General features: G+C 45.9%; 1 protein-coding gene across 3 annotated transcripts; it reads right to left on the bottom strand.

Annotated features, from left to right (window-relative positions):
• Positions 1 to 18,547: 18,547 nt before the first annotated feature.
• Positions 18,548 to 67,009, bottom strand: POMGNT2 (protein O-linked mannose N-acetylglucosaminyltransferase 2 (beta 1,4-)). Of its 3 annotated transcripts, XM_069730044.1 has the most exons (3): positions 66,621 to 67,009; positions 48,286 to 48,375; positions 18,548 to 23,166 (listed from the first exon to the last, which is right to left on the bottom strand). In XM_069730044.1, exon 3 carries the CDS (start codon positions 23,075 to 23,077, stop codon positions 21,341 to 21,343), a length of 1,737 nt encoding a protein of 578 aa, XP_069586145.1. In that variant the 5' UTR covers positions 23,078 to 23,166; positions 48,286 to 48,375; positions 66,621 to 67,009; the 3' UTR covers positions 18,548 to 21,340. The 3 variants fall into 3 exon arrangements, with proteins under 3 accessions (XP_069586145.1, XP_069586144.1, XP_069586146.1); XM_069730043.1 differs by lacking the exon at positions 66,621 to 67,009 and having other exon boundaries at positions 48,286 to 48,801; XM_069730045.1 differs by lacking the exons at positions 48,286 to 48,375; positions 66,621 to 67,009 and adding an exon at positions 31,226 to 31,336.
• Positions 67,010 to 121,896: the final 54,887 nt, after the last annotated feature.

The raw sequence follows: 121,896 nt of genomic DNA, 5'->3' as shown, positions 1-121,896 counted from the left end.
CTCCATGACAGTAAATACAAAGGGTTCACATCTAGATGCAAACCATTCATCAATACCAAAAATAGACAGGCCAGAGTTAAATTTGCAGAAAAACACCTCAAGAAGCCAGCTCAGTTCTGGAAAAGTATTCTATGGACAGATGAGACAAAGATCAACCTGTACCAGAATGATGGGAAGAAAAAAGTTTGGAGAAGAAAGGGAACGGCACATGATCCAAGGCACACCACATCCTCTGTAAAACATGGTGGAGGCAACGTGATGGCATGGGCATGCATGGCTTTCAATGGCACTGGGTCACTTGTGTTTATTGATGACATAAGAGCAGACAAGAGTAGCCGGATGAATTCTAAAGTGTACCGGGATATACTTTCAGCCCAGATTCAGCCAAATGCTGCAAAGTTGATTGGACGGCGCTTCATAGTACAGATGGACAATGACCCCAAGCATACAGCCAAAGCTACACAGGAGTTCATGAGGGCCAAAAAGTGGAACATTCTGCAATGGCCAACTCAATCTCCAGATCTAAACCCAATTGAGCATGCATTTCACTTGCTCAAATCCAGACTTAAGACGGAAAGACCCACAAACAAGCAAGACCTGAAGGCTGCGGCTGTAAAGGCCTGGCAAAGCATTAAGAAGGAGGAAACCCAGCGTTTGGTGATGTCCATGGGTTCCAGACTTAAGGCAGTGATTGCCTCCAAAGGATTTGCAACAAAATATTGAAAATAAAAATATTTTGTTTGGGTTATGTTTATTTGTCCAATTACTTTTGACCTCCTAAAATGTGGAGTGTTTGTAAAGAAATGTGTACAATTCCTACATTTTCTATCTGATATTTTTGTTCAACCCTTCAAATTTAACGTTACAATCTGCACTTGAATTCTGTTGTAGAGGTTTCATTTCAAATCCAATGTGGTGGCATGCAGAGCCCAACTCGCGAAAATTGTGTCACTGTCCAAATATTTCTGGCCCTAACTGTATATATATATATATATATATATATATAATATAACGCTGGGAGCGTCACTCTGTCCGAGGACTTTATAGACTGCTCAAGCGCCGGCGCAGTCTGGGCCTCACAGAGTTACGCACCCAGGAGATCGCGTTATGCATAAACACTGAACGCACACCGCGATCTCCACCAGAGAGTCAGGGACCGCCAGGAGGGTAAGTATATTCACCTGTCCCCCGTTCCAGCGCTGCGTGCGGCTCCGTCTCCCGGGTCCTCTGCTGTGACATTCCCAGTTCAGAGGGCGCGATGACGCGCTTAATGCGCGCCAGCGCCGCCCTCTGACTGAACAGTCACGGCCAGAGGAGCCGGAAGATGGCAGCGCGTAGCCTGGAACGGGACAGACAGGTGAGTATAGCAAGTGCTGGGGGGCCCGAGCTAGCAGTGACTCCGGCACCTGACCCCCACAGCGCGCCGGTGTCCCCGCTTGCTCAGGCCCCCAGCACTTGGCGCCCAGCAACGATAGGTGAGTATGGTTTATATATATATATATATATATATATGGCAGCAGCATACGGGGCATATATAATGGAGCATCTTATGGGGGGCATATAATACAATGGTGGTGCAGGATGGGAGCAGCACATGACAGAACGGGGGCGCAGGATGGCAGCAGCACATGACAGAATGGGGCGCAAGATGGGAGCAACACATGACAGAACGGGGGCGCAGGATGGCAGCAGCACATGACAGAACGGGCAAAGGATGGGAGCAGCACATGACAGAACAGGGGCGCAGGATGGGAGCAGCACATGAAAGAACGGGGGCACAGGATGGGAGCAGCACATGACAGAACAGGGGCACAGGATGGGAGCAGCACATGACAGGATGGGAGCAGCAAATGACAGAATGGAGGCGCAGGATGGGTGCAGAACATGTCAGAATGGAGGCGCAGGATGGGTGCAGCACATGTCACAATGGGGGTGCAGGATGGGAGCAGCACATGACAGAATGGGGGCGCAGGATGGGTGCAACACATGACAGAATGGGGGCGCAAGATGGGTGCAACACATGGCAGGATGGGGGCGCAGGATGGGTGCAGCACATGACAGGATGGGGACGCAGGATGGAGCAGCTCATGACAGGATGGGGACGCAGGATGGAGCAGCTCATGACAGGATGGGGACGCAGGATGGAGCAGCATATACCAGGATGGAGACCATATACCAATATAGATGCTAGCCACCCGGGCGTAGAACGGGTTCAATAGCTAGTATATATATATATATATATATATATATATATATATATACAGTTAGGTCCATATATATTTGGACACAGACAACATTTTTCTAATTTTGGTTATAGACATTGCCACAATGAATTTTAAACAAAACAATTCAGATGCAGTTGAAGTTCAGACTTTCAGCTTTCATTTGAGGGTATCCACATTAAATTTGGATGAAGGGTTTAGGAGCTTCAGCTCCTTAACATGTGCCACCCTGTTTTTAAAGGGACCAAAAGTAATTGGACAGATTCAATAATTTTAAATAAAATGTTCATTTTTAGTACTTGGTTGAAAACCCTTTGTTAGCAATGACTGCCTGAAGTCTTGAACTCATGGACATCACTAGACGCTGTGTTTCCTCCTTTTTGATGCTCTGCCAGGCCTTCACTGTGGTGGTTTTCAGTTGCTGTTTGTTTGTGGGCCTTTCTGTCTGAAGTTTAGTCTTTAACAAGTGAAATGCATGCTCAGTTGGGTTGAGATCAGGTGACTGACTTGGCCATTCAATAATATTCCACTTCTTTGCTTTAATAAACTCCTGGGTTGCTTTGGCTTTATGTTTTGGGTCATTGTCCATCTGTAGTATGAAATGACGACCAATCAGTTTTGCTGCATTTGGCTGGATCTGAGCACACAGTATGTCTCTGAATACCCCAGAATTAATTTGGCTGCTCCTGTCCTGTGTCACATCATCAATAAACACTAGTGACCCAGTGCCACTGGCAGCCATGCATGCCCAAGCCATCACACTGCCTCTGCCGTGTTTTACAGATGATGTGGTATGCTTTGGATCATGAGCTGCACCACGTCTTCACCATACTTTTCTCTTTCCATCATTCTGGTAGAGGTTGATCTTGGTTTCATCTGTCCAAAGAATGTTCTTCCAGAACTGTGCTGGCTTTTTTAGATGTTTTTTAGCAAAGTCCAGTCTAGCCTTTTTATTCTTGATGCTTATGAGTGGCTTGCACCGTGCAGTGAACCCTCTGTATTTACTTTCATGCAGTCTTCTCTTTATGATAGACTTGGATATTGATACGCCTACCTCCTGGAGAGTGTTGTTCATTTGGTTGGCTGTTGTGAAGGGGTTTCTCTTCACCATGGAGATTATTCTGCGATCATCCACCACTGTTGATTTCCGTGGCCGCCCAGGTCTTTTTGCATTGATGAGTTCACCAGTGCTTTCTTTCTTTCTCAGGATGTACCAAACTGTAGATTTTGCCACTCCTAATATTGTAGCAATTTCTTGGATGGGTTTTTTCTGTTTTCACAGCTTAAGGATGGCTTGTTTCACCTGCATGGAGAGCTTCTTTGACCGCATGTTTACTTCACAGTTAAACCTTCCAAATGCAAGCACCACATGTCAAATCAACTCCAGGCCTTTTAACTGCTTAATTGAGAATGATATAACGAAGGGATTGCCCACACCTGTCCATGAAATAGCCTTGGAGTCAATTGTCCAATTACTTTTGGTCCCTTTAAAAACAGGGTGGCACATGTTAAGGAGCTGAAACTCCTAAACCCTTCATCCAATTTTAATGTGGATACCCTCAAATGAAAGCTGAAAGTCTGAACTTCAACTGTATCTGAATTGTTTTGTTTAAAATTCATTGTGGTAATGTCTGTAACCAAAATTAGAAAAATGTTGTCTCTGTCCAAATATATATGGACCTAACTGTATATATATATATATATTTATATATATATATATATATATATATATATATCTGACAATGACATACATTTATAAATGGTGGGAGAAAAGAGACCTGACTAAAAAGACATACAGTAGGTGAAATAAGTATTCATTTCTAAAGGTGCTACTGACATGAAATTCTCCCTAGATGTCGGTAAAAACCCATCCAATCCAAACAGGCAAAGAAATCAAATAGTAGATGTCCATAAATTAAGTTATGTGTAATAATGAAAAATAACACAGGGAAAAAGTATTGAACATGCTTACTGAAAAGTAATACTTCATACAAAAGCCAATTGAGTTTCCTTGGCTGTGTATTTGGGATCACTGTATTGTTGAAATGTCCACCCTCATTTCATCCTCATCATCTTTGTAGATGGCAGTAGATGTTATGACATCAAAAGAGTTCAATTTTGGTCTCCTCTGACCAGATTGTGTTCTCAGTAAGTTCAAACAATGAAAATGAAGGATCAAGTAGAGAAGATATCCACAGTATTAAAATATTTCATTTTTATTCAATCATAAATATAAAAATGATGATATAAAAATGTGAAAAGCAGAGAAGCCAAGAACAGGGGCACTAAAAGTAGGTGACAGAGTAAGATCGGGATAATACAATGTATTTCAGTAAGCCTCTTTCACACTTCCGTCTTTCAGCTCCCATCGAGATACGTCGATTTTTGAGAATGCAGGATCCAGCATTTTCTCATAGACTTGTATTAGCGACAGATTGTGACGGATGGCCATCCGTTTCATCCGTCATGCACTGGATCCTGCGTAAACAAAAGGTCCGTTGGGCAGAGAAAACGTTCAGAGGAACGTTTTTTCTGCACGTCGGAAAATCGGTCAGCGGCGCATCCTGCGCTGCCCGTCACTGGCTACAATGGAAGCCTATGGACACAGGATCTGTCGCTGACCGTCACACACAGGAATCCAGCGACGTATCAGGTTTTTTGCCTCTGAGCATGCCCGGAAGGATTTTCAAGGCAGGGGAGAAAAAAATTCTCTCTCGACGCATTAGGACTGGACACTGCCGATGGAAGTGTGAAAGAAGCTTAGGCCTCTTTCACACTTCCGTTTTTGTAGTCCCATCGAAATACGTCGTTTTTTGAGAAAACAGGATCCTGCAAAAAAATTTGCAGGATCTTTCTCATAGACTTGTATTAGCGACGTATCACGACGGATGGACACATGTTTCGTCCGTCGTGCACCGGATCCTGTGGAATTTGACGGCCCGTCTTTTCCAAAAAAAGTTCCATGAAACGTTTTTTGGCTATGTGCACACGTTGCGGATTTCCTGCAGAACTGCAGCTTTTTTTTTCCGCGCAGAAACGCTGCAGATCTGCAAGTGATTTACAGTACAATGTGAATCAATGGCAAAAAAAAAATGCTGTGCTAATGGTGCAAAAATCTGCAACGTGTGCACAGACCAAAAAAAGGTGAAGATTCTGACCAGCGTTTTCTGCCAAGAAATTCAGAATCTGCACAAAAAGTTCCACAGTCAAATCTGCAACGTGTGCACATAGCCTTTGTCTGCAGTGGAAAAACATTCCCCGACGCCTCCTGCGGCATACGTCGTTCCACAGAATGGGAGCCTATGGACACTGGATCCTGCGCACACTGTGAAACGCAGGAATCCAGTGACGGATGCAGTTTTTACTTCTGCGCATGCCAGGAAGCATATTCCAACCCGGGGAAAAGTCTCTCTCTATTCATATATTGAACTTTCTATAGTCAAGAGAGGCATATATGTAATATCATGGCACAGGGGTTGGATACAAAAAATAGTGCAGAGTTTCAGAAAAATAACTTGTAATGCTATAATGTGCAAATGAAATAAGGAATCTGAATCAGTGCATCCTCTCTAAATATATCCAAAAACCAAACTGTTGACCTATGATCATTATTATTATTATACATTTTTATAGCGCCATTTATTCCATGGCGCTTTACATGTGAATACGGGGCAAATATAGACAAATACATTAAACATGAGCAGATAACAAGGCACACGAGTACATAAGGAGGGAGGACCCTGCCCGCGAGGGCTCACAGTCTGCAGGGGGTGGGTGAGGATACACTAGGAGAGGGAAGAGCTGGCTGTGCGGCTGTTCAGTAGGTTGAGGATCACTGCAGGCTGTAGGCTTGTCGGAAGAGATGAGTCTTCAGGTTCTTTTTGAAGGTTTCTATGGTAGGCGCAAGTCTGATGTGTTGGGGTAGAGAGTTCCAGAGTATGGGGGAAGCACGGGAGAAGTCTTGGATGCGGTTATGGGAAGAAGAGATGAGAGGGGAGTAGAGAAGGAGGTCTTGGGAGGATCGGAGGTCGCGTGTAGGTAGGTACCGGGAGACCATGTCACAGATGTATGGAGGAGACAGGTTGTGGATGGCTTTGTATGTCAGTGTGAGGGTTTTGAACTGGAGTCTCTGGGCGATAGGAAGCCAGTGAAGGGCTTGACACAGGGGAGAGGCTGGGGAATAGCGGGGGGACAGGTGGATTAGTCGGGCAGCAGAGTGTAGGATGGATTGGAGTGGTGCTAGAGGGGAGTCCAGAGAGTAGGAGGTTGCAGTAGTCGAGGCGGGAGATGATAAGGGCATGCACTAGCGTTTTTGCAGTGTTGCGGTCAAGGAAAGCACGGATCCGGGAAATATTTTTGAGTTTGAGACGACAGGAGGAGGCAAGGGCTTGGATATGTGGCTTGAAAGAGAGGGCAGAGTCGAGGATCACCCCGAGGCACCGGGCGTGTGGGACTGGGGATAGTGAGCAGCCATTGACATTGATGGATAGGTCTGGTGGAGGGGTAGAGTGAGATGGGGGAAAGATGATGAATTCTGTTTTGTCCATGTTCAGTTGTAGAAAGCGAGCAGAAAAGAAGGCTGAAATGGCAGACAGACAGTGCGGGATTTTGGTAAGCAAGGAGGAGAGGTCAGGTCCGGAGAGGTAGATCTGCGTGTCGTCAGCGTAGAGATGGTACTGCATACCGTGGGATTCTATGAGCTGTCCCAGGCCGAAAGTGTAGATGGAGAAGAGTAGGGGTCCTAGAACAGAGCCTTGAGGAACACCGACTGACAAGGGGCGAAGTGAGGAGGTGGTGTGGGGGAGGGAGACACTGAATGTTCGGTCTGTCAGATATGACGAGATCCAGGAAAGGGCCAAGTCTGTGATGCCAAGGGATGAGAGGATTTGTAGCAAAAGGGAGTGGTCTACAGTGTCAAAGGCAGAAGACAAGTCCAGGAGAAGGAGGACAGAGTTTATTTTTTTTTTTATTGGAGGATGATCATGCCAAGAAATGAGAAGTAGTGGTATAGAAAATTAATAAAGTGCTCAGTGCCGTTTTACCTGAAGGGACAGTGGCCGTGTAAGTCCTGTGGAGTGATCACCTCAGCATCCCCTCACCCCGACGCGCGATTCGCCGCCAGCTTATTCTCAGGGCGTCGGAAGTCACTTGGAGGGGCGTCTGAGTTTCTGCACTGTTTTATCCAGATCCTGTGCCATGATTTATGTATAAGCCTCTCTTGACTATGTAAGGTTCAATATAGTGAATATTTTTACCCCACACTACCCAGTGTGCCATGTTGTACATTTATTATCCATTTTGTAACAATGATACAGGAGCATTTAAAGTCACAGTATTCCTGAAATACATTGTATTATCCTGATCTTACTCTGTCATCTACTTTAGCGTCCCTATGCTTGGCATCTCTGCTTTTCAAATTTTTTATATCTAATCATTTTTCTATTTATGAGTGAATAAAAATTCAATATTTTAATACTATGGATCTCTTCTCTACTCGATCCTTCATTTTCACTGTTCGAACTTGTTAAAGGGAACCTGTCACATACAACAGAACATACAACATATGACAGAACATACAACATACAGGCCATGGAGGATGAGTGAATTACTTATTGATTATTGCCAATGTGTTTCTAGGTCCTTCCTTAGGCCAGTCTCACACGTCCAGATAATTCCGGTACCGGAAAAATAAGTACCGGAATTATCCGTGTGTCCGTGTGCTTACGTTGAACATCAGTGTGCCGACTGAGGACCACACGGACCGTGCAGGAGACAGCACTAGAGTTAAGCGCTGTCCCCTGCATGCGGTGCTGAAGCCGGTATTCATCCCTTCTTCCCAGCAGCGTTTGCTGGAAAGAAGGAATGAATAATCTTTTTTTTTATTTATTTTTGTTTTTAAAATAAAGTTGCCGCTTATTACAGTAATGAATATGCGGCTCCACCCCTATGGGAGGTGGAGCCGCATATTCATCACTGTAATGTGCAGCACCACGTGACCACTCATACAGGACAAGCAGCGACGCTGAGAGGATGTAAGCGCAGAGGGAGCTGGGTAAGTATTTTAATGCCAGCGGGGGGGCGCACAGGGGGTGGGAGGGGGCAGATTACCGGCAACTTTATTTTAAAAACAAAAATAAATTAAAAAAAAAGATTATTCATTCTTTCTTTCCAGCAAACGCTGCTGGGAAGAAGGGATGAATGGGGCTTCAGCACCACACGCGGGGGGGACAGCGCTTACAGTAACATCCGTGTGCGGTACGTGTTTTACACAGACCCATTGACTTTAATGGGTCTGTGTGATCCGTGCGCTCCCACGAACACTGACATGTCTCCGTGTTTTCCAAACGGACACACGGTCCGTGAAAACACGCTGACGTGTGCAGAGACACATTGATTTTAATGTGTCTACGTGAGTCAGTGTCTCCGGTACGTGAGGAAACTGTTACCTCACGTACCGGAGCCACTGACGTGTGAAACCGGCCTCAGGGAAACCACAATAAAGATCTTCACCAGCAGAGTAGCACACCCGCAACTTTTCCTGGGTATATTAGTGATGAGCCACCATGCTCAGATATCGAGTTATCCAAGCATGCTTGGTTGCTATCTGATTGTCTTCAGTGTGCTCAAAAAACGTGTTTGAGTCCCCGCAGCTATATGTCTTGCGGCTGTTATGCAATCTCTGCATGTGTTGCAGCTGACTAACAAACAGGCAATCCCTGTTTTGTGCATGTTTTGTGTCTAACAGCTGCGAGACATGCAGGCGCGGGGACTCGAACATTTTTCGAGCACACTGAAGACACTCGGATAGCAACCGAGCATGCTCTAATAACACCTTACCCGAGCACGTTCACTCATCACTAGTGTGTATCAATGTTGGTTTATCCAACCAGCAGCTGGGGTATTGTTATCTAAGGCCATTTATGTGACATGGTCGACCAGAATCATGAGGTAAATAAGCGCGCTAACACCCCATGCCATCTGGTTAATGCCCTATGTGTGCTGTTTGTCACTCCTAGTCCATCTAGTACTTTTGCCAACATAATGTATCTGGGAGCCCCGTACATCAACGAACGTTACTGAGCCTAGAAAGATGCGAGTTTCTGTCATCGTTGCTTCTGCTCTTGTAAAGAAAAGATTATTTCATAGGTAAATCCAGAGCAGTGATTATTCTGCACCATCTTGTGGTCCAAATATGTTAATGCAACAGAAATTTCAGCCAGAGACAAATAGGAAACATAAAGCTGTAATTAAATGGATTCCTTTTTATTTAATATTATCACCCCTTCACAATCGTCAATCCTGCTATCAGCCCTGCAGATCCTATAACTCATGATCAGAACAAGAAAAGGACTTCTCAGAAAGTTAAACAGATCCCCTCCTACACATTACATGGTACCTACAGCAACATAGAGGAAGCAAAAATGAGCACAATCATAAAATATCAAACATTTATTGAAAAATATACATTATAGAAAAAAATATTAATTAAATATTTTAAAAAAATGAAAAAACTAATATGTAGACAAAAACATGAATCAATGATGCATGCAAATTGTCTCTTCAGAGAGGAAGATGACTAGAACTCTAGTGCCACCTATTGGAAGTAGTGATCCTAATGAAACAGACTAGAATAAAAAACAAGTTTCTTGGAATTCTGTGACCCATGCACGGGCAGCATAGATCAAAAAGGAAGATACCGTCTATAGTGTGATAACAGCCACACATATATGGTCCATTTATAAAAATATAAACAATGTGTATATTTGGTAGACGATGCACATGCCGCAATCACATTCATATAAATACAGTTATGGTATATATGAAACCAGCATAGAAATAGTACAATAACTATATATTTAACCCCTTCCCGACCCATGACGCCACGTAGGCGTCATGAAAGTCGGTGCCAATCCGACCTGTGACGCCTATGTGGCGTCATGGAAAGATCGCGTCCCTGCAGGCCGGGTGAAAGGGTTAACTCCTATTTCACCCGATCTGCAGGGACAGGGGGAGTGGTAGTTTAGCCCAGGGGGGGTGGCTTCACCCCCCCGTGGCTACGATCGCTCTGATTGGCTGTTGAAAGTGAAACTGCCAATCAGAGCGATTTGTAATATTTCACCCATTATAACGGGTGAAATATTACAATCCAGCCATGGCCGATGCTGCAATATCATCGGCCATGGCTGGAAATACTAGTGTGCCCCCACCCCACCCCTCCGATCGCCCCCCCAGCCCCCCGATCTGGCCGGTACACTGCTCCGGCTCCCCTCCGTCCAGTGCTCCGCTCCCCCCCGTGCTCTTGTCCGCTCCCCCCGTGCTCCAATCACCCCCCCGTGCTCCAATCACCCCCCCTGCACTCCGATCCGCCCCCCGTGCTCCGTTCCAGCCCCCCCGTGCTCCGTTCCAGCCCCCCGTGCTCCGTTCCACGCCTGCCGCGCTCCGATTCCCCCCCCCGTGCTCCGATCCCCCCCCCCCGTGGTCCCCCCCCCACCCCATCATACTTACCGATCCTGCTGGGGTCCCGTCCGTCTTCTCCCTGGGCGCCGCCATCTTCCAAAATGGCGGGCTCATGCGCAGTGCGCCCGCCGAATCTGCCGGCTGGCAGATTCGTTCCAAAGTGCATTTTGATCACTGAGATATAATCTATCTCAGTGATCAAAATAAAAAAAATAATAAATGACGCCCCCCCCCTTTGTCACCCCCATAGGTAGGGACAATAAAAAAATAAAGAAATTTTTTTTTTCCACTAATGTTAGAATAGGGTTAGGGGTAGGGTTAGGGTTAGGGGTAGGGTTAGGGTTAGGGCTAGGGTTAGGGTTTCGGTATGTGCACACGTATTCTGGTCCTCTGCGGATTTGATAAATCCGCAGTGCTAAACCGCTGCGGATTTATGGCGGATTTACCGCGTTTTTTCTGCACATTTCACTGCGGTTTTACAATTGCGATTTTCTATTGGAGCAGTTGTAAAACCGCTGCGGAATCCGCACAAAGAAGTGACATGCTGCGGAATGTAAACCGCTGCGTTTCCGTGCAGTTTTTCCGCAGCATGTGTGCAGCGATTTTTGTTTCCCGTAGGTTTACATTGAACTGTAAGCTCATGGGAAACTGCTGCTTTTCCGCAGCATGTGCACATACCTTTAGAATTAGGCCATGTGCACACGGTGCGGATTTGGCTGCGGATCCGCAGCGGATTGGCCGCTGCGGATTCGCAGCAGTGTTCCATCAGGTGTACAGTACCATGTAAACATATGAAAAACCAAATCCGCTGTGCGGAAAATACCGCGCGGAAACGCTGCGTTGTATTTTCTGCAGCATGTCAATTCTTTGTGCGGATTCCGCAGCATTTTACACCTGTTCCTCAATAGGAATCCGCAGGTGAAATCCGCACAAAAAACACTGGAAATCCGCAGAAAATCCGCAGGTAAAACGCAGTGCCTTTTACCCGCGGATTTTTCAAAAATGGTGCGGAAATATCTCACACGAATCCGCAACGTGGGCACATAGCCTTAGGGTTAGGGTTGGAATTAGGGTTGTGGTTAGGGTTGTGATTAGGGTTATGGCTACAGTTGGGATTAGGGTTAGGGGTGTGGGGGGGTTAGTGTTGGAGGTAGAATTGAGGGGTTACCACTGTTTAGGCACATCAGGGGTCTCCAAACGCAACATGGCGCCACCATTGATTCCAGCCAATCTCGTATTCAAAAAGTCAAATGGTGCTCCCTCACTTCCGAGCCCTGACGTGTGCCCAAACAGTGGTTTACCCCCACATATGGGGTACCAGCATACTCAGGATAAACTGCGCAACAATTACTGGGGTCCAATTTCTCCTGTTACCCTTGTGAATCTAAAAAAATGCTTGCTAAAACAAAATTTTTGAGGAAAGAAAAATGATTTTTTATTTTCACGGCTCTGCGTTGTAAACGTCTGTGAAGCACTTGGGGGTTCAAAGTGCTCACCACATATCTAGATAAGTTCCTTGGGGGGTCTAGTTTCTAAAATGGGGTCACTTGTGGGGGGTTTCTACTGTTTAGGCACACCAGGGGCTCTGCAAACGCAATGTGACGCCCGCAGACCATTCCATCAAAGTCTGCATTTCAAAAGTCACTACTTCCCTTCTGAGCCCCGACGTGTGCCCAAACAGTGGTTTACCCCCACACATGGGGTATCAGCGTACTCAGGAGAAACTGGACAACAACTTTTGGGGTCCAATTTCTCCTGTAACCCTTGGGAAAATAAAAAATTCTGGGCTAAATAATTATTTTTGAGGAAAGAAAACGTATTTATTATTTTCACGGCTCTGCATTATAAACTTCTATGAAGCACTTGGGGGTTCAAAGTGCTCACCACACATCTAGATAAGTTCCTTTCGGGGTCTAGTTTCCAAAATGGGGTCACTTGTGGGGGGTTTCTACTGTTTAGGCACATCAGGGGCTCTGCAAACGCAACGTGACGCCCGCAGAGCATTCCATCAAAGTCTGCATTTCAAAACGTCACTACTTCAATTCCGAGCCCCGGCATGTGCCCAAACAGTAGTTTACCCCCACATATGGGGTATCACCGTACTCAGGAGAAACTGGACAACAAATATTGGGGTCAAATTTCTCCTGTTACCCTTGGGAAAATTAAAAAATTCTGGGCTAAATAATTATTTTTGAGGAAAGAAAACGTATTTATTATTTTCACGGCTCTGCATTATAAACTTCTATGAAGCACTTGGGGGTTCAAAGTGCTCACCACACATCTAGATAAGTTCCTTTCGGGGTCTAGTTTCCAAAATGGGGTCACTTGTGGGGGGTTTCTACTGTTTAGGCACATCAGGGGCTCTGCAAACGCAACGTGACGCACGCAGAGCATTCCATCAAAGTCTGCATTTCAAAACGTCACTACTTCAATTCCGAGCCCCGGCATGTGCCCAAACAGTAGTTTACCCCCACATATGGGGTATCACCGTACTCAGGAGAAACTGGACAACAAATATTGGGGTCAAATTTCTCCTGTTACCCTTGGGAAAATTAAAAAATTCTGGGCTAAATAATTATTTTTGAGGAAAGAAAACGTATTTATTATTTTCACGGCTCTGCATTATAAACTTCTATGAAGCACTTGGGGGTTCAAAGTGCTCACCACACATCTAGATAAGTTCCTTTGGGGGTCTAGTTTCCAAAATGGGGTCATTTCTGGGGGATCTCCAATGTTTAGGCACACAGGGGCTCTCCAAACGTGACATGGTGTCCGCTAATGATTGGAGCTAATTTTCCATTTAAAAAGCCAAATGGCGTGCCATCCCTTCCGAGCCCTGCCGTGCGCCCAAACAGTGGTTTACCCCCACATATGGGGTATCAGCCTACTCAGGACAAACTGGACAACAATATTTGGGGTCCAATTTCTCCTATTATCCTTGGCAAAATAGGAAATTCCAGGCTAAAAAATCATTTTTGAGGAAAGAAAAATTATTTTTTATTTTCATGGCTCTGCGTTATAAACTTCTGTGAAGCACCTGGGGGTTTAAAGTGCTCAATATGCATTTAGATAAGTTCCTTGGGGGGTCTAGTTTCCAAAATGGGGTCACTTGTGGGGGAGCTCCAATGTTTAGGCACACAGGGTCTCTCCAAACGCGACATGGTGTCCGCTAACAATTGGAGCTAATTTTCCATTCAAAAAGTCAAATGGCGCGCCTTCCCTTCCGAGCCCTGCCGAGTGCCCAAACAGTGGTTTACCCCCACATATGAGGTATCGGCGTACTCGGGAGAAATTGCCCAACAAATTTTATGATCCATTTTATCCTACTGCCCATGTGAAAATGAAAAAATTGAGGCGAAAAGAATTTTTTTGTGAAAAAAAAAGTACTTTTTCATTTTTACAGATCAATTTGTGAAGCACCTGAGGGTTTAAAGTGCTCACTAGGCATCTAAATAAGTTCCTTGGGGGGTCTAGTTTCCAAAATGGGGTCACTTGTGGGGGAGCGCCAATGTTTAGGCACACAGGAGCTATCCAAACGCGACATGGTGTCCGCTAACGATGGAAATAATTTTTCATTCAAAAAGTCAAATGGCGCTCCTTCCCTTCCGAGCCTTACCATGTGCCCAAACAGTGGTTTACCCCCACATGTGAGGTATTGGTGTACTCAGGAGAAATTGCCCAACACATTTTAGGATCCATTTTATCCTGTTGCCCATGTGAAAATGAAAAAATTGAGGCTAAAAGAATTTTTTTGTGAAAAAAAAGTACTTTTTCATTTTTACGGATCAATTTGTGAAGCACCTGGGGGTTCAAAGTGCTCACTATGCATCTAGATAAGTTCCTTGGGGCGTCTAGTTTCCAAAATGGGGTCACTTGTGGGGGAGCTCCAATTTTTAGGCACACGGGGGCTCTCCAAACGTGACATGGTGTCCGCTAAAGAGTGGAGCCAATTTTTGATTCAAAAAGTCAAATGGCGCTCCTTCCCTTCCAAGCCCTGCCGTGTGCCCAAACAGTGGTTTACCCCCACATATGAGGTATCAGCGTACTCAGGACAAATTGGACAACAACTTTCGTGGTTCAGTTTCTCCTTTTACCATTGGGAAAATAAAAAAATTGTTGCTAAAAGATAATTTTTGTGACTAAAAAGTTAAATGTTCATTTTTTCCTTCCATGTTGCTTCTGCTGCTGTGAAGCACCTGAAGGATTAATAAACTTCTTGAATGTGGTTTTGTGCACCTTGAGGGGTGCAGTTTTTAGAATGGTGTCACTTTTGGGTATTTTCAGCCATATAGACCCCTCAAACTGACTTCAAATGTGAGGTGGTCCCTAAAAAAAATGGTTTTGTAAATTTCGTTGTAAAAATGACAAATCGCTGGTCAAATTTTAACCCTTATAACTTCCTAACAAAAAAAAATTTTGTTTCCAAAATTGTGCTGATGTAAAGTAAACATGTGGGAAATGTTATTTATTAACTATTTTGTGTGACATATCTTTCTGGTTTAACAGAATAAAAATTCAAAATGTGAAAATTGCGAAATTTTCAAAATTTTCGCCAAATTTCCGTTTTTATCACAAATAAACGCATAATTTATTGACCTAAATTTACCACTAACATGAAGCCCAATATGTCACGAAAAAACAGTCTCAGAACCGCTAGGATCCGTTGAAGCGTTCCTGAGTTATTACCTCATAAAGGGACACTGGTCAGAATTGCAAAAAATGGCATGGTCTTTAAGGTCAAAATAGGCTGGGTCATGAAGGGGTTAATAAGAACTACCTATGGCCATAGTGTAAAGAGGGGCAGGAGAACACCTCGACGCCTGTGATCTATGTTGTCCATGCTTGGGTCACAGAATTCCAAGAGACTGTATTTTATAGCTCATCTATATAATGTGCAGAGACTTTGACTACATGGCGTTCATACTATTTGGGGCTTAATGTTACTTTTTGTATGTTGTGCTTTCCAGTCTGTTTCATGCATCATTGACTCATGTTTTTGATTTCATATAATTTACTTTATTATGTTTTCTATATTTAATATTTTTGTATAATATTAATGTATATTTTTCAATTTTTTTTATATTTTATGATTTTGATAATTTTTACTCCCTTTATGTCGCTGTAGGTACTATAGAACACTGTACAAGACTGACAGGCAGATCAGTTTCAAGGACGTACCGTCACTCCTAATCCCACATTCAGTATGTGGTCAGTATTTTACATCAGAATTTGTAAGCCAAAACCAGGAGAGGAACAGTATAGTACAAACACATCACCACTTCTGGATTTATCACCCACTCCTGGTTTTGGATTATAAATACTGATGTAAAATACTGACCAAATACTGAACGTGTGACCATTGGCCATTACACATTAGACAAATATTTCTAGTATGTGTAACTTTACCCACCCTGATCTTAGCACATAAATCATGCCCGGAGGCTTTGTAGTTACTCTCAGCATGAATACAGAAAGACAGGATCTGATGCTGCTGAACAGATAATTAGAAATCTTTTCCATATGGAAAAAAACGGACCAAAAATAGATCCGGCACCCTGAAAAAAAACATGACCTGTTCTACCCATATGAAAAAAAAAATGATGTGTAAAACTGGCTTGTCACCGATGTTAATGGTCATCACCTCTATTGAAACAGACATCGAAAATTTATGAGAAAATGATAAGTGAGAAGATTGATGTTGTAAATAAGATCATTAAAAGAGTAGTAGAAGTCACTCGAGTGTCTTACACTCAGCTTCAAGAATATTACTCAGTTCCACGATGAAGGACTGTAAGGACACAGCATTGGACCTTAATTAACCAGACATCTATTTCTAGCAAGCCAGGAAGAATAAGAGTGGTATCTATATGTTGAATTTTGAATTTATGTGTTTATTCCTGGTTGAGCAAGAAAACAGACTTTTGCTTGTGTGTTTTGTAAGTAGATATTTGATGTAACATACAGTGCTCTTGTCCTGGATGACTAGTGATGTTTGCTGATGTGTTAATAATACATTGTCCATGCCAGCCAGTTTCTTGGCATTCAAAACAGAGGAGGAAAATCTATGCAAATACATTACATAATCAAACAATGCGAGTTGGTGTTATCAGCATTACCTGTAAATACTGAAGGAAGGACACTTGTTAACCATAAAAAGAGGTTATATTTCTCTGTAAAAGAGAGGGAGCAGAGAGAGCCAGAGACTGAACCAAGACATCCAGAGAGTCTCTACAGGACAGCAGCCAATACATCATGGCTCCATCACGAGGGACACAGATTTATCATTCTACAGGATGCCAGTTTGTCCATCGACCATCGCGAATCCATGGATACGTTTGGAGAAAGCCAAGATTAGGTCCCGATGGTCGTCTGGCTCCATGGAAATGTTTGGAGAAGCCAGATATTAAACCTTGTACCTGAATGGACTATCATCTTCCTAAGCTTGTAGTGACCTTCTCTCAGTGCGTGCCACAGGTGGGGTAGTCGGTCCTGGAAGATGAAGCCAGGTTGTAACCCTTTGGTCAGCTGCCCTTGTAACTGAATGGACTGTCATCTTCCTAAGCTTGTCATTATCTCCTCTGTGTGTGCGTGCCACAGGTGGTGTAGTTGACCCTTGAAGCTCTGAAGTAACAGCTGCTGTTATCCCAGTAAGTGAGCGGAAGGGTGAGATTCTTATGTGCACCATATTGGGGTATTTTGCTGGGACTGTTCTATGTGTTATCTGCTTGTTTTGTGGTTCAAGAAAGCATTGCCACACTGTTAAACCCTCACCCTATGTTGTCTGAGTAGCATTATGCCCACGTCAAAGGGAGAATGGGCATTCGGTGGGATGATCCCTGGTTCATGTGGTTTCGGCCAGCAGACTGGGGTGCCTGCCGACCCTCCTATGTCTCTACAAGGACTATGTTCAGATTTCAGTCTAAGGCTACTTTCACACATCAGGTTTTTTGTGTCAGGCTAAATCCGGCTAATGTTGTAAAAAACAGATCCGACTTTTTTTGCAAAAAACTGATGCGCCGGATCCGTTTTTTAGCTGGATCTGGTCTTCCTTAATACGCATGTATTTTTTGTGTACCTGGTTCCGGAAGAGAGAGAGATTCCGTCACTGTGCGTTTTTTTCCGCCGGACAAAAAAAGTTGCAGTGGACTTTTTTTGTCCGTCCGCCGGAAAAGACTATTTGGACGGATCCGGAAAAAAAACGGATGAAACGTGTGGCCATCAGGCACAATCTTGCGCTAATACAACTCTAGGGGAGAAAAACATATCCTGTGTAAAAAAAAAAAAGTATCCTTTTTTTTAAAAATTGCCAGATTGTGCCTGAAACAAAAAGCCTGATGTGTGAAAGTAGCCTAAGTGGACCCTGAATTGTTACATACGGCTTCACTTGTTGCTAACAAGGCATCTATGTTCTCAACTAGGAATGGGGAAAACCATGGATGTTCAGGTCCATCGGGTTAGGCCAAACTTTATAAAAAAGTTCTGTTCGAGTCCCAGGACTTAATCCCGAGCACCATACAAATGAATGTGGGGCCCGAACAGCCGGCGGATCACAAGTGGTCCTCTGTGTGACAGCATGGCAAACAGCAGCTCTGACCACCAGTAAGGCTACGTTCAGATTAGCGTTTCCCGACGCTGCGTCGGGAAACGCAGCGGCGACGCACGCGTCATGCGCCCCTATGTTTAACATGGGGGACGCATGCGTTTTTCTTGTTGCGTTTTCCGACACGTGCGTCGTTTTTGACGCTAGCGTCGGACGCAAGAAAATGCAACAAGTTGCATTTTTCTTGCGTCCGATTTTCGTCAAAAATCGACGCACGCGTCGCAAAACGCAGCGTTTTTGCGTGCGTTTGCACGCGTTTTTCCGTGCGTTGCGTCGCCGACGCAGCGGCGCGCAACGCTAATCTGAACGTAGCCTAACAACCGCAGGGTATTACAGTTCCCACGCTGCCACACAGAGGACAGTGTGTGAGCGAGCAGCTGTGAGCTTCAGTAACCTTGATCGTAGCGAGAGTGATCAGCTGTGTGTTTTGCCGTTGCTTATTAACAATGGGGGAACCCTAAAAAAAGTGGGGTCCCCCCTATTTTTAATAACCAGCTAACGCAAAGCAGACAGCTGGAGGCTGATATTAATAGGCTGGGAAGGGCCATGGATATTGGCCCCTTCCGAGCCTAATAAGACCAAGCCTCAGCCGTCCCAGAAATGGCGCATCCATTAAACGCGCCAATTCTGGTGCTTAGACTTGGCTTGGTAATAGGATTGTGGGGTTGATGTCAGTTGTGTAATGTCCGCTGACATCAAGCCCATCGGTTAGTAATGGAGAGGCGTCTCTCAGATGCCTTGCGCTTGTTATCACAAATAGGGGGGGACCCCACTTCTTTTTTTGGATTTTTTTTAAACATGTTGTGCTGGCTAATAACAGCCATGCCAGTACCTGGCATGGCTGTGATGTGGCCGGAAGTGCCCACACCGGAAAAGCTTGTTACGCCATTAACAAGCTTTGACCCAGAACTTTACCATCCGTGTTCACCTATCACTACTCTCAACGTATCACATTAGTCTTGTTATCAATCTGATTTGCTTGAGGCTTCTTTCAGACAGGAGTGATTGCAAGCTATTTTATCTGTATTGTTAGGAACTGATATACAGTGATAATTTAACTCAATAGGACTATTCATATGGCTGTTTTACAGATACCCATTGAAGTCTAAGGAGAGTGCTTAACTACAGATGCATCAATACATAATCACTATTGTAAATAGGTCTTTCTTTGTAGTCTCCCAAGATCTCGATGTCGGTATCTCAATCTTCGCATGCGCCACCTCCAGAGGCCATTTTCCCAAAGGCCACAGCATCACAGCAATAGAAGTCTGAGGGTCGCACCCTTACTCCTCAGATATTGCTGGCCGATACCAATTCTTTTAAAAAATAAATACATAAATAACTGAAATATTATTATGGTACTGCTTGGGCTGTGGAGTTGGAGTTCATTTTGGTGGAGTCGGTATAAAATGGACCGACTCATACTCCTAAAATATATAATACATTGGGTACAGTAGTACAATGCAGGATGTGCTGTAAATGTTTTCATAAGAATTTAGGAAAGTTATGAAATGTCCTATAAACGTCTGTTTTGTTCCTGATCTAAGGAGCATGGCTTTTAGTTGAGATGAATCTGTGCTGCCCGTTATGTACATGTTCAGTTGTGAGGCAGGGCTGTGGGGTCGGGAATCAGGGAAATTGAGGAGTCGAAGGTTTGGCTCAAAATTTCCCAAGTTTCAGAGTTGGAATCTCCCAACATGCTCACTGGATCTACATGTGCACACAGACTGCTCCAATGACTTGTTACCTCATGCTACCATAGACCTATACAGTAATCTAGAAGACCAACTAATAACTCATAATTGGAGCTCTTCTTCGTGTTTAGGGGTTTTGTCTGTGACCCCAATAACAACCAGCATATGCATAAATGCAGTAAATGCAGAACCGGTCTAGAACACATGTGGATCATAAGACCAATGCATGAGTAGGGAAGCAATGTATTTGCAAAATCTACAGATAACATGTATATGTTAATGTCCAAATGTAAACATAACCTCTAACTAAAAGGCTTAGTCCCATTTTGGCAAATTATAACCTATCCACAGGATAGGTGACAACTTACTGATCGCTAGGACCCCAAAATAAATCCTGGCTAAGAGAAATGTCTTGCTACAATGAAGCAATGGCTGCACATGTTCGCCTCCGCTCCATTGTCTATGAGACTACAGGAGATAGCCCCTTTAAAGGGACACTGTCACCTGAATTTGGAGGGAACAATCTTCAGCCATGGAGGCGGGGTTTTTGATTCACCCTTTCCTTACCCGCTGGCTGCATGCTGGCTGCAATATTGGATTGAAGTTCATTCTCTGTCCTCCATAGTACACGCCTGCGCAAGGCAAGATTGTACTTTGTGCAGGCATGTACTACGGAGGACAGAGAATGAACTTCAATCCAATATTGCAGCCAGCATGCAGCCAGCGGGTAAGGAAAGGGTGAATCAAACACCCAAAAACCCCGCCTCCATGGCTGAAGATTGTTCCCTCCAAATTCAGGTGACAGTGTCCCTTTAAGGCCCGTTTGACACATTCAACATTCTTAGACCAAGTACAAATCATGATGTTTAGACTGGCTGGGGGTCTTCTGACCCAAACTCAATTACCTCATAGTCATATATGAGGCTGTTGAGATTAGTTCAGGAGGTCCATGACAAGTCTAGACATCATAGTCCTTCCCCAGTCCCCTGTAAAACTGGCTTATGATCATCCTTTTTTGTTCCTAAAAATAAATTAACACATAATGAAATATAGTTCATGATCCACATAACAGCAAATACTCTGTAGAAGTCATCTCTGGAAAAATGAATATAAATTATGAATACGGTATATACATAGTGGCCATACAGCAGTTTTTCACCATAGGATTGTCCCCTTGCGGAGTCCAAATCTTCCAATCATTGTGGTACATTAATTATTTTACCAGAGTTTTTGCATCTTGTCTTATAGAAAAACGATTCTACACATACAAAATCCGGACTGTGAATTATGCAGCAAATCTGACTTTCTCGGCGGCGATGCATTGCCTAGTAATGGATGGTCATAAATAGTAGATAAATAGTTTAGTGTTATGTTTTGCACACCAAGACGTCTGCAAATGGTCCAAGTAGCGTTTTATTAAATATGCAGCGGATCCATACCAAGTAGGTCGTTGATGGTTTAATGCTTTCAGAAAACGTGTGGTTTTGGTAAGATAACATGTGAGGCATGTACGTGTTTTCTCCTTGCTCCTGGATCCATACTTCATATTTCACATCTCTTACTTTCAAATACTTGAGATTCCATGGGATCTGCCAGGTCACAGACAGCTTTGTTACGCTTGCCTCAGAGCTAGAAGCCTGGCATCTGGATTCCCTTACCTTCCCCGGATATAATCCATTTGCCCACTTCTGCTTCCTAGCACCAGGCTTAGTTTTCACAACGCTTCTTATAGCTTGAATAAGAGAGGTTACGTCAACCTTTGTGTCCTGGTAAATACGGAAAAGCCACTCGGGATTACGGCAGCAAAGATGACGCGGCACTTCCTTGCTTTTTTTTATACGTTCTTGTTCACTGGCATCTAGATGGATAATGCCACCTTGCTCCCATGGCCTTTCAGGATACGTGATTGTATTTGCTATTTCTTTATTTTGCCAGGCAACATACTGGAGTTCCATGCCGGGAAGAGTGGCCAAAGTTTTGTATGGTGTGTAGTGATCTGGGTTTACGCCATAAGGGAAGAGTTCGACCACAGCAGCCCCTTTTGGCAGAAAAAGTGACATAACTAACTGTGCTCCATGCATACAGACAAGCATGGAAGCATTACTGATCAATCGCACAATGTCTGTAAAAGTGTGCTCCTCTAAAGACACTGTGATAGTTTTCATCTGAAACTCCTGAGCAAGAGCCAGGAGTAAATCGGCCTCATTTACAATTAGTCGATCCATTGTTCGGCTGAAGAGAACTATATAGTCTTCGGATGCACTTTGCTCAGTGCTAACATTCAATTTTCCCAATATGAATTTCGCAAAGTGCCTAATTTCATTACCAGACACCAGTATATTGGCCTTTGGACCCTGTGGTTGGACAAAGCCATACTGATACCATGTGGTGATTTTTGTTAAACCAACATAAGACTTGGTGAAACATAAAAGCCTACCCAAACTCTTTAACTGCTCTTTAAAGAGTGGCAGCTTGTTGCTCATAAGCTTGTACAGGTCGAAGTGAGAGCCTTCCACCCAGCCCTCCATAAAGAACAGACGAGAGTCCAGGTCTAGGTCCGGGAATTGCTGCATGGTGTAGAATATGGGCAGAAGGTCATCATGAAACACATGCATGAGGTTATCTGGATTAAACCTGTTCATAATGAGGGCAACATCTGGCACAAACACCGGCTTGGGCATAAATTTCAGGGCAGCAGCTGGAAGCTCAATGAAGTTGAAATATTGTGTATTGTGGTCATCCACTGAAGAGAGGTCTAGCAGAGCAGGCTGGAAGCGTCTAGAACCCAAGCTGGGCAACATGATGGAGGAGTTACTGTGAAAAAAGACAAACTCCTCCGCCTCTGTAGAGTAACAAAGTGACTCAAAGCGACACACGCGATCTGTATGCATCTTACCCATACAAACCATTTTGGTGCCATCTTCCACAAGAGCATATAGAGCTGCCTGATAGTCTATGCGGACCTGTGACAGCTCCTGGGATTGACGGGTAAGGTCCAACTCCTCCTCAATGATAGAAAACTGCTCCCATAACTTGACATATTTCCACAACACTGCAGCCAGGACAGACACAAGCAGAGCATTAAACACAGCGGATATGTTCATTCTGCAGATGTGCTGGGTAAAGATATGCAGAAGGAAACCTAATAGGAGTCACAGTCATCATTAGTCCACCTTAACATAGCAGAGGAAACCTGAGAAAGAAGAAAAAAGGACATTATTAGCCAAAGGAAACATTGTGGTCTAACGCAATGTATATTATGGTAAAAATTACAGTTGTGGCCAAAAGTATTGACACCCCTGCAATTCTGTCAGATAAAACTCAGTTTCTTCCTGAAAATGATTGCAAACACAAATTCTTTGTTGTTATTATCTTCATTTAATTTGTCTTAAATGAAAAAACACAAAAAGAATTGTCCTAAAGCTAAATCTGATATAATTCCACACCAAACATAAAAAAGGGGGTGGACAAAAGTATTGGCACTGTTCAAAAAATCATGTGATGCTTCTCTAATTTGTGTAATTAACAGCACCTGTAACTTACCTGTGGCACCTAACAGGTGTTGGCAATAACTAAATCACACTTGCAGCCAGTTGACATGGATTAAAGTTGACTCAACCTCTGTCCTCTGTGTACCACATTGAGCATGGAGAAAAGAAAGAAGACCAAAGAACTGTCGGAGGACTTGAGAAACCAAATTGTGAGGAAGCATGAGCAATCTCAAGGCTACAAGTCCATCTCCAAAGACCTGAATATTCCTGTGTATACCGTGCGCAGTGTCATCAAGAAGTTTACAGCCCATGGCACTGTGGCTAACCTCCCTAGATGTGGACGGAAAAGAAAAATTGACAAGAGATTTCAACGCAAGATTGTGCGGATGTTGGATAAATTTCCTTGACTAACATCCAAACAAGATCAAGCTGCCCTGCAGTCCGAGGGTACAACAGTGTCAACCCGTACTATCAGTCGGCGTCTGAATGAAAAGGGACTGTATGGTAGGAGACCCAGGAAGACCCCACTTCTTACCCCGAGACATAAAAAAGCCAGGCTGGAGTTTGCCAAAACTTACCTGAAAAAGCCTAAAACGTTTTGGAAGAATGTTCTCTGGACAGATGAAATAAAAGTAGAGCTATTTGGGCAAAGGCATCAACATAGATTTTACAGGAGAAAAAAAGAGGCATTCAAAGAAAAGAACACGGTCCCTACAGTCAAACATGGCGGAGGTTCCCTGATGTTTTTGGGTTGCTTTGCTGCCTCTGGCACTGGACTGCTTGACCATGTGCATGGTATTATGAAGTCTGAAGACTACCAACAAATTTTGCAACATAATGTAGGGCCCAGTGTGAGAAAGCTGGGTCTCCCGCAGAGGTCATGGGTCTTCCAGCAGGACAATGACCCAAAACACACTTCAAAAAGCACTAGAAAATGGTCTGAGAGAAAGCACTGGAGACTTCTAAGGTGGCCAGCAATGAGTCCAGACCTGAATCCCATAGAACACCTGTGGAGAGATCTAAAAATGGCAGTTTGGAGAAGGCAGCCTTCAAATATCAGGGACCTGGAGCAGTTTGCCAAAGAAGAATGGTCTAAAATTCCAGCAGAGCATTGTAAGAAACTCATTGATTGTTACCGGAAGAGGTTGGTCGCAGTTATTTTGGCTAAAGGTTGTGCAACCAAGTATTAGGCTGAGGGTGCCAATACTTTTGTCTGGCCCATTTTTGGAGTTGTGTGTGAAATGATCAATGTTTTGCTTTTTGCTTCATTCGCTTTTGTGTTTTTTCATTTAAGACAAATTAAATGAAGAAAATAATACCAAAGAATTTGTGATTGCAATCATTTTCAGGAAGAAACTGAGTATTATGTGACAGAATTGCAGGGGTGTCAATACTTTTGGCCACAACTGTATCTCAATGACTATAGGGACTGGCATACTGACTGCTGCAATAAAGTGACTCTGGCTCTGCTGAGGGTTGTATCCCTTTGTCCCTCTTTATCCGTATTTGGGCTGTGCAGGGAGCGGAGGTGCAGCATTCACACCTCCATTCCAATCATTGTCTATAGGACTGATGGATAAAGCTGAGCGCTGTACTCGACTGTACACTTACGTTTTATAGACAATGAATGGAGCTTCATTGCTCATCCTTGGCCATTGATTCAGACCCTCAGTGATAATTAAAGTATTCCCTCTCCTATGGAAATGAGATATCTTACTATTGTGGGAATTCCCCTTTAAAGCCTCCTTCACACATCCATATAAAACACGTACATGAAAAAACGGTACTGGTGTTATCAGTGTTTTCCATCCTTGAGTCTGTTTTTACCATCAGTCTCTTTCCGGTATGGATAAAGAAATGACAAAGCACGGACATGTGAAGGAGGCCTAAGGAATAGTCTAGCAGTTAATATGTTTAGAGAATGTAAATGCAAGAACCTGGAGTATCACCGATATTCCTGGTGTTAGGACCACCATCGATCACCTACTATTTGTGAGAGAAAATTATAATAAAGGCCCCCATAATCATTAATGTCACCCAAACCCGCCGTATCTCTATAGGGGAGTGGGGAAATGTTATGGTTAGCCGAATGTACTCGTGGCCAACGGCTACATAATGTAATGAGACCCTAAGTGTTTATTTCCTCCAGTGCCCAATACTCTCCTTGGCAGTCTATGTAATGTCTTGGCATAACGAGGCCTCTGGATGGATAAATACGGGGATCTAGAGTTCAGTACATATGAAGGGGATAAACACTTACATCTGAAATATGGGCAGTGAACCTCGAGTACAGTGCAACCAGTAAACCTCGGGTACAGTGCGCCCAGTAAACCTTGGGTACAGGGCACCCATTAAACCTCGGGTACAGGGCGCCCAGTAAACCGCGGGTACAGCACACCCAGAAAACCTTGGGGTACATTGCGCCCAGTAAACCACGGGTACAGCGCGCCCAGTAAACCTCGGGTACAGCATGCCCAGTAAACCTCAGGTACAGTGCGCCCAGTAAACCTCGGGTACAGTGCGCCCAGTAAACCTTGGGTACAGTGAGCCCAGTAAACCACAGGTACAGTGCGCCCAGTAAACCACGGGTACAGCGCGCCCAGTAAGCCTCGGGTACAGCATGCCCAGTAAACCTCAGGTACAGTGCGCCCAGTAAACCTCGGGTACAGCACGCCCAGTAAACCTCGGGTACAGCGCGCCCAGTAAACCACGGGTACAGTGAGCCCAGTAAACCTCGGTTACAGTGAGCCCAGTAAACCACGGGTACAGTGAGCCCAGTAAACCACGGGTACAGTGCGCCCAGTAAACCACGGGTACAGTGCGCCCAGTAAACCACGGGTACAGTGCGCCCAGTAAGCCTCGGGTACAGCGTGCCCAGTAAACCATGGGTACAGTGCGCCCAGTAAGCCTCGGGTACAGCGTGCCCAGTAAACCTCGGGTACAGTGCGCCCAGTAAACCTTGGGTACAGTGCGCCCAGTAAACCTCGAGTACAGCGCGCCCAGTAAACCTCGGGTACAGCGCGCCCAGTAAACCTCGGGTATAGTGAGCCCAGTAAACCTCGGGTACAGTGCGCCCAGTAAACCTCGGGTACCTGTGAATGGGGGTGGAAGCTCCCCTATCGGGCGCATGCGCGGTTCACGACGACGAGGGATATGTAAAAATCCCCCTAGGCTTGTTGGACTTAGTTGCTCTTATGTCCGAGTGCCGCACCGGCGCTGTCGGACCTTTGTATTATTACCTACGGATGCCACTAACATGATTAATGCTGGCGGTTCCTATGGTTACCAGACCTAAGACGTAGCCGCTCTGCGCATGCCCGGACTACTGCGAACAGCCCCTTGGGACTTTTCCCAGCGCCTGCGCAGTGAACCTACTACCACGCCGGGCTGAATCACCGGCGCCGCTATGCCCCTGCACAGCCGGTAGGTGCTTTTGATATTATTTGTGATTATAAATACCTGGGAACAACGTGAGTATTATCACACTGACCTTGAGAAAGACGCCTTGAGCGTCAATACGCGTGGGTCTTGGCACCCACACAGATCCACTGACCTGATATGCCTGCCAGTTTAGGACCGTCTTTATAGGTGTTTGCACTGGGCTGGGTAAGAGACACCCTAGGATTGATGAGGAGGGTGAATTGGTGGTAACCATTGAGGACTGATGTTTCTTTACCATATCCCCACCTAGAGACCGTGTGTTTGTGGGACCACGCTACTCAGTGGCCCATGTGTACCAATCCGACTGCCCGGTACTTTGGAGCAGTGATTTATACAGTGCGCACATTTGCATTATGTAGGCTATCAGGATCAGTTGTTGTTTATGCTTAATGGTGATAGAGTATTCGAATTAGCTGTGTAAGGTGCATATTTTTGTCAGCATTTATCTGTTATTATGGTGGACCCATTATTCCTATCTATGTTTTTAAATGTCTTTGTGTATGTTGTTCTCTGAATAAAGGCTTTTGTTACTCTTAGTTATATTGTGATGATCCCTATTTTCATGCATACGCTTGCTCTTGTTTGCTGCTACTGTTGTCTGGTATGCATATGGTGATCCCCTTTTGTACCCTAACATTTGGAGGGTGCCCGCTCAAAAAAGTGTTGATCAGTAAACCTCGGGTACAGCGCGCCCAGTAAACCTCGGGTACAGGGAGCCCAGTAAACCTCGGGTACAGGGCGCCCAGTAAACCTCGGGTACAGCGCGCCCAGTAAACCTCGGGTACAGCGCGCCCAGTAAACCTCGGGTACAGCGCGCCCAGTAAACCTCGAGTACAGCGCGCCCAGTAAACCTCGAGTACAGGGCGCCCAGTAATCCTCGGGTACAGGGCGCCCAGTAAACCTCGGGTACAGGGCGCCCAGTAAACCTCGGGTACAGCGCGCCCAGTAAACCTCGGGTACAGGGCGCCCAGTAAACCTCGGGTACAGGGCGCCCAGTAAACCTCGGGTACAGCGCGCCCAGTAAACCTCGGGTACAGGGCGCCCAGTAAACCTCGGGTACAGCGCGCCCAGTAAACCTCGGGTACAACGCGCCCAGTAAACCTCGGGTACAGCGCGCCCAGTAAACCTCGGGTACAGCGCGCCCAGTAAACCTCGGGTACAGCGCGCCCAGTAAACCTCGGGTATAGGGAGCCCAGTAAACCTCGGGTACAGGGCGCCCAGTAAACCTCGGGTACAGCGCGCCCAGTAAACCTCGGGTACAGCGCACCCAGTAAACCTCGGGTATAGGGAGCCCAGTAAACCTCGGGTATAGGGAGCCCAGTAAACCTCGGGTACAGCGCGCCCAGTAAACCTCGGGTACAGCGCGCCCAGTAAACCTCGGGTATAGGGAGCCCAGTAAACCTCGGGTACAGGGCGCCCAGTAAACCTCGGGTACAGCGCGCCCAGTAAACCTCGGGTACAGCGCACCCAGTAAACCTCGGGTATAGGGAGCCCAGTAAACCTCGGGTATAGGGAGCCCAGTAAACCTCGGGTACAGCGCGCCCAGTAAACCTCGGGTACAGCGCGCCCAGTAAACCTCGGTTATAGGGAGCCCAGTAAACCTCGGGTACAGGGCGCCCAGTAAACCTCGGGTACAGGGCGCCCAGTAAACCTCGGGTACAGCGCGCCCAGTAAACCTCGGGTACAGCGCGCCCAGTAAACCTCGGGTACAACGCGCCCAGTAAACCTCGGGTACAGCGCGCCCAGTAAACCTCGGGTACAGCGCGCCCAGTAAACCTCGGGTACAACGCGCCCAGTAAACCTCGAGTACAGCGCCCCCAGTAAACCTCGGGTACAGGGCGCCCAGTAAACCACGGGTACAGCGCGCCCAGTAAACCTCGGGTACAGCGCGCCCAGTAAACCTCGGGTACAACGCGCCCAGTAAACCTCGGGTACAGCGCGCCCAGTAAACCTCGGGTACAGCGCGCCCAGTAAACCTCGGGTACAGCGCGCCCAGTAAACCTCGGGTACAGCGCGCCCAGTAAACCTCGGGTACAGGGCGCCCAGTAAACCTCGGGTACAGCGCGCCCAGTAAACCTCGGGTACAACGCGCCCAGTAAACCTCGGGTACAGCGCGCCCAGTAAACCTCGGGTACAGCGCGCCCAGTAAACCTCGGGTACAGCGCGCCCAGTAAACCTCGGGTATAGGGAGCCCAGTAAACCTCGGGTACAGGGCGCCCAGTAAACCTCGGGTACAGCGCGCCCAGTAAACCTCGGGTACAGCGCACCCAGTAAACCTCGGGTATAGGGAGCCCAGTAAACCTCGGGTATAGGGAGCCCAGTAAACCTCGGGTACAGCGCGCCCAGTAAACCTCGGGTACAGCGCGCCCAGTAAACCTCGGTTACAGGGAGCCCAGTAAACCTCGGGTACAGGGCGCCCAGTAAACCTCGGGTACAGGGCGCCCAGTAAACCTCGGGTACAGCGCGCCCAGTAAACCTCGGGTACAGGGCGCCCAGTAAACCTCGGGTACAGGGCGCCCAGTAAACCTCGGGTACAGGGCGCCCAGTAAACCTCGGGTACAGGGCGCCCAGTAAACCTCGGGTACAGCGCGCCCAGTAAACCTCGGGTACAACGCGCCCAGTAAACCTCGGGTACAGGGCGCCCAGTAAACCTCGGGTACAGGGCGCCCAGTAAACCTCGGGTACAGCGCGCCCAGTAAACCTCGGGTACAGGGCGCCCAGTAAACCTCGGGTACAGGGCGCCCAGTAAACCTCGGGTACAGGGCGCCCAGTAAACCTCGGGTACAGCGCGCCCAGAAAAACCTCGGGTACAGGGCGCCCAGTAAACCTCGGGTACAGGGCGCCCAGTAAACCTCGGGTACAGGGCGCCCAGTAAACCTCGGGTACAGGGCGCCCAGTAAACCTCGGGTACAGGGCGCCCAGTAAACCTCGGGTACAGGGCGCCCAGTAAACCTCGGGTACAGCGCGCCCAGTAAACCTCGGGTACAACGCGCCCAGTAAACCTCGGGTACAGGGCGCCCAGTAAACCTCGGGTACAGGGCGCCCAGTAAACCTCGGGTACAGCGCGCCCAGTAAACCTCGGGTACAGGGCGCCCAGTAAACCTCGGGTACAGGGCGCCCAGTAAACCTCGGGTACAGCGCGCCCAGAAAAACCTCGGGTACAGGGCGCCCAGTAAACCTCGGGTACAGGGCGCCCAGTAAACCTCGGGTACAGGGCGCCCAGTAAACCTCGGGTACAGCGCGCCCAGTAAACCTCGGGTACAGCGCGCCCAGTAAACCTCGGGTACAGGGCGCCCAGTAAACCTCGGGTACAGCGCGCCCAGTAAACCTCGGGTACAGGGCGCCCAGTAAACCTCGGGTACAGGGCGCCCAGTAAACCTCGGGTACAGCGCGCCCAGTAAACCTCGGGTACAGGGCGCCCAGTAAACCTCGGGTACAGGGCGCCCAGTAAACCTCGGGTACAGCGCGCCCAGTAAACCTCGGGTACAGGGCGCCCAGTAAACCTCGGGTACAGGGCGCCCAGTAAACCTCGGGTACAGGGCGCCCAGTAAACCTCGGGTACAGGGCGCCCAGTAAACCTCGGGTACAGGGCGCCCAGTAAACCTCGGGTATAGCGCGCCCAGTAAACCTCGGGTACAGGGTGCCCAGTAAACCTCGGGTACAGCGCGCCCAGTAAACCTCGGGTACAGGGCGCCCAGTAAACCTCGGGTATAGCGCGCCCAGTAAACCTCGGGTACAGGGCGCCCAGTAAACCTCGGGTACAGGGCGCCCAGTAAACCTCGGGTACAGCGCGCCCAGTAAACCTCGGGTACAGGGCGCCCAGTAAACCTCGGGTACAGGGCGCCCAGTAAACCTCGGGTACAGCGCGCCCAGTAAACCTCGCTTATAGCGCGCCTGCATATTCTATGAATTACTGCCATTCAAAAGGCTTCACAGGTAAATAACATATCGAATAACTGCACGGCTGCGACATGTGACCCGAGTGTTAATTATGGCGCATACTTTACCCTTTACGAGTCCTTTATATAGGACACATGCGGTAATGAGAATGCTGCCACACGACAGCTGCACTGGGAGCACCGGGCACTGCAGCGAGCACTCATGATTATCGGTAGCTACTAGAGGTGCAGGGTCATAATGGGTTAAAGGTCCTTGATGACATCAGACGGTGCATCACGATAAGTTACAGGACCTTTGATGACGTCACGACCATGTGATCTGTACATATGTGCAGGAGGCTCCAGCTGTCTCCAGTCTCCGTGTGTCACGTGTCAGCACCGATGGTCTCTGAGGCTCATGATGTTATTACACTGTTATTACCTGTGATGGGGCCGCGGTCACACAGGCCTCCTCAGCTGCAGCTTGTAGCGACTGAAAGACCTCTGATGATGCCACACGCAAGCGCCTAACGCTTAAGGACCTTCAATGATGCCATAACCATGTGATCAGTCACGTGTGTGGGAGGAGTCAGGCTCCTGCTGGTGCTGCTGGAGGGGAGTGCGCTTAGTCCCCGTGCTGTGCTGGCTGCAGACGGTCAGTGCCGGGTGTCACCCCTGTGCAGGCTGCAGACGGTCAGTGCCGGGTGTCACCCCTGTGCTGGCTGCAGACGGTCGGTGCCGGGTGTCACCCCTGTGCTGGCTGCAGACGGTCGGTGCCGGGTGTCACCCCTGTGCAGGCTGCAGACGGTCAGTGCCGGGTGTCACCCCTGTGCTGGCTGCAGACGGTCAGTGCCGGGTGTCACCCCTGTGCAGGCTGCAGACGGTCAGTGCCGGGTGTCACCCCTGTGCTGGCTGCAGACGGTCAGTGCCGGGTGTCACCCCTGTGTAGGCTGCAGACGGTCAGTGCCGGGTGTCACCCCTGTGCAGGCTGCAGACGGTCAGTGCCGGGTGTCACCCCTGTGCAGGCTGCAGACGGTCAGTGCCGGGTGTCACCCCTGTGCTGGCTGCAGACGGTCAGTGCCGGGTGTCACCCCTGTGCAGGCTGCAGACGGTCAGTGCCGGGTGTCACCCCTGTGCTGGCTGCAGACGGTCAGTGCCGGGTGTCACCCCTGTGTAGGCTGCAGACGGTCAGTGCCGGGTGTCACCCCTGTGCTGGCTGCAGACGGTCAGTGCCGGGTGTCACCCCTGTGTAGGCTGCAGACGGTCAGTGCCGGGTGTCACCCCTGTGCAGGCTGCAGACGGTCAGTGCCGGGTGTCACCCCTGTGCAGGCTGCAGACGGTCAGTGCCGGGTGTCACCCCTGTGCAGGCTGCAGACGGTCAGTGCCGGGTGTCACCCCTGTGCTGGCTGCAGACGGTCAGTGCCGGGTGTCACCCCTGTGCTGGCTGCAGACGGTCAGTGCCGGGTGTCACCCCTGTGTAGGCTGCAGACGGTCAGTGCCGGGTGTCACCCCTGTGCAGGCTGCAGACGGTCAGTGCCGGGTGTCACCCCTGTGCAGGCTGCAGACGGTCAGTGCCGGGTGTCACCCCTGTGCAGGCTGCAGACGGTCAGTGCCGGGTGTCACCCCTGTGCAGGCTGCAGACGGTCAGTGCCGGGTGTCACCCCTGTGCAGGCTGCAGACGGTCAGTGCCGGGTGTCACCCCTGTGCTGGCTGCAGACGGTCAGTGCCGGGTGTCACCCCTGTGCAGGCTGCAGACGGTCAGTGCCGGGTGTCACCCCTGTGCTGGCTGCAGACGGTCAGTGCCGGGTGTCACCCCTGTGCTGGCTGCAGACGGTCAGTGCCGGGTGTCACCCCTGTGCAGGCTGCAGACGGTCAGTGCCGGGTGTCACCCCTGTGCAGGCTGCAGACGGTCAGTGCCGGATGTCACCCCTGTGCAGGCTGCAGACGGTCAGTGCCGGGTGTCACCCCTGTGCAGGCTGCAGACGGTCAGTGCCGGGTGTCACCCCTGTGCAGGCTGCAGACGGTCACTGCCTGGTGTCACCCCTGTGCAGGCTGCAGACGGTCAGTGCCTGGTGTCACCCCTGTGCAGGCTGCAGACGGTCAGTGCCTGGTGTCACCCGTGTGCAGGCTGCAGACGGTCAGTGCCTGGTGTCACCCCTGTGCAGGCTGCAGACGGTCAGTGCCGGGTGTCCTGGAGGATTTACGGCAGCCTGGAGTAAGGTGTACATACAGGGAGGACTAGTGGAGATAATGGCCGCCCTGATTTTATTTGCATCTTTCCTCTGCATCCAATAAACATACATATTAGTTTTCCGCCCGTGGCCGTGAACCACTCAGGCTATGTGCACACTTTGCAGATTCCACTGCGGATTTTTCCGCAGCGGAATTGCAAAATCCGCAGTGAAAACCCATCGCGGTTTTTACTGCGGATTTATCGCGGTTTTTACTGCGTTTTCTTCTGCGGATTTTCAACTGCAGTTTTCTATTGGAGCAGCTGAAAATCCGCAGAAAAGAAGTGACATGCTGCGGAATGTAATCCGCAGCGTTTCCGCGCGGATTTTTCTGCAGCATGTGCACAGCGTTTTTTGTTTCCCATAGGTTTACATTGAAATGTAAACTCATGGGAAACTGCTGCGGATCCGCAGCGGTCAAATCCGCTGCGGATCCGCAGCAAAATCCGCAAAGTGTGAATATAGCCTTAGTGTCCTGGGAAATGGAGGAGAGTCCCGAGTGGGGCACAATGTCATTTTTGGGGTCTTGTTTCGCCGCTATTCACACCGGTAACACTGATTCTCTGGGTCAGTGCGATTACAGAGATATTTTTTTACTTTTACATTTTCCCACAAAATTTGGAAGATTGAAAAAAACAAAATTGATTTTCCGAGATTTTCCTGTAACATCTTTATTTTCCCCTCTATGGAGCTGCGTGAGGTTTGGCATTTTTCGTTGTGAGCGGACGGTTTTATTTATATCTATTTAGGACAAAAGTTTTGAAAAAACAAAACAAAACAGATTTTTCTCTTTACACCATTTACCAGACGGCAATGTAATTGATTTTGTATTTTGATAGAACGGACTGCTAAGAATGTGGAGATACTGTATGTTCTGACCCTGCTCATACCGCTGTGTCGGCGGAGAAATAATGATACATTCCTTGGTCAATAGAGGGTTAACGCTTTAGTTTGATTGTCACTGTCTAAACATGGGGCAGGGAAGGAACTCCCTAGTGTTCACCTGCTAACCTATGCCAGGGTCTGGACTTTGCTATAGGAAATCTTCAGAATCCCGGAATAGTCTTGACTGGCAGCTGTGAGACATCAGGAGGAGGCCAGAATTCATAAAGAGGAAGGTAGGCAGCCAGGAGGAGGCGAGGTTAATGCTGAAATATCCTCATGGGAAGCCAGAGGTCAGGAATTAAAGAATGTATCAGAGCTTGGAGAAATCTGTAGAGGTGCCAACTCAAGGACTAGGCCCTGGTCAGAATCCAGGCAAAGGAAGCAGGACGCCTTGGCAAGATGGCGATCAGGGACAGAGCTGAGGTCACTGCAGCCCAATGCACAAAACCAGGAGGCAGGGACAGAGCTGAGGTCAGTGTACAATGTCAGTGCAGCCCCATGCACAATGTCAGTGCAGCCCCATGCACAATACCATGAGGCAGGGACAGAGCTGAGGTCAGTGTACAATGTCAGTGCAGCCCCATGCACAATACCATGAGGCAGGGACAGAGCTGAGGTCAGTGTACAATGTCAGTGCAGCCCCATGCACGATACCAGGAGGCAGGGACAGAGCTGAGGTCAGTGTACAATGTCAGTGCAGCCCCATGCACAATACCAGGAGGCAGGAACAGAGCTGAGGTCAGTGTACAATGTCAGTGCAGCCTCATGCACAATACCAGGAGGCAGGGACAGAGCTGAGGTCAGTGTACAATGTCAGTGCAGCCCCATGCACAATACCTTGAGGCAGGGACAGAGCTGAGGTCAGTGTACAATGTCAGTGCAGCCCCATGCACAATACCAGGAGGGAGGGACAGAGCTGAGGTCAGTGCACAATGTCACAGTCAGTGCAGCCCCATGCACAAAATCAGGAGGCAGGGACAGAGCTGAGGCGAGTGTACAATGCGGCCTGAACCATGTTTTCCAGGACGTCCCTCCTGACAGCACCAGGAGGTTGTCCTTCTTATCCTTGATAGGGACAGGAACACAGAAGAGGTTAAATAGCCCCTCCCCACCTCCACCCTTCAGTGTTTTTCCTGTCCCTATCAGGGACAGATGCAGAAGAGTTTGGTGCAGCTTACCGTGCCGAAGATTCCAAGACAGCCGGTCAAGCAGGGCTCCCGGGTAGCTTCATCCCACTCCAGAGGGCTCTGAGCAGCGGAGGCTTGCTCCAGCGGCAGACTCCGCAGAAAGCGCTGACACTGAGGGAGGTCCCTCAGCGCAGGTCGAGCTGTGTGCTCCCATCTTCGTCGCACCCTCTCCAGAGGGCTCTGCGCCTGAACCTGTGTACCCGGCACACGCCGGCGGTGATCACACTCCTGGCGCGACGCGTAATCAGCGCCAGCGTCGACTTCCGTTTCCGGTGACGACTTCCGGGGGCGGAGTTCCGGCCCTCGTTGCTTCCGGCGGGGACGCCGAATAAGCACGGCCTCGTGGGATGGTAGTGGGGCCGGGGGGAGGAATTCCTGCCTGCGGTTCAGCGCAACACAAACATCTGACAGCACACTTGTCCTAGGAACATGGAAGGTGCAGGTCGTGCAGACATTCAGTCCTCAGAGCTTGTCCCAGAACATGTAAGTTATACATAATGGGGTTTATTTCACAGCATTAATCACACACGAGCTATAGGGCGTTCTTATATCTCTATTGCAGGATAAGGAAGCGCTCAAATGTGCAACGGCAGTTCCTAAACGCAAGACGAATAGATGTCCACTATGTTCTAACAGACGTCCAGAAGGACATTCTAAGAAATTGTGTGACGGCTATATGTCGGGACTACTTAAAAAGGAGCAGTCCTCCTTTCTAGATAGTATTAAAACTATGATTAGAGAGGAGGTACAGTCCACGGTATCAGCTCTGATGCTGGTTGAATCCCCCCATCCTAAAAGGCCCAGGTGGGAGCAGGACCCTAGCTCAGAAGAGGGTGAGCTTTCAACTTACTCTATATCCGATTCTGTGGAAGGTGAATGTTCTTCAGCCATCCTCCCAGAAGAAAGAAAGAGATATCTGTTCTCTTCTGAAAACACGGACATACTCCTAGAAACACCATGAAGGTGGAAGAGACCACAGAACCACATACGGTCCAAGATGAGATGTTTGGCGGGCTCAGAGCTCGCAGAAATGGTGTTTCCGGTGAATCACCATATAACAGAAATGATCCTGGAAGAATGGGAGGATGTCGGAAAGAAGCTAGTAGTCCCAAGAGATTTTAGATACCGACTCCCTTTTGATCCAGACAAGACCAAAGTATGGGAATCTGTACCTAAAGTGGATATACCAGTGGCCAAGGTCTCAAAAAAGACCGCCATATCATTTGAAGATTCCTCTGGTCTCAAAGACCCTATGGACAAAAGATCAGAAGATCTCAAAAAGGCCTGGGAAGCATTATCAGCTATCATAAAGACTAATATCGCGGCGACCTCAGTCGCCAGGTCAATGTCTCTGTGGGTAGAAAAATTAGAAACACAAATTAACAATCAAACTCCCAGAGAGGAAATCCTAAAATCTTTACCGTTATTAAAGATGGCGACTGACTTTATGGCCGATGCTTCGGCGGAATCAGTTCGGTTCGCAGCAAGGAACAAAGCTTTATCTAACGCTGCAAGAAGAGCTCTATGGCTCAGGTCATGGTCTGGCGATACACAGTCAAAGAACAAGCTGTGTTCAATACCCTTCTCTGGCCTTCATGTTTTTGGTCCAGTATTGGACAAACTGCTTGAAAAAGCAGCAGACAAGAAGAAAGGCTTTCCTGAGGAAAATCCGAAAAATCCACCGTCCTTTCGTAGGACTCGTTCCCATCCCAGACAGGACTATAGAGGGAAAGGAAAAGGCGGAAGATGGAGCTACCCAAAAGGGGGTAGAGGTACCTTTCAGGATCAGAAGCCAAGAACCAACAGACAATGACGCCAGCTTAGTGTGTGGAAGACTCCAGTACTTCTTACAGGGCTGACAGAAGATCACTCAAAATTCTTGGATCTTAAGTACAATAGAACGGGGGTACAGAATAGAATTCAGCCAGTTACCCCCCAGAAGATTTTGTCTGACTCAGACTCAGTCCTCGATAGTTCACCAGAGACTTCTAAAAGATATTCAGGAACTTATCCAAATAAGAGCCATCATTCCGGTACCCCACTCTCAGAGGTTCAATGGACACTATTCAAGCCTATTCTCCATAAAGAAGCCAAGTGGAGAATACCGTACCATCATAAATCTAAAACCACTAAATCTGTCGGTAACTTACAAACAGTTCAAGATGGAGTCCCTCAAATCCGTAATACCTCTAATCCAGGAAGGATCAGTAATGAGCACTTTAGACCTAAAAAGTGCTTACTACCAGGTTCCCATCTACGCCTCACACCAACAATATCTCAGATTTGCTATAAAAGGCGGGGATCACATTCTACACTTTCAGTTCACGTGCCTGCCGTTCGGCCTTTCGTCTGCTCCCAGAATCTTCACCAAATTTATGGCAGATGTGATGGCCTTTTTGAGAGAAAAAGAGATCCTGATCGTCCCTTATCTGGACGACATCCTGCTTATAGCAGACTCCTCTCAACAGATGGAGAAGAACTTAACCATGACAATGTCTGTTCTAAAAAGCCTAGGATGGCTAATAAATCTAAAAAAAATCAAACTTCCAACCCGAGACAAGGAAGTTATTTCTTGGAGTGATCCTAGACTCAGCTCAGGAACATACGTACCTCCTGCTACACAAGCAAGAATCATTCAAAAGAGAGATTCAAATATTGCAAAAGCAAAAACAGACCTCCATAAGGAAGGCCATGCGGGTGCTGGGGTTAATGACATCATGCATTTCCAGCGTTCAATGGAGTCAGTATCACTCAAGACCCCTGCAGCAGGAAGTTCTTTCACTTTGGGACGGCAGGAACACAACCCTGGACAACAAAGTGCGTCTGTCCAGAGACGCAAAAAGATCGCTGTCATGGTGGACCATACCAAAAAAACGAGAAAGGAAGACCTTGGAGAACATCTCCATATGTGAACATCACCACGGATGCAAGTCTCAAAGGCTGGGGAGCCCACATGGAGGAAGAATACTCTCAAGGAACTTGGGCCGTGTCAATACGAAGCAGGTCTTCAAATTACAGAAAGCTCAGAGCTGTCTGGGAAGCCTTTAAGACATATCAGGAAAAGTTAAAGGACCAACACATCTGTATTTTCTCAGACAATTCAACAACAGTAGCCTTCCTACTTCACCAAGGAGGTCCAAAACATCATCATTTATAGGACCTGTCAGATACAATATTCTCCTTGGCAGAGTTCACAGTCAAATCAGTAACAGCAGTTCACCTAAAAGGCACCGAAAACCAGGGAGCTGACTTTCTAAGCAGACAAAAGTTATGACCCACAGAATGGTCCTTAAATCAGGAAATCTTCCACTTAACCCAACGCTGGGGTTTCCCGGAGGTGCATCTATTCGCCTCAAAGAAAAATACAAAAACAGAAAGGTTCTTTTCTCTAAATCAAAGGGACAGGCCTTCAGGAATAGACGCCCTGGCTCAGAAGTGGGATATGAATCTGGCGTATGCTTTTCCTCCATTGGCTGTAATACCGAGAGTATTGAGGAAGATCCAGGAGAGCCAGACATCAGTAATACTAATAGTTCCATACTGGCCCAAAAGGAGCTGGTTTCCTCTACTGAAATGGATGTCCTTGGAAGAGCCAATCCATCTACCAGCAAGACCGGATCTTTTATCTCAAGGTCCTCTACTTCATCAAAACCCGGATCTGCTACAGTTAACAGCATGGATCCTGACAAAGAGATCCTAAAGTCAAAAGGCCTCTCGGAACCAGTCATTGCCACTATCCAGAGCAGTAGGAAGCCTGTGACTTCTGCAATATACGGGAAGATATGGAAGAAGTTCTGTTCAGAGTACAACTCCTGTGTCAGTCCCTCAGGGCCCAGATATCCCTAAAATTCTAGATTTTCTCCAGTCAGGGTTTGATAAAGGACTAAGACCTAGTACGTTAAAGGTACAAATTTCAGCCCTTAGTTCCTTCTGTGACTTTCAGTTAGCTACCTATCCATGGATAGTAAGATTTGTTAAGGCCATCCAAAGACTTAGGCCTACAATACGCAGTACAATACCTCCTTGGGATCTAAACCTGGTTTTGAATGAACTTTGTAAAGAACCATATGAACAACTAGATCAAGCAGACTTAAAAGCCGTAACATCTAAGGCCCTCTTCCTAGTAGCAAGAACATCAGCGAGATGTATCGGCGAGATTCAATCCTTATCCATTAAAGATCCATACCTGAAAATTCAAGATGATTGTATCATCCTTAAACTAGATCCCGGGTTTCTCCCTAAGGTTGTTTCTGACTTCCGTAGAAGTCAAGAGATTGTTCTACCCACATTTTGCCAAAATTATAGTAATGAGAAGGAGTGTTCTCTTCACGCCTTAGATGTCAAAAAGACAATTCTACACTACCTAGAGATGACAAACAATTGGAGAGTGGACTCTAACCTATTCATCCATATGGCCGGAAGAAGGCATCCAAAGCTACTCTAGCTAGATGGATTAAGTCAACTATCAGGGCAGCCTATATCTTGGCAGGGAAACCCCACCAGAAAGTCTCAAAGCGCACTCGTTGAGAGCAGTCTCAGCCTCATGGGCAGAAAGCGTTGCGGCTTCTACGGACCAAATATGCAGAGCTGCAACTTGGTCTAGATCAAATAACTTCTGTAGGCATTATAAATTAGATGTTACAGCAAACCAACAAACTACATTTGGGAGGAAAGTCATCCAAGCTGTAATCCCGCCCTAAAAAAAAAAAGAGTTATTTGGTATTTCTCCTGGAGGTGCTGTCAGGAGGGACGTCCTGGAAAGTAGGAATTAGTCCTACCAGTAATAGTGTTTCCAGGAGTCCATTATGACAGCACCCCTTATACACCCTCACTTGAGTTCCTATCTGATATGTGATGTAAACATGTGTAGAAAGGAATTCCAATAAAATAGAGTTGCATCCATCCTGGTGTGGTACTTGGGAAAATCACTGAGGGGTGGAGGTGGGGAGGGGCTATTTAACCTCTTCTGTGTTCCTGTCCCTATCAAGGATAAGAAGGACAACCTCCTGGTGGTGCTGTCATGATGGACTCCTGGAAACAATATTACTGGTAGGACTAATTCCCACTTTCTGATTGTTAAAACACAAAAATTTAACTTGAGTTGGTACGCATGCAGAACTTAAACGCAGGTTCACATTGACCATAAAACATATAAAACCTACAAGAGAAAAAAATGGGCAAAAACCTTGCTGTAACTAAGTAAATAAAAAGCAAAAAGTGCATTTAAATAACAGAGTTTTCTGAATGTTGTTTAGCAGGGTTATTACCACATGTATTTCTCATTGAATAAATTGGGCTATTACATTTAGGTTATAAATAGCAGATGGTATTCCAATTTAATCAATGGGGATTAGCTACTGGAATACCGTATATACTCGAGTATAAGCCGAGAATTTCAGCCCATTTTTTTAGGCTGAAATTGCCCCTCTCGGCTTATACTCCAGTCATTCCCAGGGGTCATCAGGGGAGGGGGAGCGGCAGCTGTCTAATAATACCTGCTCCTGGCGTGGTGCCTGCACGTCCCTGGTTCTCCCGACGCTGACAGCTTCTTCCAGCGTTGAGCGGTCACATGGTACCGCTCATTACAGTAATGAATATGGACCCGACCACTTCCATAGGGGTGGAGCCGCATATTCATTACTGTAATGAGCAGTACCATGTGACTGCTCAACACAGGAAGAAGCTGCCGGCGCCCGGAGAACCAGGGATGTGCAGGGACCGCGCCGGGAGCAGGTGAGTATGACGGGGGGCAGTGCGCGATATTCACCTGTCCCGCGTTCCACCGTCGGCGCCGCTCCGACTTCCGCGTCCTCTGCAGTGACGCTCAGGTCAGAGGGCGCGATGACGCCATTAGTCTGCGCGCCGCCCTCTGCCTGAACAGTCAGTGCAGAGGACGCGGTAGACAGCGGCGCCGACGGTGGAACGTGGACAGGTGAATATAGCAAGTGCCGGGGGCCTGAGCGACAAGAGGTGAGTATGTGATTTTTTTTCTTTTTTATGCAACCGCATATGAGGCATAATAGTCTATGGAGCATCTTATGGGGCCATAATCAGCATTTGTGCAGCATTATATGGGGTAAATATTTCTATGGAGCATCTTATGGGGCCATGTGCAGCATTATATGGGGCAAATATCTCTTTGGAGCATCTTATGGGGCCATAATCAGCATTTGTGGAGCATTATACGAGGCAAATGTGTCTATCGAGCATCTTATGGGGCCATAATCAGCATTTGTGCAGCATTATATGGGGGAAATATCTCTATGGAGCATCTTATGGGGCCATAATCAGCATTTGTGCAGCATTATATGGGGCAAATGTCTGTATGGACCATCTAATGGGGCCCATCATGAACTGTATGGAACATTATATGGGGCTCCTGATTCAATATGGATATTCAAAAACACTTAACCTACTGATGTCTCAATTAATTTTACTTTTATTGATATCTATTTTTACTTTTGACATTTACCGGTAGCTGCTGCATTTTCCACCCTAGGCTTATACTCGAGTCATTAAGTTTTCTCAGTTTTTTGTGGCAAAATTAGGTGTCTCGGCTTATACTCGGGTCGGCTTATACTCGAGTATATACGGTAAGTTTTAACGCTAATAAACTTTATTTACACAATTAAAATTACATAAAGTGCACGTGCAAAAGACAAATATCATTAATACCGCACCTTGACTCTTTGGTAGTCACCTAAGAGCCCATAAATTAATAGTTTATTAGTTTTACTCCACTTATTCCAGTAACTAATCTACATTTAGGTTATGCAGACAAAAAACGTTTTTGACCACATAAATTTCCATAATCTGTGATCACTATATTCGCAAATTGCAACATGTCGCCTATGTTCGTTACTGTAATGAGTCTTCGCAGTGTTTGTATCTATCTAGTCAATAATGTTTTTTTTGTCCTGTCCAATTGTATTGGTTTGTGGTACTATTTAATGTTGACACATGCCAAGTTACTGCAGCTATGACTAAAGCCCCCCATACACAATAGATAGCCGTCAGCGAAATCATCTTTCGGCCAACAATTACCTTCCCTGCTTTGAGGAGCACGCCTGTCTTTTTTTAGAGCTTCTGCCAAACTATTTATACATCTATAATACTGATCTGTAATATAGACGTATAATGAAACAATGTGTCAGTATTCCCATGCTGTTAGGCTATGTGCACACGATGCAGATTTGCTGCGGATCCGCAGCGGATTTTTCTGCCCAGAAACGCTGCAGATCCGCACTGTAATGTACAGTATAATGTTATTCTATGGGGAAGACGGTGCAGAAAAATCAGTGCGGAATTGCTGCGGATTTTAAAGAAGTGCATGTCACCTCTTTTGTGCGGATCTGCAGCGGTTCTGCACCCCTCCATGTTAAAATTCCGCAGTGGCCCAAAACCGCTGAAATTCCGCACAAAATCCGCATAAATTCCGCATAAAAAATGCACAAAATCCGCATAAAAACCGCGGCAAATCCGCAGCTGCGGATTCTGCCAGGAGATGCTGATTTTGTGCAGAAAATTCTGCACCTCTTTTCCTACGTGTGCACCTCTTTTCCTACGTGTACGTGTGTCCTTCTGCCCCTGCTGCTTATTTGCCAACCGGACAACTAACCAAAACTAACATGGACTCACAGCCTAACAGGAACTGATTCACCTGCCCTTCACCTCCCTGCCCACATTTCACCTTTCTAGTCCTGACAATGCATACCCACCTATTGGATACCTTAACAGCGCCAAAATTGTTCTTCTCTTTAGAAGAGGATCCTACCAGTTCTCCAAAATTTGTAAAATATCATAGAAACAGTAGAAGCAGGTTGCCAATCCCCATCCTGCTCCTACAGTAAAACGGTGAAATAACTGGGTCCTTCTCACCCAGCGTGTTATAGTTTTGTAGCCCATTCCAGCTTTGTGCAGGTCTATGATCTTGTCCCTGATATCCTTAGCAAGCTCTTTAGTGTTGCCCATGTTGTAGAGGTTACATCTGACTGATTAATTGAGTCTGTGGACAGGAGTCTTTTATAACGGTGACTACCGTATGTAAGACAACTGTCTTTAATGCAGGTAACGAGTTGATTAGGAGCGTCTAACTGGTTTGTAGGAGCCAGCACTCTTAGGTTGTAGGGGATCAAATACTTATTTCTCACTGCAAAAATGCTAATAAATTTATATAATTTATACAATATGATTTTCTGGATTTTATTTTTGATATTCTCTCTCTCACTGTTAAAATTAACCTACTCTTAAAATTACAGACTGTTCATGTCTTTGTCAGTGGGCAAACTTACAAAATCAGCAAGGGATCAAATACTTATTTCCTCCACTGTATTTAAGAGGTACAGTGCAGAAGACTATTTTATGTTAGCAGCTCAGCGTGGGGAAATATTATATTCAGTGGACACATGTTGCATTACTAAAATGAAGATAGTCCATGCCATTTTATTTGATCAGACAGTACAATAATCAAATAAGAGTTTAAGAATAACATTGATCGTCTTCTTTCCGTTACAGTGCTGAGTTCCATGGAAATGATACGCTTGCACAACGGTCCAGTCACTGGGCACAAATCATGCAGAACAGCGTTACTGGCTTTTTTTCTTAAATTGATTAGTGTTATCGGGAGAACACTGTGTGGAGCTATTATATTTAGAAAACTTAGTTTATGGCATTATTATAGTCAGGGGCACAGTGTATGGATGACTTTGGAGAACTGTCTACAGCTGGGAGAGGTCATCGTGATAGTCTGGGCTGGATGGATGGGAGAAATCACCCCTTCTTTGAGTCTCTGAATGTCACTGTGTATTATCCCTCTGACTGTGTCACCTCAGCAGTAGATTCACCGTGAGTATGCATTTCCTAATGTATTGATAAGTGTACAATTGTGGCCAAAAGTTTTGAGATTGACACAAATGTTGGTTTTCACAAAGTTTAGTCAGATGTTTCTAAAGTTACTGAAGTACAATTAAAAGCATTTTTATACATTTTAAAACTTTTATTGACGACTATATCAAGTTTATGTGAAGACTCAATTTGACCCTTATTATTCAGGACTTCTGCCCTTCACCCTGGCAGCTGGATATCAGCTTCTGCACCAAATCCTGACTGATGACAACTTGTTCTTGCTTAATCAGTGCTATAATTTCTGTGTTTGTTTGTCCACCTGCTTTTTTAGGATTGACCACAGGCCATGAACCCCAAATTTCAATGTTTTATTCACCGAACCACTTTGGTATCACTTTTGCCTTGTGACATTGTCTCCATCATGCCGAGGAAAATAATTGTTCATCACCAAATTGCTCCTGGATACGTGGGAGAAGTTGCTCTTGGAGGATGTTTAGAAATTATTCTTTATTCCTGGTAGTGTTATTTGGCAAAATTGTGAGTGAGCCCACTCCTTTGGATGAAAAGCCCCCACGTGTGAATGGTATCAGGATGCGTATCTGTTGGCATGACGCAGGACTCATGGCAACACTCGTCTCTCCTTCTCTGGAAGGTCATTCTTCCAGATGTCCTGAGTACAGTCTGAAGGGGGCTTCAGAAAATGTGGACTGCAGAAAACGGGGGTAAAGTTCTTTTCTCTGATGAATACTATGACTAAGGGTGCTGTGTACGCCACAAAAGCGTCAGTCTATGGCTAATGATGAATATATTTTGTATTCCCTTTTAGTGAATTTCCAAAAAAGAAGAAGCACAGGTTTTATTCTTAGTGATTTTGCTGTTCATTTTTATTGCAAAATTATAAACTTGATGTATTTGTTAATAAAAGTGTAAAAACTTATCAAATGCTTCTACTTATACTTCAATAACCATAGAAACATCCGATTAAAAGATCTAAATTCACCAAAGAAGCAAACTTTGTGAAAAAAAACAAAATTTGTGTGGTTCCCAAAACTTTTGACCACTACAGCACACACTGTATTCAGTGCCTTCAAATAAAAGGTATTTATGACATCAAGACTACAAAAATGTCTCAGTTCTGACATTCATCCTGAATAGCCTCCTGTTATGGCTGGCAATCAGGCAACACAGCGTGCAGTAATCAGCGCACATACAGAGATCTGGCAATAACCAAAAACAATAGGACGAGCGCTGAGACGTGGAATCTCTGTAGACTGCAGTACCTGATCTATCCTCACACAACTATAAGCAGCAGTGGATTGCGCCTATCAACTACCTATGCAACTCGGCACTGCCTGAGGAGCTGACTAGCCTGAAGATAGAAATACAAGCCTGACTTACCTCAGAGAAATACCCCAAAGGAATAGGCAGCCCCCCACATATAATGACTGTTAGCAAGATGAAAAGACAAACGTAGGAATGAAATAGATTCAGCAAAGTGAGGCCCGATATTCTAGACAGAGCGAGGATAGCAAGAGAACTATGCAGTCTACAAAAAACCCTAAAACGAAAACCACGCAAAGGGGCAAAAAGACCCACCGTGCCGAACTAACAGCACGGCGGTGCACCCCTTTGCTTCTCAGAGCTTCCAGCAAAAGTTAATAGCAAGCTGGACAGAAAAAACAGAAAACAAACTAGAAGCACTTATCTAGCAGAGCAGCAGGCCCAAGGAAAGATGCAGTAGCTCAGATCCAACACTGGAACATTGACAAGGAGCAAGGAAGACAGACTCAGGTGGAGCTAAATAGCAAGGCAGCCAACGAGCTCACCAAAACACCTGAGGGAGGAAGCCCAGAGACTGCAATACCACTTGTGACCACAGAAGTGAATTCAGCCACAGAATTCACAACAGCCTCCCCAATTTGCCTTTATGTGCTGGGTTGACACACAAATATTAGATTTTCTGAAATCACCGCTGTACAGAGATGCTCAGCTGTCATTATACAGCCACACGGCCGCTGTAGCATTTTTATAGCAGTTTTGGAAGATTGTATGAAAAAAAACCGCTCTGCGGTCCCGATGTGTGAACACAACATTGCAGCAAAAATTACGAAGCCTTCTACATCGCTGTTTATCTGCTGCAGAAGAAAAACTCCTGTGTGGGTGTCCTATGTCAACCCACAGTGGGTGTGTGGCTGTATAATGACAGCTTAGCAGATGAAGCATCGTCAGTGAAAATTTGGAAATTTCATGCACACACTACAGAGAAAATCTCCAGTGTGAATTGATCATTGCGGCAGATTTGAAAGCCGCAGCATGTCAATTTATCCTGCTGATGTCACGCCGGATTTCATCCTTTTTCAGTGGCAAGGGTGAAATGTGCAGTAGATCCACTGTATTTCCTCAGCAAAATCCACAGCAGTTTTTGTGGCTGCAGAAGATTTGTAGGTCCGTTCCTTGCACCTGCCCCTCTGTAGCAAAAGTGCAGCTGTGGTCATTAGTAGTAATGTGTGTTCACTGACAGTCATTGGATCTAGCTGTTATATTAGGATCTCGACTACCCAGCAGCCGATCAGTTTACCATACCCCCACTCAGTATTTTATAAAATCACATTTGGATTGATTGTCAGTATCAGCACATAAAGGCCACAGCCAGCACAAAGCTGTACATTAGATAAGAGTCATTCTCCACTCAGCAAGGGCTGAATTAAGACACCATAAGGCATATCAAATGACGAGATCTGTGGTCTGATAAATAATACAGTAGCAATGTGAAGCCATTATTTTTAGGCTGACAACTGGCTGAAAGCATTAATAAATTATCAAGTAAGTACGCAGCTTGCAATAGACATGATCATGGAAATGATACACTGTGACTGCTAGTAAATGGCTGCTGCTAAAATTCTGAGAAATGTAAAAAAAGGAAAAATAACTATAGGGGTGAAATACACCACTGTCCTCTCTCTTGGGTCGCCGACAGCTGGGCACTGACATTTATCTGCTTTTAATACGGGCATTTTTATTCTTTTATCCCTTTGTTAGGGATCATGTATGTGAGTGTAATCATCATCGGACTTGGATGTCTGGGCCCCACAGGAGTAATGGACCCTAGGTGCCCACCCTACAACCATATGCAAATACCTGTAAGCCGTTATCCCCATCATAGTGGAGCTTCGACTGTAAGACACAGGCGGCTCCTGCACGTATACTGTGCACCACAATAACTGGGATGTACAATTATGGTAGTTTGTATTAAAGGGGTTCTTTGGTTAAAACAAGTTATCACAGATCCATGGGCTCCATAGGATAGGTGACAACTTAGGCTACGTTCACATTAGCGTTTACCGACGCAGCGTCGGGAAACGCAGATGCGACGCACGCGTCATGCGCCCCTATGTTTAACATGGGGGACGCATGCGTTTTTCGCGTTGCGTTTTCCGACATGTGCGTCGTTTTTGACGCTAGCGTCGGACGCAAGAAAATGCAACAAGTTGCATTTTTCTTGCGTCCGATTTTCGTCAAAAAACGACGCACGCGTCGCAAAACGCAGCGTTTTTGCGTGCGTTTGCACGCGTTTTTGCGTGCGTCGTGCGTTGCGTCGCCGACGCAGCGGCGCGCAACGCTAATGTGAACGTAGCCTTATTGATCGTTTGGGTTCAACCATAGGAAACTGCACCGAAGAATTGGAAAGTTTTATCCCTGACAGGACACTTTTATCCCCATTTTAAAATGGAGCCTCAGGTGGGATGTCTGACCGCAGCTTCATTCATTCTCTTTGGGGCTGTCAGAAAAAAAAAGCCACTGAGGGAATGAATTGATCAGTGGTCACTTCGCACATGCTGCTCCAGTCTAATGGGGATAAAAGCTCACATGCCGCTCCAGTCTAATGGGGATAAAAGCTCCACATTCCGCAGATCGGTGTGGGTCCCAGCAGTCGGACCCCCTCCTATCAATAAGTTATCATTTATCCTGTGAAAAGGTGATTACTTGTTTTCACCGAAGAACCACTGTCAGTGCAGAGAGAAATACGGCCACATCATGATTGGTAACTGGGCTACGTATTACCACCACATAGTGACCAAATAATCCCACATACTGTACAAGGGAGAAATACCATGTCACCATGGCCAGATCACATATTACCAGCATATAGAGACCAAATAATTCCACAAACAATGGAGAAATTCTGCCACACCATAACCGAACCACATATTACGACATAGTGACTGAATATTACAATACTGATCACTAATAAAAACCACAATACTAACAATGCTGTTATGACCATCAGCTACATTATACACAGGAGCTCTGTATATAGTATATAGTGTAAGTGTACATGCAATACACTGACTTACCACTGACATCACTATTTGAAGTCCTTCATCTTTGCTTTTCCTCTTCATCTGGCACAAACCGCCATCACTTCTTCCAGTCAGAACTCATTGCTGAAGAAAATAAGAAAAACGGCACAGTGTCATGCTGCACAGTAACAGGACCTCCCTTTTGTCCCCCCATGTAAAACAGTATTCTAAAAAATAAATTATATAACAGCAGTAATTTTCCCTAATTGGCCTCTACAGTAATTATATCTGACCACTTGCCACCATAAACTAATAATGTAGGTTCCGACCCTGAGTGTAATGCGTATAGTCATATTGTAGCATGTCTTCCCCATTTTTGGTCCCATTCCAGCACCATGTGAATGAAGTTGTGACCTGCGAAATCACACAGTGATTGCTTTGTGAAGCGGAGGTCACTTTTTAAAATCTTCTCTAGTCTATGCCAGTCTATGGGAATTTTGAACAAGGTTGTATTAAGAAAAATGTGTCATCCTCGGACACGGGTAAGTCTGGCAGACGACACAGCATATAAATAATTTGGGATAGAAATAGAAGAGGAAGGCCCTAATGGTAAGGTGCGAGGGATGAGAACCCTCCTGACACAAACCCGTGCCTGTCGCTAAGCTTGCCTAACGCCCTATGTGGGTCCTTCCACCCACCATCACGTGCTTTGTCCCTGACTGTCTCCTCTATGTACTCTGGCTAGTGCACTGACCAGCATGGATGCTAGTCTCACCACTGCAGATGGTAGCACACGGGAAGAGATGAACAGGGGACAGAAAAAAAGAAAACGACTCAACGTAGACTCTGCTGCTATGCTCCACTGCAGCAGAGAAAACAGCAGAACTCCCACAGCAGTAATACCACGGTCACAGGAGAACGCCACACATCTAGCTGGTCTGCAGAGAAAAACTCTATAACCAATGATCAGCTGATGAGTCAAGTGACTATTTAAAGTGAGGTGGGAGTGGTTACCAACCAGCATCAGCTGACCAGCCTATAAGACAACTTCCAGCAAGAGACTGACAATAACTCTTGCTGGACCAAAAGGAAAAAACATTTAAACTTCAGCAGACCCAGAGCTGCCACTACGTGATCGCGGGGGCACTGATGGGTTGTCATGACAGTTGGGGGTCTGCTGAAGACCCCCTTGCCTGTCGTCACGATCTTCCTGTTATTAAGAGGATACAAATTTTGATGAGACTGCTTCTTTAACAGAACACTGACAGGTGAGAAAATGTGTGTTTCTATGATCCTCTGAGCAGTGAGAACACTGCGTACGGTGGAGACTTCTCCATGCGGTAAGAACAGCATGGTAGCCTGGTATTAGTAATACAATGCAAAACTGCCGACGTGCTCATCGCCGCTGTTATGTCACTGGAACCTCATTCACAGGTCCTTGCATTACAGACAACTGAAGGCTTTACACTGACATAGCAGAGCTATGTAGCTAATGCCATCATGTACAGTCCCCAGTTAAAACATTAATACTTTACATTTCTTTAATTGTTGAATTATGTGATGACACATTGCCTTTAAATGTGACAGACTGGCTTTAACGGGTGAGTGATCTTTAATTCAGTGTCATGAATCTCTACCACTAAACATCCAGCAATGAATTCTCATGCCATTTAGGACTCACTGTAATTTAAAAAAACAAAAAACAAACATATTTCTCATGAATCTATATTCAGTCAAGACCTACAGGCCTTTACTCCTGGGACTGAAACCTAGGTTCACCTCTTAAACAAGTGTTCACATTGCATTCCCTGCTGTGTGATCTAATATGCAGTATGCCCACAGTTCTCACATCATCTAATAGTACTAGATCTAAATGATAAATGAGACAACTGCAATCCAAAGTCAGCATGAGGTAGGGGTTAAAACACAGATGTCAGGGATGCCTCTCTTATCAAGCTCTGTCCTTTTGTTTGCTTGCAATGATTGTTTTATCACCAGGAGCTTATCATTGCTCTAACACAGAAGCAGGTACATGCCAGTCCAATACGCCCCCTCCTGTGATAGGCAGCTCACTGTGTATAGACATTTTACATACAGAGCCTGGTTTCATTCTTAATGTAAAAGCTCTGATTGTGTGAGAATGGCTGCACTCAGTTCAAATTCATCGCAGTGAAATCCTCCAGGTACACTATGCTAGCGGTGATCTCACCAAGGTCACCGCAGTTCATTGGTCGCACCTTTGCACCATCCAGGTTGAAAACTGTTAATCCACAGACATAAATTACGGCGTAGGACATAATGTAGGAGAGGTGAGGGATATGGTTGTTTTTTATTGTTTTATTGCAGGAGACAAGTGATTCAATGGAATGGGCGCTAGGTGAGTATAACTGTGTTTGTTGTTTTAAATAAAAATTAAAAAGTGTGTTTTATTTCAAATAAAGGACTTTATTCTGGCTGTGTCTTTATTTACTATATAACTATAGGATTAGTAATAGATAGGTGTCTTGTAGACGCCTCTCCATTACTAATTCGTGGGCTGGATGTCACCCAACAATGCAGTGGTGACATCAACCCCACAAATATGAACCCCACTTGCCACCGCAATAGGGCAAGTGGGAAGAGCTGGGCAAAGCGCCAGAACTGGTGCACCTAAAAGATGTGCCTTGTGCCTTTTCTGGGCAGCTGAGAGCACCTATTTTTAGGCTGGGGGGACCAACATCCATGGCCACTTTTCAGCCTGAGAATACCAGCCCCCATATGTCTACTTTAGCAAGGCTGGTTGTCAAGAAATAGTGGGGATTTTAATATTATTTATTTAAATAAAAAAAATTGGAGTGGGGACCCCTCTTGTCTTGATAACCAGCCTTGCTAATTCTGACATCTGAGGGTTGCAGCCCTATATATCACAAATCCATATATAAAAGTTAAAAAACCTGAACATTTTTTTTTTAAAAAGGGAAGCATAATTTCTAGCATGTGTTAGAAAAGCACCAACAGTATGTGCAGAATGTGTAGCAACTTGAAAACATATACTGATGTAAAATAATCAATTTTACATCATACTATGCCAGTAGAGGTAGTAAATAAGGTGCAACTGCAATATGTGCAAAAATGTGAAGCAAATTAAAACTATGTTAGTGTGAAAATCATTCAATTTACGCCATACTATGCCAGTAGATATATACAAAAGAAGGAAGGGTAATAAATAAGGTGCAAGTGCAAACCTAATTCATATATAAAAAAGTAACGTGATTACAATTTCCAAAATGCACAGGGTGCAAATGCTGGTATAAGGTGCTAATGCTAGATGAATATATGTGAACTAGCTATTGAACCCGTTCTACGCCCGGGTGGCATTTATATTGGTATATGGTCTCCATCCTGGTATGTGCTGCTCCATCCTGCGTCCCCATCCTGTCATGTGCTGCTCCATCCTGCGTCCCCATCCTGTCATGTGCTGCTCCATCCTGCGTCCCCATCCTGTCATGTGCTGCTCCATCCTGTCATGTGCTGCACCCATCCTACGCCCCATTCTGTCATGTGCTGCTCCCATCCTGCGCCCCCGTTCTGTCATGTGCTGCTCCCATCCTGCGCCCCCATTCTGTCATTTGCTGCTCCCATCCTGCGCCCCCGTTCTGTCATGTGCTGCTCCCATCCTGCGCCCCCATTCTGTCATGTGCTGCTCCCATCCTGCACCCCCGTTCTGTCATGTGCTGCTCCCATCCTGCGCCCCCGTTCTGTCATGTGCTGCTCCCATCCTGCGCTCCCGTTCTGTCATGTGCTGCTTCCATCCTGCACCCCCGATCTGTCATGTGCTGCTCCCATCCTGCGCCCCCGTTCTGTCATGTGCTGCTCCCATCCTGCGCTCCCGTTCTGTCATGTGCTGCTCCCATCCTGCGCCCCCGTTCTGTCATGTGCTGCTCCCATCCTGCGCCCTCGTTCTGTCATATGCTGCTCCCATCCTGCGCCCCCGTTCTGTCATGTGCTGCTTCCATCCCGCACCCCCGTTCTGTCATGTGCTGCTGCCATCCTGCACCCCCGTTCTGTCATGTGCTGCCCTATTCTGTCATGTTCTTTAATTTACTGCTCCCATCCATATGCCCCATACGCTGCTCCATAAGATGCTCCATAGTATATGCCCCGTATCAGGTGGCGTAAGTAACAAATAGCTGTGGCATGAAGTGCCACAGCCTCATGCCACAGCAATTTGTTACTTGCGCCACCTGATTCCTTTCCGCCACCATTTTCTTGGTCCTCCTGCTGGCGGAAACGGCGCCTGCGCAGTCCGCGCTTTCCGGCGCCATTTTCTTGAAGACACTGCAGTGCGTCTCTTCCCGTGTGCTACCATCTGCAGTGGTGAGGCTAGCATCCATGCTGGTCAGTGCACTAGCCAGAGTACATAGAGGAGACAGTCAGGGACAAGGCATGTGATGGTGGGTGGAAGGACCCACATAGGGCGTTAGGCAAGCTTAGCGACAGGCACGGGTTTGTGTCAGGTGGCGTAAGTAACAAATTGCTGTGGCATGAAGTGCCACAGCTTCATGCCACGCAATTTGCTACTTACGCCATTCCTTTCCGCCCATTTTCTTCGTCCTCCTGCTGCCGGAATCGGCGCCTGCGCAGTCCGCGCTTTCTGGCGCCATTTTCTTGAAGACACACCTGCGCCGATTCCGGCAGCAGGAGGACGAAGAAAATGGGCGGAAAGCAATGGCGTAAGTAACATATTGCTGTGGCATGAAGTGCCTGCGCAGTCTATAAAGGCTTCGGACAGAGTGACGCTCCCAGCGTTATATTATAGATGCTCCTAAGAGTAATTTAAAAGTGGTTACTATACCTTTACGTGCCGCTGGCCTTGATAGCACGCACCCCGACGTGCGTTTCGGAATGGAGATTCCTTCGTCAGGGGATGTTAAATATGGCAACAAAGTGGGTTTTTATATACTGGTATATTCGAAAAGAGGCACCGATAGTACTGACCTGCGGTGTAAGTGGCGCATGCGCAGCCGCCCAACCCGGAAGCCAACCCCCCAGCGTCAGGTGACCTGAACCACGGGATGTGTCCCCAGCGTTACCAAGGCCACACAGACGCCGAAGCACTGACCACCGAGCGCTGGCCCCGCATGCGCACCACCCAGGATCAGCTATGAGCAGGGATGAAGACAATACAAATGCAGAGATATATGTTAACCCAAAAAGTGAGTGTATGTATAAAAAGTAAGGGGATAAATGTGTGCAAAGAAAGGGGGTGAGAACGTAATAATTGCAAGCGATAAAGTACAGTGCAAGTTATATAGAAATGAATAAAAAATATACAATATATGTGTGGTTCATATTCGCTTAATTTGCATATACAATAAAATCAAGCAAAAGGTGAAAAACAACAAAAATACAAAGAAAGAAAATAATAATAGAATAATAATAATAAAGAATATATAAGGGGACGATTAGGGAATTAATTAAAAATATATATAGGTCATCACAATAATAGCAATAATTATTATTTTTCTTAAACAATCATTTTTAAAGGAATTTTTATGATGGTATTGCACTTCTTGTCTGTAGGATGACCTCCGGAAATGCAGGATAAAATGACCATTCACACACAGCAACAAAAGGGACACGTCCAAAAGAGCAATGGAACACGGTAAGTCTCGCCCAGTCCGTTATAAGGATATATTATGATATAACCTCCTGAGGAAAGTGTCAAAATAAATAAAAACAAGAATAAAAAATATAAATATATATATATATATATATATATAAATATATATTGTAGGGATACGCTACCTGAGTGTGTTGGGGAACACTCGCTTGGCAGCAGGATAAACACTTCAGGCACGATATCTCACACATATCAGTCTTATTTGGTTTATTACACATCATAAACCACATAACGTAGAGTCCATTGTGTTACACAGTTCATAGAACATCACAAGCACCAACAGTCTGTATAGTACCTGATGGGAGCTCCTGCTCCACCTGCTGACTGCTTGTCAGTCCACTCCTCTGGGTAAGCTGCCTCACGGGGATCACCAACTTGCCTGGCCGGCACACATTAGTCAGTCCAGAGCCACCGAAGGACTGTAGCTTCCCCACACAGTAGCTGTCACTGGCTCTGCAAATCCCGGTCCTCACCTCGTGCTATTCATGGATCCGGTCCTACTCCCAGGACCTCCCAACACCCAGGTTACACAGGATCACACAGGTGGCTAGTCCGGGTACTATTCAGGACGTCCATCCCCAGCTGGGACCGTCCAATACCCAGGCCACCAGTAGCAAAGTCCCACCATGTGCTATTCAGGATTCCTCCTCCCAGGAAATCCAACACATACTTTAGGACCTTCAGACCACACATGTGACCCACACCCTGGTCACATTATATACCCTGAAACCACACCCCTGGGTGGGAGTGTGGATGTGTGGCTAGTTTGTCCCGACCATCTCACACAACTAGCCTAGTAAGTCACCCTTGCCTATTATACAACACTGCACCAACTGTTGAGGGAGTACAGGTCCCAGAATAAGCACATTACATCAGACTTACCACGCAGACTCCCTCTGCGACACATATCGGCCATCAATCACATGACCAGTCACTGTTTCATCACAATTATGTCTCCAAGTGCACCTTGAAGTGCAGATGCAGCGCCCCCTGGCTGCAACATTGGTCACTGCACCACAATATATATAACTATATATACATACACATATGCACACACAATTAAGATACACAAACCTAAAATATAAAAACGCCAAAAGAGTATAACTTAAAAGCCAATAATTCAAAGAAATGGAATAAAACTCAAGTTTTCATTCAGCCCTTTGGGAGAAACAGTATCCAATGTCAATATCCATTTAGTCTCTAGTTTGGCCAAAGGTATGCTGATTCTTCCTCCCCTTTCATTTGGTTCCACCATATCTATCCCGCATACCTTTAAGAGTGGTGCATTGCAATTATGATGTATTTTAAAATTTCTAGGTATGGTTTTGAGTAGCGACACATCCTCTATATCCCTTGCAGCTTGTATACTCAGTACATGTTCTCAGATTCGAATTTTAAGCTGGCGAGTAGTCATCCCCACATAAATAAGAGAACAAGGACAGCTAGCATAAATGACTGCTTTAGAATTGCAAGTGATGCAATGTTTGATTTTATGAGTTGAAGTTCTCTTAGCATTAGTGAATGTTTGAGTTCTTTGGATATTAGGGCATGCTACACATTTACCACAATGTTTACAACCAAGTGGAGGATATGATGTGGGTAAAAAGGAGGGAATAGGATCACTAACATAATGGCTCTTAACAAGAATGTCACCCAAATTCCGTGATCTCCTCTAGGTAATATTAGGGTGATCTCCGATATACTGTTTCAATATTGGATCAGTTTGTAGAATAGACCAAGATTTTGCAAGATCAGTATGACCATGATGTTGGGTAATATACCTTACAGGTTGTTTAGGGGCTATAGATTTTGCAGTATACAGGGCTTGATGACGTGTGGTATGTCTTGCACGATTATAAGCCTTCTTGATTGAGCGGCGGCTGTAGCCCCGATCAAGAAACCCAAAGAGAATGACCGTGAGCGTACTGTGTCAGTGTCATCTAACATAACCAACTGTGATATGTCATGTGCCTCCTCTTCTGCCTCTACTTCAATCTCAACTGTGTCCACTCCTAAACGTAAGCGGGAGCCCCGATACGTACCTGCGAAATGCAATTTCGGATACTCTCCGAAAACAACAGAAGTAATAATAAGGTCATTAACCTAAGTTCCCATAACTTTTCACAAATTGAGATTGATGTTTTACATAAGGGCTTGATGTTTTGCCCTACAGCCAATTTTGATAAATGTATTGCCATAAAAGACTTACATTTAATCGCAAGGAAGCTATTCTATAAACGTCATTTTCATAATGAGGATACTTTTCGACTGTTTCCCACAGAGGCGTAATAGGAGGCATTGAATGCTTTGGAGACACTGGCTCAAGAACATAATGAACATGAGGGAGGTAAGATTCCGGACTCCATTCAACCACGCTCACATAAATTTCCACCCTTGTCATCTTGTCCTACTCTTGATGTTTTTGTCAGAACTGTGAGTAAAGACTTTGACAGAATGCCACGCTATCCTAAGGTAACAAATTTAAATAAAAAAGAGCAAAATTGTCTGAATAGACTACAAGGGATGCGTGATGTAGTTTTAAACCGGCTGACAAGGGTGGAAATATAGTGATCTGGCCCAAACGTATGTATGAGGCTGAAGTCTTTAGGCAATTAAAAAACAATATTTGTTATAAAAAATTAACCTTCAATCCGCTTGAAAAATTCCGTGGTGAACTCCTAAACATTCTTAGGGAAGCCAATGATAAGGGAATTATTACTAAAGATTTATTTACAGTCCTCCAGATTATTGAACCTGCAGCACCTACATTCTATTTATTGCCCAAAATCCATAAAAATTTGACTACACCGCCGGGGAGACCTATCATTTCTGGATGTGGGAATTATCTTGAAAACATCAATAAATTTATTGATTCCAGATTATAGCCTTTAGTGGAAGAATTACCGTCATTCATAAAAGACACTAATGAATTTTTCAAGAAAATTGATGGCCTCTATATTGACAGTGATACCCTTTTGGTTTCCTGTGATGTAGAATCACTTTACACTAACATACGCAATAGTGATGGAATTCAGGCTGTACAGTTTTTCTGAGTACTTCTTCAACGCCCAGAGATATGTGTGAATTAGTTCTTGGACTGTTACAATTCTCTTTGTCACACAACTACTTTATGTTCAGGGGGTCCTTCTACCTACAGCTCCAGGGCACCGCAATGGGTGCTTCATTTGCACCGGCGTATGCAAATCTTTTCCTGGAGCTGTGGGAGAGGGACCTCTTCATGTCTGAGCAGTTGCCATCAATGGACCGTGTCCTCTTTTGGGTACGGTTCATTGATGACATTTTCTTTATGTTGCAGGGATCTATATTATCCCTTAATACTTTCATATCTCAACTCAATCAAAATTCCTGCAATATTCACCTAACATACAAATGTGACGCAAATCAGATTGAATTTTCTGATGTACACATAAGAAGGGGAATGGATAATTATTTACAGACCGACTTATATCGTAAACCGACAACGGTCAATTCGTTTTTACAAGCAACATCGTCTCATCCCCCATCCATGATACATTCCATCCCCATAGGTTAATTCCTGTGTTTACGTAGAGTGTGCTCAAATGAGGAGGATTTTAAAAAACAATCCGAGGATTTAAAGGAGAGGTTTCTTGATCGGGGCTACAGCCGCCGCTCAATCAAGAAGGCTTATAATCGTGCAAGACATACCACACGTCATAAAGCCCTGTATACTACACAATCTATAGCCCCTAAACAACCTGTAAGGTATATTACCCAACATCATGGTCATACTGATCTAATGTGCCATTACCTTGCAAAATCTTGGTCTATTCTACAAACTGATCCAATATTGAAACAGTATATTGGAGATCACCCTAATATTACCTACAGGAGATCACGGAATTTGGGTGACATTCTTGTTAAGAGCCATTATGTTATTGATCCTATTCCCTCCTTTTTACCCACATCATATCCTCCACTTGGTTGTAAACCTTGTGGTAAACGTGTAGCATGCCCTAATATCCAAAGAACTCAAACATTCACTAATGCTAAGAGAACTTCAACTTATAAAAATCAAACATTGCATCACTTGCAATTCTAAAGCAGTCATTTATTATGCTAGCTGTCCTTGTTCTCTTATTTATGTGGGGATGACTACTCGCCAGCTTAAAGTTCGAATCCGAGAACATGTACTGGGTATACAAGCGGCAAGGGATATAAAGAATGTGTCGCTACTCAAAACCATACCTAGAAATTTTAAAATACATCATAATTGCAATGCACCACTCTTAAAGGTATGCGGGATAGATATAGTGGAACCAAATGAAAGAGGAGGAAGAATCCGCATACCTTTGGCCAAACTATTATTATTATTATTTACTAGATGGTGGCCCGATTCAAGTGCATCGGGTATTCTAGAATATGCATGTCCACGTAGTATATTGCATAGCCCACGTAGTATATTGCCCAGTCACGTAGCATATTGCCCAGCTACATAGTATATTGTCCAGTCACGTAGTATATTGCCCAGTCACATAGTATATTGCCCAGCCACGTAGTATATTGCCCAGTGACATAGTATATTGCCCAGTCACGTAGTATATTGCCCAGTCACGTAGTATATTGAACAGCGACGCAGTATATTGCCCAGTCACGTAGTATATTGCCCAGTCACGTAGTATATTGCCCAGCGACGTAGTATACAGCACAGAGCCATGTAGTATACAGCGCAGAGCCACATAGTATATTGCACAGCGACATAGTATACAGCACAGAGCCACGTAGTATATTGCCCAGTCACGTAGTATATAACACTGCCCACACAGTATATACAGTAACAGTGGCCACATAATATCTAGCACAGCCCACGGAGTATATCACACAGCCCACATAGTATATAACACTGCCTATGTAGTATACCGCACAGAGCCACGCGGTATCTAGCACAGCCCACACAGTATTTAGCAGTGTGGGCACCATATCCCTGTAATAATTAAAATAAAAAATAGTTATATACTCACCCCTGGGATCCACCGAAGCTCCGCTGAGCCGCTCGCGCCTGCCGCCATCTTTCGTTTCCAGGATGCATTGCGAAATTACCCAGTCTTCTGGGTAATTTTGCAATGCATCGCTGGGAACGGAAGATGGTGGCAGGCGCGAGCGGCTCGGCGGACTACGGAGGGTGAGTTTAGCAGTTTTTTAAAAATTATTTTTAACATTACATTTTTTTACTATTGATGCCGCATAGGCAGCATCAATAGTAAAAAGTTGGGGACACACAGGGTTAATAGCGGTGGTAACGGAGTGCGTTACCCGCGGCATAATGCGGTCCGTTACCGCCGGCATTAACCCTGTGTGAGCGGTGACCGGAGGGGAGTATGCGGGCGCCGGGCAGTGACTGCAGGGAGTAAGGAGCGGCCATTTTCTTCCGGACAGTGCCCGTCGCTGATTGGTCATGTTTTGCCGCGACCAATCAGCGACTTGGATTTCCATGACAGACAGAGGCCGCGACCAATGAATATCCGTGACAGACAGACAGACAGACGGAAGTGACCCTTAGACAATTATATAGTAGATTGTTATAGCGCCATTTATTCCATGGCGCTTTACATGTAAGGAGGGGTATACATAATAAAAACAAGTACAATAATCTTAAACAATACAAGTCATAACTGGTACAGGAGGAGTGAGGACCCTGCCCGTGAAGGCTCACAATCTACAAGAGATGGGTGAGAATACAGTAGGCGAGGGTAGAGCTGGTCGTGCAGTGGTTTGGTCGATTGGTGGTTACTGCAGGTTATAGGCTTGTCGGAAGAGGTGGGTCTTCAGGCTCTTTTTGAAGGTTTCGATGGTAGGTGAGAGTCTGATGTGTTGTGGTAGAGGGTTCCAGAGTAGGGGAGATGCGCGAGAGAAATCTTGTATACGATTGTGGGAATAGGAGATAAGAGGGGAGTAGAGAAGGAGATCTTGTGAGGATCGGAGGTTGCGTACAGGTAAGTACCGGGAGACGAGATCACAAATGTATGGAGGAGACAGGATGTGGATGGGTTTGTACGGTTAGGGTTTTGTACTGGAGTCTCTGGGCAATGGGGAGCCAGTGAAGGGATTGACAGAGGGGAGAAGCTGGGGAATAGCGGGGGGACAGGTGGATTAGTCGGGCAGCATAGTTTAGAATAGATTGGAGGGGTGCGAGAGTGTTAGAGGGGAGGCCACAGAGCAGGAGGTTGCAGTAGTCAAGGCGAGAGATGATGAGAGCATGGACTAGGGTTTTTGCAGATTCTTGGTTGAGGAATGAACAGATTTGTGAAATATTTTTGAGTTGAAGTCGGCAGGAAGTGGAAAGGGCTTGGATATGTGGTTTGAAGGAGAGATCAGCGTCAAGGATTGCCCCGAGGCAGCGAGCTTGTGGGACTGGGGAGAGTGGGCAGCCATTTACTGTAATGGAAAGGTTCATTGGGGGGGTCACGTGAGATGGGGGAAAGATGATGAATTCTGTTTTGTCCATGTTAAGTTTCAGAAATCTAGCAGAGAAGAAGGATGAAATAGTGGACAAACATTGAGGAATTCTGGTTAGTAGGGAGGTGATATCTGGTCCAGAGATGTAGATCTGTGTGTCATCAGCATAGAGGTGATACTGAAAGCCATGAGATTCTATGAGCTGTCCCAGGCCAAAGGTGAAAATGGAGAAGAGCAGGGGCCCTAGGACTGAACCTTGTGGGACTCCGACAGATAGAGGGCGAGGTGAGGAGGTGGTGTGTGAGTGGGAGACGCTGAATGTCCGGTCAGTTAGGTATGATGAGATCCAGGATAGGGCCAAGTCTTTGATACCAAGGGATGAGAGGGTCTGTAATAATAGGGAATGGTCCACTGTGTCAAAGGCAGCCGACAGGTCCAGGAGGAGGAGGATAGAGTAGTGTCGCTTGCTAGAGACTAAATGGATATGGACATTGGATACTGTTTCTCCCAAAGGGCTGAATGAAAACTTGAGTTTTATTCCCTTTCTTTGAATTATTGGCTTTTAAGTTATACTCTTTTTATATTTTAGGTTTGTGTATCTTAATTGTGTGTGCATATGTGTATGTACAGTGGGGCAAAAAAGTATTTAGTCAGTCAGCAATAGTGCAAGTTCCACCACTTAAAAAGATGAGAGGCGTCTGTAATTTATATCATAGGTAGACCTCAACTATGGGAGACAAACTGAGAAAAAATAATCCAGAAAATCACATTGTCTGTTTTTTTATCATTTTTTTTGCATATTATGGTGGAAAATAAGTATTTGGTCAGAAACAAACAATCAAGATATCTGGCTCTCACAGACCTGTAACTTCTTCTTTAAGAGTCTCCTCTTTCCTCCACTCATTACCTGTAGTAATGGCACCTGTTTAAACTTGTTATCAGTATAAAAAGACACCTGTGCACACCCTCAAACAGTCTGACTCCAAACTCCACTATGGTGAAGACAAAAGAGCTGTCAAAGGACACCAGAAACAAAATTGTAGCCCTGCACCAGGCTGGGAAGACTGAATCTGCAATAGCCAACCAGCTTGGAGTGAAGAAATCAACAGTGGGAGCAATAATTAGAAAATGGAAGACATACAAGACCACTGATAATCTCCCTCGATCTGGGGCTCCACGCAAAATCCCACCCCGTGGGGTCAGAATGATCACAAGAACGGTGAGCAAAAATCCCAGAACCACGCGGGGGGACCTAGTGAATGAACTGCAGAGAGCTGGGACCAATGTAACAAGGCCTACAATAAGTAACACACTACGCCACCATGGACTCAGATCCTGCAGTGCCAGACGTGTCCCACTGCTTAAGCCAGTACATGTCCGGGCCCGTCTGAAGTTTGCTAGAGAGCATTTGGATGATCCAGAGGAGTTTTGGGAGAATGTCCTATGGTCTGATGAAACCAAACTGGAACTTTTTGGTAGAAACACAACTTGTCGTGTTTGGAGGAAAAAGAATACTGAGTTGCATCCATCAAACACCATACCTACTGTAAAGCATGGTGGTAAAAACATCATGCTTTGGGGCTGTTTCTCTGCAAAGGGGCCAGGACGACTGATCCGGATACATGAAAGAATGAATGGGGCCATGTATTGTGAGATTTTGAGTGCAAACCTCCTTCCATCAGCAAGGGCATTGAAGATGAAATGTGGCTGGGTCTTTCAACATGACAATGATCCAAAGCACACCGCCAGGGCAACGAAGGAGTGGCTTCGTAAGAAGCATTTCAAGGTCCTGGAGTGGCCTAGCCAGTCTCCAGATCTCAACCCTATAGAAAACCTTTGGAGGGAGTTGAAAGTCCGTGTTGCCAAGCGAAAAGCCAAAAACATCACTGCTCTAGAGGAGATCTGCATGGAGGAATGGGCCAACATACCAACAACAGTGTGTGGCAACCTTGTGAAGACTTACAGAAAACGTTTGACCTCTGTCACTGCCAACAAAGGATATATTACAAAGTATTGAGATGAAATTTTGTTTCTGACCAAATACTTATTTTCCACCATAATATGCAAATAAAATGTTAAAAAAACAGACAATGTGATTTTCTGGATTTTTTTTTCTCAGTTTGTCTCCCATAGTTGAGGTCTACCTATGATGTAAATTACAGACGCCTCTCATCTTTTTAAGTGGTGGAACTTGCACTATTGCTGACTGACTAAATACTTTTTTGCCCCACTGTATATATAGTTATATATATTTATATTTTTATTCTTGTTTTTAATTATTTATTTTGACACTTTCCCCAGGAGCTTATATCATAATATATCCTTATGATGGACTGAGCAAGACTTACCGTGTTCCGTTGCTCTTTTGGACGTGTCCCTTTTGTTGCTGTGTGTGAATGGTCATTTTATCCTGCAATTCCGGAGGTCATCCTACAGACAAGAAGTGCAATACCATCATAAAAATTCCTTTAAAAATGATTGTTTAAGAAAAATAATAATTATTGCTATTATTGTTATGACCTATATATATTTTTAATTAATTCCCTAATCGTCCCCTTATATATTCTTTATTATTATTATTATTATTATTATTATTTTTATTATTTTTCCCCTTATTTTCTTTCTTTGCATTTTTGTTGTTTTTCACCTTTTGCTTGATTTCATTGTATATGCAAATTAAGCAAACATGAACCACACATATATTGTATATTCTTTATTAATTTCTATATAACTTACGTTGTAATAATATAATAATAATAATCTTTATTTTTATATAGCGCTAACATATTCCGCAGCGCTTTACGGATTGCACACCTTATCATCACTGTCCCTGTTGGGGCTCACAATCTAAATTCCCTATCAGTATGTCTTTCGAATGTGGGAGGAAACCGGAGTGCCCGGAGGAAACCCACGCAAACACGGAGAGAACATACAAACTCTTTGCAGATGTTGTCCTTGGTGGGATTTGAACCCAGGACTCCAGCGCTGCAAGGCTGCTGTGCTAACCACTGCGCCACCGTGCTACCCGTGTACTTTATCGCTTGCAATTATTACGTTCTCATCCCCTTTCTTTGCACACATTTATCCCCTTACTTTATATACATACACTCATTTTTTTGGGTTAACATATATCTCTTCATTTGTATTGTCTTCATCCCTGCTCATAGGTTATCCTGGGTGGTGCGCATGCGGGGCCGGCGCTCGGTGGTCAGTACTTCGGCGTCTGTGTGGCCTTGATAACGCTGGGGACACATCCCGTGGTTCTGATCACCTGACGCTGGGGGGTTGGCTTCCGGGTTGGGCGGCTGTGCATGCGCCGCTTACACTGCCGGTCAGTACTATTGGTTCCTCTTTTTAAATATACTAGTATATAAAAACCCACTTTGTTGCCATATTTAACACCCCCTCACGAAGGAATCTCCATTCCGAAACGCGCGTCGGGGTGCGTGCTATCAAGGCCAGCGGCACTTAAAGGTATAGTCACCACTTTTAAATTACTCTTAGGAGCATTCACATATATTCATCTAGCATTAGCACCTTATACCAGCATTTGCACCCTGTGCAATTTGGAAATTGTAAGCACATGTTACTTTTTTATATATGAATTAGGTTTGCACTTGCACATTATTTATTACCCTTCCTTCTTTTGTATATATCTACTGGCATAGTATGGCGTAAATTGATTGATTTTCACACTAACATAGTTTTAATTTGCTTCACATTTTTGCACATATTGCACTTGCACCTTATTTACTACCTCTACTGGCATAGTATGATGTAAAATTGATTATTTTACATCAGTATATGTTTTCAAGTTGCTACACATTCTGCACATACTGGTTGGTGCTTTACTAACACATGCTAGAAATTATGCTTCCCTTTTTAAAAAATTTTTTCAGGTTTTTTAACTTTTATATATGGATTTGTGATATATACCATATCCACTGTATGCAAATTGGTCTTCTATATATTTATTTTTTATATTTTATTAACTATTTACTTTTTGCAATATATTTCTATATATATTATTTTTACCTTGATACATGCACATCAATTATATGTTGTTTTTGTCAATTTAAGTATAAATAAAGTGATATATTTTTACAAATTTTCCTGCCTTGGTGATCTCTGACCTTTCAACCAGTCTGGTGCATGGATTGATTCCACATAGTATATAGCAGCCATGCGGTATATAACACTGCCCACATAGTATCTAACACTGGCCACGTAGTAGATAGCAGCCACGTGGTATATAACACTGCCCACGTAGTATATAACACTGGCCATGTAGTATATTGCCCAGCCAAGTAGTATATTGCCCAGCGATGTAGTATATTGCTCAGCCCACGTAGTATATAGCACAGGCCACGGAGTATAGTGCAGAGCCCACGTAGTATATAGCACAGCCCACGGAGTATATTGCCCAGCCACGTAGTATATAGCACAGGCCATGGAGTATATTGCACAGCCCATGGAGTATATTGCACAGCCACGTATTATATACTCACCTTCCGTCCGCAGCTGTCACCGCCGCATGTGCTGCGCTGTTTCCTGCTGTCGCGGCCGTCATCAATGACCGCAGCCGCTAATTAAGTCCCCGGCTTTTGGCCGCTTTAGGCCCACCAGCGCCCATGGTCCCAGCCGGCTCCGCCCTCCTCATGGCGACTCTGCCCCCTTTGCAGCGCTCTGGTTGGGCCTGTATGGAGTGGGCGGGGACTTGCTCTGCATACTTCCTGGCCTCCCCTGCCCTTTTGTCTGGACATTAGATCAGTGGAAATCTATGCTGGGGTCTGATCAGTCAAAATTGTAGAATTTTTGTACCAACTGCAATGCCTTTGTGAGATGCAGAAATAGAGAGTGGATGTTTTCTATATGTGTGGGGACCACTGTAAAGCATCGAAGGGAAGGTATGATGGTGTGGAGGTTCTTTGCTGGTTATTCTGTTGGTGACATGCCATTCCATCTAGTTTGCTCTTAGGGTACCGTCACACAGTGGCATTTTGATCGCTACGACGGCACGATTTGTGACGTTCCAGCGATATATCCGTGACGTTCCAGCGATCTCGCAGTGTCTGACACGCTCCTGCGATCAGGAACCCCGCTGAGAATCGTACGTCATAGCAGATCGTTTGAAACTTTCTTTCGTCGTCTAGTGTCCCGCTGTGGCGGCATGATCGCATGGTGTAACAAAGGTGTGCACGATATTGTATACGGTGTGCGCATAGTAACCAACGGCTTCTACATCGCACATACGTCATGAAATTATCGCTCCAGCGTCGTACATTGCAAAGTGTGACAGTAGTTTACGACGCTGGAGCGATATTGTTACGATGCTGGAGCGTCACGGATCGTGCCGTCGTAGCGATCAAAATGCCACTGTGTGACGGTACCCTTAGTGTGACCTTCATTTGTGTTACAACAGGACTGTGACCTACAACACATTTCCAGGCAATGTAAGGGCTATGTGACTAAAAAGGTATTGGATGAGGTGCTGGGTCAGTAGACATAACCTCCACAATCACCAGGCCTAAACCCAAGTGAGATGTATTGGAATGAGTTGTTGACAAAGAGAAGGCAAAGCAGCCAACAATTGCTCAGTGCCTGTGTTGGTGCTCCTTCAAGACTGAAAGCCATTTCAGGTGACTACTTCAGGTGACTACATCAGGTACATCTACTTAACAGAAATCCAAAGATATGTAAAACTATCATCAGAGTAAAGGGGGGTACTTTGAGAAATCTAAGGTTCAACACATACTTTGTTTTGTTTCCCACGTTTCTTTACTCCTTGTTTCCATATTTGTTGCTTCTTGTCTTTACTGCCTTCAATCTGAATCTACAATGTGCACATTCCAATAGGAACAATTTAAAACACTGCATGAACAAGTGTGTCCAAACTTTTGACAGGTACTGTACATTCCCCATAAATTCCAAAATAATGTGTACTTTATTACATACGAATGGTACAAGGTCACTTTTGTGGTAATTGCAGAGATGCGTTTCTAAAAGTTCATTGGTCTTTATACACAGTATATGTATTTAGTCTATACAGTCATGCATTTACATTACTGCTAATTGCTTGGATGCCACCTCCAATGCTAATCAATTAGAGGGTTCCAGCATTGTGCAGTGATTCATATATAGATATGCACGGGGTATATTATGTGCTGTACTATGTGACATCAGGAATATTATAATTTATCTAGCAATCTTAATTACACACATATATATATATATATATATATATATATATATATATATATATATATATGTCATCAATGTCATCCATACTCACCATGAGAACATACTGTGTAGGGCTCAGGTGTAGCTGCAGGCTTGAGGTCCTGAGGCTTTCGAGGATGGAAGATCACCGAGGACAGGGTAGAAAGCGCGGTCCTCCTGACTGTCCTTTGCTTGAAAAATGGATGACGGGCGATCCTATTGCTTTAAGTGTGATTGAAGAATCATAAAAAGATCTCAGCAAGCCTTTTCCATTCATATGGTAATATCTGTGCTCAGTGCACCATCTGCACACTGAGCTGTCATTTGCAGCTCTAGCACCCTTCTCCAGTTCTGAGCATGCTCTGTCTGTACTCGCATCTTACAGCTCTGGCTAGCTCACCTCAATTTGTTAGCTTCCCTGAGGTCATCCGTCCATGAAAGATGATTTGCTGCATTGCTCCTGAAAATCCCCAAGGAACAAGGAAAGGCAAAGAGACACAGGAAGGATAGAGCAGGCGACAACAGACGTCTCTTAACCTTCTCTTTACAAATATACTATTGACAGTGGGAAAGGTGGAAATCCGGTATGGGAAATCTACAATTAAAGGCAATATATTGGCATATTTTTGCTAATAGAAGTAATCAATGATATGGCTATATAGGTTTTTGCACCGCAATAAAAATGATACCTTTTTTGTAGACATCTAATGTGCCAGTCTTGAGAAAACAAGCATAAAAGCACTATGCAAATATGCCTGGGAGTGCTCAAAATCAGCAATGCAAGTAAAAGGGTCTGTGAAAAAAATCGGACCGCACTCGGATGTCAAAAAGGAGAAGGTGGAGAAAGTTTTTAAAATTTCTCCACGTACAAGAAAATTAGATGACACTCCGACCGTACTCCGATCAAACGCTGAACAGAATACTTAATAATAATAATCTTTATTTTTTATATAGCGCTAACATATTCCGCAGTGCTTTACAGGTTGCACACATGACATTGGTATTGTCGATACCCAGGTAGTAAACACCCTCTCATGGGTCTCTGACCCTCTCCTCCAACCCAAAATAACGACATAACTCCCAAATTGGATATAATTGGCCACGGCACCCTTTATTATAAATAAACAAAACACATAACAGGAGGGGTCCTTGAAGCTAAAAATCTGGTGTTAACCATAGGATAAACTAGTGGACAGAAAACCAACAAATAGTTTACTCTCAGCCGTTACCCCACAGGCTCGAGAGCACCAAAATACTCCATAGGGTTACCATTGTCCACTTCCAACTTAGGAATCTGGCCCACTGTTGCCAAGATTCCCCCAAACCACCAGACCCGAAACCAAAACTTATACCAACTGAAGAATCCATATCCCGATGGATCCCCCAGGCCAATTTAGCACCAGCTCCAAGGACCCCTCCCACCACCACAACGAGAGTACTTGACCCCCTTAAGTACCCGAGACCCCACCACCCTTAACCGCTATGGCTCGCTCAATTCCAGTCTGAAGCCCCAGGGCCCACAAACACTGCCCACGGCGTTCAGATGGACACCATCGCCCAGAAGAAATTCGTCACTTCCACGTTCCACCTCAAAATGACGAACTGCCAGGCCCCCATTTCTAACCACAAAACCAGACACAGCCCAATTCACTTTAATGCGAGCCTTATTAACCGTGTCCACCGACCTAGCATGCCTCCAAGATTTCCACGGAACAAACACTGACCACGCTATAGACATCTCCCGAAAAGAAGCCCATAATCTAAGTAAATCAAGCTTGATGTCTCTAATCAACTCACGACAAGGGTGAACTCCCAAGTCGTTTCCCCCAACATGCAACACCAAGATATCAGGCGGCCTGTCGAAACGAACTCCGTTATGCACCTCCTGCATAACCCTGTTCCAGCCCAAGCCCCGAAAACCCAGCCATCTGAGAACGGCCACGTCCCTGGAAAAAATCGAGCTGTCTTCCATCCTGTCAGACGTCTGCCCGCTTCGCGCCCCAATAAGCGTAGGAGTGGCCGACATTCCAAACCAAAAGCGAGGGCGAACCTGAAAAATACTAAAGGCCCCTTCACATTAAGCGACGCTGCAGCGATACCGACAACGATCCGGATCGCTGCAGCGTCGCTGTTTGGTCGCTGGAGAGCTGTCACACAGCTGCTCTCCAGCGACCAACGATGTCTGTCCTCCAGCGCTGTGCTCTGCACTCCTCCTGTACTGTCTGTGTGAGCACAGCGGCCGGAAAGCAGAGCGGTGACGTCACCGCTCTGCTTTCCGGCTGACCGACGCTCACAGCCAGTACAGGAGGAGTGCAGAGCACAGCGCCGGGGACAGACAGCGTTAGGTAAGTATGTAGTGTTTGTTTTTTTTACTTTTAGGAAGGTAACCAGGGTAAACATCGGGTAACTAAGCGCGGCCCTGCGCTTAGTTACCCGATGTTTACCCTGGTTACCAGTGAAGACATCGCTGGATCGGTGTCACACACGCCGATCCAGCGATGTCCACGGGAGATCCAGCGACGAAATAAAGTTCTGGACTTTCTTCAGCGACCAACGATCTCCCAGCAGGAGCCTGATCGTTGGTCGCTGTCACACATAACGATTTTATTAACGATATCGTTGCTACGTCACAAAAAGCAACGATATCGTTAACAATATCGTTATGTGTGAAGGTACCTTAACAGCTTAAAAACTTGCACAGAAAAGACACATGAGTCAACTATGAGCCGACACCTCTCAAGGCCTAACATAACTCCGATAACGGCCAGACTCCCACCAACCAATCCTTTGTACCACTGCAGGAGCCAAACCACCCAGCGCTGCATCTGTAGCAGCCCCAATACAAAACGAATGAGAGGCAAACCTGGAAGGGTCTACCCCGATGGCCACCAATGCCTGCCGAAAAACCACCACAAATTGGTATCTGGAAAGAAAAGACCCGTCCTCGTGACGCAACAAAGGCCCGTCTCTGCTCGTTTGAAAACTAACAAAAAACCTGCCAGCAACGGATAGGAGACATTTCCGAACACGGAACAGCACCCGATACCACCGTGTTACCTCGTCCCTCCTGATCCATCTTAGACCTCCGAATCCGGAATTGTAAAGACCCCTTGGTAACAAAAACATCCCTAGCCCAAAGCCCCCCTTATCGAACTGTAAAAGGTGACATAAGCTCCCCAACTCGCAAAGCTCCGAAAAAGGCCAGGGAAAAAGCTAGACGAAATAAGGCCTCCTCAAAACTAGAAACACAAATATTAACCAGCCGTGCACCGAACTGCTCTAATATCTCAAACGACACCGGGCGCCTACGATCGCCTCGGGTACATGCTCTCTTCAGCCCCTTCACCGCTTGATTCACCAAAAAAGACTTCGTCAAGTCGTGACAACCCCGAAGCCGAAAACCAAACGCCAAAGCTGCAATTATCCTGTCGACCTTAGCCGCCGACCATCCTTGATCCACCCCAAGTCTCAACCATAGGAGCAAAGCCCCAACATGATCCTGGCCCGTATTAGCACCCCGCGCAACGCCAACCGAATCTCCCAAGAACTCCATACCGACCGATAAGCCGACCACGTAGTGGGAGCCAAGGATGCCTGAATTAGAGGTTCCGCAGCCCGGACACCACGCTCCAAAGCTCCCCTGGGCAAACTGTTAATAGCACAAATAGCTATTAATAGCACAAGCGACCGCCATATTATCGCAATTAAAACCGACCCCTTTGTTTCGGAAATCATAGCTCCATAAATGCACCGCCACCAAAATCGGGAAAATCTCCAGCAAAGTAATGTTCTTCACCAAACCGTTCACAAACCATTCTTCCGGCCATCTGGCGGCGCACCATCGGCCTCCAAAAAAGGCCCCAAAAACAATACCACCAGATGCATCGGTAAAAAGATCCAAGTCGGTATTCCCCACTACATCTTCCATCAACAAAGAACGCCCATTATAACAAGCCAGGAAACGGTCCCAAACTTCCAAATTGGCCTTGTGTTCCACCGACAAGTGAACAAAATGATGAGAGGCCCTAACCCCAGCTGTTGCACTAGCCAACCTGCGTGAAAAAACTCTCCCCATTGGAATAATCCTACATGCAAAATTTAGTTTCCCAGGGAGTGACTGCACTTCACGCAACAACAATTTCTTCAAGTGTCTGGCCCGGGCCACCTCGCTCCTCAAACCAAGCACCTTGTCGACAGGCAACCTAAACTCCCATTTCTCCGAATCGACAACAATGCCTAGAAACGATAAACTCGTACACGGACCCTCAGTTTTTCCCGGCGCTAGTGGAACTCCGAACCGCTCAGCTATCCAAACTACCGTCCTCAACAGGACCTCGCAACATTGAGACTGATCAGGCCCTATGCACATGAAGTCATCCAAATAATGAATCACCGAATCCCGTACCGCCCATTCCAGACAGGAACTAAAGGCCTCAAAATAAGCACACGACAACGAGCAGCCCGTAGGCAAGCATCTGTCAACATAAAACCCGACGTCCCAACCACCTGTCTTTGCCTGCGTGTTTAACTGTATTGTTTAAATACCATCAAGGTTAATCTAGAATTTGATTATATTCATGTATATTCCCCTGCGTGGGATTTTGTTGTGAAACTTTCTTGGTTTTTCTTTGAAAAATAAAAACTTGTTGAAACTAAAACCCGCCGTCCCAATAGCAGCCTAGCAACCTCACGCTATCAGGGTGAACCGGCAACAAATGGAAAGCAGACTCAATGTCGGTCTTCGCTAGCAATGCCCCCTTGCCACAACTCCGCACCCACTTAGCAGCCTCATCAAACAACGATAACAAAGCTCTGGGTCGATCCCATCATTCACCGACCTCCCTTTTGGATAAGGTGAGTGCTGAATAAGCCTAAACTTGTTAGGCTCCTTTTTAGGAACCACAGCCAAAAGCGACACGACCAGGTCGTCCAAAGGAGGAATGTGAAACAGTCCAGACATCCTACCTAAAGCAACCTCTTTACACAATTTCTCCAACAAAACCGATCCATGTAACTCGGCCGATCAAAGGTTTTTCAAACTCTTTGGTATACAAAAGCAGTAGCGAGTATCCAAAAACCATCACAAAACCCCGCCCGCAACGACTCCGCCCTTTCCCTATCAGGGAACCTATTTAGATAGGGGACCATCGCGTCCAGCCTCACTGGCGTCAACCCCTTGGGAATTACTATCCGGCTTCCCTTTTTTCTTAAAGCATCTGGCCACTCCATAGGAAGACCCATTGTAGTGCGAGCACAAGTGCTTGAACTTACAAGTGGCTCCGAACTTACACTGGCCCTCGTTGAATTGCCAGCACACGCCATGTTTTTGACCTTCGGGCTGCCCTAACTGACCCCCGACACCTGGAGAACTGCCTTATGAAGCGGCCTGGCCAGAAGTTCCGGCCCCACCTTGAAAGGAATGGCCAAATTTTGTTGGCGCCATAACCCACAGCTACAACCCTATGTCCTTCTGATCCCACCGAATCCCACCGAATTCCTTTGTCTAAACTGTTCGTCATAGCACAACCACGCTTGGCCCCCATAAGCCCTATGCGCCGCCCCTATGGAATCCATGTAGCAAAATAAGCAGAACAATTCTCAGGAGCCTTCTCACCAATGACGCTTGCCAGAATCGCAAACGCCTGGAGCCAATTCACAAAAGTCTGAGGAATTAGGTGCCATCTCCGTTTTTCCTCATCCTCCTTCTTACCATCCTCCTTCTTGTTCTTATCTAAATTAAATTTCTCCAACGGCAAAAGCGAAAAAATCTCCACGTACTCGTCTTTCCAAATCTTTTCGCGCACCTCCTTCTTCAAATGAGCCCCCAACGGACCCTCAAAAGAAACGTAGACCTCACCCAGCGCCTTATCATCCAAACGGATCCCTCCCTCTTTTTCCTTCTCGGTCTGTATGGATACAGATACCGGTTCGGCCGACCTGTCCCGCACCGCCGTGCCGCTACTCGACAACTCCTGATCCAAATCGGAAGGTCCCCACCCAAGCCGACAAAGGGGATGGCCCAGGCCTAACACTGCCCAACCGCGACAGCAACTCCCAAACATTTAACAAAAGCTCCCCCACCTCAACACTACCCGCGTCGGCCCTCACTCCAACCCCATCACTCTGACCTATAGACCCCGCGACTCGATTACCCATGACAGACGGAGATGTTAAAAACGCCGGTGACAGACAAGACACAGACTGATTCTCACCAGGCTGCAGGGGAGCTGTGATCCCCCCAGCCGCAGATGATGTGGACGTCCAGCCGTCTCCTGACCCCGATGCCATCCTCAGGTCCTTCTGGCTGCGAAGTTCGCCTCGTGACGCAGGTCCTGCCATCCCGGCCGCAGTAGAGGGCGCTGTCATGTAGCCGTCCATCACGGGTGTAGACTGGTGCAACGGAGTCCCGAACCCAGGCCGACTATCCGCTCCTCCGCCGCCGACTGACCCCGCCGAACGATAAGGTGCCGACCTGGTCGCAGATTGGATGACGGAACCGGGATCCCTGCCAGAGTCCAGCAGCCCTGCCGAGTCTGGGGTGCCACCTGCCGCTGCCTCCAGGGTACTCCCACACCGTCTCGCATTGTTGGAAGGAGCAGGCCGCCCGGCACATGCCACGCTGCAGCGGCCCGCCATGGCATCGCTCCGAACCGCAGCAGGTCTGGCGCGCGCAGGCCCCGCCCCCGGAGCGAAGGGGGAGAAGGCCTGACTGCCGCCGCAGGCCCCAGTGCGGCTGTCAGATTCCTCCCAGACTGCGGCCTGCTTGGGCGTTTGCGGGCAGGCACACGGTCCGAAGGGTCCCTGGAGGGGCTCCTGCGCCCAAGTCGGGAGATAAGTGTTGAGGGGGCCTTACCCGCCGGGACCACCATTCGCCAGAGCCACCCGCCGTGGAACCGCCACTATTTCCGCCCAGGATGCTGGCCGCCTGAGCCTCTAGCCAGCCGAGGGGCTGGGATACCGCACCGCCCGCAGCTGGGACAGCACGAGGTCCACGGAGCTCATCTCTGGTGAGTGTCACTGTCTGTGTCCTGCTCAACTGCTTCCTGAGCAGGAAGTGACAGGCTCCACCCCCCACCACCACTATAGCCCCATATTCCTCCCTCCCCCTTCCTGGATTAACCCCCGCTTCACCTATCCCTGGCTCCAAACCCCCTGTCATGTCGGCTTCCTTTCCTCGTATGCCGCCCGTGGGAGGGGGTGGGGCGGCTCGCTCCAGCCTGCTCTTTATCATCACTGTCCCCGTTGTAGCTCACAATCTAAATTCCCTGCTCGGCCAACCAAGGACGCAGTCACCACCTCCAAACAGTAGTGTAGCTACTGGGTAGCAGAGGGGGCCATTGCCTCGGGCACAGTGCTCAGAGGGGGCCCACCCGGAGCTATACTACTGTAACCTTATTGGCGTGCACAGCAGTGCCAGCAGTGGGCTCCCCGCCTGTCATCGCAGGGTCAGCTGTATCGGTATCTAGCCGATGCAGCTAACCGCATTGATGAGGGAAGGAGCGCTTTGCTCCTTCTCCCATCATCTCCCTGTCAGCGTCTGACGTCACCGACGCCGACACTAACAGGGGGAGCGATGACTACAGTCTGCCTGTGGGGGGGAGGGCTGCCTTATACTCCAGTGTCTGCCTGTGGGGGGTGCTGCCTTATACTACAGGGTCTGCCTGTGGGGGGGTGCTGCCTCATACTTCAGTCTGCCTGTGGGGGGTGCTGCCTTATACTGCAGGGTCTGCCTGTGTGGGGGGTGCTGCCTTATACTACAGAGTCTGCCTGTGGGGGGTGCTGCCTTATACTACAGAGTCTGCCTGTGTGGGGGAGTGCTGCCTTATACTACAGAGTCTGCCTGTGGGGGGTGCTGCCTTATACTACAGAGTCTGCCTGTGGGGGGTGCTGTCTCATACTTCAGTCTGCCTGTGGGGGGTGCTGCCTTATACTACAGAGTCTGCCTGGGGGGTGCTGCCTTATACTACAGGGTCTGCCTGTGGGGGGTGCTGCCTTATACTACAGTGTCTGCCTGTGTGGGGGAGTGCTGCCTTATACTACAGAGTCTGCCTGTGGGGTGCTGCCTTATACTACAGGGTCTGCCTGTGGGATGCTGTTTTACACTACAGAGTCTGCCTGTGGGGGGGTGCTGCCTTATACTACAGAGTTTGCCTGTGGGGGGGTGCTGCCTTATACTACAGAGTCTGCCTATGGGGTGCTGCCTTATACTACAGGGTCTGCCTATGGGGTGCTGTCTTACACTACAGAGTCTGCCTGTTGGGGGGTGCTGCCTTATACTACAGGGTCTGCCTGTGGGGGGGTGCTGCCTTATACTACAGAGTCTATCTGTGGGGGGTGCTGCATTATACTACACTATACTAGTCTTACACTAGAGTCTGCCTGTGGGGAGTGCTGCCTAATACTACAGAGTCTGCCTATGGGGTGCTGCCTTATACTACAGGGTCTGCCTATGGGATGTTGTCTTATACTACAGGGTCTGCCTATGGGGTGCTGTCTTATACTACAGGGTCTGCCTATGGGGTACTGTCCTATACTACAAGGTCTGCTTATGGCATGCTGTCTTATACTACAGGGTCTGCCTATGGGGTGCTGGCTTATACTACAGGGTCTGCCTATGGGGTGCTGTCTTATACTACAGGGTCTGCCTATGGGGTGCTGCCTTATACTACAGAGTTTGCCTATGGAGTGCTGCCTTATACTACAGAGTCTGCCTATGGGGCTGCTGCCTTATACTACAGGGTCTGTCTATGGGGTGCTGCCTTATACTACAGGGTCTTCCTATGGGGTGCTGTCTTATACTACAGGGTCTGCCTATGGAGTGCTGCCTTATACTACAGGGTCTGTCTATGGGGTGCTGCATTATACTACAGGGTCTTCCTATGGGGTGCTGTCTTATACTACAGGGTCTGCCTATGGAGTGCTGCCTTATACTACAGAGTCTGCCTATGGGGCTGCTGCCTTATACTACAGGGTCTTCCTATGGGGTGCTGTCTTATACTACAGGGTCTGCCTATGGAGTGCTGCCTTATACTACAGAGTCTGCCTATGGGGCTGCTGCCTTATACTACAGGGTCTGTCTATGGGGTGCTGCCTTATACTGCAGGGTCTGCCTATGGGGTTCTGCCTTATACTATAGACTCTGCCTATGGGGGCTGCCTTATACTATAGAGTCTGCCTATGGGGATGCATTATACAATATAGAGTAGGCCTATGGGGAGTGCATTATACTATATGAAGCCCAATGGGGGGCGCATTATACTATATTGAGGACTATCTGTTGCATTATACTATATGGAGGCTATCTAGGGGGCCATCATACAGTGTGGAGATTACAGTGAGGGAGTCATCTTACACTGTTGGAGCCATCAGTTTGGGGGCTACTAAGGGGCCAGTATACTGTGTGGTTGGTACTATACATTATACTGTGTATAAAAGAGCATCATACTGTGTATAGGGGAGCTGTACAGGGGGAAACTCGGGACTTTACTATTAAAGGGGCACACAGGGCATTCTATTACATTCTAGGGGGCAAAATTACTATATTATCGAGGGTTGCTTTAGAATTTAGAAGCACACAGCAGGTGCAGTAATAGGGTCACATACGGCAGCAGCAGCTCAGTATTGGGATATCAGCAGGAGGAGGAGTTTGTGCAGGTTGGGAATAGATGGTGATGGCTGAAAAAAAGAGGCGTGAAATGTGTCTTTGTTATTTTCTCTGCAGCCGAGTCATGGCTGGAAGAAGTTGTCGTGTCGGTCTGGGCCAGATGGAAAAGACGTGAAAAGTGAACAATTCCATCAGAAAGAACGTCAGCGGTAAGACATTATCTGTAACTGTGCAGTGATCTCTTATATGTTCTGTAGGGCTGGTATCTACCACTGACCATATGGCGGCAATATCCATGTTGGTCTTTATATAGAGATTATTTCCAGTAACATCTCTGTCATCTGCTGAGGTTCTCCTCCATTATTAGGGTGCGTCACCCAGTTGTAATCAAGGTTACCTGGTTAGGGGCCCACTCAGAAGCTTCGCCCCCCCTGAACCAAAACCCTAGCTTCGCCTCTGCTTCCAAATGTACACTACAAAATAACAGCTGATCCGTACAGTGTAACAGAAAAAGCAAGTGTGACCGGCACACAGGAATTGGCCAGTTTTTGTGCTAAGTACCTTCATGTTCTATATAGCAGTAAATAATGCAGTTTAGATTTCCCATATTCTATGATTGCACACATCTTAGCACACTCAGTGTGCTGCTGCTGCACTCTGTGGTTTGTATATAGCACAGTCACTGCAGCTTGCACTTGTTCACACTTGCCTTTCCTGTTAGGAGGTGCTGATCAGGTTTTTGTTTCTTGGAATTTCAGTCCAGTCTAAACTACAGACACTTTGCTATCATGTTGGTGCTGTGCACTAATTTAAAGAAACTGTCCTCCTTGCACCAGCTTCTCCTACATTATAAGACCCACTGAGACAATAATAATAATCTTTATTTATATAGCGCCAACATATTCCGCAGCGCTTTACAGTTTAACAGTTTCAAACACAACAGTCATAAGTAACAATGTTAACAATACAATAATTAAAGCAAAATAAGACGCCCCTGCTCGTGAGACCTTACAATCTACAATGAGGTGGGGGAGATACAAAGTACAGGTGTGTATTTACAATGATGTATTTACAATGATGGTCCAGCCATCATCAGGGAGAGGGGGATAGATGGAATTAGTGAGTGGGTTACACACACACAACTGATTAGGGAACATGATAGGCCGCTCTGAACAAATGTGTTTTGAGGGAGCGCCTAAAACTATGCAAATTGTGGATGGTCCTAATTTCTTGGGGTAGAGCATTCCAGAGGATTGGCGCAGCACGGGAGAAGTCTTGTAGTCGGGAGTGGGAGGTACGGATTAGTGCAGAGGTTAGTCGAAAGTCATTTGAAGAGCGCAGAGGCCGGTTAGGCCGATAGACAGAAATGAGGGAGGAGATGTAAGGGGGTGCCGCACTGTGAAGAGCTTTGTGGGTGAGAACAAGTACTTTGAATTGTATCCTGTAATGAATGGGCAGCCAGTGTAATGACTGGCGAAGAGCGGACGCGTTTGAGTAATGATTAGCTAGATAGACGACCCTGGCTTCTACAAGGTGGATGGCTATGTGATCACCTTGAGGTTCTACAGGGACTTCCCTCCATACAAGAAGGTCCCATATGATAGATGCTCCTTTATCAGCTCCCCATTTTCTAATAATGGATATGAAATGAGTGTAGACCATTTACATAGAGATCTTTCTGACGTAACCAGTTATGAGATTTAATGAAAATAATTCCACGATGCAGAATAGCAGCATAAACGATGTTCATCTATAAAACAAAAATCTGTGCGTGTTCATGTTACTGTTCAGACATCTTGTGTAAGTCCTACCGAAGTCATGAATTAACCCCTTTTTGACTGCACTGTACTTATGCTGTACCTTGGACAGATGGCGAATGAGTTATTTATTCCCACCATGGGTTTGATTGTTAATTAAACTGTATTTCCATTATGTTTAGAATAAAATGTATGGAAGAACCCATCTGTTCTGCCTGTAATCCTTTGTATTAAGGTTCACAGTTGTCTGATTTTTATGAGTAAGCCATATCCTTCCTCATCCTGAAGAGACTTTTTCTGTTTCAAAGGGAAATATCCATGCATCTACTATATAATTGTCTAAGTGTCACTTCCATCTTTCTGTCTGTCTGTCTGTCCTGTCTGTCACGGATATTCATTGGTCGCGGCCTCTGTCTGTCATGGAAGCGAAGTCACTGATTGGTCTCGCCAGCTGCCTGCCATGGCTGCCGCGACCAATCAGCGACGGCCATAGTCCGATTAGTCCCTCCCCTGCAGTCAGCGCCCGGCACCCGCTCCATACTCCCCGCAGTCACCGCTCACACAGGGTTAATGCCAGCGGTAACCGACCGCATTATGCCGCGGGTAACTCACTCCGTTACCGCCGCTATTAACCCTGTGTGACCAAGTTTTTACAATTGATGCTGCCTATGCAGCGTCAATAGTAAAAACATCTAATGTAAAAAAAAAAAAATTCATTATATACTCACCTTCCGCCGCCTTTTTCGCTCCTGGCTATGGTCCGGTGACCGCTCCATGCAAGCAGCAGGTTCTGGTGATATGGGAAGAGGACCTGCCATGACGTCACGGTCATGTGGCTGTGACGTCATCACAGGCCCTGCGCGTCTGCGCGAGAAGGACCTGCCATGACATCACAGTCATGTGACCGCGACGTCATCACAGGCCCTGCGCGAGAACGACCTCCCTTGATGTCACGATCATGTGACCGCGATGTCATGTGATCGAACTACAACTGACCCTCGGAAGGTGAGTATATGTTTTTTGGTTTTTTTTAACCTGTGACATACATGAATGGGCAATATACTACGTATCTGGGCAATATACTACGTGACTGGACAATATACTACGTGACTGGGCAATATACTACGTAACTGGGCAATATACTACGTGGCTCTGTGCTGTATACTACGTGACTGGGCAATATACTACGTAGCTGGGCAATATACTACGTGACTGGGCAATATACTACGTGGCTGGGCAATATACTACTTAACTGGGCAATATATTACGTGGCTCTGTGCTGTATACTACGTCACTGGGCAATATACTACGTGTCTGGGCAATATACTACATGTCTGGGCAATATACTACATAGCTGGGCAATATACTACGTGGCTGGGCAGTATACTACGTCGCTGTGCAATATACTACGTGGCACTGTGCTGTATACTACGTCACTGGGCAATATACTACGTGGCTGGGCAATATACTACGTGGCTGGGCAATATACTACCACTACCACTGGGCAATATACTACGTCACTGGGCAATATACTACGTGTCTGGGCAATATACTATGTGTCTGGGCAATATACTACATAGCTGGGCAATATACTACGTGGCTGGGCAGTATACTACATCGCTGTGCAAAATACTACGTGGCACTGTGCTGCACACTACGTCACTGGGCAATATACTACGTGGCTGGGCAATATACTGCGTGACTGGGCAATATACTGCGTGACTGGGCAATATACTACGTAACTGGGCAATATACTACGTGGCTCTGTGCTGTATACTACGTCGCTGTGCAATATACTACGTGGCTCTGTGCTGTATACTACGAGACTTGGCAATATACTACGTAGCTGGGCAATATACTACGTGACTGGGCAATATACTACGTGGCTGGGCAATATACTACTTAACTGGGCAATATACTACGTGGCTCTGTGCTGTATACTACGTCACTGGGCAATATACTATGTCACTGGGCAATATACTACGTGTCTGGGCAATATACTACATGTCTGGGCAATATACTATGTGACTGGGCAATATACTACGTGGCTGGGCAATATACTACCACTACCACTGGGCAATATACTACGTCACTGGACAATATACTACGTGTCTGGGCAATATACTACGTGTCTGGGCAATATACTACATAGCTGGGCAATATACTACGTGGCTGGGCAGTATACTACATCGCTGTGCAATATACTACGTGGCACTGTGCTGTATACTACGTCACTGGGCAATATACTACGTGGCTGGGCAATATACTGCGTGGCTGGGCAATATACTACGTGACTGGGCAATATACTACGTGAATGGGCAATATACTACGTGGCTGGGCAATATATTACGTGACTGAGCAATATACTACGTGACTGGGCAATATACTACATGGCTGGGCAATATACTACGTGACTGGGCAATATACTACGTGGCTAGGCAATATACTACGTGACTGGGCAATATACTACGTGGCTGGGCAATATACTATGTGACTGGGCAATATACTATGTGACTGGGCAATATACTACGTGGCTGGGAAATATACTACGTGGCTGGGCAATATACTATATGACTGGGCAATATACTACGTGGCTGGGCAATATACTACGTGACTGGGCAATATACTACGTGGCTGGGCAATATACTACGTGTCTGGGCAATATACTACGTGACTGGGCAATATACTACGTGGCTGGGCAATATACTACATGGCTGGGTAATATACTATGTGACTGAGCAATATACTACGTGGCTGGGCAATATACTACGTGACTGGGCAATATACTACTTGACTGAGCAATATACTGCATGACTGGGCAATATACTACGTGGCTGGGCAATATACTACGTGGCTGGGCAATATACTGCTTGTCTGGGCAATATACTACATGGCTGGGCAATATACTATGTGGCTGGGCAATATACTATGTGGGCTGTGCAATATACTACGTGGACATGCATATTCTAGAATACCCGATGCGTTAGAATCGGGCCACCATCTAGTATATTGTAAGAGGTGACATTGTCATCATTGAAGCCAATACAGTTGAAAGCAATGGAGGAGTGAGCTCCCGTTCCAATCATCCTCCTCTGCCTTTCACACATCAGGCACAATGACGCCATTGCGGGCAGTGGAGCTGCTGAGGAGATGCCCTGCAGCCGGAGAAAAAAGAGGTGATTATTGTAGTTTATATTTTAAATCAGTGAGTAAATGGTGGCCATAATATTGGATGAATATGGAGCTGAACTATACTCCTATTAGGGGGGCTGTATTATATACCTATAGGGTTGAATTTACATTCTATGGAAAGCTACATTATATTCCTGTGGGGCTGCATTATATTCCTATGGGAGTGCATTATATTCTATGGGGACTGCATTATACTCCTTTGGGGCTGCTTTTTTTTTTTTTTTTTTTCCTTTTTATGAGTAAGCCATATCCTTCCTCATCCTGAAGAGACTTTTTCTGTTTCAAAGGGAAATATCCATGCATCTACTATATAATTGTCTAAGTGTCACTTCCATCTTTCTGTCTGTCTGTCTGTCCTGTCTGTCACGGATATTCATTGGTCGCGGCCTCTGTCTGTCATGGAAGCGAAGTCACTGATTGGTCTCGCCAGCTGCCTGCCATGGCTGCCGCGACCAATCAGCGACGGCCATAGTCCGATTAGTCCCTCCCCTGCAGTCAGCGCCCGGCACCCGCTCCATACTCCCCGCAGTCACCGCTCACACAGGGTTAATGCCAGCGGTAACCGACCGCATTATGCCGCGGGTAACTCACTCCGTTACCGCCGCTATTAACCCTGTGTGACCAAGTTTTTACAATTGATGCTGCCTATGCAGCGTCAATAGTAAAAACATCTAATGTAAAAAAAAAAAAATTCATTATATACTCACCTTCCGCCGCCTTTTTCGCTCCTGGCTATGGTCCGGTGACCGCTCCATGCAAGCAGCAGGTTCTGGTGATATGGGAAGAGGACCTGCCATGACGTCACGGTCATGTGGCTGTGACGTCATCACAGGCCCTGCGCGTCTGCGCGAGAAGGACCTGCCATGACATCACAGTCATGTGACCGCGACGTCATCACAGGCCCTGCGCGAGAACGACCTCCCTTGATGTCACGATCATGTGACCGCGATGTCATGTGATCGAACTACAACTGACCCTCGGAAGGTGAGTATATGTTTTTTGGTTTTTTTTAACCTGTGACATACATGAATGGGCAATATACTACGTATCTGGGCAATATACTACGTGACTGGACAATATACTACGTGACTGGGCAATATACTACGTAACTGGGCAATATACTACGTGGCTCTGTGCTGTATACTACGTGACTGGGCAATATACTACGTAGCTGGGCAATATACTACGTGACTGGGCAATATACTACGTGGCTGGGCAATATACTACTTAACTGGGCAATATATTACGTGGCTCTGTGCTGTATACTACGTCACTGGGCAATATACTACGTGTCTGGGCAATATACTACATAGCTGGGCAATATACTACGTGGCTGGGCAGTATACTACGTCGCTGTGCAATATACTACGTGGCACTGTGCTGTATACTACGTCACTGGGCAATATACTACGTGGCTGGGCAATATACTACGTGGCTGGGCAATATACTACCACTACCACTGGGCAATATACTACGTCACTGGGCAATATACTACGTGTCTGGGCAATATACTATGTGTCTGGGCAATATACTACATAGCTGGGCAATATACTACGTGGCTGGGCAGTATACTACATCGCTGTGCAAAATACTACGTGGCACTGTGCTGCACACTACGTCACTGGGCAATATACTACGTGGCTGGGCAATATACTGCGTGACTGGGCAATATACTGCGTGACTGGGCAATATACTACGTAACTGGGCAATATACTACGTGGCTGTGTGCTGTATACTACGTCGCTGTGCAATATACTACGTGGCTCTGTGCTGTATACTACGAGACTTGGCAATATACTACGTAGCTGGGCAATATACTACGTGACTGGGCAATATACTACGTGGCTGGGCAATATACTACTTAACTGGGCAATATACTACGTGGCTCTGTGCTGTATACTACGTCACTGGGCAATATACTATGTCACTGGGCAATATACTACGTGTCTGGGCAATATACTACATGTCTGGGCAATATACTATGTGACTGGGCAATATACTACGTGGCTGGGCAATATACTACCACTACCACTGGGCAATATACTACGTCACTGGACAATATACTACGTGTCTGGGCAATATACTACGTGTCTGGGCAATATACTACATAGCTGGGCAATATACTACGTGGCTGGGCAGTATACTACATCGCTGTGCAATATACTACGTGGCACTGTGCTGTATACTACATCACTGGGCAATATACTACGTGGCTGGGCAATATACTGCGTGGCTGGGCAATATACTACGTGACTGGGCAATATACTACGTGAATGGGCAATATACTACGTGGCTGGGCAATATATTACGTGACTGAGCAATATACTACGTGACTGGGCAATATACTACATGGCTGGGCAATATACTACGTGACTGGGCAATATACTACGTGGCTAGGCAATATACTACGTGACTGGGCAATATACTACGTGGCTGGGCAATATACTATGTGACTGGGCAATATACTATGTGACTGGGCAATATACTACGTGGCTGGGAAATATACTACGTGGCTGGGCAATATACTATATGACTGGGCAATATACTACGTGGCTGGGCAATATACTACGTGACTGGGCAATATACTACGTGGCTGGGCAATATACTACGTGTCTGGGCAATATACTACGTGACTGGGCAATATACTACGTGGCTGGGCAATATACTACATGGCTGGGTAATATACTATGTGACTGAGCAATATACTACGTGGCTGGGCAATATACTACGTGACTGGGCAATATACTACTTGACTGAGCAATATACTGCATGACTGGGCAATATACTACGTGGCTGGGCAATATACTACGTGGCTGGGCAATATACTGCTTGTCTGGGCAATATACTACATGGCTGGGCAATATACTATGTGGCTGGGCAATATACTATGTGGGCTGTGCAATATACTACGTGGACATGCATATTCTAGAATACCCGATGCGTTAGAATCGGGCCACCATCTAGTATATTGTAAGAGGTGACATTGTCATCATTGAAGCCAATACAGTTGAAAGCAATGGAGGAGTGAGCTCCCGTTCCAATCATCCTCCTCTGCCTTTCACACATCAGGCACAATGACGCCATTGCGGGCAGTGGAGCTGCTGAGGAGATGCCCTGCAGCCGGAGAAAAAAGAGGTGATTATTGTAGTTTATATTTTAAATCAGTGAGTAAATGGTGGCCATAATATTGGATGAATATGGAGCTGAACTATACTCCTATTAGGGGGGCTGTATTATATACCTATAGGGTTGAATTTACATTCTATGGAAAGCTACATTATATTCCTGTGGGGCTGCATTATATTCCTATGGGAGTGCATTATATTCTATGGGGACTGCATTATACTCCTTTGGGGCTGCTTTAGGCTATGTGCACACAGTGCGTGTTTTATGCATTTTTGCACATACGTCTATGCATTGTGCACATGATCAGCAATTTTCCTTATTTATTGCAATGCGTTTTTTTCTGCAGCATGTCAATTCTCTTTGCATTTTTGCTGCGTTCCTACACCCATTGACTTCAATTGAGTCAGTGAAATCTGCAGCAAAAATGCTTTTGTTTTGTTTTGCATTTTACCATTTTCCTATGGTGTTTCCCACACTGTCATCTGTGTGACAGTGTGGGAAACAGCGGCGCTGTAATTCCTACCAGCGGTAACGCTACTGCCGGTAAGACCGTCGGTCAGAGCACTGCTGGGTAATGCTGTCAGATGTTACCGTGACCCCGCAGCTGTGACTGTGACCTGCAGTAATGCTACCGCAGACTGTCTGTCAGAGCGCTGCTTGATCATGCTGTCAGATGTCAGCGTGATGCTGCAGCTGTGACTGTGACCCGCAATAATGCTACCGCAGACTGTCAGAGCACTGCAGGATCATGCTGTGAAATGTCAGTGTGATCCCGCAGATGTGACTGGGACCCGCAGCGGTGACCTGTGGTAAAAAGCTTACTGCTGTTCAGCAGGCGTGGGCCGATGAGGCTACTGCTCCCATCGGGCTATGTCTGCTGTCACTGATAACAATGACAGCAGGTGCCGCTGATGTAAGATATAGTATCATCAGCCGGCGCCTGTGCTCAGTTTAAAAAAAAACAAAAACATTATACTCACCTAATACCAAATCCCCGACGCCATCATCTCCTAGAAATAATGTAAAATAATAAACCACCATATACTCACCTGTCCGCCATAGTCCAGGTAATCCTGAGTGTACCACGGCGATCTCACATGTAGAACAGTCACATCGGGAGCTCTACCCGGCTGCCAGCGATACACTTACAGGAAGTAATTGCTCCCGCAGAGTATCACTGGGCCGCTGTGAGAGAATTCATCACCGTTCCTGTTGTAGGTTAATTAGGATTACCATAATTATTAATGTAACGGGGTCTACCAAGCTGGGGTACCTCCTTCAGTACCACCCCGTGTTTCAGGAGGTCCACTCTGCTTTGGCTGGAGTCTGAATGAAGGACGCTGGCTGGAATTGCTTGGTTACATGGGCGCATATAAAAGATCACTGCTTCTCCACGTATTTCCAGTCTGACAAAACTTTACTCACAGGACACAGAATATATCACACAGATACAGAGGGCAGGCCAATAGAAAAGCGTCAGGCCAGACATACCTTACAATAGCCGCAGGTGGCCGGAGCCTGCCGATATTTACTGTGGGAATTACAAAGGTGGGGGGTGGACAAAAGGGGAATATCGTCTCCCCTCTGCCCAGGGGCGCAGCCTGTGGGCTGATGCATTAGGGACATACATCTCACATGGAACCTATTATACATACATATAACTGCACAACATATTCTGGGTGCTGAGTGGTTCCGTAACACATAACACGGCTCCCCTTTTCAGCGACGCGATCGGCATACACAGTCTGATCCTTAATGGATCGGTTTGGGGATGACCGAAGTTTATGGGGTTGGTACAAGTTCCGTTTGTTGACTTAGTCCATCGGCGTTACCGTTTTGTTTGCCCGGTCTGTAGTGGATGGTGAAGTCCAGAGGTTGTAGGGCTAAACTCCACCGCAGCAAACTGGCGTTGTCTCCGGAGACCTGATTAAGCCAGACTAGGGGATTATGGTCCGTTAGGAGGGAAAACTGTCATCCATACAAATATGGTTGCAACTTTTTGAGTGCCCATACTACCGCCAGGAACTCCGTCTCGATGGCCGCATAGCTTACTTCACGGGGCAGTAGTTTCCGACTCAGGTAAGCTACCGGGTGTTCCTGGCCATCTGGCCCGATTTGGCTCACTACTGCCCCCAATCCAAACATAGAAGCGTCTGTGATAACAAGGAAACGTTTAGTTGGATCGGGTGCGGCCAATACAGGGGTATTGGTGAGGGCGTCCTTTAGTTGGCGGAAGGCTTCCTCACACTCTGGGGTCCAGGTTACCTGGCGGGGTTGGTTCTAACGGGTCAGATCAGTGAGGGGCTTGGCTATGCTGCTGTAATTGGGAACAAATTTCCTGTAATACCCCACTGTCCCTAGAAACGCCATGACCTGGGTTTTAGTGCGTGGGGTGGGCCATTTGGCTATGGCCTCAATCTTGGCTGGTTCTGGTCGCTGTTTCCCACTTCCCACTCAATGCCCTAAATACTGAACCTCTGCTTTGCCCACGTGACCCTTGTTTGGGTTCATGGTGATTCCGGCCTTGTGGATCCTTTCCAATACTGTCTCTAGGTGATTTAGATGCTCTTCCCATGTCGCACTGTAGATGGCGATGTCATCCAGGTAGGCACAAGCATAGTCCTGGAGACCATCAAGAAGCCGGTCAGCCAGCTTCTGGAAGGTCGCCAGGGCATTCTTCATCCCGAATGGCATAACTCGAAACTGGAATAAGCCGAATGGGGTGACAAATGCCGACTTGGGAATAGCGTCAGGACTAAGGGGAATCTGCCAGTAGCCTTTGCATAGATCGATGGTGGTCAAATACTTAGCCCCCACCAGCCGGTCTAACAACTCATCCACACGTGGCATGGGATATGCATCCGTCACTGTTTTCTCATTGAGCTTACGATAGTCTACACAAAACCGTGTAGTCCCATCCTTCTTGGGCACTAACACTACGGGGGATGCCCAGGAACTATCTGACTCTTCAATTACCCCTAAACGCAACATCTCTTGTATCTCTTGTCGCATCTCCTCTCGTATAGACTCAGGGACACGGAAGGGGTTTTGTCGCAGGGGGGTCTGATCCTGGGTCTCAACCTTGTGTTGTGCCAGGCGAGTGTACCCTGATCTCCCCGAAAACATCCTCTGTCGCTGCCTCAACAACTCCTCCGCCTGCTGTCTCTCCCGGGGGCCTAGGTCTTCACCCAAGTGTACCTGGTCCCATGTTTTAGACTGAGTCCTTTCCCCTAAGACATCTGGCAAGGGAAGTCCGGCTAAATCTTCTGCTTTAGGTGTACAGATGGCCACTACCTCTTCAGGGCGCTCCCGATAGGGCTTCAGCATATTCACGTGGAACATGCGGATAACGCTGGGGTCGTCACAACAGATGGCCACTACCTTTTCAGGGCGCTTCCGATAGGGCTTCAGCATATTCACGTGGAACATGACGATAACACTGGGGTCGTCACAATCGGCGACATTATAGGTTGTGTCGGCTATTTTCCCCACTACCTGGTAGGGCCCCTGCCATGCAGCTTGGAACTTGTTCTGTCTAGTGGGATCTAACACCAGGACCTTCTGTCCTATTTCCAAGGTGCGCTCTCTGGCCCTCCGATCGTACCATACGCGCTGGCGCCGCTGGGTCACGTGCATGTTCTCACGTACAGCCTGGGTCAGCTCCTGTAGGCGGTCCCGGAATTCCAGCACATAGGGTACAATAGGTACCCCTTCTATGAGGCCCTCCCCTTCCCAGTGTTCTAGCACTAAGTCTAGGGGTCCCCTTACTCATCTCCCGTATACCAGCTCGAATGGGGAGAACCCCATGGATTCTTGGGGCACCTCCCGATAGGCAAACAGGAGGTGTGGCAAGAATTTCTCCCAGTCCCTGTAGGTCCTGGTAAAAATCCCAATGAGTTGTTTTCACGTCCTGTTAAAGCGTTCACACAACCCATTGGTTTACTGGTGATACGGGGCACTTCTAATGAACTTTACGACGCACAGCTTCCACAGTTGGTTGGTCACCTCTGCTGTAAACTGCGTACCCTGGTCCAAGATAATCTCCCGGGGAAATCCAACCCGTTAGAAAACCTGGAGCAGGGCGGCCGCCACCGTCTCTGCCAGTATGTTAGGTAACGCAACCGCCTCTGAATACCGTGTGGCATAATCTACCACTGTCATCTGTCAATATATATTTTTTCCATGACGGACTGGGTTTGGCTAACGGCCCTATCAGATCGACCGCTACTCGGCTAAATGGTTCCTCCACAATGGGGAGGGGGCGTAATTTGGCCTTGCATCGATCTCCCCTCTTGCCAATGCATTGGCAACTGTCACATGTCTGGCAGTACTGATGAACATCATAGGTTACCCCCGGCTAAAAGAAGTTTTGTGTCAGACGATGCCTGGTGCGACTGACGCCGAAGTGCCCAGCCAAGGGTATGTCATGAGAGATTCGCAGTAACTCCTGCCTATACTTCTTGTGAACTACCAGCTGTCGTTTTATAGTGGGGCACGTGTTGTGAATTCCCTCCGGTGGTTATGAGTGGTAGTGCTGCTGTCTGTGGATTGCAGCATTTATCAGGTGTGTTCAATTTGGACTCAGCTATTTAGTCCTGCTTGATCCTTTAGTCAGTGCCAGTTGTCCATTGTTTTTGGAGGATTCACATCCCTTCTGGTCTCTCCTGTTTGCTGTGCTTTTCAACAAAGATAAGTCCTGGCTTTGTTTTTGCTGTCCACCTGCTGTGGACCTTATAGTTCTGTGCATTTTCATGTTTTGTCTTGTCCAGCTTTGTCTGTGAAGGATTTTTTGCAGCCAAGCTGTGTCTCTGGAGATGCAGATATACCCTCCATGTCTTTAGTCAGATGTGGTGATTTGTATTTTCTGTGGTGGATATTTTCTAGTGTTTTAATACTGACCGCATAGTACTCTGTCCTGTTCTTTCTTTTTAGCTAGTGTGGCCTCCTATGCTAAATCCTGATTTCATGTCTGCGTATTTTATTTCCCTCTCCTCTCACAGTCAATGTTTGTGAGGGGCTGTCTATCCTTTGGGGATTTTCTCTGAGGCAAGATAGGTTTCCTGTTTCTGTCTTTAGGGGTAGTTAGTTCTTAGGCTGTGTCAAGGGGTCTAGGGAGTGTTAGGTACCCCCCACGGCTACTTCTAGTTGCGCTGCTAAGTTCAGGGTTTGCGGTCAGTACAGGTACCACCTTCTCCAGAGTACGTCTCATGCTGCTCCTAGGCCACCAGATCATAACAGACTCGTCCCTGTGTGGTGCTGCTCTGTGATCCGGTAGAGGAGTCCCTGCTTCCATACAAACTGTTCCCCTTCCAGTACCCCTCTCCCCTCCTGTGCCTTCCCGTGATATCCCTCCAATGAAGGATCCTCAAATTACTCCCTCTTAAATTCATCTGGGGTGGCCCAAGAAATGTGTCTGGCTATGGGAATACGTGTAGGGCTGGGATGTCTTACCTGGGCCTCCTCTGAGTGTGATTCCGCCTCTGCAGCTCGAGCTTGTCTCCGGGTGGTCACAGGATATGTCTCAGCCAGAGGAGCAACCAAGAAGGCAGACAACATGGGCCCCAAGTCATTTCCCAGTAAGACGTCTGCAGGCAAATCCTCCATGGAGCCGACCTCAACAAGGCCATCCCCGACTACCCAGTTCAGGTGAATCCTGGCAGTGGACAGTCAATGTATAGCTCCCCTTGCTACATGGACTGCCACTGTCCAGTCCATCTTCTCTTGGTCCCGGACGAGATGAGGCTTCACAAGGGTCAAAGTTGCCCCTGAATCTCTTAGTCCCTGCATACGTTTCCCATTAACCCACACGACCTGTCGATGCTGTTGTCGATTATCTGCCCGGGCTGCCTGTATAGGGTCTACTTCATGCAGCACTTCCTCCATCTCTTCCACCCCTTGGTTAGTCATAGCCCCCAATGCCGGGTCAGCTTCGCCTTGGTAGCAGTGTACAGCAGCCCGGCTGAAGGTAGCTGTTCCCGCCTTTGGCCACTGGGTATGCTGAGTCCGGTTGTGACATTGTCTTTGCAGGAGGCCCAGCTGACGGCAGGTGTGGCATCGCGCCCCAAGGAGACTGTGGTAGGCCGGGTTTCTAGCTGGTCCCCTTACAATCTTCGGTGGTTTGGGGCCCTCCAGGTCCATGGGCGGACCCCTAGTGACCATCTTTGATCCGGACAACTGAGGCCTCCTGGCATCATGATGTTCATCGGCCAGATGAGCAGCTTCCTCAAGAGTCGTTGGCCGCCTGTCCCGAAGCCATTCCTGTGTCTCGGGGGTTAGTCCATTAAAGAATCGTTCTAACAAGAAAAGCTGGAGAACGTCCTCCTTAGTGATTGCTTGGCTCCCTTGTACCCACTGAAATTTACAGGCCCATTCAGCGTGGGTATCGGTTACGTGTTTTATAAGTCCGCGGAACTTTTGGCGGTATGCCTCTGGTGTCAGCGCATACCGGGCCAAGATCACTTCTTTGATCTGCTCATAGTCCATAAAGTCCTCATCAGGTACCGTGCGATAGGCGTCCGCTGCCCGGCCTGTCAGAATCTGAACCCGTTCCTCCGGCTTCACTTGATGAAGGGCACACTGCCACTCAAAGTCCTACAGAAAGCCATCAATGTCTTCCTCTGCCTCCCGCAACTGTCGGAAGGCATTATACTGGATCTTATTGTGGCTTACTGTTGAAGGTACCTGGTCGAAGGCCAGAGCTCCCTCTGCTCGCTGACTCTCCTCTCTCCGCTCTGCCATCTCCATCTTGGCCAGCTGCACTTTGGTCCACTCTGCCATCTCCATCTTGGCTAGCTCTATCCTGGTCCGCTTGGCCATCTTTTCCTTCAGATCAGTACGCACATCAGCCATCACCTCTCGTATGATCTCTACTGCAGGGTTTGGGTCATAGAACGCCAGTCGGTTCTTTACCTCCCTCTGGAATTCAGTCTCCTCCACGTTCACATTGGGAGGTGCTGCACTGTCGTGTTCCATGATGGCTGCTATCAAATCCGCTTTTGCTTTGTTGCTGGCGATCAACCCTCGGGCTTCCACCAGATCTTTTAATGTAGTCCTCTTTAACTTCTGGTATTTGTTTTCCATTCATTCCTTTCGTCCTGTAGAAGGGGTATCATATCCCGCTGTCTTCCACCAGTGTAACGGGGTCTACCAAGCTGGGGTATCTCCTTCAGTACCACCCCGTGTTTCAGGAGGTCCACTCTGCTTTGGCTGGAGTCTGAATGAAGGACACTGGCTGGAATTGCTTGGTTACATGGGCGCATATAAAAGATCACTGCTTCTCCACGTATTTCCAGTCTGACAAAACTTTACTCACAGGACACAGCATATATCACACAGATACAGAGGGCAGGCCAATAGAAAAGCGTCAGGCCAGACATACGTTACAATAGCCGCAGGTGGCCGGAGCCTGCCGTTATTTACTGTGGGAATTACAAAGGTGGGGGGCGGACAAAAGGGGAATATCGTGTCCCCTCTGCCCAGGGGCGCAGCCTGAGGGCTGATGCATTAGGGACATGCATCTCACATGGAACCTATTATACATACATATAACTGCACAACATATTCTGGGTGCTGAGTGGTTCCGTAACGCGTAACAATTAATATTTGGAAAATGCCAGAATAATGAGAGCGAGAGAATATTTTAAAGCATTTTTATTACTGCAAAGTCAAAAGTTTACATACATTTCATTGCTATTTGGTACCATTGCCCTTAAACTGAATGACTTGAGTCTAATGTTTGGGATCTCCTTCCACAAGCTTCTCACAATAGTTGGTCAGAATTTGGGCCCATTCCTCCTGACAAAACTGGTGTAACTGATCCAGGTTTGTAGGTCACCTTCCTTGCACTGGCCTTTTCAGCTTTGCCCATAAATTTTAAATAGGATTGACATCAGGGCTTGTGATGGTCTCTCTAAAACATTGACTTTGTTATCCTTAAGCCACTTTGTTACAATTTTGGCAGTATGCTTCGGGTCATTGTCCATTTGAAAGACCCATTTCCTCTCAAGCTTTAACTTCCTGGATGATCTCTCGAGATGTTGCTTCAGTATTGCCACATAATCTTCTCTTCTCATGATGCCATCTATTTTGTGAAGTGTACCAGTCCCTCCTGCAGTAAAACAAACCCACAACAGGATGCTGCCACCCCCATGTTTCACAGTTGGGATGGTGTTCTTAGGTTTCCAAGGTTCTCCCTTTTTCCTTCAAACGTAATGACGGTCATTTACCCAAAAAGTTAAATTTTAGTTTCATCAGACCACATGACATGGTATTGCCACATAATCTTCTCTTCTCATGATGCCATTTATTTTGTGAAGTGTACCAGTCCCTCCTGCAGTAAAACAAACCCACAACAGGATGCTGCCACCCCCATGTTTCACAGTTGGGATGGTGTTCTTAGGTTTCCAAGGTTCTCCCTTTTTCCTTCAAACGTAATGACGGTCATTTACCCAAAAAGTTAAATTTTAGTTTCATCAGACCACATGACATGTCTCCAAAAATTAAGATCTTTGTTCCTGTGTGCATTTGCAAACATTAATCTGGCTTTTTTATGTTTCTTTTGGAGTAAAGGCTTCTTCCTGGCAGAGTGGCCTTTCAGCCCATGTTGATACAGTACTCGTTTCACTGTGGATATTTACACAATCTTACCAGCTTCCAACATCTTGTTCGCAAGGTGTTTTGCTTTTGTCCTTGAATTAATGTGCACATGTCAGAGCAAAGCACATTAATCTCTGGGACACAAAACCCATCTCCTTCCTGAGCGGTATGATGGCTGGAAATTTCCATTTTTTTGTACTTGCATATAATTGTTTGTACAGATGAACGATGCACCTGAAGGTACTGTATATTGAAATTGTACCCAAGGATGAGCCAGACTTGAGCAAGTCCACAATTCTCTTCCTGATTTCGTGGCTGATTTATTGAGACTTTCCGATGATGCTACACAAAGAAGCAGTGTGTTTCAGGCGTCCACAGGTGTGTCTCTAGTTAACTCAGATGTTGCCAAAAAATATATCAGAAGCTTCCAAACACATGACATCATCATATGGGCAGTCCAGAATTGTTTAAAGGCATATTAATCTTAGTGTATATAAACTTTTGACTTTGCAGTAAGTAATAAAAATGCCTTAAAACATTCTCTCTCATTATTCTGGCATTTGGCAAATATTAATAATTATGGTAATCCTATTTGACCTGAAATGAGAAAGGTTTATTGTGATTTCATGTCAGATATTGAGAAAAACATGCACGTGTCTTTTTATATAGTGTATGTAAACTTCAGGTTTCAGCTGTAAGTACAGCTGAAATGGTACAATATGTTGGCATTTGGGACCCCACTTTAAACTTTTGCCCAGGGCCCCACTTTGTCTAAACCCAGCTCTGTCTGTAACATCAAGTGTTGCTATAAAAAATCTTCCTGTCATGGGATTTCTTGTAATTCATGTATTAATTGACAGCTCTCCTTTTATGGAGGATGGTAATTGACATACTGTACATATCCCTGAAGGTGGACAGCCACAAAATGGAAAGTGTTACGGGTGAAGGAACCTATCCGTGAAATGATAGGACATCCAGTAAGTTTTTCTGTTCACCTATGTATTTTGGTAACATGGTAGAAAAATGATAATTGAGGATCAGATACCATTATGAAAACGCATTAATAGTTAATTGATACATTTTAACTCATAGGCTCACATTCTCATCTCTCTCCACTCCATGTCTACAATCCCCACCCCACAAACTTTCACACCCTCGCAGAAATCTTAAACATCTTGACCTACATTCATTCTCTGAATCCCTCCTCCCTCTCACAGACATAAGTTCCCTACACAATGCGGATGATGCTGCCGCTCTATATAACACCACAATAGCTGTAGCTTTGGAATCTGCTGCCCCACTTACACATACCAAAGCTCGCAAAATCAACAGACAGCCCTGGCACACCAGCCTGACCAAAGAACTGAGGCGAGCTTCCAGGGCTGCTGAGCGCAGATGGAAAAGATCCCACTCTAACGAGCATTTCATCGCATTCAGACAGTCCCTCACTACTTTCAAGACCACACTCACCACAGCTAAACAAACCTACTTCTCATCTCTCATATCCTCTCTGTCTCACAACCCTAAACAGTTATTCAACACCTTCAATTCTCTCCTCCGTCCCCCAGCACCTCCTCCCTCCCCACTTATCTCCGCTGAAGACTTTGCCTCATTTTTCAAGCAGAAGATTGATAGCATTAGAGACAGTTTTGGTCAACAACCCCCAGAGTCCTTCCTCCCGACTTCCCAGCCCTCCACCTCCAAAACCAACTTCTCCACCATTACAGAAGATCAATTCTCCACTCTACTCTCAAGATCGCATCTCACCACCTGTGCACTTGACCCACTCCCATCCCACCTCATCCCAAACCTCACCACAGTCTTCATCCCAACCCTAACCCATCTCTTCAACCTATCACTAACAACTGGTGTTTTCCCCTCAAGCTTTAAACATGCCTCCATCACACCTATCCTCAAAAAGCCTTCTCTTGACCCATCCTCTGTATCTAGCTATCGCCCTATATCACTTCTCCCCTATGCCTCCAAACTACTGGAACAACACGTTTACCTTGAACTGTCCTCCCATCTCTCTTCTTGCTCCCTCTTCGACCGCCTACAATCTGGCTTCCAGTCACACCATTCCACTGAAACTGCCCTAACTAAAGTCACCAATGACCTCTTAACCGCCAAGAGCAAGCGACACTACTCTGTCCTCCTCCTCGACCTGTCGGCTGCCTTTGACACAGTGGACCATTCCCTATTATTACAGACCCTCTCATCCCTTGGCATCACAGACTTGGCCCTAAACTGGATCTCATCATACCTAACAGACCGGACATTCAGCGTCTCCCACTCACACACCACCTCCTCACCTCGCCCTCTATCTGTCGGAGTCCCACAAGGTTCAGTCCTCCATTTACACCTTTGGCCTGGGACAGCTCATAGAATCTCATGGCTTTCAGTATCACCTCTATGCTGATGACACACAGATCTACATCTCTGGACCAGATATCACCTCCCTTCTAACCAGAATCCCTCAATGTCTGTCCACTATTTCATCCTTCTTCTCCGCTAGATTTCTGAAACTTAACATGGACAAAACAGAATTCATCATCTTTCCCCCATCTCACGCGACCCCCCCAACGAACCTATCCATTACAGTAAATGGCTGCCCACTCTCCCCAGTCCCACAAGCTCGCTGCCTCGGGGTAATCCTTGACGCTGATCTCTCCTTCAAACCACATATCCAAGCCCTTTCCACTTCCTGCCGACTTCAACTCAAAAATATTTCACGAATCCGTTCATTCCTCAACCATGAATCTGCAAAAACCCTAGTCCATGCCCTCATCATCTCTCGCCTTGACTACTGCAACCTCCTGCTCTGCGGCCTCTCCTCTAACACTCTCGCACCCCTCCAATCTATTCTAAATGCTGCTGCCCGACTAATCCACCTGTCCCCCCGCTATTTCCCGGCCTCTCCTGTTGTGAATTCTGTTATCGAACTCCCTCCTGGGGTCATGAATGGTACTTCGGCAAGTTCTGTCCATGGACTCCCTCTGGTGGCTGTGAGTGGAGCTGCTGCTTCTGAGGTTCCTTCCACAGGTGACATAGTTTGTTTGTTGGCTGGCTGCTCTATTTAACTCCACTCAGATCGTTACTCCATGCCAGCTGTCAATGTTCTTGTACTGGTTCAGTTCGCTCTTGGATCTTTCTGGTGACCTGTCTACTCCAGCAGAAGCTAAGTCCCTGCTAGTTTATTATTTGTTCATTGTTTCCTTGTCCAGCTTGCTATCATGATTTTGCATTGCTAGCTGGAAGCTCTGGGATGCAGAGTGGCACCTCCGCACCGTGAGTCGGTGCGGAGGTCTTTTTGCACACTCTGCGTGGTCTTTTTGTAGTTTTTTGTGCTGACCGCAAAGATACCTTTCCTATCGTCTGTCTGTTTAGTAAGTCTGGCCTCCCTTTGCTGAAACCTGTTTCATTTCTACGTTTGTGACTTTCATCTTAACTCACAGTCAATATATGTGGGGGGCTGCCTTGTCCTTTGGGGAATTTCTCTGAGGCAAGGTAGGCTTTATTTTCTATCTTTAGGGTTAGTTAGCTCTTAGGCTGTGAAGAGGCGCCTAGGCCTGGTCAGGTACGCTCCACGTCTATTTCTAGTTGTTGTGATAGGATTAGGGGTTGCGGTCAGCAGAGCTCCCACTTCCCAGAGCTTGTCCTGTGTGAGTTTAACTATCAGGTCGTTCCGGGTGCTCCTAACCACCAGGTCCATAACACTCTCCCCTCTGTCAATCCCTTCACTGGCTCCCCATTGCCCAGAGACTCCAGTACAAAACCCTAACCATGACGTACAAAGCCATCCACAACCTGTCTCCTCCATACATCTGTGACCTCGTCTCCCGGTACTTACCTACACGCAACCTCCGATCCTCACAAGATCTCCTACTCTACTCCCCTCTTATCTCCTCTTCCCACAATCGTATACAAGATTTCTCTCGCGTATCACCCCTACTCTGGAACCCTCTACCACAACACATCAGACTCTCGCCTACCATCGAAACCTTCAAAAAGAACCTGAAGACCCACCTCTTCCGACAAGCCTACAACCTGCAGTAACCACCGATCGACCAAACCGCTGCATGACCAGCTCTATCCTCGCCTACTGTATCCTCACCCATCCCTTGTAGATTGTGAGCCTTCGCGGGCAGGGTCCTCACTCCTCCTGTACCAGTTATGACTTGTATTGTTTAAGATTATTGTACTTGTTTTTATTATGTATACCCCTCCTCACATGTAAAGCGCCATGGAATAAATGGCGCTATAACAATAAATAATAATAATAATAGGCTGTTTTGATAAGTAAATTGAATGTTTGTTAATATATCGCAAACAGATCCTCATGTAATCTACCATATAATTTTCTAAGGGTCACTTCCGTCTCTCTGTCTGTCACGGAAATCCCAATTCGCTGATTGGTCGCGGTCAAACGGCCATGACCAATCAGCGATGGGCACAGTGCGGCCGCGAAATGGCCGCTCCCTACTCCACTGCCGTCAGTGCCCGCTCCATACTCCCCTCCAGTCAGTGCTCACACAGGGTTAATGGCAGCTTTAACGGACCGCGTTATGCAGCGGTGTAACGCACTCCGTTAACGCTGCTGTTAACCTTGTGTGACCAACTTTGTACTATTGATGCTGCCTATAAAGCATCAATAGTAAAAAGATCTAATATTAAAAATAATAAAAAATACAAAAAATCATTATATACTCACCTTCTGTCGGCCCCCGGATCCAGCACAGGCTTTTCTCGCTCCTCGCGACGGTCCGGTCTATGCATTGCGGTCTCGCGAGATGATGACGTAGCGGTCTCGAGAGACCGCTACGTCATCATCTCGCGAGACCGCAATGCACTCTTGGGACCGGAGCATCAGTAAACGCCTGGGCTGGATCCGGGGGCCGACGGAAAGTGAGTATATAACTATTTTTATTTTAATTCTTTTTTTAACAGGGATATGGTGCCCACATTGCTATATACTACGTGAGCTGTGTTAGATACTGCGTGGGCTTTGTTATATACTACATCTCTGTGCTATATACTATGTGGGCTGTGTTATATACTACGTGGCTGTGGTATCTATTACGTAGCTGGCAATATACTACATTACTATGCTCTATACTACGTGGCTTGGGTTTTATACTGCATGGGCAGTGTTATATACTATGTCTCTGTGCTATATACTACGTGGCTGTGCAATATATTATATGGCTGGGCAATATACTACGTGACTGGGCAATATACTACGTGACTGGGCAATATACTACGTGGCTGGGCAATATACTACATGTCTCTGCTATTTACTACGTGGGCTGTGCTATATAATACGTGGCTGGACAATATACTACGTGGCAGTGCTATACAGTGGTGGCCAAAAGTATTGACACCCCTGCAATTCTGTCACATAATACTCAGTTTCTTCCTGAAAATGATTGCAATCACAAATTCTTTGGTATTATTATCTTCATTTAATTTGTCTTAAATTAAAAAACACAAAAGAGAATGAAGCAAAAAGCAAAACATTGATCATTTCACACAAAACTCCAAAAATGGTCCAGACAAAAGTATTGGCACCCTCAGCCTAATACTTGGTTGCACAACCTTTAGCCAAAATAACTGCGACCAACCTCTTCCGGTAACCATCAATGAGTTTCTTACAATGCTCTTCTGGAATTTTAGACCATTCTTCTTTGGCAAACTGCTCCAGGTCCCTGATATTTGAAGGGTGCCTTCTCCAAACTGCCATTTTTTAGATCTCTCCATAGATGTTCTATGGGATTCAGGTCTGGACTCATTGCTTGCCACTTTACAAGTCTCCAGTGCTTTCTCTCAAACCATTTTCTAGTGCTTTTTGAAGTGTGTTTTGGGTCATTGTCCTGCTGGAAGACCCATGACCACTGAGGGAGACCCAGCTTTCTCACACTGGGCCCTACATTATGCTGCAAAATTTGTTGGTAGTCTTCAGACTTCATAATACCATGCACATGGTCCAGCAGTTCAGTGCCAGAGGCACCAAAGCAACCCCAAAACATGAGGGAACCTCCGCCATGTTTGACTGTAGGGACCGTGTTCTTTTCTTTGAATGCCGATTTTTTGTTTCTCCTGTAAACTCTATGTTGATGCCTTTGCCCATAAAGCTCTACTTTTGTCTCATCTGACCAGAGAACATTCTTCCAAAATGTTTTAGTCTTTTTCAGGTAGTTTTGGCAAACTCCAGCCTGGCTTTTTTATGTCTCCGGGTAAGAAGTGGGGGTCTTCCTGGGTCTCCTACCATACAGTCCCTTTTCATTCAGACGGATAGTACGGGTTGACACTGTTGTACCCTCGGACTGCAGGGCAATTTGAACTTGTTTGGATGTTAGTCGAGGTTCTTTATCCAACATCCGCAAAATCTTGCGTTGAAATCTCTTGTCAATTTTTCTTTTCTGTCCACATCAAGGGAGGTTAGCCACAGTGCCATGGGCTTTAAACTTCTTGATGACACTGTGCACGGTAGACACAGGAACATTCAGGTCTTTGGAGATGGACTTGTAGCCTTGAGATTGCTCATGCTTCCTCACAATTTGGTTTCTCAAGTCCTCAGACAGTTCTTTGGTCTTCTTTCTTTTCTCCATGCTCAATGTGGTACACACAAGGACACAGGACAGAGGTTGAGTCAACTTTTATCCATGTCAACTGGCTGCAAGTGTGATTTAGTTATTGCCAACACCTGTTAGGTGCCACAGGTTTGTTACAGGTGCTGTTAATTACATAAATTAGAGAAGCATCACATGATTTTTTGAACAGTGCCAATACTTTTGTCCACCCCCTTTTTTATGTTTGGTGTGATATTATATCCAATTTGGCTTTAGGACAATTCTTTTTGTGTTTTTTCATTTAAGACAAATTAAATGAAGATAATAATAACAAAGAATTTGTGTTTGCAATCATTTTCAGGAAGAAACTGAGTATTATCTGACAGAATTGCAGGGGTGTCAATACTTTTGGCCACAACTGTATACTATATGGCTGTGTTATATACTAGGTGGGCTGTGTTATATACTATGTGGGCTGTGCTATACGCTACTTGGCTGTGCTATATTTCTCTGCTGTATCTGTGCATCATGAATCGTGGTATGTGTTAAAGAGGGGTGCCCACTGAGACTCTTTCGCCCGGGGTCCTCAAAAACCTGGAGCTGACCCTGGCTTCACTGATTGGTCATAGTAACATAGTAACATAGTTAGTAAGGCCGAAAAAAGACATTTGTCCATCCAGTTCAGCCTATATTCCATCATAATAAATCCCCAGATCTACGTCCTTCTACAGAACCTAATAATTGTATGATACAATATTGTTCTGCTCCAGGAAGACATCCAGGCCTCTCTTGAACCCCTCGACTGAGTTCGCCATCACCACCTCCTCAGGCAAGCAATTCCAGATTCTCACTGCCCTAACAGTAAAGAATCCTCTTCTATGTTGGTGGAAAAACCTTCTCTCCTCCAGACGCAAAGAATGCCCCCTTGTGACCGTCACCTTCCTTGGTATAAACAGATCCTCAGCGAGATATTTGTATTGTCCCCTTATATACTTATACATGGTTATTAGATCGCCCCTCAGTCGTCTTTTTTCTAGACTAAATAATCCTATTTTCGCTAATCTATCTGGGTATTGTAGTTCTCCCATCCCCTTTATTAATTTTGTTGCCCTCCTTTGTACTCTCTCTAGTTCACGGCCAGCCGCGAACAATCAGCGACAGTCGCAGTCTGCCGCGAATTTGAACCACGATTCGCTAATTGTTCGCGGCCGGCCGGCCGAATCCTTTGTATAAATTGCATTATTCTGAAAACTTCATAAATAAACTACATACATATTCTAGAATACCCGATGCGTTAGAATCGGGCCACCATCTAGTTGTGTATAGTAGTTTTCATCTGACAAGATGCGATAGGCTTCCTCAAGGTAGTCCTGTTTTACTACGATTACTACCCCTTCTCTCTTATCTGCATTTCTGATGGCTAAAATAGAATTGATCTGCAGAATTTTCTTCTCCACCAAAGTTAAGTTATTCCTCACAAGGGGTGAGGGGATTTTTGGCTGAGATTGTTAGGTCCTTTGAAATCAAAGGTAAAAAAAAGTCAACAAGAATGTGTCTCTGCTTTGCAGAACGTAGAAAGAGGATTTAGGTCTTAAATACACGTCTGTACTCTAGATCATTATTTATTTCACCAATTTGCAGTTTATAAATCTAAGAGTGGGTGATATCATTGCGATGAGATATGGGGCAAAATCTGATTCCCTACTTGAATAATTTTGATTCATCACTATTCAAGGAATAATTGGAGAGGTTGAAATTTTGCGTTACACCGCCCTCATTCTTTTAAGGGGCCATTTTGTTTTACTTCTATATTTTCCTCCCCTTCATGCTCTCTTCCTCTTACTCATTTTTTTTGCTCCTGACAGCTAAAGAAAGTGGGTAATTTTTACTCGAGATTTCCCAAGCACGCTCGGGTGTCCTCCAAGTATTTTTCAGTGCTCGGAGATTTAGTTTTCTTCGCCGCAGCTGAATGATTTACATCTGTTATCCAGCATAAGTACATGTGAGGATTCCCTAGCAACCAGGCAACCCCCACATGTACTTATGCTGGCTAACAGATGTAAATCATTCAGCTGTAGAGAAGAAAACTAAATCTCCGAGCACTAAAAAATACTCGGAGGACACCCGAGCGTGCTCTGGAAATTTCGAGTAACGAGTATATTCGCTCATCACTAGTAATTTTCAGTGGCACCAAACCCAATGAGTTGGACCCTGGACACAGGTGGGGTGGAATCCATGAATCTAAAAATAACTTCACCAGTAGCCTGATTAATGTGTGAACTTGTTAGCACTATGCCGGATCCCTGCTCTGACATGCAGGGTCTCTGGCGTGTCACTTCACTCACCCGTGCTGTAGCCGGTTCTCCCCTTTCTCGTGCTACACATGCTTCCAGCAGAGCTTCCAGCTGTGTCTCTAGCCATGTCCTTAGAGCAAGCACCTCACGCTCCCGCCCTCTTAAATAGCCAGCGCGTGCACTTGCTATTTCCTCTCCAGCCAATGGCTGTGGGGCAGTATGTAAATATTGGTCCTCCCCACTGGGGAAGTGCCTGGGCAACCTTCCTGTTCTGCAGTCTATGTTGCGTAAGGTTGCGTACCAGTCCTTGCTGCACTCTGGTGCAGATCCTACCTGCTGCACTCTGGTGCAGATGCTGCCTGATACACTCTGGTGCAGATCCTGTCTGCTACACTCCGGTGCAAATCCTGCCTGCTGCACTCTGATACAAACTCTACCTGCTGCACTCTGATACAAACTCTGCCGCACCATCCAGTCTGTCCTTCCGTTTCCAGCTGTTGAGCTTCCGTTAGTCTGTCCTCGAGTGGCACCTGGCGTGCATCAGTAGTCAAGTCTAATCTCACCATCAGAGGCTCTAGTGAACAGTCTGGTGCTTGCTTAGTCACGCCCCTCCAGGCTCTCCGCGGTCCGAGGCACAGTGGTTTCGCAACCACGTCCACAGAACTGTCCTGTATGGATAGTGTGGACAGTTCTAACCATATTTCCCCAACGGAAGATGGTAAGAGTCTAGCCTCTCACCTCGATTATAGTGTTAAATATTAATATACTGTATATACACTAGCTATTGAACCCGTTCTACACCCGGGTGGCGAGCATTTATATTGGTATATGGTCTCCATCCTGGTATGTGCTGTTTCAATCCTGCGCCCAAATTTTGTCATGTGCTGCTACCATCTTGTGCCCCCATCCTGTTATACGCTGCTCCCATCCTGTGCCCCCTTCCTGTCATGTGCAGCCCCATCCTGTGCCATCATCCTGTTTTGTGTGCCTCCATCTTGTCATGTGCTACTCTCTTCCTGTGCCCTCATCCTGTCATGTGCTCCCATCCTGCACCCCAATCCTGTCATGTGCTCCCATCCTGCGCCCCAATCCTGTCATGTGCTGGTCCCATCCTGCTCCCCCATTCTGGTATGTGCGCTGCCCCCATCCTGGTATGTGCTACTCCAATTCTGCGTCCCCATCATGTTATGTGGTGCTCTCATCCTATCATGCGGCTCCCATCCTGCGCCCCCATTCTGTCATGTGCTGCTCCCATCCTGCGCCCACATTCTATAATGTGCTGCTCCCATCCTGCGCCCCATTCTGTCATGTGTTGCTCCCATCCTGCGCCCCCATTCTGTCATGTGCAGTAAAAAGTCACTGGCTTGCTGCGCTGACGTATATTCAGTAGAAATTTGCTGGATTGCTCCGCTGACATATTTTCTATATATAGATTCAGTATAAAAATGGTACCAGAAAGCGCGGACTGCGCAGGCGCTGATTCCGGCGCCACCACCCTCCTGGGCCACAATCTTCATCCCCGGATGTGTAGCTTACAAAATGGTGCATGAAGTGCGCTATACGCATGCACCATTTCCGACGGACGATTCATGTCCCGGTCTCCGGCCCGAAGAGACCCCGCAGCCATACCGGATAGGTAAGTTGTTGTGCCGGAGATCACGGTATGCGTTCAGTGCTTACGCATACCGCGATCTCCTGGGCCACAATCCTCATCTCCGGATGCGTAACTCTGTGGGGTCGCGCTTGCGCAGTCTATAAAGGCTTTGGACAGAGTGACGCTCCTAGCATTATATTATAGATAATTGAAGATTCAAATAAAAGAAAAACTTCATGAAGTGTAAGACTGGATGTGTTACGTTACATTACTTGCATCATTAAGTGAACACTGTCTTGTGGGTTGAACAGAAAATTAACTGTTTTTCTGGTGAGACGTGTCATATGATTTCTCCCACTCTGTATGGGCCCACCTCATGTTTAATAATGTGTTCCTTCTTTTTATATTTTTTGCTTTGTTTATTCCAAAAATGATATAACAACCTTAACCTATGTTAATGCTTGATACCATATATGTACCTTTTTAATTTGGGTCTCTCCCTGACTTGGTCCTTTGTAGATACAATGTAGAAAAACTACATGTTTTATTATTTCTCTTGAACAATATATTATTGGATAATATATTCTGAATAGGTAATGTATCCCATCTCGTATATGTTGAGGCATCTTTTTCAATCATGTCACTTTCAAATTTCAACACACTGACAGGTGACAGACCAATTGAATTTCTCAAGGTCCCCATAAAGCTTAAAACTTTCTAGGCTAGCCATTATCTCATGTACATTCTTATTTAATTGTTCACTTATTTTATATCTTTGAATCATTAACCTCTTTCTGACCTCGGACGGGATAGTACATCGAGGTCAGATACCGCGCTTTGATGCAGGGCTCCGGCGGTGAGCCCGCATCAAAGCAGGGACATGTCAGCTGTTTTGAACACCGCCGCTATTTACTAGTTAAATGCCGCTGTCAAGCGCTGACAGCGGCATTTAACCAGCACTTCCGGCCGCGCGGCCGGAAATGAGCGCATCGCCGACCCCCGTCACATGATCGGGGATCAGCGATGCGTCAGAATGGTAACCATAGAGGTCCTTGAGACCTCTATGGTTACTGATGCCGACCTGCTGTGAGCGCCCCCCCTTGTGGTCGGCGCTCATAGCACACCTGCATTTCTGCTTCATAGCAGCGATCTGATGATTGCTGCTATGTAACAGAGCCGACCAATTGGTGCCAGCTTCTAGCCTCACATGGAGACTATTGAAGCATGGCAAAAGTTAAAAAAAAAAGTAAAAAAAAATGTGAAAAAAATATAAAAAATATAAACGTTTAAATCACCCCCTTTCGCCCCATTCAAAATAAATCAATAAAAATAAATCAAACCTACACATATTTGGTATCGCCGCATTCAGGATCACCCGATCTATCAATAAAAAAAGGATTAACCTGGTCGCTAAACGGTGTAGCGAGAAAAAAATTTCAAACGCCAGAATTACGTTTTTTTGGTCGCCACGACATTGCATTAAAATGGAATAACGGGCGATCAAAAGAACGTATCTGCACCAAAATACTATCATTAAAAACGCCAGCTTAGCATGCAAAAAATAAGCCCCCACCTGACCCCAGATCATGAAAAATGGAGAGGCTACGGGTATCGGAAAATGGCGCTTTTTTTTTTTAAGCAAAGTTTGGAATTTTTTTTCACCACTTAGATAAAAGAGAACCTAGACATGTTTGGTGTCTATGAACTCATAATGACCTGGAGAATCATAATTGCAGGTCCGTTTTAGCATTTAGTGGACCTAGTTAAAAGGCCAATCAAAAAACAAAAGTGGGATTGCACTTTTTTTGCAATTTCACCGCACTTCCTGTTTTCTAGTACATGACATGCTAAAACTAATGATGTCGATCAAAAGTACAACTTGTTTCACAAAAAATAAGCCCTCACATGGCCATATTGACGGAAAAATAAAAAAGTTATGGCTCTGGGAAGAAGGGGAGCAAAAAACGAAAACGGAAAATCCCAAGGTCATGAAGGGGTTAAACTCTCCATCATCCCTGTTGAACACAAGTACAGTTTTTCCATTCATTCGTAAATATTTTGTACAGCATACATAAATCTTTTTTATTCTTTCCCCGCAGTTGATAGCTGATTTGATCAACCATCAAGTACCTCTAACAGCGAAAGGATAGATCCGAGATTCACCAGCGGCTGTTAACCAGCTAAATGCCACTGTCAATCATTGACAGCGGCATTCAACATCTGCAGACAGGAAGCACGTCATTGATCCCACCCATCGATGCACGCATCAAGTGATTGTGGGGCACAAGTGGGTTGTCATGACAGCCAGGGTCTGCTGAAGACATCCGTGCCTATCATCATGGTCCTCTTGTGAATGCTGGCCTGTGGTCACCACAACATTCAATAAAATGCAATAAAAGGCGATCAAAACATTGTATCTTACCCAAAATGGTATCAGTAAAAATGTCAGTTCATGGCGCAAAAAATAAGCCCTCACACTACGACAGATCCCGAAAAATTAGAACATTATGGGTCTTGGAAAATGCCCACAAAAGTGAATTTTCTATTTTTGTTACAAATTTCTGCATTTGTTTTTGATCACTTAAATAAAAAACAAAAAACAAAAACTATACATGTTTGGTAGCTGCGTACTTGTACTGACCTGGGGAATCAAATTGCCAGGTCAGTTTTGCCATATATAGACAGGGCAGGAGTAGGGCACAGCTATATGGAGGCCCCCCATGACTGCATTTAGCCGGGAGGTTTTTCAAATAAATGCTAAGGGTCGTGATAGGTGGATGGTAGCGGGGAGGGAGGAGCTTTAAAGAGGGGGGATCTGGGGTGTTGGGAAAAGTGCGGGAAAACCGCCATTCCATCCCATATCTATGAAGGAAGCAGACCCACCCACCCTTCCCTTTGCATTTTGCCTGGAGGGCTTCTTAGGGGGGGGAGCTGTTATATACAGTGGGGCAAAAAAGTATTTAGTCAGTCAGCAATAGTGCAAGTTCCACCACTTAAAAAGATGAGAGGCGTCTGTAATTTACATCATAGGTAGACCTCAACTATGGGAGACAAACTGAGAAAAAAAATCCAGAAAATCACATTGTCTGTTTTTTTAACATTTTATTTGCATATTATGGTGGAAAATAAGTATTTGGTCAGAAACAAAATTTCATCTCAATACTTTGTAATATATCCTTTGTTGGCAATGACAGAGGTCATACGTTTACTGTAAGTCTTCGCAAGGTTGCCACACACTGTTGTTGGTATGTTGGCCCATTCCTCCATGCAGATCTCCTCTAGAGCAGTGATATTTTTGGCTTTTCACTTGGCAACACGGACTTTCAACTCCCTCCAAAGGTTTTCTATAGGGTTGAGATCTGGAGACTGGCTAGGCCACTCCAGGACCTTGAAATGCTTCTTACGAAGCCACTCCTTCGTTGCCCTGGCGGTGTGCTTTGGATCATTGTCATGTTGAAAGACCCAGCCATGTTTCATCTTCAATGCCCTTGCTGATGGAAGGAGGTTTGCACTCAAAATCTCACGATACATGGCCCCATTCATTCTTTCATGTACCCGGATCAGTCGTCCTGGCCCCTTTGCAGAGAAACAGCCCCAAAGCATGATGTTTCCACCACCATGCTTTACAGTAGGTATGGTGTTTGATGGATGCAACTCAGTATTCTTTTTCCTCCAAACACGACAAGTTGTGTTTCTACCAAACAGTTCCAGTTTGGTTTCATCAGACCATAGGACATTCTCCCAAAACTCCTCTGGATCATCCAAATGCTCTCTAGCAAACTTCAGACGGGCCCGGACATGTACTGGCTTAAGCAGTGGGACACGTCTGGCACTGCAGGATCTGAGTCCATGGTGGCGTAGTGTGTTACTTATGGTAGGCCTTGTTACATTGGTCCCAGCTCTCTGCAGTGCATTCACTAGGTCCCCCCGCGTGGTTCTGGGATTTTTGCTCACCGTTCTTGTGATCATTCTGACCCCACGGGGTGGGATTTTGCGTGGAGCCCCAGATCGAGGGAGATTATCAGTGGTCTTGTATGTCTTCCATTTTCTAATTATTGCTCCCACTGTTGATTTCTTCACTCCAAGCTGGTTGGCTATTGCAGATTCAGTCTTCCCAGCCTGGTGCAGGGCTGCAATTTTGTTTCTGGTGTCCTTTGACAGCTCTTTGGTCTTCACCATAGTGGAGTTTGGAGTCAGACTGTTTGAGGGTGTGCACAGGTGTCTTTTTATACTGATAACAAGTTTAACCCCTTTCTGCCATTAGACGTACTATTGCGTCCATGTGGGGTGGGCTTTACTTCCCAAGGACGCAATAGTACGTCATATGCGATCGGCAGCGCTCACGGGGGGAGCGCCGCCGATCGCGGCCGGGTGTCAGCTGTTTATCGCAGCTGACATCCGGCACTATGTGCCAGGAGCGGACCGCCCCCGGCACATTAACCCCGGCACACCGCGATCAAAGATGATCGCGATGTGCCGGCGGTACAGGGAAGCACCGCGCAGGGAGGGGGCTCCCTGCGGGCTTCCCTGAGCCCCCCGCAGCAACGCGATGTGATCGCGTTGCTGCGAGGGTCTCACCTCCCTCCCTGCTCCCTCCAGCCCCGGATCCAAGATGGCCGTGGATCCGGGTCCTGCAGGGAGGGAGGTGGCTTCACAGAGCCTGCTCAGAGCAGGCACTGTGAAGCAGCCTGCACTCCTATCAGATCAGTGATCTGACAGAGTGCTGTGCAAACTGTCAGATCACTGATCTGTGATGTCCCCCCCTGGGACAAAGTAAAAAAGTAAAAAAAAAAAATTTCAAATGTGTAAAAAAAATAAAAAAAAATATTCCAAAATAATGAAAAAAAAAATATATATTATTCCCATAAATACATTTCTTTATCTAAATAAAAAAAACAAAACAATAAAAGTACACATATTTAGTATCGCCGCGTCCGTAACGGCCCGACCTATAAAACTGGCCCACTAGTTAACCCCTTCAGTAAACACCGTAAGAAAAAAAAAAAAAAACGAGGCAAAAAACAACGCTTTATTATCATACCGCCGAACAAAAAGTGGAATAACACGCGATCAAAAAGACAGATATAACTAACCATGGTACCGCTGAAAGCGTCATCTTGTCCCGCAAAAAACGAGCCGCCATACAGCATCATCAGCAAAAAAATAAAAAAGTTATAGTCCTGAGAATAAAGTGATGCAAAAATAATTATTTTTTCTATAAAATAGTTTTTATCGTATAAAAGCGCCAAAACATAAAAAAATGATATAAATGAGGTATCGCTGTAATCGTACTGACCCGAAGAATAAAACTGCTTCATCAATTTTACCAAACGCGGAACGGTATAAACGCCTCCCCCAAAAGAAATTCATGAATAGCTGGTTTTTGGTCATTCTGCCTCACAAAAATCGGAATAAAAAGCGATTAAAAAATGTCACGTGCCCGAAAATGTTACCAATAAAAACATCAACTCGTCCCGCAAAAAACAAGACCTCACATGACTCTGTGGACCAAAATATAGAAAAATTATAGCTCTCAAAATGTGGTAACGCAAAAAATATTTTTTGCAATAAAAAGCGTCTTTCAGTGTGTGACGGCTGCCAATCATAAAAATCCGCTAAAAAACCCGCTATAAAAGTAAATCAAACCCCCCTTCATCACCCCCTTAGTTAGGGAAAAATTTAAAAAATGTATTTATTTCCATTTTCCCATTAGGGCTAGGGTTAGAGTTAGGGCTAGGGTTAGGGCTAGGGCTAGGGTTAGGGCTAGGGTTAGGGCTAGGGTTAGGGTTAGGGCTAGGGTTAGGGTTAGGGCTAGGGTTAGGGTTAGGGCTAGGGTTAGGGTTAGGGCTAGGGTTAGGGTTAGGGCTAGGGTTAGGGCTAGGGTTAGGGCTAGGGTTAGGGCTAGGGCTAGGGTTAGGGTTAGGGCTAGGGTTAGGGCTAGGGCTACAGTTTGGGTTGGGGCTAAAGTTACAGTTAGGGTTTAGATTACATTTACGGTTGGGAATAGGGTTGGGATTAGGGTTAGGGGTGTGTCAGGGTTAGAGGTGTGGTTAGGGTTACTGTTGGGATTAGGGTTAGGGATGTGTTTGGATTAGGGTTTCAGTTATAATTGGGGGGTTTCCACTGTTTAGGCACATCAGGGGCTCTCCAAACGCGACATGGCGTCCGATCTCAATTCCAGCCAATTCTGCGTTGAAAAAGTAAAACAGTGCTTCTTCCCTTCCGAGCTCTCCCGTGTGCCCAAACAGGGGTTTACCCCAATATATGGGGTATCAGCGTACTCAGGACAAATAGGACAACAACTTTTGGGGTCCAATTTCTCCTGTTACCCTTGGGAAAATACAAAACTCGGGGCTAAAACATATTTTTTGTGGGAAAAAAAAAGATTTTTTATTTTCACGGCTCTGCGTTATAAACTGTAGTGAAACACTTGGGGGTTCAAAGTTCTCACAACACATCTAGATTAGTTCCCTGGGGGGTCTAGTTTCCAATATGGGGTCACTTGTGGGGGGTTTCTACTGTTTAGGTACATTAGGGGTTCTGCAAATGCAATGTGACGTCTGCAGACCATTCCATCTAAGTCTGCATTCCAAATGGCGCTCCTTCCCTTCCGAGCTCTGCCATGCGCTCAAACGGTGGTTTCCCCCAACATACGGGGTATCAGCGTACTCAGGACAAATTGGACAACAACTTTTGGGGTCGAATTTCTCCTCTTACCCTCGGGAAAATACAAAACTGGGGGCTAAAAAATAATTTTGGGGGGAAAGATTTTTTTTTTTAATTTTCACGGCTCTGCGTTACAAACTGTAGTGAAACACTTGGGGGTTCAAAGCTATCACAACACATCTAGATGAGTTCCTTAGGGGGTCTAGTTTCCAAAATGGTGTCACTTGTGGGAGGTTTCTACTGTTTAGGTACATTAGGGGCTCTGCAAATGCAATGTGACACCTGCAGACCATTCCATCTAAGTCCTCATTCCAAATGGAGCTCCTTCCCTTCCGAGCCCTCCCATGCGCCCAAACAGTGGTTCCCCCCCACATATGGGGTATCAGCGCACTCAGGACAAATTGGACAACAAATTGTGGGGTCGAATTTCTCCTGTTACCCTCGGGAAAATACAAAACTGGGGGCTAAAAAATAATTTTTGTGGGAAAAAATTTTTGTTTTATTTTTACGGCTCTCCATTATAAACTTCTGTGAAGCCCTTGGTGGGTCAAAGCGCTCAGTACACATCTAGATAAGTTCCTAAGGGGGTCTACTTTCCAAAATGGTGTCACTTGTGGGGGGTTTCTACTGTTTAGGTACATTAGGGGCTCTGCAAACGCAATGTGACACCTGCAGACCATTCCATCTAAGTCTGCATTCAAATGGCACTCCTTCCCTTCTGAGCCCTCCCATGTGCCCAAACAGTGGTTCCCCCCACATATGGTGTATCATCGCACTCAGGACAAATTGGGCAACAAATTTTGGGGTCCAATTTCTCCTGTTACCCTCAGGAAAATACAAAACTGGGGGCTAAAAAAATAATTTTTGTGGGAAAAAAATTTTGTTTTATTTTTACGGCTCTGCATTATAAACTTCTGTGAAGCACTTGGTGGGTCAAAGTGCTCACCACACCTCTAGATAAGTTCCTTAGGGGGTCTACTTTCCAAAATGGTGTCATTTGTGGGGGGTTTCAATGTTTAGGCACATCAGTGGCTCTTCAAACGCAACATGGCGTCCCATCTCAATTCCTGTCAATTTTGCATTGAAAAGTCAAACGGCGCTCCTTCCCTTCCGAGCTCTCCCATCCGCCCAAACAGTGGTTTACCCCCACATATGGGCTATCAGCGTACTCAGGACAAATTGTACAACAACTTTTGGGGTCCAATTTCTTCTCTTACCCTTGGGAAAATAAAAAATTGGGGGCGAAAAGATAATTTTTGTGAAAAAATATGATTTTTTATTTTTACGGTTCTACATTATAAACTTCTGTGAAGCACTTGTTGGGTCAAAGTGCTCACCACACCTCTAGATAAGTTCCTTAGGGGGTCTACTTTCCAAAATGGTGTCACTTGTGGGGGGTTTCAATGTTTAGCCACATCAGGGGCTCTCCAAACGAAACATGGCGTCCCATCTCAATTCCAGTCAATTTTGCATTGAAAGTCAAATGGCACTCCTTCGCTTCCGAGCTCTGCCATGCGCCCAAACAGTGGTTTACCCCCACATGTGGGGTATTGGCATACTCAGGACAAATTGTACAACAATGTTTGGGGTCCATTTTCTCCTGTTACCCTTGGTAAAATAAAACAAATTGGAGCTGAATTAAATTTTTTGTGAAAAAAAGTTAAATGTTCATTTTTATTTAAACATTCAAAAAATTCCTGTGAAGCACCAGAAGGGTTAATAAACTTCTTGAATATGGTTTTGAGCACCTTGAGGGGTGTAGTTTTTAGAATGGTGTCACACTTGGGTATTTTCTATCATATAGACCCCTCAAAATGACTTCAAATGAGATGTGGTCCCTAAAATAAAATGGTGTTGTAGAAATGAGAAATTGCTGGTCAACTTTTAACCCTTATAACTCCCTAACAAAAAAAAATTTTGTTTCCAAAATTGTGCTGATGTAAAGTAGACATGTGGGAAATGTTATTTATTAAGTATTTTGTGTGACATATCTCTGTGATTTAATTGCATAAAAATTCAAAGTTGGAAAATTGCGAAATTTTCATAATTTTCGCCAAATTTCCGTTTTTTTCACAAATAAACGCAGGTACTATCAAATAATTTTTACCATTGTCATGAAGTACAATATGTCACGAGAAAACAATGTCAGAATCACCAGGATCCATTGAAGCGTTCCAGAGTTATAACCTCATAAAGGGACAGTGGTCAGAATTGTAAAAATTGGCCCGGTCATTAACGTGCAAACCACCCTTGGGGGTAAAGGGGTTAAACAGGTGCCATTACTACAGGTAATGAGTGGAGGAAAGAGGAGACTCTTAAAGAAGAAGTTACAGGTCTGTGAGAGCCAGAAATCTTGATTGTTTGTTTCTGACCAAATACTTATTTTCCACCATAATATGCAAAAAAATGATAAAAAAAAACAGACAATGTGATTTTCTGGATTTTTTTTTCTCAGTTTGTCTCCCATAGTTGAGGTCTACCTATGATGTAAATTACAGACGCCTCTCATCTTTTTAAGTGGTGGAACTTGCACTATTGCTGACTGACTAAATACTTTTTTGCCCCACTGTATGTGTGTATATATATATATATATATATATATATGTATATATATATATGTATATATATATATATATTTATATATATATATATATATATATATATATATATATATATATATATATGTAGATAGATAGATAGATAGATGTGTTGTTAAAAAAAAGAAAAGGGGAGTTCTATATGTGTATACATATGAAGGAAAGAGTGTTGGGTCTAATTTTACATATCTTTATTCGTGTTATTGTCACAGTGGCGGTGTTGGTGGGGGGGGTGGGGGTTCTTGGAGTTGACGCTGATTGGTAGGGGGAAGGAACTGTAACATAATTACAGGCAATTGAAAATGGTGTGGGGTTTGATCTGGCATTTGGTATGGGCTCTGGACGGGGTTTTACCCTGGGAGCTTTTGGTGGTTTCTCTTCCCGGCACGGGATGTACGGTGCCCACGAACTGGTGATGTACGGCTGAGGGTAACATGGTGGTCGATCTTCATTTTGGGGTTTTGCCAGATCTTTTTAGCTCCAAGAACCCTCCCCTCGTATTTATATATATATATATACTGATTGTATTACTGTTTATGTTATTGTTTTGTTAATAAAAGTTGGCCGCTGTGGCCAAAATTATCCAAAGAACATAAATGGTTGTGTTTTATTTAAGGAATGGGTTGGGGACAGTATGTCGGGGTTTGTTGGTATTTAGGTTTATGATCGAAGGAAAACCGTATTCGGCATACGCGGTCATGAACATGGTAAAAAAAAACAAGCAAACATTGTAGAATTGCAATTGTTTGCAATTTCACCGCACTTGGATTTTTTTTGTCTTCTAATACACTATGTAGCAAAATAAATACTTGGTGTAATTCAAAAGTATAGCTATTCCCTCAAAAACCAAGTCGTCATACAGCTATATGGCTGGAAACTTAAAAAAGTTATACAAATAGAGAAAAAAAACAGCATATCCAAACTAGTATGAAGAGGGGCCAACAAAAAAAAGCATATAGCTTGAAAAACGATAAAGGTTGCACCAGGATTTACCAAGAATGATAACTCTAGAACAATGAAACTGCATTACTGCCATAGAAAATGGGGAAAAAGGGAAAAAAGCAATAAAAAATCTATATATGAAATACTCATCTGCAAAATTGCTAAGAAAAATACAGTAAAAAAAAAGGTGTCATCTTGGAGGAGGAGGAATTTTTTTTTCTTCTCAAGCAAGATGGCACCTCCGGCGCCTGCACAATATCAGCTATCGGATTAACTCTATACACACCGATAGCTGCTACTGCGCACCTGCCTGCAGAAGGGTTTTTGCTTTTTTTCTTCATTATGTACAGATTTTCAATATGCAAACTAGGGGGAGGCCACATGAATATCTAATCAGAGCACCACATGAAGACCCCCCACAGGCCGCCCCCGGGGAACGGGCATAGCATTAACTCAAAACTGAAAATAAAGACGAAATAACAATCACAAGATGGATTTCATCACCCAAGGTATAATTGTAATCAGTGTAACAGCGCCGATCTGACACTGTCTGTAGGTTACTGTGTACAATCCTGCTGACAGGTTCCCTTTAAATACAATTTCGTGAAAAAAAGTCTACACTGAAATGTTTTAGAAACGCTTTCAAACAGTGGGCTGTGTACAAGATGATGTTCCAGCTGCCCAAGGCTCTGACACAAAACTAGGCCACACATGCCGGCAGGAGCTGACCTTGGAGCCCATCACTTGACATTAGGGTTCAGTTTTTGTGATTACATACATAAATGCAATTACCGTATACGAAGAACAGAGTATCAAGTGTTCATGTCGGTAGAACTCAAACTTCATTTTGTGTTATCATTTTTTCATCCGTGTGTGATACTGTTTTCATCTCTTTTTGGCCTGATTGTCTTTTTTTATGATCGGTGTGTCTTAAGTTTTTCTTGTAAGCAAAACAAAAAAAACCTGCTGAGAGTTTCCAAAGCGTCACTTCCGGGTAGGCGTCTCCGGCAGCGCGATCTCCATTCAGCGCACCTTTTAAGGATGCCTCTGAGCACTTCCCTCACTCTCTGGACCAGCGGCGGATACTGCTTCCGTTACAGTCTCAGCCACCTGGTAAGTTACCTGGACGCACACTAGCATCACCGCGTCTGTACGCTCTGCTTATACGAACAAAAATATCACTGCTTTAACCCCACAGTGCCGGTTTAGGCCTCCTTGTCTACTGTTGTGAATTCTGTTGTCGGGCTCCCTCCTGTGGTCATGAATGGTACTTCGGCTGGTTCTGTCCATGGACTTCCTCTGGTGGGTGTTTCTGAGTTTTACAGGTGACGAGGTTAATTCGTTAGCTGCTGCTCTATTTAACTCCACTTAGATCTTTGCTCCATGCCACCTGTCAATGTTCCAGTATTGGTCTAGTTCACTCCTGGATCGTTCTTGTGACCTGTCTTCCCATCAGAAGCTAAGTTCCAGCTTGTATTTCTTTGGTTTGCTATTTTTCTGTCCAGCTTGCTATTTATTTGTTGTCTTGCTTGCTGGAAGCTCTGGGACTCAGAGGGAGCGCCTCCGCACCGTGAGTCGGTGCGGAGGGTCTTTTTGCGCCCTCTGCGTGGTCTTTTTGTAGGTTTTTGTGCTGACCGCAAAGTAACCTTTCCTTTCCTCGGTCTGTTCAGTAAGTCGGGCCTCACTTTGCTAAATCTATTTCATCTCTGTGTTTGTATTTTCACCTTTACTCACAGTCATTATATGTGGGGGGCTGCCTTTTCCTTTGGGGAATTTCTCTGAGGCAAGGTAGGCTTTATTTTTCTATCTTCAGGGCTAGCTAGCTTCTTAGGCTGTGCCGAGTTGCATAGGGAGCGCAATCCACGGCTATTTCTAGTGTGTTTGATAGGTTTAGGGATTGCGGTCAGCAGAGTTCCCACGTCCCAGAGCTCGTCCTTATTATCAGTAACTATCAGGTCATTCCGTGTGCTCTTAACCACCAGGTCCATTATTGTCCTGACCACCAGGTCATAACAGTACAGGTGGCCCAAAGTACTAATGCATCTCAATAGAGGGATAAGAGAAGTTCTGAGACCATTTTTTTTCTTTGCAGTGTGTTTTGTCTCTATTTTCCCCTTTTCCTTTGGGTGGTTCAGGACACTGGTGTTAACATGGACATTCAAGGTCTGTCCTCTTGGATGGATAATCTCACTACAAGGATACAAAACATTCAAGATTTTGTGGTTCAGAATCCGATGTCAGAGCCTAGGATTCCAATTCCTGATTTGTTTTTTGGTGATAGATCTAAGTTCTTGAATTTCAAAAATAATTGTAAATTGTTTCTTGCCTTGAAACCTCGCTCCTCAGGTGACCCTGTTCAACAAGAAAAGATCATTATTTCTTTGTTACGTGGTGACCCTCAAGACTGGGCATTTTCCCTTGTGCCAGGAGATCCGGCATTGCGTGATGTTGATGCGTTTTTCCTGGCGCTTGGATTGCTTTATGACGAACCTAATTCAGTGGATCAGGCAGAGAAAATCTTGCTGGCTCTGTGTCAGGGTCAGGATGAAGCGGAGATATATTGTCAGAAGTTTAGAAAGTGGTCTGTGCTCACTCAGTGGAATGAATGTGCCCTGGCAGCAATCTTCAGAAAGGGTCTCTCTGAAGCCCTTAAGGATGTCATGGTGGGGTTTCTCATGCCTGCTGGTCTGAATGAGTCTATGTCCTTGGCCATTCAGATCGATCGACGCTTGCGTGAGCGTAAAGCTGTGCACCATTTGGCGGTACTATCTGAGCATGGGCCCGAGCCTATGCAATGTGATAGGACTTTGACCAGAGCTGAACGGCAAGAACACAGACGTCGGAATGGGCTATGTTTTTACTGTGGTGATTCCACTCATGCTATCTCCGATTGTCCTAAGCGCACTAAGCGGTTCGCTAGGTCTGCCACCATTGGTACGGTACAGTCTAAATTTCTATTGTCTGTTACTCTGATTTGCTCTTTGTCATCCAATTCTGTTATGGCATTTGTGGATTCAGGCGCTGCCCTGAATTTGATGGACTTGGAGTATGCTAGGCTCTGTGGTTTTTCTTGGAGCCCTTGCAGTATCCTATTCCATTGAGAGGAATTGATGCTACGCCTTTGGCCAAGAATAAGCCTCAGTATTGGACCCAATTGACCATGTGAATGGCTCCTGCACATCAGGAGGATATCCGCTTTCTGGTGTTGCATAATCTGCATGATGTGGTCGTTTTGGGGTTGCCATGGCTACAGGTTCATAATCCAGTATTGGACTGGAAATCTATGTCTGTGTCCAGCTGGGGTTGCCAGGGGGTACATGGTGATGTTCCATTTTTGTCTATTTCGTCTTCCACTCCTTCTGAAGTTCCAGAGTTTTTGTCGGATTATCGGGATGTATTTGATGAGCCCAAAGCCAGTGCCCTACCTCCTCATAGGGATTGCGATTGTGCATTTAATTTGATTCCTGGTAGTAAGTTTCCTAAGGGCCGATTGTTCAATTTATCTGTGCCAGAACACGCCGCTATGCGGAGTTATATAAAGGAATCCTTGGAGAAAGGCCATATTCGCCCATCGTCATCACCGTTAGGAGCAGGGTTCTTTTTTGTGGCCAAGAAGGATGGTTCTTTGAGACCTTGTATTGATTACCGCCTTCTTAATAAAATTACTGTCAAATTTCAGTATCCTTTGCCGTTGCTGTCTGATTTGTTTGCTCGTATTAAAGGGGCTAGTTGGTTCACCAAGATAGATCTTCGAGGGGCGTATAATCTTGTGCGTATTAAACAAGGCGATGAATGGAAAACAGCATTTAATACGCCCGAGGGCCATTTTGAGTACCTGGTTATGCCATTCGGGCTTTCCAATGCTCCATCAGTATTTCAGTCCTTTATGCATGACATCTTCCGAGAGTACCTGGATAAATTCCTGATTGTGTATTTGGATAATATTTTGGTCTTTTCGGATGATTGGGAGTCTCATGTGAAGCAGGTCAGAATGGTGTTCCAGGTCCTTCGTGCGAATTCCTTGTTTGTGAAGGGGTCAAAGTGTCTCTTTGGAGTTCAGAAGGTTTCATTTTTGGGGTTCATTTTTTCCCCTTCTACTATCGAGATGGACCCTGTTAAAGTCCAGGCCATTTACGATTGGACTCAGCCGACATCTGTGAAGAGCCTGCAAAAGTTCCTGGGCTTTGCTAATTTTTATTGGCGCTTCATCGCTAATTTTTCTACTGTTGCTAAACCGGTGACTGATTTGACCAATAAGGGTGCTGATGTGGTCAATTGGTCTTCTGCGGCTGTAGAGGCTTTTCAGGAGTTGAAGCGTCGTTTTTCTTCTGCCCCTGTGTTGTGCCAGCCAGATGTTTCGCTTCCGTTTCAGGTTGAGGTTGATGCTTCTGAGATTGGAGCAGGGGCTGTTTTGTCGCAGAGAAGTTCTGATGGCTCGGTGATGAAGCCATGTGCTTTCTTTTCTAGAAAGTTTTCGCCTGCTGAGCGTAACTATGATGTTGGTAATCATGAATTGTTGGCCATGAAGTGGGCATTCGAGGAGTGGCATCATTGGCTGGAAGGAACCAAGCATCGCGTGGTGGTCTTGACAGATCACAGTCATTATATGTGGGGGGCTGCCTTTTCCTTTGGGGAATTTCTCTGAGGCAAGGTAGGCTTTATTTTTCTATCTTCAGGGCTAGCTAGTTTCTTAGGCTGTGCCGAGTTGCATAGGGAGCGTTAGGCGCAATCCACGGCTATTTCTAGTGTGTTTGATAGGTTTAGGGATTGCGGTCAGCAGAGTTCCCACGTCCCAGAGCTCGTCCTTATTATCAGTAACTATCAGGTCATTCCGTGTGCTCTTAACCACCAGGTCCATTATTGTCCTGACCACCAGGTCATAACAGTCTACCCACTGCAGCAAGCAGGGTATGTAACCCCTATACGACACTACTCACCTATAGGGCACTATTTGACCGGACCCATGAAAAGTGGTCCTTCCTTTATTGTTCCCCCTGTGTGTTGCTATAGGTTTTCTCCTGACTATTACCCTAGTGACCCATTACAACTTGTGATGAGAGGGTATGTCCTTGTTTATTTTATCTAACATGGTGCATCGGTCCCACTAATATAGTATCACATTCACTGACCTCACTAAGCTGTACTAAGTTTCCTATCCTCACGCTAGGATTTTCTATGATGCTTGGACTAAAAACGGTTATTCTCGTACGAGTACAATGTTTCTCTGTATAACCATTTGTAACCGGATACTGCTATTTACATGAATAGACCCGCCTACCTTTTGATCCACCTATGGATTTGTATTGTAAATACTTTATTTTCATTTTATTTTATGTATTGCTTTCTTTCCTGTTATAGTACATTGATGAAGGTCTATACTTGACCGAAACGTCAACTACTGTATGTACTCTCCATATTAAAAATTTTTCACTGCATCCCACTAAGTGTGTGCCGAGTCTATCTTCTACACTATATGGTTTGGGCGCCTACTTGAGCACCACTGTCATAAGCTGTGCCTACGGCTATAATTTTATACCGCTACTACCCTTACGTAGAGCACGCTTTTCTGGGCCATGACATCACTCACCTTCTCATACAATGCAGAAGAAACGTCCAGCATCATAGCACAGTCCACGGCATCCACTGATTTCTTTAGAGTTCCTCCTAGAGAGACAAGGGGATGGGACCTAGAAAGGGAATTAAGGCATTGCATGAATCTTGAACTCCATTGCACAACCCTGACAGAATACCTTAAGGTCCAGAGAATACCTAGGGGACTGAGGGTCCCCTTACACCCAACCCTTTTCAGTGACTCACCCGAATTCTGTTCTCGTTTTGAAAAAATTCTAAACAAATGTTCTTTCGATCTTATGACTCTTACGTTAGAACACCTGCATCTGGGGATCACCCGCAGCAAAGAACAGATTGCTAACATCGAGAATCAACTGACTGCATCCTCCACGGCTGAAGAACTCGCCGAACTCAAAGGTAAAATCAACACGGTTATTGACCAACACCGACGGGATACTGAAGCACGGAAGAGAACCAAATTTATAAGGGACGCAGAGGATTACGAAAATAAAAGAGTCTACAAATGGCGAGACAACTCCAACTCCGGAACCTTCTCCTCAGGCTCCAACTACAGATCGACTACGGACATCTCGACTTCGGGATCAGATCAGGAGAGACACGACAGACTACTCCCCACGGGGCATTTTTTAGGACAAGGGAGGAGACAAAGAAGAAGAAGACCCGCCGGCGAAAGAGACACTCAGAGAAATACGGACTTCACGCGGATAACCCGGTCTCAGGTATTAACCCCCTTGTAATAAATATATCTTCAAAATCTCTTAGTGTAGCAGAGTATCAGGTATTACAAAAGGGCCTGTCCTTTTGTCCAAGTTATAGGCTTAGCACATTTAACCTGGAGATGGACCTACAGAGGTTTTACCGCTTACTCAGACTAAAGGTACACCTTTCTGAGTCCGATATCACTCCCCGACCCCCCGTGGTCCCTGAGGGGAAACTTTTGACATCTGGGAGTCTTGGACTCAAAAACAAAAGCTATTATAGACCCCCATTAGGATCCCATGCACTAGAGACATTCATCTCATTTGTGAACAACTCATTTCACAAACTAAGACAGAATTTTGATAGAGGGAGGCTGAAAGTTCCTTCGAATCTTACCCCTCTTGATCAACAAGCCCTAAATTCCCTACAGACCGATAAGGGGATAATCATTAAACCAGCGGATAAAGGGGGTGGGATAGTGGTTATGGATAAGGCTAAGTATATCCAAGAGGCTTATCGCCAATTACATGATACATCCATCTATACCCCCCTGGATAGGGATCCCACCAACACAATCAAGGAACTGATCAAATATACCCTCACGAAATACTGTGAGGAGGGCATTCTAGATCAAAAGACATTCGAATACCTAACAAAACAGAATCCCATCACTCCAGTTTTTACATCTTGCCAAAGATCCATAAGAGTTTGGACAATCCACCAGGTAGACCGATTGTCGCCTCGACAGAATCCATCTTATCACCAATTTCAAAATTCTTAGAAAAGATCCTTACAACTCTGATCCAACAAACCCCTTCTTTCCTACTTGACACAGGAACATTCTTACAACTTATTCAGAACCTCACCATCATTCCTAAAGAAGCGTTGTTGGTGACATTTGATGTCAAGGACCTATACACATCGATACCACACTTAGAGGGGATTAATTCGGTTAGGACACTACTCACATCCTCTAATATGGACCCAGTACAAATCAATCTCTGCTGTGATTTACTCTCTATCATTCTGACTAAGAATTTTTTTCTCTTTGAAGACCAATTCTTTTTACAAACACGTGGGACCGCCATGGGCAGTAACGCAGCACCTCCGTACGCTAACTGCTACATGGCGGACTTTGAGAAGAGTGCCATCTATACCAATAACCTATTCCAGACACACGCTATAGTGTGGAAAAGGTATATCGACGATATCTTTTGTATCTGGGATGGCCCTGAAGAAACATTGAAAACCTTCTTTCTCTTTCTAAAATCATCATGGCCTCGTCTTGATTTCACAATGTCGTATAATCTGAAAGAGGTGAATTTCCTAGACACATTAGTCTGCAAAAATGACCAGGGGGAACTTTCTACAGACCTTTTCACTAAACCCACAGACCGAAATAGTCTTCTCCACTATCACAGCTTTCATTCCAACAGAATGAAAAATTCTATTCCCAAATCTCAGTTTAAAAGGGTCCATAGGATAGTCTCAGATAAAACTAGACAGACACAATGGTTGGATGAGATGCGCTCCAAATTCTTAGAAAGAGGTTATCCGCCCCATGTTCTAAATACATCAGAAACCACCTCCACTACCAGAGCTAGTTCCAAAGATCGCATCCCCTTTGTCCATAACTACCATCCCCTGTCATATATCCTACATAGGTCCATACGACGCTACTGGCATATCCTGGGCACAGCTCATTCTGGGATTAAGGAATGTAAGGAACCTTTCATTCCCTGCTTCAGAAGGCCACGCAACATTCGTGACAAATTAGTAAGGGCTGATTTAGGCACAGCACACCTGACGCAAAGACAACGCTTCCTCGCCAACCATAAATATGGAACATTTCCATGTTTACAGTGTACACAGTGCAACAATGTCATGAGAGGTTCCACTTTTTACCATCCCCACAATGGGAAACAATACAACATCAAAGGATACTTCACTTGCGATACATCATTTGTGGTCTATCTGATAAAATGTCCATGTGGGTTATGCTATATAGGAGAAACAACACAATCCATAAAAGATCGAATCTCCATGCATAAATCCACTATCAGGTGCAAGAATACATTGTTGCCCATTCCACACCACTTCATAACGCAAGGACATACGGTCG

Source organism: Ranitomeya imitator, chromosome 6 (assembly GCF_032444005.1).
Source record: "Ranitomeya imitator isolate aRanImi1 chromosome 6, aRanImi1.pri, whole genome shotgun sequence".
NCBI lineage: Eukaryota > Metazoa > Chordata > Amphibia > Anura > Dendrobatidae > Ranitomeya > Ranitomeya imitator.
The sequence above is the reverse complement of the archived record's forward strand: the minus strand, read 5'-3'. Positions and strand labels throughout refer to the sequence as shown.

Coding starts and splice junctions, on each gene's coding strand:
- POMGNT2 (XM_069730044.1), bottom strand. CDS start 23,077: ATGAACATATCCGCTGTGTTTAATGCTCTGCTTGTGTCTGTCCTGGCT.